The 142,675-nt window shown below is 45.7% G+C and overlaps 5 protein-coding genes and 2 long non-coding RNA genes across 13 annotated transcripts in view; 4 read left to right on the forward strand and 3 right to left on the reverse strand.

Moving 5' to 3' along the window:
• The first annotated feature begins 698 nt into the window (after positions 1–698).
• Positions 699–21,164, forward strand: LOC146341926 (serine protease 27-like). Of its 2 annotated transcripts, XM_084805259.1 has the most exons (7): positions 699–766; positions 5,816–5,963; positions 7,230–7,250; positions 8,902–9,064; positions 14,681–14,955; positions 16,533–16,702; positions 19,935–21,164. In XM_084805259.1, the coding sequence occupies exons 2-7, from the start codon at positions 5,906–5,908 to the stop codon at positions 20,151–20,153; spliced, it is 906 nt and encodes a 301-aa protein (XP_084661385.1). In that variant the 5' UTR covers positions 699–766; positions 5,816–5,905; the 3' UTR covers positions 20,154–21,164. The 2 variants fall into 2 exon arrangements, with proteins under 2 accessions (XP_084661385.1, XP_084661386.1); XM_084805260.1 differs by lacking the exons at positions 699–766; positions 19,935–21,164 and adding an exon at positions 16,943–18,874.
• A 14,863-nt stretch (positions 21,165–36,027) lies between these two features.
• Positions 36,028–60,082, forward strand: LOC146341927 (serine protease 27-like). The gene is made up of 6 exons (XM_084805251.1): positions 36,028–36,218; positions 44,510–44,530; positions 45,243–45,405; positions 48,784–49,052; positions 55,266–55,435; positions 58,125–60,082. Exons 1-6 carry the CDS (start codon positions 36,161–36,163, stop codon positions 58,362–58,364), a joined length of 921 nt encoding a protein of 306 aa, XP_084661377.1. The 5' UTR covers positions 36,028–36,160; the 3' UTR covers positions 58,365–60,082.
• A 3,914-nt stretch (positions 60,083–63,996) lies between these two features.
• Positions 63,997–74,777, reverse strand: LOC146341928 (serine protease 27-like). The gene is made up of 6 exons (XM_084805264.1): positions 74,726–74,777; positions 73,121–73,147; positions 71,223–71,388; positions 65,698–65,975; positions 65,423–65,598; positions 63,997–64,230 (listed from the first exon to the last, which is right to left on the reverse strand). Exons 1-6 carry the CDS (start codon positions 74,775–74,777, stop codon positions 63,997–63,999), a joined length of 933 nt encoding a protein of 310 aa, XP_084661390.1.
• Positions 74,778–76,373: 1,596 nt separating this feature from the next.
• On the reverse strand, positions 76,374–90,764 carry LOC146341929 (uncharacterized). Its single transcript, XR_014783884.1, has 4 exons — positions 89,817–90,764; positions 85,494–85,656; positions 84,398–84,457; positions 76,374–76,775 (listed from the first exon to the last, which is right to left on the reverse strand). It is a non-coding gene; the product is annotated as an uncharacterized LOC146341929 (long non-coding RNA).
• On the forward strand, positions 90,255–101,182 carry ELOB (elongin B). 3 transcript variants are annotated; one of them, XM_084805269.1, is made up of 5 exons: positions 90,255–90,591; positions 91,594–91,663; positions 95,590–95,724; positions 97,719–97,827; positions 100,690–101,180. In XM_084805269.1, exons 1-5 carry the CDS (start codon positions 90,554–90,556, stop codon positions 100,800–100,802), a joined length of 465 nt encoding a protein of 154 aa, XP_084661395.1. In that variant the 5' UTR covers positions 90,255–90,553; the 3' UTR covers positions 100,803–101,180. The 3 variants fall into 3 exon arrangements, with proteins under 3 accessions (XP_084661395.1, XP_084661396.1, XP_084661397.1); XM_084805270.1 differs by lacking the exon at positions 90,255–90,591 and adding an exon at positions 90,736–90,814; XM_084805271.1 differs by lacking the exons at positions 90,255–90,591; positions 91,594–91,663 and adding an exon at positions 90,948–91,026 and having other exon boundaries at positions 100,690–101,182.
• Positions 101,183–127,004: 25,822 nt separating this feature from the next.
• On the forward strand, positions 127,005–128,719 carry LOC146341931 (uncharacterized). Its single transcript, XR_014783880.1, has 2 exons — positions 127,005–127,067; positions 127,821–128,719. It is a non-coding gene; the product is annotated as an uncharacterized LOC146341931 (long non-coding RNA).
• Positions 128,720–136,479: 7,760 nt separating this feature from the next.
• SRRM2 (serine/arginine repetitive matrix 2) overlaps positions 136,480–142,675 on the reverse strand; it is a 17,261-nt gene continuing 11,065 nt past the window's right edge. For all 4 annotated transcript variants that reach the window (XM_084805232.1, XM_084805229.1, XM_084805231.1 and 1 more), the window contains 4 exons: positions 140,396–140,659; positions 138,971–139,096; positions 138,696–138,812; positions 136,480–137,593 (listed from right to left, as the gene is read on the reverse strand). In XM_084805232.1, the coding sequence (XP_084661358.1) occupies positions 137,584–137,593; positions 138,696–138,812; positions 138,971–139,096; positions 140,396–140,659 (517 nt within the window). In that variant the 3' untranslated portion in view covers positions 136,480–137,583. The remainder of the gene's footprint in view (positions 137,594–138,695; positions 138,813–138,970; positions 139,097–140,395; positions 140,660–142,675) is intronic.

Below are 142,675 nucleotides of genomic sequence, written 5' to 3' on the forward strand. Positions count from 1 at the left end.
CTGCCACAAAGATATCGCTATGGCAAAGAATGCAGCAATTTCCAAGGAGAGATAAGATATTAATAGAAAATTATCAGTAATTGCCAGCTGATTCTATCAAACTCTGTCTTCATTTACCACCATTTCAGCCTGCAAGCAGGGCCTTATGGATAGAAAATGGCAGGGGGGATCTAAAGTTAAACTTTGTACAAAGGATAATAATGAAGGTGTCATAAAAGTCATCTACAACACTGGCCCTGTTCTGAGCCAAATGGGGAAAAAGCTGCTCATAGAGTGGAGGGGAAGTTTTTTTCTCCCTGGAACTCTAGATAAAATTTGCTTTGTTCTCCTGCCCTCCCAGGTAACACAGTACAAGCACCTTCCCAGCCGTGAGAGCCTTTGGGGCAGGCTAAAAGGCATTGGCCAAAGGTTTCAACCTATGGCACTGCTTCAGAACCAGAGAATCGTTGTCAGTTTCTCTAAGTTGTGAGCTCCTACTCTTCAACTGTAAAATATCTTAGCAGAGGAATCAGATGGACCTTGAATCATCTAATTGCACCAGAAAAATAGAGCCTTCATACCTTCCTGCTGAAAAGGCAAGCCACAAAATTTTATTGGGACTTGACTGGCTGACAAAGAGGCCAAAAGGCACTGGCACTGGATTAATCATAACTCAGACAAAGTGACTGGGCTCGCAGTAATCCACTGAGGTCAGCAGTACTTAAAAACGCAGCAGGCACCTGTTAACATCAAAGGCCATCATACCTGAAGGAGCAGCAGGCAAGAGGTAAGGTAGCTCCTCATTTTTCACCAAGTGTGGGTCTATTTATTTTTTTTTTTTCATCTTCATAGCTGACTTTGTGGGAAGAACTAATTGTACATTTTGGAAAATACCATGGAAGAAACTTTGGGTAATGTGATAAAAGCCTTGGAGTAGATCCTGTCTTTGTGGGGGACATTCAAGGATAATGAGGTATGAACCGAATTGTTAATTGCTAGGCACAAGATTTGCTGGTAAAGGGGTCGCAAATGTTTTCATTTGATCTAGCTTCCAATTCCTATCTGGGCACAAGTGCTGGTCATCTTATATTCTATTTCCAATCTTCAGCCTAGCGCAGGGGTGCTGAACCTCTTCCAGCCCAAGGGCCAAATTCCATTTCAGGGAAGCTCTCAGGGGCCACATTCAAGTGGTGGGCAGTGCCACAGCCACAAGCAGGCAGTACCAGTGTACAAAAAATACCAGCATGTTTTAGCTTAAAGCTCTTACTAGTAACTAAGCTGTAGCAGAAGCATTTCAGCTTTTTAGAAGGGGGGAATAGCACAAAAGTTGGGAAACCACCAATGATTTGTGGGCGGAAGAAAGGGGAGGGGGGCATTGCCATCTAGGAAACCCCAGAAAGCCAAATTGAGAACCATCCAGCCAGATCTAAGATTCAAGAGTACTGCTACTCAACAATCCATGAGCCTCCAGTTTCCTCAAACAAATCCATCCTTTCTCCCTCATTGCCCCTTATATGTCTGGTAGTGCCCCCCATGAAATCCCTTTGAGACACCACCTCTCCTAATTCATTCAAATCCCTCTTCAATACTGACCTTTTCTGTGAACCATTTGTAACATCCCGTTACACCCAGTACCCTACTGTAACAAAGCTTAAGTCCATGTGACTGTACTAATTGCATATTCTTCCCTTTTACCTCTCTGCTTCCATTTCCCTCCCATTCCTTGTATCTGTTTTTAGACTGTAAGCCCCTTGGAGAGTCTGTGTAAAGTACTCTATACATAGAAGTGTATTCTGTGTAAAGTGTCATGTATATGGATGTTGTTGTTGTTGTTGTTCAGTCGTTCAGTCGTGTCCGACTCTTCGTGACCCCATGGACCATAGCACGCCAGGCCTTCCTGTCCTGCGCTCTCTCCCGGAGCGTGCTCAAGTTCATATTCATTGCATCGGTGATGCTATCTAGCCATCTCATCCTCTGTCGTCCCCTTCTCCTTTTGCCTTCAGTCTTTCCCAGCATCAGGGTCTTTTCCAGAGAGTTTTCTCTTCGCATTAGGTGGTCAAAATATTTCAGCTTCAGCTTCAGTATCTGTCCTTCCAATGAGCACTCAGGGTTGATTTCCTTTAGGATTGACCGATTTGACCTCCTTGCAGTCCAGGGCACTCGTAAGAGTCTTCTCCAGCACCACAGTTCGAAAGCATCAATTCTTCGGCGCTCAGCCTTCCTTATAGTCCAGCTCTCACAGCCATAAATTACTACTGGGAAAACCATAGCTTTGATTAGACGGACCTTTGTCGGCAAGGTGATGTCTCTGCTTCTTACTGTGCTGTCTAGATTTGCCATAGCTTTCCTCCCAAGGAGCAAGCGTCTTTTAATTTCATGGCTACAGTCACAGTCTGCGGTGATCTTGGAGCCCAAGAAAATAAAATCTGTCACTGCTTCCATTTCTTCCCCTTCTATATGCCAGGAAGTGATGGGGCCAGATGCTGTGATCTTCGTTTTTTTAATGTTGAGTTTCAAACCAGCTTTTGCACTCTCCTCTTTCACCCTCAACAAGAGGCTCTTTAGATCCTCTTCGCTTTCTGCCATTAGGGTGGTATCATCTGCATATCGGAGGTTGTTGATAATTCTCCCAGCAATCTTAATTCCGACCTGTGATTCATCCAACCCGGCGTTTCTCATGATGTACTCTGCATATAAGTTAAATAAGCAGGGTGACAATATGCAGCCTTGTCATACTCCTTTCCCAATTTTGAACCACTCGGTTGTTCCATGTCTGGTTCTTACTGTTGCTTCTTGACCCTCGTACAGGTTTCTCAGGAGACAGGTAAGGTGGTCTGGTACCCCCATCTCTTTCAGAATTTGCCACAGTTTGTTGTGATCCACACAATCAAAGGCTTTAGCTTAGTCAATGAAGCAGAAATAGACGTTTTTCTGGAATTCTCTTGCTTTCTCCATGATCCAGCGAATGTTGGCGATTTGATCTCTAGTTCCTCTGCCTCTTCGAAACCCAGCTTGTACTTCCGGTAGTTCTCGGTTCGCATACTGCTGAAGCCTAGCTTGTAGGATTTTGAGCATCACCTTGCTGGCATGTGAAATGAGCACAGTTGTGCGGTAGTTTGAACACTCTTTGGCGTTGCCCTTCTTTGGAATTGGAATGTGGATGGTACTTACTAAATAAATAAACCAGATGAGCAGTTAGCATCGGTAATCTACCACAGTGTGCAGGTAACTATGGGTTGGATTCAGAGTTAGGTGCACAGAACCGGACTGGGAGATGTGAACTCCCTCACTGTTCCTCACAGCAGCCACTCCATCCCCCCACCCCAATGCTACGCAGAGGGTTGGGGGACCCTGCTGAATGGGGTAAGCTGTGGTGTGGGGAGAAGGGGCGATCTCTGAAAATCAGGCAGAAGCACTCATCAGGAGCTCCACTTTTAGAAGGTGCCTCTTCCCAATTTGGGGGATCCTCCCTTCATTTTCAGCCTCACACACACCACAGCTTACCTCATTCAACAGTCTCCACCTCCCCACTGACCCTCTTTGTAACATTTTCATGGGCTGGAAGGGAGGAGGAGGCAGGGAAGTCCACTTCCACTAGCCCAATTTCACATGTTTAATCTAGATCCCTATGTAGTCTTGGTTGTCATTTATGACCAACCTGATGATGATGATGACAGACATTTACTACTTGTGTGCATCCCTGGGCTTTTGATTGGATTCAAATATGTGAGAATATTCTCCTCACCACAGAACTAGGGAGCCCAACTCCAGGAAGGAACTAGATACAGTTCCCACATTCATCTCTTCACTGGGTATGGAGGAATGGAGTGTTGCTTCTGGCTGAACATTCCTGGGAGTATGGACCCTACAAGTAAGCCCTGCAATAAAATATTGCAGTGTATCCTCAACTCCTAACTGGGTTGCTCCAGTTCAGGGGTTCTAGCCAGCCCAGCATATTCCATTTCACTTCCCCTGCCCCATTTTTCTTCCCCGCCCCAACTGCCACACTAGAGTCCATGAATAATGAGCATGCTGAACCGTTATTGGACTTTTTCTTTGGGTTTTGCCCCGGTAGGGTAGCATTCACTACCTGAGTTTGCTATTAGAGGAAGCGATTGCTCCGGGAACATGATGTTATGCGGCATGACAATGGCAGTGGCAGCGGGGGGGGGGGGTCTTGAAAGGCTCTTTGTGTGTTTCATTTAAGGAGGTGAGGAGCAAAATTTAGCTGCCTGCTGTTTGGAACAAGATACTAGGCAGGACATATGTCTGAGTGATCCAAAAAGGCAGTTCTTATGTGTTTTTAATGAGGGGAGGGTCTTTTTCTTCCCTGGAAAATATGGCTATACAGTCTTGCTCTGCCAAATAGCTGTTCCCTTTCCCTTTTGCTACCCACTTGCCTGGAAGTGCCTCCAGTAACACCTGTGTGATGACCCCTCTCTTACTTACTGTAAAGCGCTCCTTAAAACCTACCCTCTCCGTAAAATCTTTGGCAGAACCCCAGAATCTGGGGTTGTGCCAGAGATATAAATGTAATCAATCAATCAATTAATTAAAGGCGGGATATACATGTAATAAATAAATAAATAAATAAAATAATCTCCAAGCCCCACTGGAACAAAGGCCAAGTACACGTAACTGAAAAAGGCAGTCTGTTGTGAGATTCCTGTTCAAGTACCTGTTCAAGGTTTGCCTTAAAGCCACACCTGTTCAAAGTCTGGGATTTTACAAAAGAACATCCATCTTTCTTAATGGTCCAAGACAGCCAGGGCAATGTCTCTTCATGGGAGCTAATTCTCGGGGCACAATTCAGAGATAGCCGTGGACTACTTAAAATGGGAACGGCATCAGGTTTTGAAAAAGGTAGCACATCCAGCTCCTCCCCCAAGCTAAGAAGAGGGGGGCATGGGGGTGTCTGTGTGTGTATGCATGTATGCGTGCACGCACGCACGCACACACACACACTAAGGAACAAAATGAACAAAAGAAGCCATTTGGGGGATAGACAGAACGATAAAGGAGGACAGAAATGGGGAGCTATGAAGTGAAGGCAGTTTGGGGTTGCAGGTCTCTCTCTCTCTCTGGGCACTGGATGTGAGGTGGCAGCTCTCCCACCATGGCAGGAGTGTGCATGCTGCTTGCCTCCACCTATGCTCTACTGCAGTGTTCCCCAACCTGGTGCCCTGCACATGTTTTGGACTCCAACTCCCATCAAGCCCAGCTAATATGGCCAGTGGTCAGGAATTCTGGGAGTTGTAGTCTAAAACATCTGGAGGGCACCAGGTTGGAGAAGACTGTTCTACCGGTATGTTTGCAAATAAACTAAATATTGCACATTATTATAAAAAAAAAACACCTTAGGATTCCAGCATTCTCTCCTCCAAAGGGAACTAAAACCCAAGTGTTGCTACCCCTGGACCTTTTCACTGGTGAAAGCAAGAAGCATGTAATTATATGCTTTCCCAGTTTAACCATGCCTCCATCTCTCTCAAATTAATTTGTTGTCTCCCATATGTTGAATTTTGGATTCTAAGCTCTTGGGGACAGGAACGTGCCTTTTTGTTCTTTGTACAGTGCCATGCACATTGATAAACTTATCATCGTCATCACTACTCTCATTTATGTGCACTGTTGTACAGTTGTTAAGGTCAGCTGAATGCTCAGAGTGGGGGAGGTGGGAGGTCTCAGGGTGAGCAGAGGAGCCAGGATTTGGGAAGCTACTGGGGTCCAGAGGATTCAGAGACATGCAAATTCTGGGTTGCCTCTCCAGATTCAGGCGGAAGGAAATGATACTTGCATTATCGTTTCACCCTTGAGAAGAAATTTCATCCTACAGATACCAAAAAACATTGAGACTGAAGGAAAACATCTATTTTCTAGAAAGTGACTGCAGCTGAACTACGTGGAGGACATTTCAGAACGGGCCATGCACATTGCACCTTCTTTGCTGGCAGTATGGCTGCTTCAGGTGACCTCAGTTCAAGGTGACTGTTGATGGTGTGGGGAGATGTTTGGGTGTTCGACCAAGCTTTAATGTCTAAGAGAAAAGGTGTGGGGACTCCTGGGAAATTACATCTTCTCTTCTGTTCCCCTAGTCAACTTTCCTAAGGGCTAGCAGTCAGTACCTACAGTCAAAATTCCCTGCCTATGCAATCTTTTATGCATTGCGTAAATTGAGATGAAGCAATAAAATAACCTTATATTAACTTCAGTCAGAAAGCTTGTCATGTGGTTAGTTTACTTACTACACAAAGACTAATGAAAAGCATATTTCATACACACAGCAAAAGTGTATTTGCTCTAGGCCTACAACCACAAAGAGATCTCACCCAGTCCTTTAGCTTCATGACCTCCGTCATGGGAGCACTTTGTTCTAATCCCAGCACAGGTGTGGAAATTGTAGTTATTTTCAAAAGAGGAAGAGGAAACTCTACAGAAGCTCAGATGTACTGTCTTTTTGCTTTAAATCTCTGGCCAGCATCTGGGCTGGTGGGCCAACTAGAGCTGAGTTGTGAGATGATGGAATGGCCCATTTCCACAGGAAACTTCCCTCTTGTACTCCTACCACTGCTAAGTACAGGTGTGTAAAGGATTTGCAGTACATTGTCCCCTTGTAGTAAATTGCCTGGCAGCAGAGCACTAGAAAAGGATAGGGGGTTACTGGAACTGACTGGCCAAAGTGAAGCCTTCATTGGGCCTGATTTGGTCCTAGGGCTGCTAGCAGCTGACCTCCTACTTAGCATGTTCCAAGGCAGAGTCCCAACATTAAAACTGACCACATCTGGATGATCATATCTCAACTTCAGAAGCCAAGATGTGCAACAAGCCTTTTGCTCAGCATGCAGCTCCTTTGCTCCTCCCTTCACTATGAGAGATTATTATACCGGAAAGTCTTTAATTGACCATAGTTTCCCATTTCATTCAAACCACGAAGTTTCATATCAAGCCAGGATATTAAAATAGCTTCAAACCATGGTTCAATATCCTGGCTTGTTCCAGAGCTGGTAAGTATAATTTCCTGGTTCAGATGACATGGGAAGCTATGGTTAATTAGATGTTCTTGGTTCTATCACAACTACGCAAAGGAGTTCCTTGTGCAAGGAAACCATTTGTTCATATCTCTGCTTAATAAGCCAGGATATCATCATTTGAACCAGGCCATTACAACTGAAGCCCCTTCCCCTTGCTCCTACATACAATCCTGTTTTGTGTCTCTTACCTGAAATATCTTTCCTTTTTTATTTCCTCAGGTGCTGTTAGCTCAAAACCAGGTAAGAGGCCCTTCAATATACTGGAGCATTTCTGCACTAGGACAGATAGAGAAAATAAGTCTCCTAAAATTCAGAGATCAACCAGTCCCAACCTTTGGCTTAAAATAGGATCTTCCTTAATACTGATGTTAATACCGTTAGAGATGATAAAACCCATATTAAGCAGATTCTAGCATACTACAACAAAAGATCTACACACACACAAGAGTGTCCCATTCTAGATGTGGCTTCATGGTTCCAGAAGGAGCTTGGATTACTGGTTCCAGTTGCTTAAGCAAGTAAGCCAAGATATGTGCTATAAGGAAAAGTGATATCCTCCCGTCTCTGATTGGATGGATGCCTTATTTTATGTGTGTGGGGAAATCTTCCTAGCTCTACACATGATCATAGCTCAAGCAAAACCCAACCGTCAAGCCTTTCCCACAGAGAATCATCTTGGCCCCCTGTTACACACATCCCCACAATATCCACCAAATGTCTCAGCTGCAGTCTGGTCACATTAATCTCTGATCCATATAAACCAGAAGGCCCAAGATTTTAGGAGGTTTTGCTTCCAGGTCTATTCAAAAGAGTTTGGGGGGAAAGGAATGCCAGGGCTGATAGCCAGAAATTCTATTGCCATATCTATGACTGAACAGGGGTTCTAATGCCAAAACAGAACAATATTCTTCACAAATTTCAAATCCAGCTGGGTTTTCCAAATTTTGCCTTCTAATTTCACATACAGCAATTTCCAGCTTTATCACCCTAACATTTATTCTGCAGGATGCATTAAAATATATGTAAGCCATAATTCTATATACTTACCTAGGACTAACATATATATGATTGCAGCATTGGGCTGTAACCCTAAGTGCATGTAATGCCTGTCAGAATGCCAGGGAGGCGTTCCATTTGACAGACACAAGCACTCCAAGAGAATTATCGCTATGTATTTGTTTGTTGGTGTAATTATACCCATCTATTAAATGAAGTTCTCAAAGCAACAGACAATGTATTAAAATACAATAAAATAGATAAGAGTTAATAGGGTGCAGCAGTAAGTTTCCCCCTGATTATCTGCTTTTCCAACTGCCACCATGATTTTCCTGGCCTAGAAATGACAGCTGAATCAGCCAGAGGTTAGCCCTCACAAGCCAGGGTTTCCTCACTGGGCTGCTGTTACCAATATCTCTCACATCATCCGGCTCCGGTGGCAGATCCAGGAGGCACTGGAGGGAAAAAAGGTGTTACAAGCGTCCCCCCAGACTTCAGATGTTCCATCTCCCATTCTGCTGCTGAATTTCTAAGCCACAGCAGGTCTTCTAGGAAACTATCCCAAGTCAAGAAATTAGGATAAGACTCCATCAAGGTTAGCTATGGTTAGAAGAGTAATGACTAAGCTATGGAAAGGACGACAGACAAACAGATTGAAGGAGAAAGGGAAATTCAGGAAGAGAGCTTTCCCGGTTGTCTTATCTTAACCCAGGAGTTATTGAACATTGATCAAACGTTTGCGTATACATACGTATCTGCAAGCTAATTTTTGAGAAATGTTGTTTCCTGGTGCGCTCTGCCTCTCATGTTGTAAGAGGCAGTATCAGTATCAGTATTCTATCAGTATTGCAAGTCATAAAGATAAATACTCTGATTTCCTCTCCTTCCTACACAGTTTGTGGGCAGCGAATAAACTCTCCACGAATTGTTGGGGGCCAGCCAGCCTCTAACGGGTCGTGGCCCTGGCAAGTCAGCATTGTAAAGAATAGCTTTCATATCTGTGGAGGGTCCCTCATAGCGGAGAAGTGGGTATTGTCCGCAGCTCATTGCTTCTATGAGTAAGTATCTGACATGTGTTGCTGTGAAATCAGTATAAAGCTTCACCCCAGAGGCAACTGAAAGGCCCGGCTAATATTCTATGCCTTTTCTAGCAGTCAGCTACCGAGCATCTTGATCTCAGTGAGGCAGGGTTAGGCAGAGCTGGGAAGAGTATTCAGAAGAGAAGAAGCTGATGGCTGGTAAGCAGGCGAAAGAAGAAGGAAGTTTCAGGCCTGGAGGCAAACTGGTAATCAAGCCATGAAACAGGCAGGTAAGCAAACTGTCGGTTGTCAGTCAATGACACAGGCAGTGCAAGAGCAGCAATGGCTGTGTCTCAGACTGAAGAGCCACACCCAAGTCAGCAGCTTTCTAGGACCAGATTGAGCGCTGTTGACTTCTTGTATCACATGACATCATCTGAGTCGGTAGCTGTCACTGCCAGTGCGGTCTGGTGGCACTGGAGTACAAAAGAAAAGGAGATCAATAGCTCAGTTTTCTGGTGGGAAAGAAGACAAGGTACCTGCTTCCAGATTTTGACATTCATAGAATGAGCCCAGTTATCACTGAGGAGTAGTCACGAGGCTTTCCTGGGCAGTCTCTTTTTCCGAAGGAAGCAGGAGGTGGCTAGTTCCTCCTGATCACCTAACTGCCTGGATAGAAGGAGTTGGGGTGTCTGTCATCCTTGCCAGCACAGTGAATAAGGAGCTGGTTCCTAAACTCCAAAAAAAAAACCACAGTTAGGAATTGGGCTGCAAGTCCCATCAATTCCAATTGAAAATGCCTGATTCCTAACCTACTCAATTTCACAAGTGATCCAGTCATAAGAATGCAAGAAGGACTGTGCTGGATCAGACCAAAGGCCTATCTAGTCCATCATTCTGTTTCTACAATGGCCAACCAGATACCTATGGGAAGCCCACAAGCAGGACATGAGCACAATAGCACCCTCCCACTCATGTTCCCCAACCATTCAGAGGTATTCAGTGCCTCCCACATGGAAAGTAATATATAGCCATCATGACTAATAGCCACTGATACTATAACCTCCATGAATTTATCTAATCCCCTTTAAAGCCATCCAAGTGGGCTGTCATCACTATGTCCTGTGGAAATGAATTCCATAGTTTAGCTATGTGCTATGTGAAGATGTACTTTCTTTTCTCTGTCCTGAATCTCTCACTATTTAGATTTGTTAGATTACCCTGATTCTAGTATTATGAGGGAGAAAAATGTCTCTTTCTCCACACCATAATTTTATATACCTCTATCACGTCTCCCACCCTTACTCTCCTTTTTTTAAAACTAAAAATTCCCCAATGCTGTCAAGGTTCCCCTTATGACCTGGACCCCCTGAGCAATTCCTTAAGGATCTCTTGCCTCCTTTAAGTCCCCCCCCTTTACCTTCCCCTTTCCAGTAACATGGGGTTTAAGCTGTAGGCGTGGGGTGAATGATACTCTAGACACAGGGTTTAGCCACAACAGTTTACTGTAAATTAAAGCAAGCAAATCACAACTAAAGGTATTTACACAATAGAGCTGAATGATACAACAGGCATTAAGAGAAAATAAAAGTTGCAAAATGCAAGTTCCTTTACCATAGCTGTACGTAGACTTTTCCAGGCTGCGTCTTCCTGCTCCCTCTTCAGGCTCTGGTCTCCCTGACTCTGCTCTTACTGGCTCTCTCACTCTCTTTATATATCCTCCTCCCTCAAAACCAAAAGTACTGTTTCAAACCCGAAGAAGTGAAACTTAACTGGGGAAATGAAACTGAAACCTAACTGGGGAAATGAAACTACTCCTCTCAGGGATACCCCCTCCCAACAGAAAAACTGAGGCCTCTAGGCCTGATCTATTTACCTTGCCTCTGTAGGTCTCAAACCTTCACAGCTGTCTTTCCTCGTATCCCTTTGATCATTTTAGCTGCCATTTTCTGCATCTGTTCCAGCTCTATAATACCCTTTTTGAGTTGTGAATACCAAACTGTACATGGTATTCCATGTGTGGGCACACTGTAGATTTATATGAAGGCATTGTGATATTGGCAGTTTTCTTTCCTAATGCTACCAAATATGGAATTTGCCATTTTTTACAGCAACCACACACTAGGTTATTTTCATTCAGTGATCTACCACATATCCAAGATCCCTTTCCTGCTCAGTCACTACCAGCTCAGACCCCATCAGCAGTTAGGATTTTCCTGTGCCAATGTGCATTGCTTACATTGAATAACATTTTCCATTGTAATGCCCATTCATCCATTTTGGAGAGATCCCTCCATACCATTAACTGACTGTCATGTTCTATTGTATGCTTGTGGCCTATTTCTACCCCATCCTCATTGGGTGATTAAAATATTTTCACTCTCAGCCCCCAGGGATTATTCATCCTGTACTGGAAGCTTTCCAGCTTCTGTCAACTTTCCCCCCAGACAACCTGCGCTAGTCAGTTTCACAGTCCAGCTAGAAAACTTGCCTACTTGATTTTCCTTCTTATTATTAGTTGGCTCTGAAACTAGAAATGCACAGTAAGCACGGGAGAAATGAGCGGGATCCCCCACATGTCATCCATCTTCTCCAGAGACAACAACTCCTGCTATGCCTCAATCACACACTGTCATAAGCACACTTACAAAGAAATTGTGCTGTTATTCTGCTATTTCCTTTCCTAATGGATTTTCTGTGGTAAGAAAAAAGACAGAACTGGTTGGAAAACACAGGAGGATTACAACTGAATGACAACAATGCCTGGAACCTCTATAAAATTGCATGAACCAATCACAGTGACTGCACATTAACAGTCTTGTCTTGAGGCACCTCCAGTCAAATCCTTTGCCAGTTCAGACAAGAGAGGATGAAGTGATGAGAATTTAGCTTGCTCACAGGGCTCTCCTCAAATTGCAACACAAGAGTTCTCTCATCCCATCCTAGTTCTTCAACAGATAAGTTGGGAAAAGGACACTAAATCTGACTGATTGATTAACTTCTTCATCCTTATATGGTTTGGTAAAACAAAACAAACCTAGAGGTGAAAGTAAATATTGCAAAATTTCAAAATTTGAAGTCTGAAAACTTTTCTAATTTTGACACTGACTTTTATTTTTGTGGGACATATATAGTAAAGAAAACCCTTACATTCGGGGGTTCAGTGAATTGTAAATGCATTAATGCTAAGTATTGCCAAATGCAAAAGTTTCACCCTTAAAACCCCATAAAGCCAAAAGTTCCCATGTGGGAATGCTGGAAAACATTCAGTTCAAGGAATACAAATTTAAATGTTTACAAACAAACTCAAATCTTTTGGAGAATGTAATAGACCTTTTCCCACCCTGAAACTGTTTGCAGCCTTAGAAACAGCAAAGAGCAACAAATCTGCAGACAGCCCTTCCCCTCTGATTGCACAGAAAGGGAGGGAATCCACACAAGTCTACACCAGTTCTTCCTGTACAAGGACTGACATCAACCATTGGGTGGAGGGCAGAGGGGCTCCTATTGTCTGGTTGCAAGAAATGCTTCTGTGTTCACATTACATGCAATTTAGAAAATGTTGTTTCTTGATGGTGCATCTTACCTAACCACCACTTTGTTCATGGCAGGGAAAACTCACCACTAACAGTAATCACAGAGCAAGGATGAATACTGATGGCATTTTTTTTAAATCCTTGGGCCAGCATGCATAACAGCTCGGAAAAATAAAGCTGTCTTCATTTTGGCCCTAGTCTCAGGGCCAAACTAGATGTGATCATAGGGATCCATGATTGAATAATAGTTGCAGGGGTGGGGGGGTAGACTTAGATTGGGATTGTAGCGCTTCTTGATAAAAATCAGGGAGCAGAAGGAGGCAAGCTTCTGTTTGCCTGATTAGGGAAAATGTACATGCCCTGAGAAGAAGGGTGAATTATGAGCCTTTCTACACGAGGCTTTTATTGTGCACTCATGATTGCTCACTCACTGTAATTTGTGGATCCTTTACATGATGCCGTCATCCTCCAGGGCCTCTCCCATGCTTTCCACCCGTTATCATGGGGGGGGGGGTTCTGAATGAGGGAAGTCTGGCATTTTCTCTAAATAGCATCATGGAGTACTTGTGTAATTGCACAATTCTGCTATACTACACTGCCATCTAGTGGCTGTGTAATGAAACATATGGAAAGGCAGAGAAACAACCCCCCCACCCCCAGGAAACAGCACAGGTAAAGAAGCTGAACTTAATTCCTCAGAGAATCTGGAAGCGGAAGCCCCAGTAAAGGTGTGGGATAAAAGCCTCATGTAGAAATGCCCTATATTTAGGGTGCTCCCAGATTAGGCTTTTATTGTGCAATTGAACTGCCTTGTTCACAGAATTTTACAGGTGCTCCATATGATTTTGTCTTCCACTTGTAACCTTCCCCTGATTTCCCATTGCTTCTTCTCTCTTTTTTTTTACTATGGAATATAGCTGCACAATATCTTCTGACTGTTAGCACGAGGACCCTTTTGTCTGGATGCACCTGTGGAAAACAGTGAAGGAGGAAAGGTTTAAATCTCCATCCCTAAGTGCTCTGATCCCAGTGCAATGGGGGGTGGGGCTGCAGCTGATTTTTAAAGATACTTAGGGTACATTGCTATATTCTAGTTACACATTGGCTGAGGAGCTAATTCAGGGATTCAGGGTTGGTTGGTTGGTTGGTTGGTTGGTTTATTAGACTTATTAGCTGCCCATCTGGCTGGCTACCCGGCCACTCTAGGCAGCGTACAATACTAATAACAAATTTACATAATCAACTGAACAAAACATCATAACAAAACAACACTGCTCCAAGAAACCCTAACCCACCCCAAATGCCCGCCTGAACAGCCAGGTTTTTAAAGCCCAGCGGAAGCTCATCAAAGGGTTGCTCTACATGAAGCATTTAACCCGCCACTTTACTGAAGCTTCTGCTTCCAGATTCTTTGTGTGATTGATATCCAATCCTCTACACATTTTTTCCTCCCTGGGGGTTTTCCTTATCTGCCTTTCCACACGTTCCACTACACAACCTCTAGATAGTGCTGTGGTATACTGGAGTTGCTCAACTATACTACAGTTTCATTCCTCCTTTTCTGGATGTACCAGACTTTCCTCAGTTCAAAACAACAACAACAGAATCATGATTGCAAAGCACGGGAGAGGCCCTAGAGGATGGAGGATGATCGTGTCATGGAAAGCAGCCGCAAACTACCAGGAATGAAGAATCATGAGCACACAATAAATGCCTCGTGTAGAAAGGCTCTCAATGAAAGCCCTCCAACAGCAGTACTACTTGAGATATGCTACCACCATGAAAGATACACCACCGTCATGACGGATATGGCAGCAGGACTCCCCCAATATAACAGCAGAAGTTTTTATTTTTATTTTTTTTCTGCAGTGCTTCCCCCTCCTGCCCCAGGCTGAGCACTTATTGAATATGGCTGTCCCACCAATGTAGCAATGACATATTTCTCCCGCCCTCCATTGTCACTGGGGTATAGCATAGCTCTCCCCAATTTCATTTCAGATCTCCAGTGTCTCACATAATTTGTCCATCAGCACAACAAGTTCTGAGGTCTTGCAAGTCTTGCAGAAACCCAAAGCTCAGCTCCGTAAGGTCCTGCTGCAGTTTGTTCTTCTGTTTGCAGATCCAAACCCTATGACAACTATGCAGTGTTGCTGGGTGCTTATCAGCTCTCGGACCTCTCAAACAATGTGGTAGCCCCTGCTTTGAAACGGATTTACCTCCATCCCAAGTACAATGGTATGAATTACCTTAGTGGAGATATTGCTTTGCTTGAACTGAAGGCTCCTGTGAAATTCACTGACTACATCCACCCCGTCTGCCTGCCAGACTCTTCTGTACAATTCTCTCCGAGCGCAGACTGCTGGGTCACTGGATGGGGAGATATTCAAGGAGAAGGTGAGGAATGTTCTTTGTGGTACTCATTCAAACTCTGCTGACTTTCACACCAATGATGACCATGGTGCCACAGAACCACCAAATAGTGGACAGGGGAAAGAAGCGGGGCCAGGAAAAGGAAGCATGACCTTCCGGGGAATCCCGAATTGCCAGATTGGGATCCCAGGCAGCCTAGACCTGGTCTCTGGCCCTGACATTCTGCACCCCTCCTGTAGAGCAACAGCTAGTCAGTGAAACCAAAAGTGCAAAATGTGTGGGTGGAAGCAGCGATCACATCCCTTTCTCACAGCCCCTGAGACCCCCAACATCTGCTGCCACTTGAAAAATTTTAAAATTATGAAAAGCTCTAGAACAGGCTCTATGGTTCCTGCCATAGAAGTCATGTTCCTAGAGCATCCTTAGAAGCACTTCTCAAAGGTTCCAGCCTGCTTCCTAGGACACTCTGGGGACACTCTAGGAATGAGGCTTCTGTGGCAGGAACAACAGAGCCCATTCCTAGAACATTTTTTCTTATTATTCTTTTGGAAAATTTAATGCCTTCAAAGTTTCAAAATACATTGCATTCTGTTCTGTGTGGAATTGCTACTGAAGATTACTCAGAGCACTTTTATCGTGCAAAAATGCAATGTCTCTGTATAGAAATGGGAAGGGCTACTAGCAATACATTATGAGCTTTTCTACGCAAGGCATATATTGCGCGCTCATGATTCTTTACTCATGGCTGTTTATGGGCTTTTTAGATGATGTCGTGATCCCCAGTTCCGTCTCTGTTTTTTCAGAACACTTTCCCAGGGCGGAGGGGAGGTTAGAACAGGGGAAACAGGGTATTTCTTTAAAACAGGGAAGACGGTGCTGTTTCCCCTTGTGTATTTGAGCTATTCCGCTATAGCACAGGTCCACCTAGAAGTTATGAGGAATGCGGAAAGGAAAAGCTCTTTGTGTAGAGCTTGGATCTCAATTCTGCGACGAAACCGGAAGTAGATACAGTGATTAACAGCCTCATGAAGAAAAGCTCCTATTTCAGCCCTAGTCGTTGTTAAACCAGGTTGGTTTTATATGGTTCTCCCTTGGCACCGGTAGCATGGTAGCCCCTCTGCTGATGGAAATATAAATTGATCATATAACTGCTTCCAACATTAGTAAACAAAAAACCTTTCTCCGAGAAGGAGAAAGAGGTGGGGCTGGGGCTGGGGCAGCGGAGGCAGTCAGTGGAGTTTACCACCATTAGGCAGCCAGCAGCAGTGCTATTCATCCGAGGAGGGAAGCTTCCATTGACATTCATAGGGGAAGACAGCTTGTCACGAGGAGCTGCTTATCAGCACTGTGAGAGCTATTCTCCGGGGAGGACGGAATGTGGCTTTGTGATTTCATAAGGGCCGCCAATCAGACTGCACGAATCCAGCTTCGAAGGAGTAATATAACTTCTGGCTATGAGACAGAAGGTTGCCTGGATGCCCAAACTATGGTGAGTGCACTTCCACAGTGCATCCGTAGCTAAAAGTACATATCCCCACTGTGTATGCACCTGAAGTCCCCTGCCTCTGCATTCCAATTCTTTCCATTTCTCTCTCCTACAGTGAGCTTGCCGTACCCATACACCCTCCGGGAAGTGAAGGTGCCTCTCATAAGCCAAAAAACTTGCAATGATCTCTATAACAATGCCTCAGTTAATGGCATCAGCAAGAATCCTATTAAGCCTGGTATGATATGTGCTGGTTACCCAGAAGGTGGAAAGGATTCCTGCCAGGTAGGATGCTCCAGTTCTTTATACAGCCATTGCCTGTGGTGGACAGGTGCACCTCAGAACCTGTCAGAACAGGCTCCAGCCTAATTTAACTCTGGGGTGGCCAGATGAAAAGGGGGACAATACTCCTCCACTTTTTAGCGTTGTGCAGCAGAGGAATTTCAGCAGGAGTAGTTTGCAGAACTGTTAAGGGCGCAAGAGTCCTGCCCTCATTTGCATCTGACAACTCTATTTCATTCACAGGAACCAATGGTTCAGAAATGCCCTCCTGTCAGTAGAGGAATTCACAGAATACAGGCCACCTCCCTTTCCTGAGAAGAAAACAAGCATTAATTCAGATGCATTGTGAATTAGTTAAACTGAAACTTTGTGTAAATATGCCCTTTAGCCGTTTCTTCCTGACTTCCGTCAAGCTGGAAGATGGTAAAAGCTCTCCTAGCTTTTCTACAGAAGGCTTTTATTGTGCAAATGTGATTCCTCACTCACAGTAGATTGCGGGTCGTTTACATGACATTGTCATCCTCCAGGGCTTCGCAACCATCTTAGCGGGGGGGGGGGGTTTCTAATGAGGAAAGTCTGGTATATCTCTGACTAGTGGCATGAAACCTAGTGTATTTGCACAATTCCACTATTCCACAATGCCACCTAGTGGTTGTGTAGTGGAACATATAGAAAGGCAGAGAAAGAAAAACCCCAGAAAAAATACACGTGTAAAGGAGCTGATCTTAATCCCACAAAGAATCTGGGGGGGTGGTCTCCAAAGTCGATTTGCTGTAAGCTGGCTTTGTTTTGAGGTCATTTGGGACACATGATGTCATGGCCATCCCGCACCCACCCTGGAGCTTTTTTGCGGAAAAATGGATTTCCTGAGACTACTTTAAGTCTGATTCTTTTCCTTAGGTCAGGTTCTCCATGGTATAGTTGTTGTGTGCCCCAACCCCCACATTTACCTCAGGTATGCTAGCCCTGCCCAGGGGTTTATTGCCATTCAGCAGTAACTAATTCACACCTTCAACCCTGCACAGCATGAGGTTAAAAAGGGGGCTGGTTTCCCATCCCTGTGTTTCCCATCCTTGCCTTTCCCAGAACAAACGTATGTGTGTCTACTCAGAAGTAACTCCTATTGTGGTCAATGAGGCTTGTTCCCAAAATGCGCACTCCAGAAGTTACCGAGGTTCCCTTGCATTAAAATAAGGAATTTTGAAGCTTCATTGTCAAAGCTGCATGTCTTTGATGTTTGCTTTCTTGCTTTTCAGAAGTAATTAATTCACAGCTTCAATCCTTTGCAGCATCGGGAGCTTCAGCTCAAAGGAGAAAGGGGGTTAGAAAGGGGGCTGGTTGAAGCCACGGTGCTTCAAGTATTCAGAGGGTTAACTCTCCAAAAGGCTGTGAAGCGCTATGTCAAGTATTCAGAGGGTTAACTCTCCAAAAGGCTGTGAAGCACTATGTCGAAGCTGCTTTCTCAGCTGTAAGGGAGTAATTGATGCAAAGCTTCAGGGGAGAAACAAGATGGCTGCACCTGTGTTTCTTTAATGTTTGCTTTGGAGTAATTAATGCAAAGCTTCAAAGTGTCAATCGTTTGCAGCTTTGTCAGCTGTAAGGAAGGATGGGGGAAGCTTCTTGCAGTGGGGGAGGGGGAAGCCTCTCACATTGGTTGATCAGCCCCTGGCAATCTGATGGTGTTCACTCCAGTCCCCCCAGCTGGAAGTATGTTCCTGTGAAGGGACTTAGAATAGTGTGGTGCACGTGGTCGTGGAGCCCTGTGAGGACCAAAGCTGGCTCCTTGAAAAATCTGGGTAAGCCACCACTGGCTTCTCCTTCCATTGTTGTGGAGACCACCACCACCCCGAAGCAGAAGCCTTGGTAAAGGTGCCTTATGTAGAAAACCCCTCCATTTTTCAGGCTGTCCCATGCTCCAAAGGACAAATTAGAGTAGGAATAAGCAGAGGATGGATGGCCACCAGAGAGTGCTGTATCAGCAGCTTTGTCACACCAGCAGAGGGTTGGCCTAGATTACCTTTGAAGTCCCTTCCAACTCTGATTCTTTGGTTGTGATGGTGATATAGTATATCTATCACCCAGTTAAAGAAATCTTACTCAATAAAACATTGCTTCTGGCTCAATTAACTGATCAGATAATCAATTCAATCTGTATGTGAGATAAAACCACCTTTTAAAAAAAAAAAAAACAGAACCCTTCCTTCTTTCTTGTTTTAGGTAGGCAACTTCTGGGGCTTGGGGAGGCTGGACCCCGGAACAATGAGGAGACCACAACCCAACCCTGCCACTACCACAAGTGGCTGTTGCCACCAAAATCCCAGCAATTCTGCCCACAGGGATGCATTATGAACATCCCACCCCACCCCCTGTTACCAGGCAGAATTGCACTCCTGACAGCCCACTAAAGAGCTCCCCATGTGCCTTGTTTCCCAGTAGAACCACTGGGATGTTGTGGGTGGCGGCAATGGCATAAACGATCATGCGGGTTGTGGGACACATATTGCCCTCCCCTGTTTTAGGTAATGATACATGAAGCAGACATCATCATGAAAAAGGCATTTCCCCTTCTCCCACACACAGGAATGAATGCCTCTTCTAAGAGACGTTCCACATGAGGTATTTATTTTGAACTTGAGATTCCTTACTCACAGTTGTTAACAGCCTCTTTAGATGATGTCATTAGCCTCCAGTTTTGCTTCTGTTTTTCAGAACACTCTCCCAGGTTTTTTAGAACAGGGAAAATGGGGTGTTATTTCTCAATGCACTGTTCCTCCTTGTGTTTTTGAGAATTTCAATTCTATAGCACAGCTCCACCGAGAGGTTAAGTAGTAGAAAAGCAGGAAAGGGAATGCTCTTTGTGTAGACCTCGGATTTCAATACTGCAACGAAACCAGAAGTAGATACTATTAACAGCCTTGTGTAGAAAAACTCTTAAGGTGGCACTTGTCAACTACCATTTTTATGATCACATGTCTTAAAAATAAAGGTAAACAATCATGAATAATTTTCCCAACAAACTTTATGGTAGGCCAGAATTGTTACCCCAATATTACAGGTGGAGGTGGGGGTTAAGGCTGAGAGAATATTGGCTTATCTGAGGTCACCTTGTGAGTATGTGGCTGAGGGAAGATTTAAACCTTATTCCAGCTCCCCCACCTGCTCAGCATGCCAAATCAGATGTCAGAGCCTTTGCCAAAGGCATGTGCTATCTCCCATCATCTCTCTCTCTCCGCAGGGCGACTCTGGGGGACCCTTGGTTTGCCAACTCAAAGAAGGCTGGACCCAGGCTGGGGTGGTGAGTTGGGGAGTGGGGTGTGCCCAACCTAGCCAGCCTGGTGTCTACACTTCAGTGCCTTTCTATGCCACCTGGATCCAAGCGAAGATGAATCACGGACTTCAAGATGCCCCTGCTGTGACACTCCTTTTGGTGTCTCTTGCACTTGCCCTCCTGTGAGACATCCGCCTCATTGGCTCCAGCCTGCTAGCCAACTGCCCGGAATATCAGTACTCAGTGCGACTCAGTTTAAATATGTCCAAAATCACCATATGCAATAGGGAAGAGATTCACGGAACCTTTGCCGCACTTCTGTTGAATTAATTTGGATGCATCTGTTTCACCCATTGAAATAGTTATTAAATGATTTGATAGTGGTTTAAGTACCATGGTACACCCCAGGGTGTCACACCTTTTTCAGCCCAAGGGCACAATTCCATTTTGGAGATGCTCTTCAGGGCTGCATTCCAGTGGTGGCAGGGCTGAAGGCAAAAGGGACAGGATCAAAATGCCCCAAATACCAGCCTATTTTAGCTTAAAGCTCTCACTGCCAGTAAATAACTCTTAGGAGAGGCATTTCAACATTTTGGAATGAGGAAAAATGGCACACAAAAATGGGAGACCATCCAATGAGGTGGTCGAAGGAAAGGGGAGGGGCCAGGGAGAGGGGGCAGGGCCATCTGGGGATCTCCAGAGAGTCAGATTGGGATCCTTGGTTCTTCACCCCTAGCTTGCCCCCAAATAACCTGGGATTTTTCATCCAACTATGGCCTTTGTTCAGGAGCCATGATACTTAGGATGTTTTCACATGCCACTACAAGTGGTGTTTTAGTGTCCATAATTCAAATAAAATAATAATAATAATAATAGTCCTTAGAGATTTTTATATGATGTGGTGAATAAATTCATCCTATGGAAAGTGTGATAAATCACTAACAGTTAATTTAATTTCTTCCGTTCAGTCAGTATTTTTGAAACTTGAAATAAAAGGAAATTGCATTGTTCTTTACAAACAGAATGTATTGCACAGACCAGAAAAAGTACCATCCAATCCAACAGGCCACCAGTGTGGTTAACAATCAGACAATAAGGGATGAAAATGAATGAATGAATGAATGAATGAATGAATGAATGAATGTATTACCAAAAACATTGAAGGCAACAATAAAAACAAATTCAATAAATCAGAATTAGTTAAATACCTCGGAAGCAGGAAATCAGCCAGGGAGCCAGGACGAGAGCACCATTACGGTAAAGCAGTATACAGAAACTGCATAGAAACCGGATGGATATTTTTGCTCTCTTTTCACTGTGGAAGATGTAAGGCAGATACCATACATGAACTAACTTCTTCAGGACGTTTGAAGAACTTCAAAGTTTGAAGAACTGAAGCAAATAGTGGTGACAAAAGATGAGGTTCTAGGCCTTATTGACAACTTAAAAATTAATAAATCACCAGGTCAGGTAGCATTTACCCAAAAGCTCTTAAAGAACCCAAATGTAAAATTGCTGATCCTCTAACAAAAATATGTATCTTGTCCCTAAGATCCACCTTCATGTCAAAGAATGTAATGCCAGTTTTGAAAAAGGGGGTTAGAGGGATCCAGGAAATTATAGGTTGGTTAATTTAACATACATTCTAGGTCAATTGGTTGAAAGCATTATTAAAGATAATACTATCAAGCATATAAAACATGAGTGCAGAACAGGGGTGGGGAACACACACATGCAGACAGGTAGGATGCAGGGGGGGACACACATTAGCAGCACTAAAGGAGAGATCCAGCTTGCTTCTGGGTCACTGGGGAAGGGAGAAGGCTGCAGCAGACTTCTCCCTTCCCCATTATCCCAGAAACAGTCCAGATTGCTGCTTTAGCACCCTAGGACCTCCCCACCCACCCCGCTTATTAGAGATTGGAGATAAGGGAAGAGATTTCCTAGATCAAGCAAGGGATTGGAAGTGCCAATGTGGGAGGAGAGGCAGGGGTGTGTGGCAGGATGCCAGAAATGGCTTGGTGAGCCACACTTTTTTCACGCCTGATTTAGAAGGACACAGGGCTTTTCTATCTTAGACATTGATCATACGCTTGTCATTCCCTACTCATGGTTGTTTATGGGTTCTTTAGACGATGTCATGATCATCCAGTTTTGTATCTGTGTCTAACCAGCACTTTTGGCGAGATTTTTTAGAGCAGGGAAAATGTGGCATTTAATTGTGAAAGAACTCATGATTTCCTATTGTGTAGTAGGGATGTCAGAGAATTCCGCCACGGATCTCGGTGAGGTCGAATGCCAGTGCATTCGGCCCCCCGAAATCTGTGGCGGAATGTCCTGCCACCCCCCTGCCCCCCCGCAGATCCCCTCCAGGACGAGACTTACCTGGGGCGGATCTTCCAGGCGGCAGCACCGCCATTTGTCTTGTAAAAAAAACAAAAACAATGTGATAGGCTACATAAAGATTTACATAGCCTATCATGGCTGGGTTAAAAAAAAAAAAAAAACGGCATGATAGGCTACGTAAAGATTTACGTAGCCTATCATGGCTGGGTTTTTTAAAAAAAAAAACGCGTACGCAAATGGCGGCGGCTATGACCGCCACCATTTGCGTTCCTTATTTTTGGCCATCTTAATATACATAAATATTTACGTAGACTATGACAGTGAAAATAAAGGGGAATGCAAATCGCGTAGTGGGCGCTATTTGCATCCCTTTTTGATTTGCCGTTTTAGCCTACGTAAAGATTTACGTAGGCTAAAACGGTGAATCAAAAAGGGACGCAAATAGCACCCGCTATGCTATTTGCGTTCCCCTTTATTTTCGCCGTCATAGTCTATGTAAATATTTATGTAGATTAAGACAGCAAAAATAAGGAACGCAAATGGCGGCAGCCGTAGCCACCGCTATTTGCGTACGCGGTTTTTGTTTTTGTTTTTCCCAGAGCCCTCCGCGGCCAGAAATCCAGCTGCGGACGGCTCTGGCCTGGCTGGGCCTGGCCGGCTGCTCCACGGAGCTGCCGTGGAGCACAGCTGGCTGCAGAGGATTCCGGGAGGCAGGAACGGATTGCCTCCCCCCCCATTGAGGATTCTGGGGGGAGGGACGGAATGCCTCCCCCCCCCCACCATCAACATAATCCGCGGAAAGGTAAGTGACTTTCGTACTGTGTAGTTACTATTCCACTATACCACAGTGCTACCTAGAGGTTATGTAGCAGAAAAGCAGCTAAGGAAACACTCTTCATCTCGTGCTCAGATCTCAGTTCTGTGATGAAACTGAAAGCAATGGTGGAATAATAGCTGATTAACACCCTTGTGTAGAAAAGCTCACATCTGCTGAAGAAGAGTCAACGTGGCTTCTGCAAATGTAAGTCATGTCCCTAACTTTTTAGTGTTCTCTGAGTGTTTCAACAAACACATGGATGGGATGATCCAGGAGACATTGTGTACTTGGACTTTCAAAAACCTTTTGACAAAGTTCCTTGTGAGCAAACCTTGCAGTCATGAGATAAGAGAATGGATCCTCTTAGGAATGGGTAACTGGTTAAAGAATGGGAAGCAATGAGGAATAAATGGACAGTTCTCACAATGAAAGAGTGGAGGAAGTGGGGTCCCACAAGGTTTTGTATTGGCCAGTGTTTTTCAATTTGTTCATAAATGATCTGGAATTTGTAGATGACACCAAATAATTCAGGGTGGTAAAAACAAAAGGGGATTGCAAAGAACACCAAAACCATCTCTCCAAAGTGGGGGAATGGGCAAAAAAAATAGTAAAATGTAAGTATGAAGTGATGTGTACACACTGGGGCAAAAAATCCTAACTTTATGGGTGGAGCATTCAAACACGTGGCTCCCCATTTGTTGTCTGAAGTAGAACAGTCCCCCAAAAAAGCATATCACATGTTTCTCCTGCGTACATAGGTTGACTCTGACATATTTCCAGCACCAACAACAGCTGGGCACTGTGCAAAATACAGAAGACAGACAGTTCCTGCTCATCTCATTTTTAAAAAATCATTCACAGAGTAAGGACCACTCACCTCTGTTTTACATAAATTATGCAAGCTTAAATTCTCATCTATTTTGGTGGGATACAAGCGTGCAAAACCGCACTTAGTTGCAGCTATGGGGAGAGAATAAACAATGGTCCCCTTTCTCTGCCTTATATCCTTTGTTTGAATTGAGTTAACAAATACCCACTTACAAATTGATCCTACACATGTTTATTTCATATTAAGCACAACCAAATTAAGGAAGGTTTACTTCCAAATAAGTGTGTACAGAACTACAGCCCTGTTGTTGTTTTTAACTTAGGTTAAAAACCTAAGGTTAACTGTTTTAACCTATTCAGTTCCTTCATCCTGTTCTCCTGACTTTTGCCTTCTGGTCCCTTTGTGCACAACCTACCACTATGTTCTCCTGCCCAAGCCCCACCAACATGAACATTATTTACATCGTTCTATGTACAATGTAAATAAAGGGTCTATGATCTAGGTCTATGATCCAGTTTAGCTAGTCACATTAGTTTCTTCCTTTGAGAATTCCACTTGGAACTGTCTCCGGTAGCCTTTACGCTAAAATGTTTTTATTGATCTTGCTGCTGGCCCTACGTAAGTTTTTGATGTGACATTACCGTGTTTCTTTAATTATTTCATTGTTAACGTTTTGATTGTACACCACCTTACAAGGGATTGCCCTAAAAGGTAGTGTAAAAATATAGGAAATAAATGTTAAGGGCAAGTGTGTGTATCTGGCCCTGAATTGCTGGGCTCCATGCCAGGGAGTGGTGTGTGTGGAACAGTGTGTGTAATCACACTTGCATTTCACAGCAGAAACTAGTTCCTACCTGCCCGAGCCCTCTTTTTGTGTAAACATTAAACAAGTCGGTATCAGGATGAATATGAAGCCTTTTAAAAAATGTATTAGGCATTAATAAGTTATTAAGCAGGAATACATTGGATGATATTCACTGGAAAGAACAGAAAAGGGGGAACTGGAGCCACGACTCCTGGGCTAGATCTATGCTAGTGAGTTTTATGGCTATTGAAGTGCGCTGATAACAGTTGGCGCATATTACATATTCCGTATACCACTTTTCTAGCATTATTTCCTGCTTTTTATTCCATATTATCCAAAATACCACAGCAGATGTCATGGTGTGTGCTACGAGGAATAAATGTGCAAGAGGGATATAGAGTCACCATGATGGGTGTTAGGAGGCCCTAGCCAGCCTCTTTCAGTCTACTCCAGTAGCCAGCTCCAGACACAGACAAAGGATTCTTTTCAAGGCTTTATTCCTTTTACAGCTTAATAACTCTATCACCAGCGACTAAGCAATGAACAGCAGAGTAATCTATGCCCCAGGTTGGAAACAGTTGGTCCCCATTTGAACAAGAATCACTTGCAGACCCTGAACTTATGGGCTAGGGAGACTCCCTCCCCTTTTCCCTTGGGTCCTCTGGACGCGACCGTTGCTTGCACGCCAAACGGGCACTACGCCTCCTTTCTGCGCCCTCCATAGCTCGTCGCTCTCTGCATCGTCGCTCTCTGCGTCGAGCATCCAGCCAGTCCTCCTCCTCTTTCACTCCCAGGACCGCTATCTATGTCTGAAATGCCGGTAGGGGGAATCTCTGCCTGCTGCAGGGCCTGGGAGAGAAGAGCACGCTCCTCTCCCACGGACGGCTGTTCCTCCTCAGAATCAGAACTGCTCTGAGGTTCTATGGGCTCAGTGTCCACACTGACATCAGGATCATATTGATATGACACAAGGTGTAGATCTGGCCCAGGGATCTCTCCTCCAAGTTTGCGGGCCATTGGTTAGAGAAGGAAAAGGGCCGGGAGATAAATGTGTGCTCCGCAATTATATACATGTTTGCTCAGAGATGTTCCACTGTGTTCAATTCAGCTTACTCCCTAGTAAATGTGTTTGCAGCCTCAGTTTTGCATAAACAGGATGTGCGTGGTGTTAAGCTAAAACAGCATTTCCAAAGATATTTGCCATGGAGGGGGAGATGAAGGAAAGGGCCCTCTTTCTCCAGATATCTCCAGAGCCTGAATACATTTTTAATCCTTGTCCATAGATCATTGTTAGGGATGTGTTTTCCCTGATTCTGCACAAGCAAAGAAAAAGTCTGGCATGTGGTACTGAATACAGAATTCAACATCCTGAGAATCATAGCTTTCATTTTTTTAAAAAGGAAAAAAATCTAGTCCTTATGAGTTTGAACATATTAATTTCATCATTTGTAATTAAATCTTCTGGCATTTCAGTGGGAAACAGCCAACATGAAATGTGAAAATGCATCTTGTCAAGCAACGAAAACTTGGCATGTTAACTGAAAGATTGTACACATTATGTGTGTCTACAGTGAATGTGCTGGCTCCACTTTTCACCCATTATATGATCCAGCATTTACACACATTCAAACTGTAGTCATATAGAGCCTTTCTACGTGAAGCTTTTATTGTGCACTTGTGATTCTTCACTCATGGTAATTTGTGGGTCCTTTATGCAACATCATCATCCTCCAAGGCCTCACCCTAGCTTTGCAAGCATTTGAGCAGGTTTTTTTCCCTAATGAGGAAAATCTGGTATTGGGCTATTCTACATGGGGCTTTTAACCCTCCACTTTAGCAAGGCTTCTGCTTCCAGATTCTTTGTGGAATTAAGATTGGCTCCTGTACACATTTCATTTCTGGGGGGTTTCTTTCTCTTCCTTTCTATATGTTTTATTACACAACCACTAGGTGGCACTGTGGTACAGCAGAATTGCATAAATACACAAGATTTTCATAGTGCCATTCACAAAAATACCAGACTTTCCTCATTAGAAGGAAAAACCCTGCTATAGTGGTTGAAAAGCAAGGGAGAAGCCCTGGAGAATGAAGATGTCATGTAAAGCACCCACAAACTACCATGAGTGAGGAATCATGAGGGCAAAATAAATGCTTCATGTAGAAAGGCTCATTATCTCTGAATGCAGCATGAAACCGGGTGCACCTCGTGGTTGTGTAATGGATCATATAGAAAGGCAGAGAAAGAAAACCCTAGAAAAAACACGTGTAAAAGAGCCACTCTTAATCCCACAAAGAATCCGGAAGCAGAAGCCTCGCTAAAGGTACTGGTTAAAAGCCTCATATAGAAAAGCCCATAAACTCTGTCCACACAATCTGGAAATGAAAGTGGGGGGAGGCAAAGCCTTGAAATGATGGTCATAGTGGGAACATTTACTGGAGAATGCAATATGCCCAACGGGTTCATGTGACCTTCCCCAGGGGCAAAGAGATTCCACTTATTGTGGTGATTCATTCAAAGCATGGAGACAGCATGATTTCAATGAATCACCACAATAAATGGAAAAAGAAAATGATCTGTCAGAACACAAGCATTGTGCATCACACTTTGAGCATCATTTTGAGACTTTGCTTCTGTCAGAACATGCAGTTTTTATGCATGTAAGCAGGGGGGTGGGGACAGCGATCGTGATCTTGTTCCCTGCCTCTTCCATGCATGCATGCATGCATACACAAAGATCAGATTACATTAGGATTAGACTTTAATTTATATGGCACCGTTCCACAAAGGAAATTATGTTCAAGGTATAATATGAACACCAGGCTGGGTGCCAGCACACAGCAAATAGTAGGGCCCCAGTAGGACCCAGCACTACTGACATTGGACCTGGTCTGAATACTTCATCTTTCTTTTTCCTTTTATTTTTTGGCCTGATGCTGTGAGCATCAGGCTGCCTGTATTCCCCAGCACCACCATTTTAATACTACCACCACCACCACCTCCACAATGCAATGGAATGCATTCTTTTTGCTTTATTTACATCAGTGGTGACCTACTGATGGCCCCCCACACAGTACCCAGCTGCAGTGCACTTTTTTCTGGTCCCTGCTCGCCCTACTGTCTTTTCAAGAAGGGAGAGTACATTATTTGCCCAGAGTGTCATTCATAAGGAAAAGGAAAGTAGGGATGTTCCACACATTCGTTAATGTTTCTCGTCAGGATTGATATATCTGTATGATGTGCTGTGCACATGTCCTCCATAATGGGGAAGACCTTGCTGCAACGTGGTATTAGCTATTATAGAAGCTGACTGGTCATGAGAGGGCTGGGCCAGTTTGTGTAACAGAACACACAAAGACACCTTCTGTGCTGCTACCTGGTGAATGGAATGTCCCTTGAGAATATGGCACGAAAAAATACTTAAGGTTGTTATTTTGCTGCTAAACCAGTCAACCCAGGGAAAATTGTCCCTTAATTAAAAGATTAAAGTTGAATGAGTGTAGTTCAGAACTTCAGTTGCCTCAAGTGACAGAAACTGCAGAAAATCATTCAAACAAGACCTGGGAAGCCATCAGCCTTCCACCCCAGAGAGGTTGGTTCAGTTTCCTGCACTGGAGTCTGGTGGTGCCGATGTCAGTAGGGCGGTGAATCCACTCTGGGTTTCAGTCAGAACCAGTCAGAACTCTAAAGAAGCTCTCCAAGGTGCTGAACCCTATCCCCAAAATAGGTCAGCACCTTGTATAGCTCCTTTAGAGTTCTGACTGGTTCTGACTGAAACCCAGAGTGGATTCACTGCCCCACTGACATAGGAGCCACCAGCCTCCACTGGTTTCCTGGGTGTCAAAAGGTGAGGTGGGCCTAGGGGTTGCCAACTCCTGAAATAAAGAAAGTCGAGGCAGGACCAAGATGTGTAGCCTAGCCATTTCTGATAGGCCGGTGGGGGGAGCCCAATGGTTTGGGCCAAGTCTAGGGGCAGAGTCCACTTTGAAAACTATCCATTCGCTGGAGGCTACCAAACATAGTGCCATTGCGAAGAGCTTCTGATCTCCTGGCATGACCCTTGGACTGCTCTGACTGCTCATGCTTCCCACCTGCTTCTGCCTCAGATGCCAGTTACTTTTCAATGCCACCCATTGCCCAGCCTGACAGGGAGTGAAATAGCCATTCCCCCATGCTTTTCTGGAAGCTGGCTTGGGAGTGAAAATCAAAGGCCTGCCTGCTTGTGGCTAAGAGACTGAGCTACAAGTCAGGAAGTCCCTTGTTTGAACTGGGCCCCTGCCATGAATGCACTAGGTGACCTTAGGCAAGCCACTTTCAGCCTCAGTTTGCTACGCTATTTGCATTCCCCTTCTTTTCGCCGTCTTAGTCTACGTAAATCTTGACGTAGACTAAAACGTGCTAAAATAAGGAATGAAAATGGCGGCGGCCATGGCCGCCGTCTTTTGCGTACGCACGTTGTTGTTGTTTTTAAGTCAGCCGTGTTAGGCTACGTAAACATTTACGTAGCCTATCACGGGTGACTGCAGGGACGCAAACGGCGGCAGCTACGGCCGCCGCCATTTGCATCCCTGCTAGCCAGCGGCCGGATGTCAATAAGAGAGGCATCCCCCCTCCCCCCAGGTTCCGTAAGGAAGGTGCAAAGTAGGCCGGCCAGGATTCCGCGGGGGGAGGAACAGAGCGCCTCCCCCCCGTCCAGGATTCCGGGGGGAGGGACGGAGCGCCTCCCCCCCCCCCACCATCAACATAATCCGCGAAAGGTAAGTGACTTTTGTACATCCCTACGGATTTCCTGAGACTGCTTAAAGTCCATCTCGTTTCCTCAAGTCGGGTTCTCAGTGGTATAGTTGTTGTGTGCCCCAACCCCCGCATTGACCTCGGGTGTGCTAGCCCTGCCCAGGGATGTGCGTTTCACCATGACCCCGGTGCAACCAATTAGTGTCTCCTCAGATGTAAGTCCCATTGTGCTCAATGAGGCTTGCCCTCTGAATGCCCTCTTGTCATCAGAATTCACAGAGATCCCCTGAACTGAATGCAGAGTTTAAAGTGCTGATTCCCTGAAGCCTGTAAAGCGCCTTACCGAACCTGTGATTCTCCGTGGCTTCGTTTATTGCCTTAGGAAGTAACTACTTCACACTTTGGTTATAGAGATCCTGCAGTTAGAAAGGGGGCTAGTTCTGCTCAGAAGTAACTCCCATTGTGCTCAGTGAGGCTTGAGGCTCATCCGGAGGCTTGTCTTACAAATGCACATATCGGGAGTGTTTCTTTCACCCCTCCATTTCCGCGATCAAGCACAGCAATGGACTACAAAGAGGGCTCGTAGGGAGGCTTGTCTTACAAATGTGCACAAGGGGAAGGAACTACCTACTTTGCACCTTCCTTACGGAACCTGGGGGGAGGGGGGATGCCTCTCTTATTGAATGAGCAGCCCCTGCCGCTCAGATGACATTCACTCCACCACCACCCCCAGAAGTAAGTTATGTGAAGCCACTTAGTACAAATTTAGTACAAACTTAGTGTGATGTACAAATGTGGGTGAGCTACTCTTCCCTTCTCCTTCCATTGTCATGGAGGCAGGGCCCAAGATATAAATTCTTCCGAATACACTGTCCAGCAGATGCCTGTCCAGGGCCACCACCCTGTCATAGAATCATAGAATAGTAGTAGTAGGGTTGGAAGGGACCTACAAGGCCATCGAGTCCAACCCCCTGCTCAATGCAAGACAGAGCATCCCTGACAAGTTTCTGTCTAGCCTCGTCTTGAATGCCTCCAGTGTGGGAGAGCCCACCACCTCTCTGGGTAATCGGTTCCATTGTCGTATTGCTCTAACAGTCAGGATGTTTTTCCTGATGTTCAGCCGGAATCTGCCTTCCTGTAACTTGAGCCCATTATTCCGTGTCCTGCACTCTGGGATGATCGAGAAGAGATCCTGGCCTCCCTCTCTGTGACAACCTTTCAAGTACGTGTCTCCCTGGAGTCCCAAAGCCAAAATATTGAGGCTGGAGTGTAACTGCAAAGATGATCACAATTCCAAGCCAGGGGCTGATAAGGCAAGATGTCCTTCTTATGAGCACCTGCACTGCATCCTTTGTGGGGATGCAAATGTAAGACCCAAGCAGATTTCACAGTGTGCGTTCCAATGTGTGCTGCAGCAGGGAGCTGCAACACTTCACCCAAGATCAGAGGAGCCCTTCATGCATGTTCTCTCTCCACACAATCAAACCTGCAGATTACCTAGGAGTGCAGAACATCTTTCAGCCCAAAGGCCAAATTTCATTTTGGAGACGCTTACGGGGGCTGTATTCCGGGAGTGAGCGGGACGAGGGGCAGAGCCAAAATACAACAAATGCCAGGGTATTTTAACTTAAAGCTCTCACTACCGGTAACTAAGCCTTAGGAGAAACATTTCAACCTTTTAGTTCTGCACCTCTGACTTAGAAGTTGATGATACTGGTAGATTTCTATGATGGCAAGTTGGGGTTTACCTGCCACATTCCCCCTCAATATTTTTTTAAAGGAGCAGCACTTAAGGAATTTTGAAATATTAGAATTTTGCCGCACCAATATTAAGTGGTACCAGTTCTTCAGGACTGTACATTGCTTTGAACTGAGATGGAAGGGGCAATTGCATAAAATGCAGTATTCTTTCATTTTGCTGTTCAGTCATTTTGCTCCATATAGTACTTGATGCCAGTGCTATAGTAGATGGATGTGGGTCCCTTTCCATGTTGTGCATGAAAAGGAGATTTAGGGGTAATACTTTTCCTGCCTGAGCAGGATATCTGCCATTTTACCTATGGTGAGATTCTGCCATCTTTGCTCCAACAAGGGAGGATGGTCTATAATGGGGTGGGGGGAGGAGGCTCATTTCCCTTTGTGTAGAAGCAAGGGGCAAAAAAGATGCTGTCCCTTCATTCAAACCAGGAAGCAAATCCATTTATTTTGAGTGATCAAGGCATGATGCAAGGTGTCTTAAAGAATGAGCTTGTGAGCTTATTGAAGGTTTTTTCTCTTCCTTTCTGGAATCAACTGCCCTTTATGGAATACAATCTTTTCAGGTTAGTCCAGAAAGAGCCAGGTAACAAATGCTATGGCTAGCAAAGGATGCTTGTATGCTTGGAGGGGGGAAGCATTGGCAGAGTTGCAGACAGACCAGTAAGATTTAATGGAGAGAGAGGGTGGCTAATGGGGTGTCATCAGGGCTGTGTTTAGTGTGTGTGCCTATTCTGATATCAACTCCCACTACTTAAAACAATAAGTTCAACATTTCCTCTGTACAAAGATTAAACAAACACCGTCTTCAGGTTGAATATTAAATAACTTGCCTGCTGCATAGCCAAGAAAGGGATCAGAAAGCAGTTCTCCAGAAGTTTATAGCTTTAGGGCAGGAGGAATATAAAAGGCAGAAGCATGGGTTCTAATTCTGCTGTGGGAAGGAACAAGGAAGTAGTATATTTAGAGGTTAGAGCACCAGAGCCAATACATGAACCAGGCGCCCCATTTACCACCAACAGTCCCTTTTTTGGAGTATCTCTCCTTTGAAAATCAGTGTCTCTATTTTGTCCCCGCCTTTGGGGGATGTTAACATTTTTAGAGTGTGAGTTGCTAGCCTTGGGCAGAATCCAACAGTGCGCTTAGGCTCCTCCCAATTTTCTCACGCCCCGCAGATTCTGTTGCACAGGTGGGAGCCACAGCTCATGCATCAGAGATTTAGCCCTTCCCAGAGGAAGCCCTAAAACAAGTGAAAACACTCTTTTCTCAGTTGGGACAGGTCAGTGGAGCTCCCTTATGCGAGCTCCGCCAGCCTGCCCCATTCCAGAAACGAGTGCTTTTTTCTCGTTTCCATTTCCCCCCAGAAGCTCTAAACCTTAGCTCCACACATTCTTCAGGTACCAGCTCCCTCCCCAAGGAGTTAATTCTCTGACAAAATGGGTGGGGGAAATGCTTCTTGTCTCTAGTGTGCATGGAGATAAATGCACACACATGCTATGCTCAGTCTGGTATTTTGCAGGCTGTATTTGCTGATATTTTGAATGACAAGATTGTTATGTAGGGTAATCTGTTTAACCCAAAGAACAAACACCCTCTTGGTTTTTAAATTAGTGGATGGGGTAATGCAAAATAAATCAATGCACTATACAGGGAGCTGAGAAGAGCCTTCACCAATGTGCAATAAGGAGGGAGGGTGCTCGTGAAGTGACCCTTGGTTTGAGAATTATACATGTTTCCCTGTTTTTAATTGTGCAGTATTGGCGCGCATGGGATAATAGCCATGGTTTGGGGTTCTACTACTCAAAATACAGCAAAATAATCAATTACCATTGGTAACCTATCACAGTGTGCATGCAATTGTGTGGTATATTGATTCTTTATAAGATTCAGTGCCAGTTTAAGACATTTTGCTGAATGAAGCAGAACGCAAATGGCAACCGCTACCATCACCACCACCAGCACCAACGCTTTAAAAATCTTGCTGCACCACTGAGACACCAGTTCCTGCCTTTCCCCCACCCACTCTATGGTGCCACCTGAAACAGGTCACTTCACCCTATTGCATGGCAAGGCTGGCACTGGTAACATCCCACCAAGTGGTGATAAGATGCTTACCAGTCCACTGCTTTTCTGGGTATCTGATTGGGTGCAAATGTGCGGTGAAATTATTCTCTCCATTTGGTGGCTTCTCAGTTCATTATATGCACACCATGGTATTTTACCAACTCTAAATGATCATTATTCCAGCTGAGCTATTTAAATCCTAAAAGATGATGCTGTTAAAGTGCTGCACTCAATATGCCAACAAATTTGGAACACTCAACAGTGGCCACAAGACTGGAAAAGGTCAGTTTACATTCCAATTCCAAAGAAGGGCAATGCCAAAGAGTGTTCAAACTACCACACAATTGCACTCATTTCACATGCCAGCAAGGTTATGCTCAAAATCCTACAAGCTAGGCTTCAGCAGTATGCGAACCGAGAACTACCGGAAGTACAAGCTGGGTTTCAAAGAGGCAGAGGAACTAGAGACCAAATCTCCAACCTTTGCTGGATCATGGAGAAAGCAAGAGAATTCCAGAAAAACGTCTATTTCTGCTTCATTGACTACGCTGAAGCCTTTGATTGTGTGGATCACAACAAACTGTGGCAAATTCTTAAAGAGATGGGAGTACCAGACCACCTTACCTGTCTCCTGAGAAACCTGTACAAGGGTCAAGAAGCAACAGTGAGAACCGGACATGGAACAACCGATTGGTTCAAAATTGGGAAAGGAATACGACAAGGCTGTATATTGTTGCCCTGCTTATTTAACTTATATGCAGAGTACATCATGAGAAACGCTGGGTTGGATGAATCACAGGTTGGAATTAAGATTGCCAGGAGAATTATCAACAACCTCAGATATGCAGACGATACCACCCTAATGGCAGAAAGCGAAGAGGATCTAAAGAGCCTCTTCTTGAGGGTGAAAGTGGAGAGTGCAAAAGCTGGTTTGAAACTCAACATTAAAAAAACGAAGATCATGGCATCTGGCCCCATCACTTCCTGGCATATAGAAGGGGAAGAAATGGAAGCAATGACAGATTTTATTTTCTTGGGCTCCAAGATCACCACAGACGGTGACTGTAGCCATGAAATTAAAAGACGCTTGCTCCTTGGGAGGAAAGCTATGGCAAACCTAGACAGCATAATAAGAAGCAGAGACATCACCTTGCCGACAGAGGTTCGTATAATCAAAGCTATGGTTTTCCCAGTAGTAATGTATGGCTGTGAGAGCTGGACTATAAGGAAGGCTGAGCGCCGAAGAATTGATGCTTTCGAACTGTGGTGCTGGAGAAGACTCTTACGAGTCCCCTGGACTGCAAGGAGGTCAAATCAGTCAATCCGAAAGGAAATCAACCCTGAGTGTTCATTGGAAGGACAGATCCTGAAGCTGAAGCTCAAATATTTTGACCACCTAATGCGAAGAGAAAACTCACTGGAAAAGACCCTGATGCTGGGAAAGATTGAAGGCAAAAGGAGAAGGGGATGGCAGAGGATGAGATGGCTAGATAGCATCACTGATGCAATGAATATGAACTTGAGCACACTCCGGGAGAGAGCAGAGGACAGGAAGGCCTGGCATGCTATGGTCCATGGGGTCACGAAGAGTCGGACACAACGACTGAACAACAAAAAAAACATGCCACCACCTGATAAATGGTCATCTTTGTTAACCCATGAACAACTGCATGGCAAAGTAGGACCCAACATTTCTCAGACACCAGGATTTTGAGAAGAATGGAGCCCAGCTCCAGGGAAGAATTAGATAAGGTTGCCAGTTGCCATTTTGAGTTCCTCACAGGGGAAGGAGTAGGGGGTGGTAATTCATCTGGCTAGCCATTGTTGGGAATTACAGACACTATAGCTTTGTGGATAGGATGTTATACTGTGTGATGTTTTGGGATTTCTTTCATTCGTTTCTATCTGTTTGTTCTTCATCGTGGAGGGAGTCAATTACATGTAACTGGCAACTCTTACGAACAGGATGCTCTGGGACATCTATATGATCTAGATCTTTAATGGGTAGGGGATTCTCTTTTTTCCCTGGAAAATCTGCTTTAAGGGTCCCTTCCAGATAAGGTATTTATTTCGCCATCATGCTGCCTCATTCACAGAATTTTACAAGGGGTGGTGTGGGGGGGGGAGTATCCAGATCACTCCGCTTGTCATCTTCCGCTCAAAACCCTCCCGTGTTTTCCCACCACTTCTTTTTTTTTCCTTTCTTACCATGCAAAATTTGTTAAGAAAAGATGGAATGTACAATGCCTCCTGGTTGTTAGCACTAGGACCGCTCTGTCTCAAAGCACTCTACATTTTAAAGGGTGTTGCTTTTTTATTTGAAAGCTCAGTTGCATTGATATGCAGATGGTGTGCAAAATGGATTACCCAACTAAAACTCTGTTGATTAATCAACTAATATGTCCTTAATCAACTGCCCTCGTTTCTCTATGCTTTTAACTGCTGCATGGCAGACCAACTGGAGAGACTATTCCCAGTCATAACATCTTCACGCTAGATATGTGGATTGATTGCCCTTTCTGTAGGTATTCTAAGAAGACAGAAACCCTGCTGGAAAAGTTGGCAACACTAGGACTAGGGGGGCCATGGGAGGTCTCAGATTGTAGGAGAGAGTCAGCATTTAGGATTCTGCTGAGGTCTAGAAGGTTTCAGGGATTGGCACTTGTAGATTGCATCCTCAGATTCACAAAGGAGGAAATACCACAAGCCCTACCCTTTCACCTTTGGTATGAAATGTGATAGCACAGATACTGAGGTGGAAGCAAAACAGCTTTACCTGAAACTGACTGGAGCACAGCAACTCTGAGGACAGAACCGGAATACAGAGGCAGAAGCAGGGGGGAACATGCCAATTGTGTCTTCCCGACTGGTGGTGTGGCTGCTGCAACTGACTCTGCTACAAGGTGATGGATACTGTGGGGAGATGTGGAGGGGGCAGGGGAATATGGGGATTTAAGCTTCCCACACCTTTCAAGGATATAAAAAGGAGGAGGGTATAGAAGGGTGCCTTTTAGTACTAAGACCAAGATGAAAGAGAGAGAGAGACATGGTATGTGTGGTAAGGGTGAACAATCCCTCGTGCCAATTTCTAAAAGAAAAGAAGTGTGGGGGGAGGGCTTCTGAAGAGTCACATCTTCTCCCCTGCCTCTTCCCTTCTCTGAATCACAAATCTAAGGGGAGCTGGTTCAGTTGTAGATATACAATGTTAGGCAAGGAGACACTCTGCACATTCTCAGAGGCACCCTGGAAACAAACAGTGAAGAGAGATGGACCTCATAGAGTGTGGTAGATGTAGTTTCCTGCATTCCCAGACATTCGTTTTCAGGGTAGAAAATTTGGATTGAAAATCCACACACTTTAGCACCATGCCTGTCTTCACCTGATACTGTGGTGAAACTTGGTTCAATTTAGTCCCTGCTTTAGCTATATTATGTGTGTATGTATGAGAAAGTGTTACACTGAAAATCCAACCCAATTTTGTTTACCAGTGGATTCACCTCTATGGCAGATAACAAGAAAGAATAGGGGAACACTCCTCTATTTTCAAGCTTTATTTCTTTATTGTGTTTATATCCTGCCTATCTTTTATGGAACGTAAGACTGACGATTTCTCACATCCAGGCACTGACCACACCCAGACCAGTTTAGCCTGAGCACATTTGCAGAACTTATGCTTTTGGGCTATACCTGGGGAAATCCGGGGTTGTGGGAAAACTTTATAGATTTTCCTGTCCATATATCCCTTACTAAAACTTCAGGACATGGGTCTATGGAACTCCCTGCCACATTTTATTTATTTGTTTAATTTTTATTTATTAATTATATTTCTATACCTCCCAATGGCCAAAGCTCTCTGGACAGTTCACCAAAAAAAACCTGATATACAATATATAAAACTTAATATACAATATTTACAAGTTTAACACAAAATAAAACCAAAGGAAAAGCCAAAGGAAAAGCCTGCAGCAATATAAAAATCTAAAAACACAATAACAAACATTTAAAAAGAAGCCTGGAAAAATAAAAAGATCTTCTCCTCGTGCCAAGAAGACCACAACGAAGGCTCCAGGTGAGCCTCTCTGATGAGGACTGCCTCGACTAGAAAACCTGTTACCACTGCCACCAAAATAAACCCTCTGTACCTTTTAGAAAGCCAGCAGCCTGGTTCCTATTGCATAGGCATGGCGCTGACACCACCACTAGAAACAAGATGAGCAAGACTAAGATATTAGTTAAGGGCACAATCCTACGGGGTGGCAGCCTGCTACACAGACACCTCTGATCTTGGAAGCTTCCAAGTATCCTTGCCTGATCGGGCTGCTGCCAGCAGGGTGGAAGAAGCGATGGAGATGGTTTTCACCTCTCTGTTCTCCTGTTTAAATGTTTCTGAGCTTTGAGCCTGTCTAGAGGAGTAGCATTGCTGGGGCTGGGGCTGGAGAGGCCACTGAACAGAGTGGATCCCAGCACTGAACACTCCAACATATGTCCCAAAGTTCACTACTTCCCCATCAGATTTCTAATAGGCAGCCAGTAGCACCTTCCAAGATCCTTGCAAAGCCAGCCCAGATCTAGCAGCAGAAGACTTGAAACAAGCAGAGTTGCTGGGGCAGACCAGCCAGTATATAGCCTTTGCTGGGACTGATTTGTTCCAAGGGCTACAGTAATACAACTGACTTCTAGGGTGGCCACTCATTCGCCAAAAACAAGGATATGGCTTGCCAAAAAAAGAGGACAAAAGGGGGTGTCAATTTGTATAAAACTTGCCTACACTAATGTATATGTATAGGTACACATTTAGAAAATTATTATTATTATTATTATTATTATTATTATTTAAGTAGAAATACAGTACACCTCACCATTGTGTGGAAGACTGTGACCAGCTGACCTGCACAACTGCCTGTTCAGGTTTGTTTGTTTGTTTGTTTGTTTCATTTCTATACCGCCCAATAGCCAAAGCTCTCTGGGTGGTTCACAAAAATTAAAACCAAACAGCACACAATAAAACAATATAAAATATATAAAACATTAAAACCACAGTATAACAATACAACCAGAATAAAACCTAGCAGCAATGCAGAGATTTAAAATACAGCTTTAAAACAGCAAAGCTAAGTCTAGAAAGCTAAAATGCTAAAATGCCTGGGAAAATAAAAAGGTCTTCACCTGGCGCCATAAGGAATACAGTGTAGGTGCCAGGCGAACCTCACTAGGGAGCTCATTCCACAGCTGGGGTGCCACAGCAGAAAAGGCCCTCCTCCTAGTAGCCACCCGCCTCACTTCCTTTGGCAGGGGCTCACGGAGAAGGGCCACTGAGGATGATCTTAAGGTCTGGGCAGGCACATATGGGAGGAGGCGATCCTTCAGGTAACCTGGCCCCAAGCCGGTAAGGGCTTTGAATGTTAATACCAGCACTTTGAATCAGGCCCATAAATGGACTGGCAGCCAGTGCAGCTGGAAAAGTACTGGCATAACATGAGCTCACTGGCCAGTCCCTATTAATAATCTTGCTGCCCTATTTTGGACCAGTTGAAGTTTCCAGACCATTTTCAAAGGCAGCCCCACGTAAAACGCATTGCAGTAATCCAGGCAAGAAGTTATCAGAGCATGGATAACTGTAGCTAGGCCATCTCAGTCCAGATAAGGGCGTAGTTGGTATACCAGCCTAAGCTGATAAAAAGTGCTCCGTGCCACTGAGTTCACCTGTGCCTCAAGTGACAGTTCTGGTTGCTGTACAAGTGCCAACAGTTGATGGGCAACAGTTCTTATGGTTCTTTATCTTTAAACCGGAATTGGACAGGCCAGCCCTTCAAATAAAGAATCCCTTCAAATAGAGGATGGTGCTTTGTAAAAGAGGATACATAGCCACACTACTGAGTTCCAGGGATGCTGGGGGTTTTACTTGGTTTGCCACTGACCCCAGAGAGAGTAGGGTGGCTGCTTCCACATCGTCAAAAAAGAGAGAAAGCATCACCGAAACAGAGGACATAAGACTATGCCAATCTGCATATTTGCACAGGTAAATTTATATGTACAGATAACATTTTAGAAATAATAACTATAATTTAAATAGAAATACAATATATCTCTCCATAGTGGAGAAGTCTTGACTAGGTGACCTGTGTATCTGCTCAGCCTGCTGCCCAGATGCAAGCTGTTGATGAGCAACTTAAGGTCCCTGCAGCTCTCCCTCCTTTTGGTTCTTCGACTTTAAACCAGACTTGGCCTGGACAGCCCATCAAATACAGGACTGTAAAGTAGGAGACCTGGTCGCCCTAAGAGAGAGATACTTTGGGGGCATTTTATTTACCTATTGTTCTAAATGCTTTGATTTGTAAGCCACTTTGGGGACCACATGGTTGACTGGTGGGATAAAAATAGGAGGGTGGGGATAGAAAGAAAGAGAAAGAAATGCTATGAGGTAATAAAATGGGGGGCAAGTAAAGGATAGGGCATAGAATGCTGTGAAAAGTGCTGGGCGGGAATGTCAGTCGGTCAGTTGGAGGGGGAGGGAAACTATAGAGAAGAAACTGAGGAGAGACCTGAGAGAGAAGAGGAAGAAACAAATATGAGAAGAAAACAGAGAGACAGACAGGATATCAGAAAAGGGGGGGGGAGTGTATGCACAGCAAAAGCAGGGATAGATGGAAATGAACTGACAGAAACCTCATACCTTCCATCACTCCTGTAAACAGCCCTGTTTTATTCTGACAAGGATGACTGCCTCAGGGCTCTTCCCATTGTGAAAGCCACTGAAGGCTTTATTCCGCCTCCTTTGTGCTGTATTCCAGCCTTCTCCAGCTTGAAGGCTCCAGATGATGGGAGCTACAGTCCGACACATCTGGAGGGAACCAGATTAGGGAAGGCTGTGTCTACCAATATAAAGCACTCTGTCCACCAATATAAAACCAAAGAGGGCATTGTTTCCTTTGTTTAAAAATACTCTAGAAAAATATAACTAGCTTTCAATATTTATTTATTTCATTTCATTTCTACACCGCCCAATAGCCAAAGCTCTCTGGGCAGTTCACAAAAACAGTATATTATCAACAGTTCAAAGTATGCCTCAACAGCTGAAGTATGAGAAATGACAGGCTCTGTCTGAGTGTTTATGCACAGGCATTTACCTGCACATACACTTTAAAATTATTATTATTATTATTATTAATCATTTATCCACCACCTTTCTCTTTTCTAAAATTAAAAAAACCCAACACAACTTACAACATAAAAATTAAGAACTATCAATCAGCAAAAAAAAACACCGCAATATACAGAATATGAGGGTTGCTTCCACACTAGGCATTTCATGTGGTTTAAGCACTGCTCGTTCATCCACATTTTTAAATTTTATTTTAATAGTAAATTACAAATAATTACAATAATCAAAATTATTCTACAATTCCAAAGTATAACTCATTCAAAAGTAGATAAATATCAATATTGTGAGAATATACCTATAGTAGTATTATACAAATAAATCAAATAAAAATGTTATAAATGTAATTGTTCACTCATATTTTATGATGGTTCACATGATGCCATCAATTTGTAATCCTCCTGTAATCCTCCTTCTTACCATAGAAAGTCTGACTTTTTTGAGAAAATCAGAAGAGTAGTGCAGTGTCCACAGGTGTAGATGCCTCTTCCAACTTTTTTTTTTTTTACAAGGTCAATAACTTACCAAAATGGTAACCCTATCACAGCTCAGCACAAATAACCTTTAAACTCTAACCTTTGTGGTTGGCACCATTTTATAATGCCATTTTATTGTTAATAAACTTTTAATCAACACTAAAATGCTTTTCTGGCTATACAAACACACACACGAAAAATACTACGTAAATGAAAGAGTGTTATAGCACTATAATATGAAAGAAGAACCTTTTCCCGTCACCACATTTTAACAGCGTGTGTTTTTCCGCATTAAACATTCCCAAGCTACACTTCCTATGAAAGAATGAAACTGTTGAACCATTTTGTGTTTGTTGTTATAAAACAGCTGTTTTCTGTTTAGACATTGGTTTATTTGGAGTTTAAAGGCTGTTCTTGCCAGAGGGTGGGAAAGGTCATAGAACAGGGGTCTCCAGCATGGCACCTGCAATGGTGCCTGCACAGCTCTTCACTCCCTGCCCCCTTCAAAAAAAACCAAAAAAACATTGAAAAACATTAAGGCTCCAGATTCTGGCTTAAAATCTTATTTTCCTAGAAATATCATTACAATAGCTGTCTAACTTAATGTTTTCCAGAAGGTTTTAGTAAAAACTAAGGGCACAATCCTATGCATGTTTTAGTCAGAAAAGAGTCCTACAACTCCCAGCATTCCCTGGCCAGCCCTAAATTTGTTGGTGGTTTAACCTTGCCCTGATGCTCTGATTTTCATCCCACGCTTAGTGACTTTTCCCACACTCCTCAGGGCTAAACTAGATGATATTTTTAATGCAGAGCTGCTAACATGCACTCCCCCAAGTGGTGAGCACTGCCTGTTTGTCAAAGCATGTGATTGTCCCCGCCATAGATCCTTATATTTCCTTGTATTTCCCGCGCTCAGTTCCAGCTGTTTGCTTGAGCACCTGCGAGCGTCAGCTGCCGCTCTGTAATTACCATCCACGTAAACAGTCAGGATCCAGGATACCAAGCTTCTGTTTCAGTTTCAGCATTATCTCATCCTCCCCGCTTTTCACAACTTGAGTGCACTGCAACTCAGTTATTGCTTCAGAACTACTACAGCTCTTTCTGACACCGTTCCATGATCGCCCTGCTATGAGGGACAGATAAGGGGGGGGGGGGAATCAATATCACATCTGAATATGTGCAGAGTGGGGATGGGGCACCTAGTGTGTTGGCTGAGTCAGTAAGGAAGTCCATAGGAAGCACCAAAGTTACAAAGGATAAAAGGGCTGTTTTAGCAAAGGCAGCCAGGAAAAATAAAACTGTTACCTGGTGGCAGCAGTTAGGATCTCAGGAGGCGAAGGATAAATATGGGGCTAGGTTAGTTGGTTTGTTTGCCTCCCCAGTTTATTTGAAAGAATACTACAGTACTATAACACTGTAATCCTAATTTTAAAAATAGGACTTTCTGGTCCTACCATTTTATCAATCTCTTTTGTTCCTAATTGAATGCTTCCAATCCACAATTCTGTTCCAAAATGAACATTAAACACACTGAGTTGGATCCTGACTTAGTCATACTTACAGTAAACCCACTGAAATCAATAGGGTTTAAGTTAGTCATGATTCACTTAAGTCCCATTAATTTGAATGGATTGACTCAGTCTGGATCCAATGCTTTGTGTGTGTGTGTGTGTTTTGGTGTGGTTTGTTTGTTTAACATTTCATGGGTAGTAATGGAAAAGCACACCTAGCTCCAATCCTACTCACTTATACCTGGGAGCAAGTCCCATTTTACTTCTGCATAAAGATGCATGGGATTGCACTGTTAGGTTTTTGGAGGATCACTCCGGTTTTATTTTTTTCAAATGGTTCCTCCAGCGAATAGGGCCTTTCCAACTAACAGTAGCTATATCATGCCCCCTGGTGTGGAAAGAAGGGTAAACATACAGGAAAAGTGCAATATCCACAAAAATGTGGGAAGTCCATTACAATTTGACTTGTAGCTTACAGCAGAAGAGTAATTATTTATTAGCAGTTACACACGGTCTGGTAGGAGGTAAGATGTTTCAGCTCCTCACTTATTTTACTTCTAGGGGAATGACCTGAACTCTGAAGAATGACAACTACACTAACAACTGACAATAATAAGATTTTAATGAGGCGTCCACCGAAAGCACAGCTTACCAAATGCCAGGGCATTTGAGTCATCAGCAACAACTGCTCTGTGAATGGCCACTGCTAATAATGGAATTGTCACTGTCTGAATTTTCTGCATTGCATTTCCCTCTGATCTCACTGTTTACTACCCTACCCCAGCCATGTGTATATACCTGCAGCTCAAGATAAGCACTTCATGCATCTGATGAATTGCCTGTATTCTAAGCAAGCTTATTCCAGCCTCCCCGCAATCTGGTGCCCTCCAGATGTGTTAGACTACAACTCCCATCATCCTCAGCCAATGACATGCTGGCTGGGATGATAGGAGTTGAAATCCAACACATTTGGAGGGCAACATGTTAGGGGATGCTGGCATAGGCCATAATACATTTGTTAGTCTTTAAGGTACCACAAGAGACTTTGTTGGTTTTCCAGGGACAGGAACCAAGAAACAAGAACTTTCCCTGGTTAATGGGGACAGTTGTAGAGCATGAATCTGCTGCTCAGCTTGCAACAGCTAAATGGACACTATAGCATGTAATCCATACAGTGGGTATGAGCCATGGGGTGCGGGTGGGTGTGATTGGTCATTCTTATAATTCTTACTTAGGTGGTTGTGCTAACAGTTTAAGGGCACAATCCTATGCCAATGCTCATAAGCCACCGAACTCAGAGGCTTCCAGGCATCCAATGCAGAGGGAGAGAAGCGGCAGAGGCAATCTTCGTCTTCCTGCTCCTCCCGCTCTGCATTTTGGCTAGGCAGACTTTTTTGCCCGTCTAGCTGGCACACTGCGGAGGAGGAGGAGAGAAGGAGGTTGGATAGGCCTGCTGATACAACGTAACCCGGCCTCTCCAGTCCCCTCCCTGCCCACAGAAATGCCCCCTTTCCCCCTCTCTGAGGTAGAGTTCCCAACCTCAGAGAGGCTGCTGGTGTGGTTCTCTCCACGCTGGCGGGGAGGGCTCCAAGGTCAGAGTGCTGTTTCTGACCTCAGATCCAGGAACCCAAAAAATCCTATGGCCCCCCAGACACGATCTAGGGGCCATAGGATTGCTCCCTTAATCCATAAGACATGTTCGCCATGTTCATTAGCTGCCAGAGCGATTGCCCATCTGCCCCTCCTCATCCATAGTGGAGAATGTGCACATTGCACTGCAAGCAGCTGACCTCCTCTTTGACCTTCCAACCCTGACATTCAAAGCAGGTTCCAGAGCCCAAGCCCTGATGTGCCCCAATGCAAATTAGCCATGGCCTAAACCCAGGCAACTTGGCTAGGAATGCATAGCGACCGCATGTTTGTCAGCAATATTCGTTTTGCCAACAGACGACCAACAGTTTGCAACCAAAGTCCTTTCCCTATTTGCTCTTACGTGCAAACCATGTGTCTCTTATCTGAAATACCTTCCTTTTGTTTGTCTTCCCCAGGTGCTGCTAGCTCAGAAGCAGGTAGGTGATGATATTGGAAACCATTTCTGCACAGGAATTTCAGGGAAGGAGCAAGGGGGAATAAATGAATGAATGAATGAATGAATGAAGCTGAGTCTCATAAAATTATAGGGCTGGTACAAACGTAAAGGCCATCCAGCCCAACCTCCATCCTGTCCCTAAGACAGGATCCTCCTTGAACTACACCACATGTTAATATCCTTAGGGTGTAATCCTGTGCATGTTTAGACATGCATAGGATTACGCCCTTAGACACAATTGACCCATAGCATGCTGATCCTAGAAGATTACAAGCAGAAAGCTAGAGCAAACAAGATGTCCCATCTTAGATGTTGCTGAGCTACAGAGTCAAACCACATGCTATAAAGGGAAACCAACTTCCTCCTCAACCATCCTCTTTGACTGGAGGCTTTATTTCACCTCAAGAAAATGTCTTCCCATTCTATCAATAGCTGAAGCAAGACAGGGGGTGGGGAAATCCCAGATTTGCTTCCAGTTTTGGTGACAATTGCTATAGGAGGAAAGGGGTGCTACCATCAAGAGCCAGGACTCCTGGGGTGCTTCTACACTAAGTGTTTAGTACGGAATTGCCATGCTTCATTCATTCACTTTTTATGGGGCATCCACACACACAACATCATTATCTAGGCATTGTCCTCCTAGCTTTTTCTGGAGGCTATAAATCTCCTTCTTTCCTCCCCTTTCCTCACAGTCTGTGGGCAGCCAGTGATATCTCCACGAATTGTCGGAGGGCAAGCCGCTTCCGACGGGTCATGGCCCTGGCAGGTCAGCATTTTAGTGAACAACCAGCCTGTTTGTGGAGGCTCCCTCATAGCCGAGCAGTGGGTGGTGTCTGCAGCTCACTGCGTTCTCCAGTGAGTATCTGAAATATGTTCCTATGAAACTATTTTACAGCTTTGTTCCAGAGGCAGCTGCAAGCCTGGGCTAGTATTCTATTCCTAACAGTCAATGACTTGGTCTCAACAAGGCAGATCAATGAAGAGCATAGTGAGAAGAAGCAGGTAAGTGGCTGGCCAGCTGGCTGGCAGGGGCAGAGAGAGAGAAAGAGAGAGAGGAGTTCCAGGTCTGGAGGCAAGTTGGATGCAGTCAGTCAGTGGGGATAGGCTGCGCCTAAGCAGTCGGTTGTTCAAATGGAGGAGCCAGGCCAAAGTCAACAGCTTTACAGGACCAGGTGGAACACCATTGGCCTCTTGTATCATATGACATCTCCTCAGTTGGTATCTGCTGCTGTACCACTCTCTGCCCACCTGATGTGGTGATGCAGACATGGAGCAATAGAGAGGAAGCCAGCGCCTCCATTTTCTGGTGGTAAATTGCCCCGTTGTTTACAGAGCAACTGCAGCCCCTGCTGTCTATAGAGCAGGAAGTGGTTAGTTCCTCCTGATCACCTGACTTGCAGGATAGAAGGCATTTGAGTGGCTGTCTGTCTTGCACAGTGAATACAGAGCTGATTCCTGAGGTTCATCACATGAGGCTAAAATCCCACATCCTTAATGGAGCTTTCTGGTTCCAGTTTCTTTACGATGGGCTCTTTTACATGGAGGACACATGATTTGAATTGAAAACTTCCTTTCTTGGCAATGTTCTATATGATTCATTATACAGAGCCATCTAGTGGCTGTGTTATAGCTCAACGCCATTATTATACACTGCTGATATCTCACATTAATCTTTCTTATTGGCTGATCTCCTATCTTTTTAAAAGTGGGATAAAGCTCAAAAAGCATGGGAGACGCTCTGGAGGTTGACGACATCTTGTAAAGGACCCGCAAACTTTAGTGGATGACCTATCACAAGCATGCAATAAAAGCCTAATGTAGAAATGCTCTGACTCTCCAGCCTCTTAGATTGAGCCCTACAGTGCCTCTGTGAAACCCAGCAATGGCAGCCTGTTCCCAGTGGTGCAGAGGAATCAGGGCTCACAGGGACACTTTTTATTAACAAGGACACTGACATCATCTGCTACCCCCTTCAGGATTCCCTGTTCCCTCTGACCCTAGTTGCAATCCTCGCAGTAGCTGGGGGAAATGAATTTTCCCATCCACAATATATTGTTCCCTGTTGTAATGCAAAGTATTTTGGGATGGCTTGGTCTTGAATGGGCAATTGACCATTAGCTTTACAAACCCTGTGTTCTCAGCCATGCTGTATTAGTGCAATGCCGCAATGCCGTTCTGCCAGGAAACAGTAATAAATAATGAGGCGGCAGAAGGGCACAGGTGCGGCGGGGTGACACTCCCACCCTGTTGTTGTCACTATCGTCATCATCATAACCACACCCCCACAAACGCCCACACACAGCACTTCATTTCGCCATCGCGCAAGTACATAGGCTGGCGCTTTCATGGCGCAATAAGAGAAAATGCCGCATTTTCCATGCTATGAAATAGTACAGGAAAAGCAGGGTGGAAATGCAGAACAACCACTGGGGGGGGGGGGACAACATCATGTAAAGGACCTGGCAAATTCCGTGGTTGAGGAATGATGAATACACAACAAAACACTGGTGTAGATGCCCATAGTCAATTATGGAAAGATTTGATAGGATAACAGGATACGAACAGAGCAGAATGAATGGATTATAAGTGAGGCAGTCTCTGTAATGTCATACAGGATATTGATGACAGACTGTAATCAATATATTCCCAAGTTGTTTTATTGTTTACTTATGTTTTATTGTAAAAAAAAAAAAATCAATAACAACTTTTTTTTTAAGAGAAATAAGGGAGGAGGGAAATTGGCAGGAATGAATCTGAGCATGTGGAGATGTCTAGCTGCTCAGATTCAGAATGGGAACAGTCAGAAGGCAGAGGGGGCTCCCTCTCTAGTGAGCTCAGATATGGCAAGGCCTTCTTCCCAAGACCTTGACACACAGATGGCTCAGCCTAAACGGGGGGCCCTTTCCTCCTCCATGAGGGCCCAGGTTTCAGGGGAGGAGGAGAGTGAGGGGCATGGCTTGAGGAGTGCTAGGGTATGTCGCAGAGGGAAGCAGGAAAAGTTAAAGGTGGAGCTCAGACGCTCCACTAGGTTGACTACTCATGAAAGCCTACGTAGGAGGGAGCCACCTTAAAGGAGGGGCATCCCTGCAAAGCTAGTCTGGCCCAGAAGTTCTTGCTGAGACTGCTGGCAACTTCTCTAACTTCCACTTCAGCTCCTCTATTGATATTTGTAAATGTGTGGATTCGCTGTTTTCATTGCAGTCTGAGAGTTTCCTAGAATTTACATTTGTAAGGAAGCTAGTTGTTAACTAATAAAGTAGTGAGCCTGAAGCCTGGTATTCTGGAGTGTGTGGATTGCGAAGGGGGAGGATGAAGGATCATGACAAAAATAAGGATGAACTGCAAGGAGAATTTACCTTAGGGTGCAATCCAGGAATTGTTTCATTAGTTCAAAGTTCCTCACCATTAAAGCTGGATAAAGGATCCTAAATTTGATCCATGGATTAATTCATTACTCCCATGTGGTTTGGTAGGAAAATCGCTAGAGGTTACATTTTGAACACTTCCTAATTTGGGGACTGAATGAGGGATACTTACTTTTAAGAAAAGAGAAAACCCTTGAAATGTGGGGTTAAGTATTGCCAAATGCAATACTTTTATGCTTAAAAGCCCCATAAAACCAAGAGTATCCCTACGTGGGATGTTGAGAAAAGTTCTGTTCAGAGCAAAGAAAATTCAGCCATTTCCAAGCAAAATCAAGCAATGGTTCAGAATTGTTTTCCTTCTTAAATCATTTGCAGCTTTGGAAATAGGGACTCGTCACCTGATCCTGCAGAAACCTCTTTCCCTCCAGCTGTACAGAAAGGAAAATAAATCCATACAAGCCTATTTAACTCCTCTTGTACAAGGACTGGGCGTTTGAGCTTGGAGAGAATGAAGGAGGGTCCCTATAGGCCAGTTGCAAGAAATGATGAGATTTATGTGCAACGCAGAAACCCTGCTGTTTCTTGAGGCTTATCTCACAAGCTGCAGCTTTGCTCGTGATGAGGAAAACGTAACCACGAATGCAAAGCAGAAGCGGACTAAAAATGCTAATAATGGCATTTTTAAAAAATGCATTTGATTACAAGGGCATCATCAGCATGGTCAGCAATGCCAGTGCATAGCAGCTCAGAGAAATGAAGCACTCCCACTTGTGGTCTCAGCAAGACAGGATCTGAGGTCTCGGGTCTTAAAAAAAAGCCCAAAGTTCCTGGCTTATGTTACATTTCAGTTTTATTCTCATACTTCCAGGACTCAAGACCTGTACCAAGTGCAACTGGGTGCCTATATGCTTGCTGCCCCCTCTCCAAATTTGATGATATCTGCCGTGCGACAGGTTATCACCCACCCTGACTACGCCGGCCATGATGGCTCCATGGGGGATATCGCTTTAGTGGAGCTGGCATCCTCACTGAATTTCACCGACTACATCCTTCCTGTCTGCCTGCCAGATTCCTCTGTACAGTTCTCCCCAGGAACAAGATGCTGGGTCACTGGGTGGGGACAGATTCGTGAAGGAGGTGAGGAAAAGGAAGGGGCTATTTTGTTGTTGTCCTCTCACTGGGGATTTCAGTTTCTTCACTGAAAAGTGTGCAGGTTTGGAAAAGGGGGGTTGGAGCTGTAACTCCCTGACTGCTTGCTGGAATGGGGCAAAATTGTGCTGGTGGGGTGCTCTCAGGGTGAGCCTTCAGATGCTGTACTGAATAATTGGGGATTTTAGTTTCTTCAGTGCAAAGTGCACATAACACTTCAGAATTGTTGTCACTTTCCCATTCATTATAACATAGTAGCAGGCGGGAGCCTGGACAGGGGCAGGACACAAGCCTCTCTCATTGGTTGAGCAGCACTTGCTGGGTTGATGAGATTCAGTTCTACTCTGCCCACCCAACCCACAAGTATGTTGATTTCAAGCGCTGTGTGACCCATGAAAAGCAGGGGTTTAGGTACAGTATACTCTGCTTTTCTTGCTTTGTGTGTCCCTGACGGATTCCGTGAAAATGCAGATAATACCCTGAAACACTTCTCCTTCCATTGTCATGAAGATGGCCCCTTAGACTCTGAGGACTGTACTGCATGTGACCTTATTCAGATTTTTTTTAAGGGTGCTCATCCTGAACACTTTTATTCTGGAGAAAAAGCAGCTGTGGGGCCCCAGTATGAAACATGCTCCCGATCCAGGTCAGGGCTCGTACCAGTTTTGTGCTGAAACTCCCTCCCTCCCTCCTGGCTGCTCTTTTTCCTCAAAAGTGCTGTTTATTGCAAACAGCACCTTCCCAGGGCAAATAAGATTTAGGGAGGAGGCAGTTTCTAGCAGAAAACCAGTGCTAGGCCCCGATCAGGAGTGGAAGCACATTTCAGATTGGGGTCCCGCTACTCTGTTTCTCCAAAATAAAAGTGTCCAGGCTAAACATGCTTTATTTAAAAGCATGAATAACATCCCATGTAGTCTGGCCCTGAGCTTGCCCTCTCTTTCTCTCTAGCACACACAAACACACACCATCAATGTACATGGGGTTGAATCCAGATTGAGCCATGCTTACAGGAGACCCATTGAAATAAAAAGAACTGAAGTTAGTCGTGACTAGCTTAAATCCGCAATGAATATGAACCTGAGCACACTCCGGGAGAGTGCGCAGGACAGGAAGGCCTGGCGTGCTATGGTCCATGGGGTCACGAAGAGTCGGACATGACTGAACGACTGAACAACAACAAGCTTAAATCCAGTTGCTCTCAACAGGAGCCAACCCATGGTGTTTTACAGCATGGGGCGGGTGGGTGGGGGAGATAGGTCCCCCTAAAGCAAACTTTAGAATAATCTAAAGTTTGCCATGGCTGGGGTGATCACAACAGACAGAAGACCTTTTCAGTCTTTCAAAAACAGTGAAGTGCCCCCTGCAGAATTCCTGGTTACGTGGAGGCTTCCTGAAAACCTTTCTAATGAACACGCATGTGTTGGCAGAGCATTTATTTCACTGAATGCTCATTTTGAACTGCTGGAAAAGGGCTAAAGAGAACAAGGGAAGAGTGTGAGTAAATTCAGTATAGCATATACATTGCAGGACAGAACTCATTATAATCATCATCGGGTTATATCTGTATGCTGATTTTCTGGAAGCGATTTTGCCCAAAGTGACACACAACACAGAAGAACGTAACAATGAGAGCAGCAGTACATAGCAAAGCATGGACATGACGTATCAAAACAGTTTGATAGCAATTTCACATCAAAAGAGAGCAACAGCATAATATCAAGTACCCCAATACTCTCCTCTTTCCCGCTGAGACGACACACCCCACAGCCTTACTCCCAGTAAACCGGGAATCTTATCGCTGCAACAACTAGTTAACCAACTACAATAATAAATGGGCAATGCTTAATTTATTAATAATTCATACTTTATTATTTATTAATGTATTGTTTTTTATCTTGAGAGCCAGTGTGGTGTAGTGGCTAGAGTGTTGGACTGGGAGTCAGGAGATCCGGGTTCTAGTCCCCACTCAGCCATGGAAGTTCACTGGGTGACTTTGGGCCAGTCACAGACTCTCAGCCCAACCCACTTCACAGGGTTGTTGTTATGAGGATAAAATGGAGAGGAGGAGGATTATGTACGCCACCTTGGGTTCCTCAAAGAGGAAAAAAGGTGGGATATAAATGAAATGAATGGATGAATGATGTATTATTTATTAATTTATTGGGCAATGCCTAACGTGAACATTTCAAAAGCATTTAATAGCAATTCATTTGTGAATGGCAATAAATGGCAAATGCGGTTAAATGTAAGTAACTGTAGCGTGGTACACACTGGGGCAAAAAAAAAAAAAATCCTAACTTCACATATACATTGATTGGGGTTGAGGTGGCAGTGAGCAGCTAAGAACTGGATCTTGGGGTCATGGCAGATAGTTCAATACAAACATCATCCCAGTGTGTGGCTGCTGTGAAAATACTGTTACGCCTCTATACCAAGCACAACCACACTTGAAGTACTATGCAGTTTGGGTCACTGTGTCTAAAAAGGATATTGTAAAACTGGAAAGGGTATAGAAAAGGACACCAAAATGATCTCGAACAATTCTCCTATGAGGAAAGAGCAATGTTTGGGCCTTTTTGCTTTAGAAAAAAAAGTGAGGGGGGATGAAATGATAGACGTTTATATAATTCTACATGGTGTGAACAATGAAATAATGAAGAAAAGTTTCCCTCCCTTTCTCATAATACCAGAACCCAAGGTCATCCAATGAAGCGGAATGGTGGGAGATTCATGACAAACAAAAGGAAATGCTTCTTCACACAGCGCAGAGTTAAACTAAAGAATTTGCTACCACGGGATATGAAGGCCACCAACTTTAAAAGGGAATGAGACAAGTTCATGGAGGACAAGGCTATCAATGGCTACTAGCCCTGATGGCTATATGCTCCCTCCAAGATCAGAAGCAGCATGCCTCTGAATGCCAGTCACTAGGGAACAATAATGGGATAGGGCAACAGAGGGCATGGTCTATTGCCTTTATGTCTGGCTTTGGGGCTTCCCATAGTCCTCTGGTTGGCCACTATAGGAAACAGGATGCTTCTGCTGCTGCTATTATTATTATTATTATTATTATTATTATTATTATTATTATTATTATTATATTTATATCCCGCCTTTTCCCCAATACTAGGACTCAAGGTGGCTTTACAACATTAAAACTTATACAATTAAAACCTATAAATAGAAATAGAAATACAACTATACAAAAGTTAAAAATATAATTAAATCATCAACATTAAAATTGTAAAAATATTAAAACATTAAAAGACAACCGCAACAACAAAAATAGTATCCATATGTCACATTTTCACAGGTCTAGACTAGTTATCCCCAAAGGCCTGCTGGAACAAAAAAGTTTTTACATGCCTACGAAAGCATATCAAGGAGGGTGCCACTCTCACCTCCCTGGGAAGGGAGTTCCGGAGCCTTGGGGCAGCCACCAAGAAGGCCCTCTCCTGCGTTCCCACCAGGCGTGCCTGTGATGATGGTGGGATGGCGAGAAGGGCTTCCCATGAAGATCTCAGGGCACAAGTAGGCTCATGGGGGAGAATGCAGTCTTTCAGATAATCTGGACCCGAGCTGTATAGGGGTTTATAGGACATGACCAGCACTTTGAATTGTGCCCGGAAACAGACTGGGAGCTGTCAGGAGCGCCCTAGCTGCCTCTTGCAGTCCCCACCAATAGCCAACTCAAGACACAGACGACGAGGAATTCTTTCCAAGACTTTATTCCTTTATTACTTTATTACTCTTTTAGAATACTAGTCGCTAGCGCCAAAGCAAGGAACAGCACTGGGGAAAGACAGCAGAGTAGCCTAAGCTCCAGGTAAGGCAGTTGGTCCCTGTCTGAAGGAGAATCATGGGAAGACCCTGAACTTATGGGCTAGGGAGAGATCCTACCTCTTTCCCTTGGGTCCTCAGGACGCGACCATTGTTTGCGCACCAGACAAGCGCTACGCCTCCTTTCAGCGCCCTCCACCTGTCGTCGCTCCCTGCGTCTGTGCCAAGCGTCCAGCAAGCCTCCCTCCAGCGCTCTCTCACTGCCAGGGTCACTATCTATCCCAGGAATAGGGGAGTTGTACGCTCCCTGTAACCAGCCCCAGTCAGCAGTCTGGCCGCAGCTCTTTGAACCAGCTGAAGTTTCCTAACACTCTTCTGAGGCAGCCCCACATTGAGCGCGTTGCAGTAATCCAAACGGGATGTAACTAAGGCGTGTGTCACTGTGGCCAAGTCAGACATCTCATGGAACGGGCACCGCTGGCGCACTGGCTTTACCTGTGCAAATGCACTCCTGGCCACCGCTGAAACCTGGGCATCCAGGCTCAGGGCTGAATCCAGAAGTATACCCAGGCTCCGAACCTGTGTCTTCAGGGGGAGTGTAACCCCATCCAGCACAAGCTGTATCCCTATTCCCTGATCTACCTTTCGACTGACCAGGAGCACCTCTGTCTTGTCTGGATTAAGCTTCAGTTTGTTTGCCCTCATCCAGTCCATTACTGCCAGCAGACACCGGTTCAGCACCCCAACAGCTTCCTTGGAATTAGATGGAAAAGAAAAGTAGAGTTGGGTGTCATCAGTGTACTGGTGACACCGAACCCCAAAACTCCGGGCAACCTCTCCCAGTGGTTTCACGTATATGTTAAATAGCATGGGGGACAAAACAGAACCCTGAGGGACCCCACAAGCCAATGGCCAGGGAATCGAACAGGAGTCTCCCAGCACCACCTTCTGAGTCCGCCCCTCCAAGAAGGAATGGAGCCACTGTAAAACAATGCCTCCAAGTCCCATCCCAGTGAGGCAGCCCAGAAGGATACCATGGTGCTAGACTAGATAGGCCTCTGGTCTGATCCAGCAGCTCTAGATTTATCTTCTTAGAGCCATCAGTGGGATGGTGCCAAAATGGTTTCCTTGTGGTGAGTGGTCTCAAAAGGATTTATGGAAAGAAAGGGTTTGGAGGAGGGATGGGAAACCAAAGAGAACATCATGACATTGTTCAGGGGGAAAGTCCTAATCATAAGGGCTGGTAAAGGAGAAAAGGTCAGAGGGGTTGAGATGGCAGACCTTGAGATGGCTGAGAGCGGAGAAGCAAAGATCACAGGCAGGGATATATCAAAATATGAGAGATAATTGGGGGTGGAGGGAGATAAGACTATGAAAGGCTTTGAAGGTGAGGAGGAGGAGTTTGTCCCAGACCCGGGAACAGAAAGGAAAGCCAATGTAGGGAGTTAAGGGGCACCAAACAGATCAACAGAACCTCAATATAACAAGGAAACTCACGATAAGAATATATTTGATAAATGTAAAAAGTAGATATATGCATGCCAAGCAGACTAGCTGTAACATGTAGAAGTACCAACATATCTGAAAAACACAGCCAGGTGTGGTAACACTACAATTAACTGCAAAAAAAAAACACCTCTGTGTAGCAAGAATGTAGATCTGACAATACTGCAAACACAGAGTCAAAATTGATGATAGATTGGTGAACTTGGGAAATACAGATGGTGCAGCATTCACCATGGAAAAATAAGTGATTTAAACAATTAGTGATAATAAATAATATACATTTACCTTTCAAGTAATTACAATTTGAAAATATCTCTTAATATTAACATGTGAATATACACAGAAATGCATTTAGTACATCAGTATTACTATTAAGCAAATAATAATAATAGTAATAGTAATAATAATAATAAACAGTGACGACAACTCCATAATTTGATGCCATTTCCGTCCTTCATCAGAAAGAGAAAGTTTTGTTAATAAGTAATTACTGTGGAGCCGGACTAAGTACCTCTCCAATAACACACCTAAAGAGACAAGATAAGAAGGTAAAGGTAACTCACAAGAGCCTAATACCGATATCAATAATAATGATGATAAAATTAACATATGCCTTAAATTTATACCTGACAACTTGAAAAAAATATTTTTTGAAGCAATTGACTGGAGTTCTTCAAGAACTCCAGGAAAATGATATCCCCGTTGCCCTAAGATAGCAAAATAACAAGGCAAACATTTCAAAACAGGTTTCTCCTGAGCTCAGTCCAAGGGAGAAGGTTGCGCATTAGCCCCAGATGCGATGGGTTTTCTTCCACAGCATGCTCATTGCAAAAATTATGTACATTCATATGCACAAAAAGCCTCCTGTCCCTGTATTCCATGTAAACAAAGCTCTTCAACTTCTATCTTCTACAGAGAATTTGCAGTCCCCAAAAGCTCTTCAAGAACTCGAGGTGCCAATCATAGACCGAGATGAATGCAATGCTCTCTATAATATTGACCCAGAGGAAGACGTGGGCATGAATCCTATCAAGTCTGATATGATCTGTGCTGGTTACCCAGAAGGTGGGAAGGATTCCTGCCAGGTAGGATGCTCCATAACCTACTCCTTGTAGTGCCATTGCAGATGCAGGTTCTGGCCTAGCTTTATTGATAAGGACCAACAGTCCGAAAGTGTACTCTTGCTCAGAAAAGGAAGCCCTATTCAGGCCTCCTCGCTATCCTGAGAAGAGACTGGCCCTTAAATGCATTATGGATTTGTTAAACTGGCCATGTGGATGTAACCATTTCTTCCAGCCATTTCTTCCTGACTTTGGTCTCCTGGGAGATGCCATCCTCTAGTCCTGGAGTCTCTCCTGTACTCCAGTAGAGAAATTATAACAATAAATAGTAGGGTGGCCACCCAGTTCAAGAAATCTTAGTCAGTAATCCTGTGAGTTCGGTCAACTCATTAATTAAGTAATCTATTAAGTCTGCAATTAGCTGCCACTTGCACAAAAAAGAGGACACATGTTTGCATATGATTTGCATGTGCTAATGTATATGTATAGATGCAGATCTAGAAATAATCATTAAAATTTAAATAGAAATGCAATACATCTCACCATAGTGGAGAGGACTGCAATCAGGAGGAGACCTGATGGGCAACTTGAGGGCTTCTGTTCTCCCTTCTTTTGGACCTTTTATCTTTAAACCAGACTTGGACTGGACAGCTCTTCAAATTATAGAGGATGCTTTCAATTAGAGGACAGTCCTCTAACATCCTTTCAAATGAAGGATGGTCTTCTGTAAAGTAGGACCCATGGCCACCCTAGCTGCAATCCTATGCATACATACCTGAGAATGTCCCGTTGAATTCAGTGGGACTTACTTCTGCGTAGATACATATAGGATTGTGCTATAATCTTTATACATTTTCATATGAGGAAAAACCACTGCTTCGGGGAGAACAATCTTATGGCACCTAGTCTGGGGGCCATAAGATAGTTCAGATTCCTGGATCCAAGGTCAGAGACAGCACTCCAACCTCGGAACATGGAGAGAACCATGGTGGCTGTCTTTCCAAGGTTGCAAAAACGGCCTCAGAGAGGAGGGAAAGGGGCTGGTTCTGTGGGCCAGGAGGGGAGGGGACTGGGGAGGCCAGCTTATCCCCCAGCCTCCCTGGCCTCCTTCCATCCTGCCCTGCAGAGCCCCAGCTACAGTAGGCAAGCAAGAAAGCCCATCTAGCCAAAATGTAGAGCGGGAGGAGCTCTGCTCCACGCTCCTCCTGTTCTTCACAGGATGCCCAGCAGCCTCCAAGTTTGGAGACTGACAGGCATCCTGGCAGGATTGCACCGCAAAAGAAAACACTGGCTTTCTTTCTTTTTAGACCATGTGCACATGGGTCACAGCAGACTTCGTCTTGCAAGAGGCACCCCCCTCCCCGTTCTCTCTCATACAAAGGGGAATGCAATTTTTTATGAATAGTTACGTGAAACATAGTATGTTAAACATATGTTAACATAATATGTTAACATAATGTTAAAATCTGTGTGCTGAGGCACATCTTTAGCTTTCCAAATGTAACTGATTAACTATATCCCGCAGAATATAGTAAAAGTTCATTTTTAGGTAGTGCCTTAGACCAGGGGTCCCCAACCCCCGGGCCGCGGACCAGTACCGGTCCATGGCCTGTTAGGGACCAGGACACAGTAGGGGTGTGGGAACCCCCCCTTACCTTGGGTCCGTGGGGGGGGGAGGCGATCCGTCCCTCCCCCCTGCCCCAGAATCCTCGCCGGCCCTGGCCGGCTCCGTTCCGCAGCAAGTCCACAGAGCTGCCACAGAGCTGCCGGCCAACTCCAACCCTGTTCTTTGCAGTAATAGCCTATCACTGCAACAAACAGCAATGTAAATGGTGCCCGCTATGCGGACGCCATTTGTGTCCCAGCAGCTGGAAGTCCTCCCCTGGCTGGAGCCGGCCGGCAACTCCACGGTGAGTCCAGGGCCGACGAGGATTCCAGAGGGGGAGAGACAGATCGCCCCCCCCCCCCGCGGATCCAAGGTAAGGAAGGTTCCCACACCCCTACTGCGGCCCGGTCCCATCCCCCCCCCCCCGTCCGTGGAAAAATTGTCTTCCACGGACCAGTCCCTGGTCCCAAAAAGGTTGGGGACCGCTGCCTTAGACTGTTCCAAGTGTTTCACATTCAAGCCCTTTTCCTGCATTCCATATGTGGGAAGAGGGCCTACATGTGGGGGTCTAATGGGATCACACCCTCTAGCCACATCCCCTCCACAGTGACACGCATGCCGATCATATAACTGCTGGTCACACATTTGGCCTCACTATGCAAGGGGTCTACACATGTACAAATGTATTGCATGGAGTTCCCTCAATGGGGATGGGAACCCTAGATAGTAGGGCCTCCTGTCCACCTGGAGGGAGCCTTATGCTGAATGCATGAATGGCTGGGCCACAGCAAATGTGCATATTAGCATGGAGTGGGCATTGCTAGCAGATGCAGCCCCACTCATGCCTACCCTTTCCCCACGTACAAAGCAAGTGAAGAGAGTTCCATTATCTCAGCCAACCTCACGATCTAGTATGACAGGCCATATCCCACAAGTGTTACCCCAAATATTACAGATTCTATAGTAGCTAGCCAAAGGCCACCTTGTGAATACATGGCTGAGATAAGACTTGAACCTTATTCCAAGTACCTCATCTAACCAGTCTTCCAAATCTGATCTTGGAAGGTTTCCCATAACCACATGCTGACTCTCATCTCTCTTGCATAGGGTGATTCCGGGGGACCTTTGGTTTGCAAACGTGATGGATATTGGACCCTGGCTGGGGTTGTGAGTTGGGGGGATGGCTGTGCCAGGCGCAACCGTGCCGGTGTCTACACTTCAGTGCCTTTCTATGCCAACTGGCTGCAAGGGACAATGGCTGGTAACGGTGGTGAGCAGAATGACGGACTGTACAAAACCCGCACCGTGACACTTCTCCTGGTGTCTCTTGCACTAGCCCTCCTATGAGATCACCATCTCTCTGCCTTTAATCTGACAGCTAACAGTGTGGAATATTTTGGAGTCAGTTTAGAAGTGTCCAGTGTACAAACAGTGTAAAAGTGAGCATGCAGTAGGCTAGAGTTTCCTGGAATCTTATCCCACTTCAGTCAGATTCATTTGGGTACATCTTTCTTACCCATTTAAATTGTTTTAAAACCATTCAATATTGATCTAACTGTTGTGGCTTACCCCAAAGAACTCAGGGAATTGACACTTGGAGATGGTGCTGTGAATTTTCATCCAGCCATGGACTTTGTTTAGGAGCCATGATACTAAAGACCATGACACTAAAAGTAATGTTTAGCATCCGTACTGTAATTGGGGGGGGGGGATTGCTTCCACACAGACAGCTCTGAGCAGGACTAATCAAAAGACATTGTGGAGCTATTTGGTCCTTCCTTCCTTAATGGAGTTTCTTTGGTAAGGAAAAAAGACAGAAGAAATTGTGGGAAAACACAAGAGGGTTTCAAATGGAAGACAACGTCATCTTGACCCTTCATAAAATTTTGTGAACGAGGCAGGGCGATTGCACAAAAAAAGTCTTATCTCGAAGCACCCAAAGAAAAATCCTTTGAGATTTTTTAATGATGTGCCAAGAAATGGTGAATAAATTCAACATTTCAGCCATGTAATAAATGCTGAGGTGTGATTTGATACAGTCTGTATTTATTTGTAATACTTCAAATACAAGGAGATTTCTTTATACACATTGCTTTTACTTCATCAGTACATTGTTATGTTTATAAGTGTTCTGTTCCTTTTACTTTTTGTATGCTTGTGCAGCTGATCCAGATCTTTTTCTTACCACTCAAGTGCAAACCTAGAATTATTAAAGGCTGATCAAAATGGGCAATTGATCTAGCTTCCCAACAGGTTTGTAGTTGAAACAGTATTTTTTTATCACTGCCTTTGAGAAACTGCCTTATTTTGGAACTTTTTATAACATTCTTTGATGTGTATTTCACAATGCATATTGGTGTTCTTGACATGTCACAGTGAAATTTAAGGAAGGATGCTACACTTTATTATTATGTATTTAATATGCCTGGTTATTATGTATTTCACCTCTGATGCATTCCATTTCATTTAGACAATCCCATGATCTTTGTTCTATAGATCTGCAACTAAATCAATTCATACTAAGTTGTGTGCATACCCTCCAACATTTCACAGATGAAAGTGACACTCAAATTACATATTGCTGACTCTCTTCTGCCACCTCCTGTCTGCTGTATCCTGCATTCATTTACTCTGCAACAGCCAGTCCTACACAGATCTCTAACACAAGTGTGCAAAAGACATCTCCGAAAACCAGCCCAGGAGACAAAATAGAAACAGTAATTGATCAGAGACAGGTACCAGAAAATGCTGGCTATCCCAGGAGAAAAGGGGCAATTCAAGCATATGTGGCATATTATTTTCTGTTGGGTGTGCTTGTTATTGGCTGCTGCTCCTGTTTGGAGGACTGCAGTCTTAAAGTTGTAGTGGATATACATACCTCCCCTGACAATTGTTATACACACATGCATTGCAGAGAGAGAGAGAGAGCGCGCGCACTAAACTTCTCCAACAGAGGGCAGCATTGCAAACATTGCAGCTTAAAACCTTCAGTTCCAGAGTGAAGTATTTCACTGTCTTATCTTCCTCTGTTCCATTCACAGAGAAAAGCAAATAAAAAGTCTAGTATCAGCGGGACTCTGATGCTGTAATCTGGTGGCAGTTGGAAGCAACCATCTGAAGGAAAGAAAGGTTCCTCTTGTGCAAGCACCGGGTCATTACTGACCCCTAGAGGGACACTGCTTATGCTGATGTTTTCATGGCAGACTATAGCAGGGTGGTTTGCCATTGCCTTCCCCAGTCGTGACTACCTTTCCCCCAACAAGCTGGGTACTCATTTTACTGACTTCGGAAGGATGGAAGACTGAGTCGACCTGAGCCAGCTACCTGAGACCCGGCTTCTGCTGGGATAGAACTCAGGTCATGGGGAGAGTTTCAGCTGCAATACTGCCGCTTACCACTCTGCGCCACACGAGGCTCTAACCATCTGAAAGCCAGTATCAAACAAATGGGACAGTGCCCCATACAGCCAGACGCAAACAAGGACAGGGCTCCTGCACCATTAACCAAGACAGCCTCGGCTATTGGGTGGTATAAAATATATATATATATATATATATATATCATAGAATCATAGAATAGTAAGGTTGGAAGAGGCCTACAAGGCCATCGAGTCCAACCCCCTGCTCAGTGCAGGAATCCAAGTCAGAGCATCCTTGAATAATAAATAATAATTGTGTAGAAGAGGGAATTGTAGTAGGTGTGGCTTATCGTGCAAGCTATGCCTGTTGAAATCCCCTCTTCTACACAACTGTTAAAAGTGCAGGAGCTCTGCCCTCGTTTGCATCTGGCCACCCTAAGGGCCACTGGGTGGGAGGTTAGAGCACTTTCTCCTCCCTACCGTGATCCCCTGCTACATATAGCTGATTTCAATCCAGAGCTGGAAACATTAGGCTGTGTGTGAGCCTCATGCTTTTCTACATGAGGCTTTAAACCCGCATTTTTACTGAGGCTTCTGCATCCGGATTCTTTGCGGGATTAAGCTTGGCTTCTTTACATGTATTTTTTTCCGGGGGGGGGGGGTCTTTCTCTGCCTTTCTATACATTCCATTATACAACCACTAGGTGGTGCTGTGGTATAGCGCAATTACATGAGGCTTCTATAACGCTATTGAGAAAAATATCAGTCTTTCCTCATTAGGAAAAAAACACAGTAATGGTTACAAAACACAGGAGAGGCCTTGGATGATGATGATGATGTCATGTAAAGGATCCACAAACTACTGTCAGTGAGCAATCATGAACACACAGTAAAAGCCTCGTGTAGAAAGGCTCTAAATTTTTTCCTTATCTCTATCATTCTACCCGCCTAGAAACAACTGAGCAAAACATTCCTATCTCCCTAGAAACATAGTTGCAGCCTTTGACTTTTGAGTCTCAATGGCAGCCTTCCCCAACTAGGGCCTTCCAGGTGTTGTTGGACTACAACTCCCAGCATCCCCAAGCCAACCACGCTGGCTGGGGGTGCTGAGTGTTGTAGTCCAACACATCTGGTGGGCCCCAGGTTGGGGAAGGCTACTCTATATGGATATGGAAGAAGCAAAAACAGAATTCATTGATTGTGGGGTTGGGGGTTCAAGAAAGGGCAGTTATTTGCAAAACACATGCACATCAATTGCATTTGCGCAATTAACATAATGGCCCCGTCCAAAAAAAAAGTGACACAATGCATTTGACTGGTAGCACTACGGGCCCTCTGTCCGGAAGCACCCACAGAAAAAGGGCTGAGCTGAGGCTTGGGCTCTGGAAGCATTTTGGGGTGCTGGCTGCCTCTCTGGAGATCTGATGTGGGAGTGGTGGCTTTTGACTTCCTGTTGGAGTGTTTAAGCCGTACCTCCGCCAGTCCACCTATGCTGCATAGTTGTAAGTAAATGGAAATATTACAAAATGTCAATAAGCCTCCAGTGACGACTTCTCAAAACCAAAGACGGGCAAGTGCTGCACCCCCAGAACTTCTGCCCGCTTGGTGGACAGCCACCACCTTAGCCCGCTCACTCACCTTCTCTCACAGGAAGGTGTGGAGGACGGGCCCACTCTCACCACCACATCACTCAAAGCGCGAGGATGAGGCGGCTGCTCCTTCAGAGACCTTCTACGTTGCACCGACCAGACAGAGAGGGTGAGCGAGCAGACAGAAGCGGCGGCTCACGCCCTCCTGGACAGCACTAAGGGCCCAGTCCTCCCTGCTGTGGTGACCAGAAAGGGGAAAGAGAGAGGATGTAGGAGCCGCTGCTGTCTTCTCTTGCTTGCCCACTTCCCTGCTCCTCAGCCCAAAGGAGGAGGCACTGTGAGGGGAGAGGGGAGGCCCAGGGCACTTCCTGGCTGGGAGATCCCACCCCACCCCACTCCTTTCTGGGTGCTGCTGCAGGGCATGGGAAAGGAGAAGAGATGGCTTTTTACAGTTTGATGGCCCCTTCCCACCAATCAGCTAACATAAGAACATATGAGCAGAGCCCTGCTGGGTCAGACCAAGGGTCCATCTAGGCCAGCTTTCTGTTCACACAGTGGCCAACCAGCTATTGACCAGGAACCCACCAGAGGGACATGAGTGCAACAGCACCCTCCCAACCATGTTCCCCAGCTACTGGTGTACATAGGCTCACTGCCTCTGGTACTGGAGGTGACATAGAGCCAGCAGGACCAGTAGCCATTGAGAGCCTTCTCGACCAGGCAAAGCTACTTTCCCTTCAAAATGAAAGCGGCAGTGAAGCACCCTTCCCTCAAATCCATGTTCAATGTCCTGTGTCGCTAGGCCCTGAGAAGCGAGGGAAAGGTCCCCTCCTCTGCCGGATGCTGCCATTTAAAGGCTGCTTGTCCAGCCACAAAGTACACGCCTGCCCAATGCAGTGGGGGCTGGTGGCTCCGATGTCAGTGGGGCGGTGAATCCGCTCCGGGTTTTAAGTCAGAACCAGTCAGAACTCTAAAGGAGCCATTGGCTCCTTTAGAGTTCTGACTGGTTCTGACTTGAAACCCGGAGCGGATTCACCACCCACTGACATCGGAGCCACCAGCCTCCGCTGCCCCAATGAAGCTGTCCTCCTTCGCGCGATGCAAGCAGACATTCACCAGTTAAGTATGGAATTTCCATTTTAACGTTGCCTGCTTGGGATGTTTGTTTGTTTGTTTGTTTGTTTGTTTGTTTGTTTTCTACCCCGGCTTTGGGGTTTACTTATATTCCTTTTCTAGATACTTTCTCTACAAAAATGTCCTGCCCAGAAACAACTGAGCAGAGCATTCTGCCTGGAACGTTTGCTTCTGTCCGTCGTTTATTTTTGGCGTGTTAGCCTGAGTCCATTGTTTAAAAAACTCTGGTTCCTCCGTATGTTTCTGCTCCCGCTCATTTCTTGTTTGATTAGACCTATATGTCTATTGAACAGTGGTGTGGTGGAACCAAGGCTCACAGAGACGCAGCATCGGGACTTTTTTTTATTAGCAGGGCCCTGATATCATCTGACATCCCCCTCAGGATTCCCTCTTCCCTCTGAGCTTAGCTGAAATTCCTACAGCAGCTGGAGGGAAATGAATTTCCCCAGCAAGAGTACCTTGGCTTGTTCCCTGTTGCAATGACAAGTATTTGGGGGTAGCTTGGTCTTAAATGGGCTATGGAGACCCATTAGCTTTATAAAAGGCCTGCTCCTGGTGGAGATGAAAACTGCAACAACTGTTGATATGGATCAATGCAGCTGCCTGAATTGTTGGACTCTCCTTGGGGGCGTGGCTATGGGGACTGTCACGATGAGCGACTGCACTTGAAATTTTACCATTACACCACTGCTATTGAACAAGCACAGTTATAAAGATGGCAATACGGAGACCTTTCAGATGGTGCCGGAGCTCTTTCAAGCGTCCCTTGCTTAAAGCTCAGCCTACAGAGATCAACGTTTGTCCCTGCCCAGCTCTCACAGATGTTGATCCATCTTGATACTGAGACAGGATGGCTCTTCTGATGCACAGTTGGTGCAGTGGGTGAGCCTAAAGCAGGTCACAAAAGGAAGTCGGTCAAGACCAGGAGAAGGAGCAAGAGGGCAACAGGAACTGCGTGACCACTGGGGGCTACGTTCTGCTCCACAGTGTGCTGAATCCAATCCATGAAGGACGTGACCCGGGTGTAGATTCCAGGTCGACTGGGCTTGGCACATTCGAACCCAAAGCTCACTACTCCAGCCAGGTACCAAGTGCCGTTCAGCTTGCACACCAGGGGTCCCCCGGAGTCGCCCTGGAAGGAGAGAAAGAGGAAGACAGGGAGCTTCACTCTCCTGGGAAGAGAAGAGGTGTTCAAATGAATTAAGAATTTGCAGACCTGAAATTTATTGCATGAACCTATTTATTTATTTATGACACTGATATCTCCGGCGTCTCTACACCAGCCTAAAACCCTGCATTTAAAGGGGGCTTTCTGCTTCCGTTTTAAATGCAGGATCACAACGGACTCCCTTTACACGTGCTTCTTTTCCCCCACCTCTTCCCCTCCCCTTCTCCCAGTATCTGAGTCTTCCATTATCTTTCATTGATCTCGCGCCTCTTCTTGGCACTTTTCCTCTTTTCACAGAGGGAACTCAAGCAGAACACAACAGGGGTAATTCGATAGCTCATTATCTGCAATCTATTTAAAAATGGAACAAAGGGTGTTTAGTGCAGGAGATGCCTGGGATGATCATGGCTTCATGTAAAGAGCCTGCAAACTTCCGTGAAGGAGCAATCTCAATTGCAGGATAAAAGCCCCATGTGAAGGAGCCCCTTGTCTTTCTTCCATCATGGAAGTCAAGGCAGTGCCAACAGAGTTCCCAGGCAGCCTGTCAGGTTTTCAGATCTCACCTCATGCAAGCATTTTTCAAAAACCAGAAATGGTAGTTTCCAGGACTAGGCAGACACTGCTGCTGAAAACAAGTGTTGGTTTAGCCCTGATGAGTGCTGACTGACAAAGGGCTTCTCCGCATAGGTTTTTTATCCTGCAACTTCACCTGGGCTTCTGCTTCTGAATTCTTTGCAGGATTAAGATGGGCTCCTTCACACACACTTCCTGGGTTGTTTTGCAGAGAATTGGCTTTATCTGCATGTTCTCTATGCTTCATTATACAGCCACTAGATGGTGCTGTTGTTATAGTGCAACTTCCTCTTCACACAGACAAATTGAAACGGATTCGAGCTGCTTCTTTTTATTAGCTCATTATTTCCATTTCAAATAAAGCCACAGAAACTATCAGAAAGCTTGAGAGAAGTGCTGGGGGTTGATGGTGTCATGTAAAGGACCTGCAAACTTCCATGAATAACCAATCTCAATTGCAGGATAAAAGCCCCATGTGGAAAAGCCCAACATTCCTGCAATCCTAGCCTCAGGATGGTTCCCCACCTTCCACCCGCAATATACCTTAGCCTTGCGACACCCTGCTCAGGTATATGATGCTTACCTGACAGGTGTCCTTCTTTCCCTCGGGATACCCAGCACAGATCATGTCTTTGTAGATCAGCCTGTGGCCCTCTGGCATAGTGTAGCTGTCAGTTTTGTTCTGGTACATTTCGTCACACACCTCAACATCTATGATCGGCACTTCCAGCTCCTGCAAAGTCCGAGCCACCATGTTGACTGGTAAAAGAGAAGCGAAGCTCTGAGAGGAGGCACAGACTCAGTGTCACGACCTCCCACAAATACCTGAAACACCTGAACTGCCAAACACATTCTTACCATCTGGCGAGATCTGGCCCCAGCCAGTAACCCAGCATGCCATCCCTACAGGGAAGGGGTCAGGGTCCGAACTATTTGGAAGGCAGACGGGCAAGATGGTTCGGGAGAAATTTACCGGCTCCTCCAGCCTCACCAGTGCAATATCGACACTAAGCCCATCTCCGGCAAAATGTGGATGGACTATGATCCGGCTGATGGCAGACGAGACCATGCTGGGCATGGGTTTGGGCAGATCATATTCCCCCAGGTTGATTTGGTACTCTGGCAGATTCAGCAGCCTATGGGAGATAAGGAAGAGTAAGTGTTTAGTACTATGGGAAGGCCCAACTTCAATTCCTTGCTCAGCACTGGAGTTCAATAGGAAGCTTTTGGAATGACACTGTAGTGGTTCACATGATCACTGCACCCCAGCATGGCTTATTTAAGCCACGGTGGGTTGTGGAGCATGCTGGCAGCCATTTTGTATATTCTACCAACAGCGGGTTGTTGGCATGGTTTGCAGTGTCATCCAAACCTGGGTGTCATGGCTTGTTGGACAGGGAAACAACCCTCCAATAAGCCTACAACAGGCCATAGTTTATTGGAGGGTTGTTTGCCCCTCCGACAAAACATGCCACCCTGGTTCGGATGACAAAACAAGCCACAGCTGGGGCTTGAATAGGCCAGTGTGGACTGCGGTGATCGTGCAAACCAGGTCACTGTCTCTCAACTTAATCTACCTCTCTGGGTTGCTGGGTACCTAACGTGGCTTAATAATTGTCCAACACTTTGTACACTGAAAAACAATTATACCTGCTTGGTCCCAACTCAGAAGTCCCACCGATTTCAGTGGGATATGCTTCCATAGAACCATGTTTAGCAATTCACCCTAAAGCTGATAAATCAAGATAATTCCCATGATTAAAATAACATTGATGTGTTTATGGTCCTTATATAGCACTTTTTCTAAGTGGTCAAATAACACTTAGGGTTTATGTTGTGGTTTAGACACATACATTCTCGCAGTAGACTAGCCACTGACGCATACAAAAGAGGACACACAATTGCATAAAATGTGCATGTGCTAATCTATATGTTTAGGTGCAAATTTAGAAATAATTTGTTGTTGTTGTTCAGTCGTTAAGTCATGTCCGACTCTTCGTGACCCCATGGACCGTAGCACGCCAGGCCTTCCTGTCCTCTGCTTTCTCCCGGAGTGTGCTCAAGTTCATATTCATTGCATCGGTGATGCTATCTAGCCATCTCATCCTCTGCTGTCCCCTTCTCCTTGCCTTCAATCTTTCCCAGCATCAGGGTCTTTTCCAGTGACTTTTCTCTTTGCATTAGGTGGCCAAAATATTTGAGCTTCAGCTTCAGGATCTGTCCTTCCAATGAGCACTCAGGGTTGATTTCCTTTCAGATTGACTGATTGGACCTCCTTGCAGTCCAGGGGACTCGTAAGAGTCTTCTCCAGCACCACAGTTCGAAAGCATCAATTCTTCGGCGCTCAGCCTTCCTTATAGTCCAGCTCTCACAGCCATACATTATTACTGGGAAAACCATAGCTTTGATTAGACGGACCTTTGTCGGCAAGGTGATGTCTCTGCTTCTTACTATGCTGTCTAGGTTTGCCATAGCTTTCCTCCCAAGGAGCAAGCGTCTTTTAATTTCATGGCTACAGTCACCGTCTGTGGTGATCTTGGAGCCCAAGAAAATAAAATCTGTCATTGCTTCCATTTCTTCCCCTTCTATATGCCAGGAAGTGATGGGGCCAGATGCCATGATCTTAGTTTTTTTAATGTTGTTTCAAACCAGCTTTTGCACTCTCCACTTTCACCCTCAAGAAGAGGCTCTTTAGATCCTCTTCGCTTTCTGCCATTAGGGTGGTATCGTCTGCGTATCTGAGGTTGTTGATAATTCTCCTGGCAATCTTAATTCCAACCTGTGATTCATTCAACCTGGCATTTTTCATGATGTACTCTGCATATTATAAGTTAAATAAGCAGGGCAACAATATACAGCCTTGTCGTACTCTTTCCCAATTTTGAACCAATCCGTTGTTCCATATCCGGTTCTTACTGTTGCTTCTTGACCCTCGTACAGGTTCCTCAGGAGACAGGTAAGGTGGTCTGGTGCTCCCATCTCTTTAAGAATTTGCCACAGTTTGTTGTGATCCACACAATCAAAGGCTTTAGCATAGTCAATGAAGCAGAAATAGACGTTTTTCTGGAATTCTCTTGCTTTCTCCATGATCCAGCAAAGGTTGGCAATTTGATCTCTAGTTCCTCTGCCTCTTCGAAACCCAGCTTGTACTTCTGGTAGTTCTCAGTTCACATACTGCTGAAGCCTAGCTTGTAGGATTTTGAGCATAACCTTGCTGGCATGTGAAATGAGCGCAATTGTACGGTAGTTTGAGCACTCTTTGGCATTGCCTTTCTTTGGAATTGGAATGTAAACTGACCTTTTCCAGTCTTGCGGCCACTGTTGAGTGTTCCAAATTTGTTGGCATATTGAGTGCAGCACTTTAACAGCATCATCTTTTAGGATTTTAAATAGCTCAGCTGGAATACTGTCATCTCCGCTAGCTTTGTTGTTAGTAATGCTTCCTAAGGCCCACTTGACTTCACTCTCTAGGATGTCCGGCTCAAGTTCTGTGGCTATCAGGGACATTCAGATCTTTCCTGTATAGTTCTTCTGTGTATCCTTTCCACCTCTTCTTAATTTCATCTGCTTCTGTTAGGTCCCTGCCTTCTTTGTCCTTTATCATGCCTGTCTTTGCACAAAACATTCCCTTGATATCTCTGATTTTCTTGAAGAGATCTCTAGTCTTTCCCATTCTATTGTTTTCCTCGATTTCTTTGTATTGTTCATTTAAGAAGGCCTTCTTGTCTCTCCTTGCTATTCTCTGGAACTCTGCATTCAGTTGGGTATATCTTCCCCTTTCTCCCTTGCTTTTCGCTTCCCTTCTTTCCTCAGCTACTTGTAAAGCCTCATCAGACAGCCACTTGGCTTTCTTGCATTTCTTTTTCTTTGGGATGGATTTCGTTGCTGCCTCCTGAACAATGTTACAGACCTCCGTCCATAGTTCCTCAGGCACTCTATCAGGTCTAATCCCTTAAATCTATTCCTCACCTCCACTGTATATTCACAAGGGATATGATTTAGGTCATACCTGAATGGTTTAGTGGTTTTCCCTACGTTCTTCAATTTAAGCTGAAATTTTGCAAGAAGCAGCTCATGATCTGAGCCACAGTCAGCTCCAGGTCTTGTTTTGACTGACTGTATAGAGCGTCTCCATCTTTGGCTGCAAAGGACATAAACAATCTGATTTCGATATTGACCATCTGGTGATGTCCATGTGTAGAGTCGCCTCTTGTGCTGTTGGAAAAGAGTGTTTGCTATGATCAGCGTGTTCTCTTGGCAAAACTCTATTAGCCTTTGTCCTGCTTCATTTTGTACACCAAGGCCATGCTTGCCTGTTATCCTGGTTATTTCTTGACTTCCTACTTTGGCAGTCCAATCCCCTATGATGAAAAGGACATCTTTTTGGGGTGTTAGTTCTAGAAGGTGTTGTAGGTCTTCACAGAAGCGATCAACCTCAGCTTCTTCAGCCTCAGTGGTTGGGGCATAGACTTGAATTACTGTGATGTTGAATGATTTGCCTTGGATTCATACTGAGAACATTCTATCGTTTTTGAGATTGTACCCCAGTACTGCTTTTCCCACCCTTTTATTGACTATGAGTGCTACTCCATAATTACTACAATTTAAATACAAATACAATACATAAGAACATAAGAAGAGCCCTGCTGGATCAGACCAAGGGTCCATCTAGGCCAGCATTCTGTTCACGCAGTGGCCAACCAGCTGCCCACGGGAAACCCACAAGCAGGACATGAGTGCAACAGCACCCTCCTGCCCATGTTCCCCAGCAACTGGTGTACAGAGGCATACTGCCTCTGATAGTGGAGGTGGGATAGAGCCATCAGGACTAGCAGCCCTTGATAGGCTTCTCCTCCACGCAGTTGTCCAATCCCATTTTAGAGCCTTCCAAATTAGTGGCTGTAGGTCCAAATCTTGCTGTAGCAAATTCCATAGTTTAACTCTGCACTGTGTGAAGAAGTCCTTACTTTGGTCTGTCCTGAATCTCCCACCAATCAGCTTCACAAGATGACCCCAGGTTCTAGTATTTTGAGACAGGGAGAAAAATATCTCCACATTTTCCACACCATGCACAATTTTGTAGACCTCTACCATGTCTCCCCTTACCCTCCCTTTTTCCAAGCTAAACAATCCCAGTTGTTGTAACCTTCTCTGATAGGGGAGATGCTCCAGCCCCTTCATTGTTTTAGTTGCCCTTTTCTGCACTTTTTCCAGCTCTCCCCTTACATCACACCATAGTGGGGAAGGTGAGCCAGGTGAGCTGTATGTCTGCTTGTTCAGTCTGAGGTCCAGATGCTGTCTCTTGATGGGCAACTTCCAGGCACCTGCTCCTCTCCCACCCATATGGTCCTTTATCTTTAAACTGGACTTGGACTGGACAGCCCTTCAGACAGAGAGGGTGCCCTCAAATAGAGGACTTCCATTGGACAGCCCTTCTTACAGAAGTCCTCCATTAGGACTTCCACAAGTCTGCCCTCTGTAAAGTAGGACACCTGGCCACCCTACCTCCCAGTAATCCTTATAAGAATCCTGTATGGTAGGCTAGTGTTCTTATCTCCAGGTACAGAGGCTGGGAGAGTGGCTTGTACATCCATCAATTCTAGCTGAGCTGAGACTTGATCTGGGGATCCCAAAGCAAATGTTCTGAACCACTACACAGCCAGCAGGCCAAGAAAAAAGCAAGGAAATGCTGCTTCCACTGCCAGGGTGGTAGCATTAACCCTGCAATTGATGTGGGGGAGGAGAAGGAGGAGGAGGAACCAGGGGAGGCTGGTGGCTCCAATGTCAGTGGGGCAATAAATCCGGGTTTCAGTCAGAACTCTAAAGGAGCTCCTTTAGAGTTCTGACTGAAACCCAGAGCAGATTCACTGCCCCACTGACAACAGAGCCACCAGCCTCCACTGACAACAACAACAACAACAACCAAACAATATCACCCTGTGCATTCAATGCACAGAGTTTATCTCAGTAATGACATACACATCCTCAGTCATTTTTCTCAGATAATTTGGGGTACTTGTTTTTACCTGTTTTTAACCTATTTCACTGTGTGAACTTTACCGTGGGGGCCTTTTATTATAGGGCAGCATATAAATAAAACAAATAAATATTGCTTGAGAGATTCCCCATGACCAGTTCCCATAAGGCTACATAAGGCTACATCTGATGCACACGGAAATATTTTGTGGCCGTTTCAGGTTCAGAAAAACAACATGTTGCGTATGATGCCATTTTGGCAGTAGCGACACAGACCTGGGACGGTTTCTGAATTAGACTGATCCTGTCCCCTGACACTGTCCATCCAGCTCCTTCTAGTGGTGTGCTGCAGCCTGCATCCAAAGAGAGCAAGGGGGTGTCTTTTCAACACGATCTTTTCTACTCACCCTTCGAAGCAATGAGCTGCTGTCAGCACCCACTGGGATGAAATCAGACTTCCACCGCATACATGTAACCTGTTCTTCCGGAGGCTGACTTGCCACGGCCATTCCCCTTCGTCAGCCTTCTTCCCCCCAATGATCCGAGGAGAGAACATTTGGGGACGGCCGCAGGCTGCAGAGGAACCGGGAAAGGCATGAGACGTGGGGCGGCACGGAAGTCAGGTTGGTGATGAACATCTGCCACTATGCGGTTTCAGTGCCATTCCAGAGCAAACGCCAGCCACACAACATGCTGCATCTACATCTTTTGATCTGCAAGGGGAGGGCTGCACCATCAGCCCCTCTGTGGTGGGATGCGCGCACACGCACACAAGCACTGGGATGTTGCCATTTCTCCATGAGACTGCAACAAGGCCAGGGTGAAGGAGAGGGATTGCAAGGGGGGAAATATGACCGACTAGGATAGAATATTTGATTTGCCGGTTAGACTGACAGACTGCATTTTTTACATTCTGTTTCCAAATGTACTTCGAACAACCCGCCAGATCTAAATTTGGACTGGTACATTTCCATATCAAATGAGGTTGCTGTTTTGTTTGCAGAGTCTAATCCTCATGACATGTGCCATAGCAACTGTGGCACTGGACAGATATTGGGAGGGAGGGAGGAAGAAAAACGGTATGTAGGTGAAAGAATGGATAAATGAACAAACAGGCAAAAATGCATGGCAAAATGCAAAAGTATGAGTGTACTGATGCCCAGCGTCTAAGGCTGCTTCCAGACTTTTATTGTGTAATTGCCTTGCCCCGTTCACGGAATTTTACGAGGGGACGAGCCATTGTAGTTTTCCATATGTAACCCTCCTGTGTTTTTCTAGTGCTTCTTCCGTCTTCTTCTCTGTTTTTTAACCACAGAAAATCCATGAAGGACCGAAAGACAGAATAGCTGCACATTGCCTTTTGATTGGCACTGCTAGGAGCCATCTGTCTGGAAGCACCCTAAAGGCAAGATGGGTCATCCCTGTAAATAATTCCATCAAAATAAAATTAAACCTAGCAGGAGATACTGTGGGCAGACAAAGATGCAGAAGTTCTACTGGTGGGCAAAATGAGTGAATGGAGTGAGAGCTCACGGTGTATGCTAAGGTGCTCACAGTAAATAAGGGCTTATATGGAGAAATACTAGCATTTCTGGATAATGACAGAACTTGCAGGGACACCTAAAGTGCTTCTATCCAGAGGTATTGGGGGCTTGGGGCCTGTGCATTCAGTGCACCCAAGACCCATAAGCTGCACAGCTTATCCTTTCGGATTTCCCTTGCTCTGTACATGGCAGATGTAGGGGGAATTGTAGGCATCCGCACAAGGGAATCTGTTGCATTTTGATGTGAGGGGAAAAACCAGACACATTTTGAGACTCTTTTCTGATGCATGAGCTTTCTGCCCGTTCCTGGCTTTGCACTAAAACACAAAACGCACGGAAATATGCCCATCTTCAAACTGGCAAAACCGGGTTGCACCAGCTGTACCCCCACTGTTTTCTCTTAATTTATGATTTTGTTTGTTTATTTTTAGGGACAAGGTGTGGAATCAACGCACTTGATTCCCTCACAGGGCACCCACACAACAGCAGCATCAAATCTTTGTACTCCTATGTTTTCCCAGTGGGTCTGGAAATATGCCCATCTTCAACCTGGTGAAACTACCACCATTTTCTTTTTGTTTATTTGGCGGGGAGGTTAGGAGGAGAGAGACAGAGCTGGAGAGGTCTCAGGTGGTTAAATAGGGAGGGGTCGCCTTGTGAGTACAGGGAAATAGTAGAAACATTTCTACAAAGCACCCCTTGGAGATGGATCTCACCCCATTATGGGGTCCAGCTGTCCCTTGCCAGGCATTTTTCCTCACCTCTTTGAACAGAGTGGTTTTCAGCCCCTGCAACAGAAAAAGAGACAGAAGCAACATAATGCCAGGCTGTCGGCATACTAGAAAACGGAGACTAGACTGTACGGTTTTGCCTTGATGAACCAAGCATATTCTATAATGAGCCCACAAGAATTCCAGACGTGGTCAGTGGTGAAATGCAACCATGCCTGGGCAGGTATGGCAGGTCAAGGTAGGCCACTAAAAGTGAAAGAGGGGTGCCAAAAGGAGATTTCTTCTCCAGCATTGCATTGGATCTGTCCCTGAGAGGCGTGATTGTAAACAAAGCCCTAGTCTTCCCAGCATTGCATTGTTTAAATGGGGAGAACAAAGAGGTTAGACAAACCTCCCATGACACAGGGCTTCATCACACAGAGCTTTTATCCTGCGTTTGAGATTGCTCCTTCACAGGAGTTTGCGGGCTCTTTACATGAAGCTGTGACCCTGCTGTGACCCTCCTGCACTAAATGCCCTTTGTTCTGTTTTTTAATAGATCGCAGATAATGAGCTATCATATATCCCCGTTGTGTTCCACTTCTGTTTCCTCCGTGAAAAGAGGAAAAGTGGCAAGAAGAGGAGCGAGATCAATGGACGATCATGGAAGACTCCGATACGGGGAGAAGGGGGGAGGAGGAAGCGCATGTAAAGGGAGTCAGTGGTGATCCTGCATTTAAAACGGAAGCAGAAAGGCCCATTTTAAATGCAGGATTTTAGGCTGGCGTAGAAATGCTCACGGAGGCAGAAACTGTTTTGGTCCAGCTGAGAATTTGCCATGAGGCTTATTGCACAATACAAGAAAATCCAGAAATGTTGTGTATTGAATGGCAATGAAAAGGGAAGTCAAGATTCTCCCAGATTCAAAACTCTGGAAACCCCTCCTTAATTATACACATATCCCAAGTTGGGGTTACCACCACCCCTACATTCCTGCAGAACCACTGTGTGTTTATCAGCCATGTGGCAGGGAGAAATCAAACAGGTGAAACCTTCTCCATCATGGCATATCCATGCTAGGACAAAAATAACAACTCCTGAATGTTTGCCTGCTGTGCAGCTGCTGGTAAAGGCACAGCAACCCTGGCAAGGGAAGAAGGTGACACCTAAAGCTGAGCATATAGCTTACACTGCTCAAGGCACTGCATTATTATTCTGCCACCAGTGCATTTACCAGATGGACACCCTGATTCCCAGTGCTCTGCCTCTCAAACCTACTAGACTCATTCCCACCCAGCACCCCTCCCACTCTTCATAGAACCCAGGAGTCTTGGTTCCTTGTGCCTCCCGCTTGAACAGTGAGAGCCCAGTCTTACGGAACCCAGGCTCTGCGGTTTCTAGGACCTCTTGCTATGACCCACTGCCCTCTCCAAGAATCCTTGTTCTCAGATCCATTATACCACCTGATACTCACGAGACCCCAAGCTCCCCACCCGAGAAGCCAGGAGCCCTGGATCTTTCCTTCCAAAAGAAGATCAGAACTGGCAACTTAGGCAGGACCTAAAACCATGGCTAGCTCTGGAAGGATTCCCACATCCCTAGATGAACCACACATGCACGCGCGCGCACACACATGCACACACCCTAGTGGCTCACCTCTCAGCAATAGGAGGAGAAGCACGACCTGAGAACGGCAGAGACTCAGCATGGTCCGGGCAGCCCAGGGCAATCCTGCTCTGATGCCAACCAGGGAAGGAGAGCGAAGAGAGTGCTGGGCTCGTTTCATGAGGCCAAGCACCCTTTGGCAGGATTGTTGCAAGACTAAGAGGGCAGCGTCTTGGCATTGCCAATTACAGAAGAGGCTGTCACAGAGCTAATGAGGCTGCCACGCCACACCCTCAGGCACCCAGTGGGGCCAGCTCAGCTGCTTACTTCGGCCACTGGGAAAGCAAGACTCCCTAACCATTTCTATCCCCACCTCTGTCTCTGCCAGGCAAGTGGTGAGTTTAGACTAGAGTACATGAAAGGCAGTGTGTGTGTGTGTGTGTGTGTGTGAGAGAGAGAGAGAGAGAGAGAGGGAGAGATTTCATTGGATTACCATAAACCAGCCTTCCTCCAGATGTGTTGGACTGCAACTCCCAGCATCCCCCAGCCAGCATGCTAGCAGTTGTAGTCCAGTATGCTAGGAACTGTAGTCCAGCACAACTGAAGGGCACTTCAGCTGTCACAGTTTGTAATTCAAGAGAGAAAAGATGCACCCACAGAAACTCTCCACATTTTGAAAGAACTACACAGGCTGCTCCTTTGTTTCCAGGCACAATTCGAGGTGCCGGGACTGACCTTGAAATGGCTTGTGCCTAAGCCTTGAAATGGCTTGTGATTCAAGGGGCCAGGATTGACATTGCGAATAGGGTACTCGTAGGACCACCTGCTCCTGCTCAAATTCATTTCATTTTTATCACACTTTCTGGGGAGGCCTTTAATAAAACCCAGAAGTCACACCACCAATTCCCCCTCCTCCCAATTTTAGCCCCAAAAATGCCTTTCGTAGCCATTCAAAAACAGAAGCTGGCCAGCATTGAAAAGATGGAGGGCACGCGTCTTCTGCCCCTGCCCTGTAATTCAAGCATTGTCTGGCCATTAAAATTATCCTGCGTCATTTGTGGAATTTTACAGGGGGTCTAGACGATGTCATCTTCCACTTGTAACCCTCCCATCTTTTCCTGCTATTTCTTCTTACTACAGTAAATCAATTAAGGAGGAAAAGACAGGAAAATGTGTTTTGATTGGTAGCTTTAGGAGCTGTTTGGGGGCTTTTCTACATGCGGCATTTATTGTGCAGTTGTCATTCCCTACTCACAGTTGTTTATGGGTTCTTTAGACAATGTTGTGAATATCCAGTTTCACTTCTGTGTCTAACCAGCACTTTTGATGAGTTTTTTTAGAGCAGAGAAAATGTGGTTTAATTGTGAACATTGAAGAAAGTGCAGATTCCTCTTGTGTATTTGCACTACTCCGCTATACCACTGTGCCACCTAGAGGTTATGTAGTGGAAAAGCAGGAAAGGAAACGCTCCTCATGTTGTGCTCAGATGGAAGCACCCCTGGTATACACATTTCTCAGAGGCCAGGTCTACCCAAATCAGTAGATACCATGCCCAGCCTTGCCACCATTTAATCGTCAAATCTACCAGAAACAGTATACTTGTTCTCTGATGCTAAGTATGTCTGTATATACTTTGCCTCCTCCACACACACCCCTGCCAAAAAATCCTGTGGACACCCATGTCTCTATGTTTTTGTTTGTGCTCATTTCATTTCTTTTTTTATTAGATCTGCTCATCCATTGAACAAGTAGGGTGGATAAAGATGGCAACACAGAGATCATTCAGATGGCGACAGAGCTCTTTCAAATGTCTCCCACTGAAAGCTCAACCTACAAAGATCAACATGGACCCAACTTGATATTGAGGCTCTTCTGAAGTGCAGTGGTCAAGACCAGGAGAAGGAGCGAGAGGGCAGCAGAATTTGCATGACCACTGGGGGCTACGTTCTCCACCACAGTGTGCTGAATCCAATCCATGAAGGAGGTAACCCGGGTGTAGATTCCAGGTCAACAGACTGGCACTTTCAAACCCAAAGCTCACTGCTCCAGCCAGGTACCAAGTACCATTCAGCTTGCAGACCAGGGATCCCCCAGAGTCGCCCTGGAAAGGGAAAGGGAAGAAAACAGGAAGAGGTGTTCAAATGAATTATGGTGGTGGTAGTCAGAAAAGATGTGGAGAAATACTTATTGTTGATATAGTGTCTTGTAGTGCCTAAAGGACTCAATAGGCATCATCTAAATTATTTTGACAGCCCTGCATGGTAAGCCAGTAGGATCGCCACATTGCTTCATTTGCAAAATCACAGAGGATGGGGCTTTAACCAGCATGGGAGGCACAACGTCTGAGCAGGAGTGCTGCCCTCTGATCCTATTTGGTGTAGAGGCAATTGGCCATGGATTGGATCCAGATTCATGCTGGACCAATTGTGTTGACAGAAGTGGACTTCCCTGCCCCCTCCTTCCCACAGTAGCCCCTCCAGCCCCCTGAAAATGCTACACAGAGAGTCAGGAGACCCTGTGGAATGGGGTGAGCTTTAGTGTGCAGGGGGAGGGGAGATCACCCAAAATCGGGTGGAAGGTCCTTCTGCAAACAGAGCCCTTCATCTTGTGGAAGGCAGATTTTGGATGCAGCCCTTGACGTGGTTACTTCATGGTAAGCAGAATACACTCTTAGCATGCTTAGAGGCTCTTCAATGATTGAGTAGTTCCGTAGGGAAAGTGTGGCAAGAGCCAAGGCATGTAGTGGGGTTTACTGTTGTTGTTGTTTTTGTTGTTGTTAGCAAATACAGCAATAACAAACAAACAAACAAAAGACAGACAGACAGACAGACAGACAGAGGGCATCTCTACACCTCCAATTTATTGCGCATCCATGATTGGTCACTCACTGACTGAATTGTGCAGGTCCATTACATGACATCGTCATCATCCAGTCATTATCCCACCATTTCCGCCCACCTATCCTGTGTTTTCCTCAAACAGAAAAATGTGGTATTCTTCCAAATATGTGCAAATGAAGCGCCATGGCCTCCCCGTGTATTTCTCCCCTAGAGCAAATGAACTGCTTTGTGTTGGCGGCTGTGGGGGGTTGTTGGGCTTGCAGTCATGATGGCGAAGGTGGTGAAGATGGGCTGTGGGGCGTCTTGCCTTCCTGCACCTGTGCCATTTTGGGTCCTCACCATTTTCGGCCTGCAGTCTTCTGAACAAGGTGGCAGAGCAGCAGGGGGGCAGAGCGGCACAGCAGACCTGCCGGGATGCCTTCTTGCTGTGCATTCCCAGTGAGTAAACGGCTGCGTAAACAGCAAAGATGGTCAAAAACAGTGAACGGGGAGGTCCCCCCCTGGGAGATCAGTGGGGGGGGGCAGTCTGCATGTCAGTCCCCATCCACCAGTAATGTGCAAGGAGAGGGAAGGGGGCAGGAACCAGGGCGGACTTAGCGCTACACCCCAAGCACGTGTAATGCTTCTCCACGGAAAGGTGGTGATGCCTCTGTGCGGCATCACCACCCCCGTGAGAAGGAAAGAAACAAAAAATAACACAACGGGGACAGCCAACTAACGAGAACGACCCAGTCCTGCAATGATACCAGATGGGGATCAACTGGCATTGATGTGGAATTCTCCACCTGTGTGATGGAGCCCAGACAGAGAGGAGGAGGAGGAGGAACATATCATAAAACATACCTATGCATATACATCACCCTTAATATAAAAAGGAGGCAGAAAGAAGGATTTCACACTTCCATTTCAAATATATACCTTAATATAAGCAATCCATGTAAGCATCTATATGAAACTGAGGGCCAAACCAGATGTGATGTTAATTGTGTGAATGCAATTAGCATGCACATTTTTGGCAAGGTGGACCCAACGGAGGCTTCCCTCCCAATGTCAATAGTGGCTGGGGGTAGGATTTTCATCAGGACTACAGCAGAGTTGGAAAATATTAAGTTCTCCCTCTTCCACCCTGGCATTCCCAGTGTTGTTCATCACCCATACCCCGTGGCTACTGTTTACATGTCAAAGAACTGTGCGTTAATTGCATTAACACAATTAACACCAATAGCTTTTTTAAGGCAAACCAGGAGTATTGGGACCAAAAAAAAGGATGCTCCCCCAGTTTTGACGTGAAATCTAAATTAAATGGAACACACAGCTGCCTTGAAAGACTGGTACAGGCACATAAAACTGAACAATGGGTTGGGCCCAGACTAACAGTGCAGTCCTATACATGCCTACTCAGGAGTAAGTTTCATTGTTTTCAATGGGGCTTACTCCCAGGTAAGTGGGTGTAGGACTGCAGCCTAAACTCAAAGGGAGAACCACAATATACATAGAAGCAAACAGAAATATGCATTCAAAGGCTTGGCGTGCACTATAGGAAAGTTACTTCTATGCATATTTTGCTTCTTGTTTCGAAACCTCAGAGCAATAACGTTGTGTAACAAACCGAACTCATAGCCCTGTGAGTGGGCCAGTAGCACACAATAAAAATTTTCCATTTATGAAGAAACAACAGATGGGGAATTGACATTTGAAACTGATATAAAGAATTCCGCTGTCAATGGTGCATTATGCCCTGACCTTTAAAACACATGGCCACATTGTGCATCACCACAAACAGCGCTTGATGTTATGGAGTGGAATGAATGGGCCATTCCAATGATAGCAATAACCATAGATAAGCGGGTGGACGCTCCAAAAACAACTTGCTTAAGTTTCCCTAATGTCCTAGGTTTGTCTGTCAGTTTCTGCTCTCACTCTCAATATGGGAGAAAGGTTTTCAGCATCATCAGGCAGTGCACCCCAAGGTGCTGTCACATAATGAGGTGCCTCTCCCTTTCTTTTAACCAATGTGGCAAAGTATACAGCTTTGATGCTGAGGGCCGCATGGGGTGATGAGCAGTGGGCTGGGGACCACACAGACATGCATGCATGCATATGTGCCCCTCCCCTGCACACACACTCATGTACACACACACTCGTCCCCATCTCAGCATGCAGGGATGGGAAGGTTTAAGTATCCCTTCCCTGTGCACAAAGATTGTGCCTACTCCCTACTATCAGTTGTGACACACATTTGTATATAATTTGCATATGGTAATTTACATGTCTCTACACAAATTTAGAAATACATTATCATTTAAATAGAAATGCAGTATGAGCCTTTCTACATGAGTACGCTTTTATTGTGCATTCATGATTGCTTACTCATGGTAGTTTGCAGGTACTTTATGCGATGTTGTCATCCTCCAGGGCTTCTCCTGCCCTTTGCAAGTATTTCCCCGGCTTTTTTTTTTTTTAATTGAGGGAAGTACGGTATTATTTAGAAATGGCGCAGTGAGACTCACATTTCTGAACAATTCCGCTATACCACAGTGCCATCTAGTGGTTGTGTAATGAAACCTATAGAAAGGCAGAGAAAGAATATCCCCAGTATAAAATCATGTGTAAAGGAGCCAGTCTTAATCCTACAAAGAATCTGGAAGCAGAAGCCTCAAGAAAGATGTGGCTGCTCAGGTACTAAATGTTGATGAACAACTTCAAGGTCTCTGCCTCGCCTTCCTTATGCCTCTATCTTTAAATCAGACTTGGACTGGGCAGCCCTTCAAATAACAGAGGATGCCTTCAAATCGAGGACCATCCTCTGACAGACCTTCAAACAGAGGACTGTCCTCTGTAAAGTAGGACACATGGCCACCCTAGGAAAGCATGGTGACACTATAGAATAATTTTGTCTATTGAGTGAACGTGCAAGAGAAATTGACTTTGGAGAAATAATACATGATTTTGCAATGAAAAAGGCCAGAAAAATAGAACTGTAAAACAAATGGGTCTACTTATAAAATGTTAACTGTCATGTTGGTCCATTATAATAAAATACAGTTTAGGACACAATCCTACGCACGTTTCGACAGAAAAAAGTCCTACAATTCCCAGCGTTCTCCAGCCAGCCAAAAGTTTTAGGACTTGTTTCTGTCTAAACATGCATAGGATTGTGCCTTGAAAAAAGCAAAACATTGTCAGGATAATACCTTTATTAGGACCAACTGAAAAGTTACAGAATAGTCAGCAAGCATTGCAGGAGACTGGAGGTTATGTTAAATCAAAACTGCAAAAGAATGGGAGGGAGGAATGGTAGAAAAACCCAGTGTGGGCCATGATGTCATTTCAGAAATGTAGAAAATGTCGAATTAAGATAGAAACCTTTCTTTCATGACTCATGAGCTTGTATGTATGGGATGGGATTATGGTATGTATGTGGGAGGCCTGTGCCACAAGTTTATAATGGGCCCAGCAAATGGTGCTTGCTCCCTACCCCTAGTTCTCCACACTGTCAATACACACTTGCAGCCATGTGCTCATTCCTATGAGCCAGAGAATGTGGGCCTTTATCTATCCACCATCACCCCTATGGTTCTGCCACCTGAAGCAGGGGGGGCACTGAGGTAAGAGGCTCCTTTCTTTACCAGCTGCATAAAAACTCAGCCAGTCAAACCATGCTGTGTTCATATGATATCTCTAAAGTCAATATGTTACAGCACTACTTAAATATTGGCTGTTTCCACACATCCTTTGTTCACTCCATTTTTTACAGAGAATCCACTCCGTTGCATTCCAGTGTTTTTCACTTTGTCCCCCCGCACCACCAGCACCACATCTGAATTCAGACCAGATTTGTAGCAGCTTGTTGGGGACAGGGAGAAGTCCTGAACTGCTGTTACAATACAAACTTACCAGCAAAGTGTTGGCCACCAGCAATGTGTTGTTGAGTTTTTCCAGGGCTACTGTCTCTTTAATAAGTAGCTTCCTTCTGAGTAAATGTACAGTGGGATTTTGCCCATGGGAATGGGCAGTGCCAGATTTTTATGCGGGGAAATAGGGCTAAATTAAATACCATGTAGAATCAATGCTTTAGTTCCACTTCCAGACAACTGCAGAAAAGGAATGCCTCTGCAGTGCGCTAAGAGGGCCTAGTGTGGAAGCAACCGGTAAAGAAATAAATTCGTAGTAACCATTAATGCTACCAACTTGTTCCAGCACAAGGTATGCAACTAACAGTGCAATCCTATACATGTCTTCTCAGATCCTATTGAGTTCAATGGGGCTTACTCTCAGGTAAGTGGGTATAGGATTGCAATCCAAGGACTGTTTCAATTGAAGACTGTCTTCACTGCAGAATACCCAAATAAACATGACTAAAGGCACAATCCTTTGCATGGGGGTGTTTCCACCAGTGATTTACTCCAAGCTGGCTACGTGCTGGGTCGTTAGGGATACATGACGTTGTGGCCATCCAGCAGGGAAAAAATCAGAGAAAAATCATTTTCCGCTTATCAGAGAAAAAATGGATTTCCTGGGACTGCTTAAAGTCCGATTCTTTTCTCAAGTCAGGTTCTCCCCGGTATAGTTGCTGTGTGCCCCAACTCCTGCATTGCCCTCGAATATGCTAGCCCTGCCTGGGGTGTGCCTTTCACCATGACCTGGTCAAGGGGTGTTTCTTCCCATTGTGCTGAATGAGGCTTGCCCTCTGAATGCCCACAGAACTTACAGAGATCCCCCTCAATTGACATGGCACAGTTATGATCTGGAGGCTCCAATTCTCCTTTGTTTGGCTTATAGCCTTAGGAAGAAACTACTTCGACCCTTATAGAGATCCTGCAGGTTAAAATGCAGGCTGGTTTCTGTCTTTGTGTTTACTGCTCTCTTTCCCACAACAAACCCATTAGAGTCTCCTCAGAAGTAGCTCCCATTCAGAAGTAGCTCCCACTGTGGTCAGTGAGGTTTGCCCTCTGAATGCCCACATCAGAATTTACAGAGATCCCCCTCAATTGACATGGCACAGTTTAAAGTGGTAAAGCGTGATCTCGAGGGTCCGATTCTCCTTTGTATGGTTTATTGCATTAGGAAGAAACTACTTCGACCCTTGGTTATACAGATCCAGCGGGTTAAAATGGGGGCTGGTTTCCATCTTTGTGTTCTCCCTCCAACCCTTTCCCAGCACAAGCATATGTGTGTCTACTCGGAAGTAACTCCCATTGTGCTCAGTGAGGCTTGCTCCTGAAATGCAGGTGCATCTGGACTTCCAGGGGAAAGGAGAAAGGGGGGAGGGGGAAGCCTCTCTTATTGGTTGAGCAGCCCCTGCCAGTCAGATGATGTTCACTCCAACCCCCACCAGGAAGTATGTTCTGTGAAGCGATTTTTATTGCTGCGGAGAACCTGCTCGTGGAGTCCTGCATGGACCAAAGTGCAGCAAAGCTGATTCCTTTTAAAAAAATCCAGTACTTCGCCATTCACTTCTCCTTCCGTTGTCGTGAAAAGATGGCCCATATTTAGACAGAAACATGCAGAGGATTATGCAGAGCACTGCTGGCTGGGGAATGCTGGGTATTGTAGGACTTATTTCTGTCAAAACATGCATAGGATTGCACCCTAAGATGCACATGGTACCACACTATACTTATTTTTTGTCCTTCGCCTATATCACAGAGCAACACTGTCTGACATAGCAACTTTATGTTGAAAAGAATTGCAAGAGATGTTCTGTGCAATTTTTCCACCATAAACTGCAGTAATGTTTGCTTTCAGTGGTAAGTAATTCTCTTTAATTCTGCAAGAGCTACAATTTCTTACACCCACAAGTGCATCAAATGGAAGAAAAATAAGTATTGACAGACAACGTAGGAGGAGGACTTGGTCCAGTGTTCCTAATTTACAGTCACAACAACCTTGGCATATTTCTGAGGTTCCCATGTTGTTGATTACCACTATTTATTTTCAACCCTTTCATGTACTTTTGGCTAAAATTAATTTCAGCACTGGGACACCTGACGGGAGCTTGGCATAGTTTAAACCAAGGTTTGATTGAATTTCTATGTGGCAATTGTACAATTAAATAAATTATCTGTCAGACGTTGTTTCCACACTAGCCAACTCCACACACTGGAGTTGGCATCCAATGTTCGCTTGGTTACTACAGTGAATCTACATCATCACTATAAAAACATTCTCGGATATCATTCCACTTTCTCCAGGTGCTCATTTGAAATCTTTTTATTCTTATTACCTGGATGGGATTGTAGCACACTCCCTGCTGCTGTGGATGGTCTCTAAGCACACCATTGGCTGCAAGAGTGTTCAGTAATGCCCAGGTTCAGACAACATGCAGCGACATGCAGGTTATCTAAGCCAGGATGAGCTGCAGTGCCTGCAGGCATCACCTGACATAGGCAACTGCTGCTTGGGGGTTGTCCTGTCATGCGAACCCAGTGAGCATGGGTTATGCCAGGCTTAAAGAACCCTCACATAACCGTAAAATAAACAATGGGTTATGCAAGGGCTGATTAACCCTTGCATAACCAATGCTCACCAGGTTCACATGACACAAGAACCCTTGAGCGGGAGTTGCATACTCAAAATGGTGGCTGTAGACTCAGTGTGGGTTAAATAACCCACAGTGGGCTGTCAGGTCATATGAACAGCCCCAATGTGTGCAGTGATGCGGGAGCTCTGGGGGTCAGCTATCACCAAGCTTTCACAGACACTTCCAGATGAGGCTTTTATTGTGCAATTGCCCTGCCTCATTAACAAAATTTTGCAGGGGGGGGGGTCCAGACAATGTCTTCCATTTGCAACCCTCCCATGTTTTTCCACCACTTTTTCTGTCTTTTTTATTTCTACAAAAAATCATTAAGGACAGAAAGACACAATAGCTGGACAATACCTTTTGATCGGAAGCACTAGGAGCCCTCTGTCTGGAAGCATGCTCCGCAACTTTGAAGTGCTGAATGGATGATAAAGCGTAAGGAAAACAATTGGTGACAGAAAACAAAAATGTCTCTGTCTTAACTTTGTCACCTCATCTAGAGAGTGAACATTGTCTTTCCAACCTTCTCCCTGGTTGGTTACCCATCTTTTCTCTAAAGAAAACACATCTGTAATATATGAGAAAGAGAGGTGCCCCTAAGTATGTACAGAGAGCCTCTCCCTTACCCCCAAGCGACTGCAGTTTGGAAGCACCCCAGGACCCAGTTTTAATCGCCATGTCCCTTGTTGTAACTGTTCAGATCACTACCACCATAGTTCATTCAGACTTCAGACAACTTTCTTTAAAACATTATTTGCACTGACTTGCGCTAGCACAATTAAATAATTCATTCAAACCTTTCCTAGTTTGCCATTGCTCCTCACATCTAATATTGCTTTGTCTGTTCCTTAATGAAAAGGTTAGCAGTTCCATCCATAGCAAGATTGTGCTGTGAAAAGCGGCCTTTCACAAGCTAAGGTCAAACATCACACACTCAGATCTGTGACTTGTTGCAAGCGCAAGTCACACGTTACTTAAAGACTGGGTAGAAGAAACAGCAGAGAAAGAAGGCAGAGTAATCATGATCATAGCTCCTGCATGGGTAAAACGAAGGTGGATGTGCTATCATTCCCTCGACTTCCACTGTTCCAGTGTGAGTGCCGGCGCTCCTGTAGCCAAAACGGCTCCACCCATACACAAGAGAGTATCACCAGACTCAGAGGAACCCCAAAGGTTGCAGAAGTACAAAATATTTAAGAGAAAAATCTAATGGGAGGATCCAAAAAAACTACCCAATGAGGACTGAGAATGCTGACTGACTGTTGGGGGGGGGGGATGCAATGGAATATCATGGAGGAGGTCATGGCTGAAACACCTAACAACAGCATGCCATGCTGCAACATTTTGTTAGAGTTCCCCCTTGATTGGACAACATGGCGCCCCCTGCCTCCTGGTGGTGAGTGGTATCAATGCACCCAGATGTGTCTAGACTTCTCTTGTAGCAGCTACATACCTGCTTTCCCACGTTCCCACTGGGTGCTTCCAGAGAAGGCTTTTATTGTGCAATCATCCTGCCTCATTCATAGAATTTTACAGGCAGTCCAAATGAATATGTCTTCAGTTTGTGGTCCTCCCCATGTTTTCCCAAGACTTCTTCCCTCTTTCCAGAAAAAATCCTTTAAAGAAGAAATGACAGAGGTACTTCTTCACACACTGCATAGATACACTATGGAATTTGCTACCACAAGATGTAGCGGTAGCCACCAGTTTGAATGGCTTTAACGGGGGTAAACAAATTCCTGAGAAGGCTATCAATGGCTACTAGTCCTGATGACTATATGCTATCTCCAGTATCAGAGGCAGTATGCCTCTGTATACCAGTCGCTGGGGAACATGAGCTGGAGGGTGCTGTTACACTCGTTCTGCTTGTGGGTTTCCCACAGGCAGCTGGTTGGCTACTGTGTGAACAGATTGCTGGACTAGATGGACCTTTAGTTTGGTCCATCTAGTCCATTAGCATGGCTCTTTTTATGGAATAGCTACACAATGCTTTTTGATTGTTAGCAATAGGCGCCCTCCATCTGGAAGCGCCCATAGTGTTCAATACTGTGTGTAAAAAAAGTTAAGACAAGTATAATAAAACACTTGGGGCCACTTATTAGCACTGAGTCAATTTATGTAATCCAGCCTTCCCGAACCCATGCCCTCCAGATGTTTGGGACTATTCATTTATTTATTTATTTTTTATTTCATTTCTATACCGCCCAATAGCCGAAGCTCTCTGGGCGGCTCACAACAATAAATCCAAGCAACACACAATAAAACAATTTAAAATATACAGAACATTAAAACCACAATATAACAATACAACCACAATAAAACCTAGCAGCAGTGCAGGAGTTTAAAATACAGCTTTAAAACAGCAAAGATAAAAATTTAGAAAGCTAAAATGCTAAAATGCCTGGGAAAATAAAAAGGTCTTCACCTGACGCCGAAAGGAATACAATGTAGGCGCCAGGCGAACCTCACTAGGGAGCTCATTCCAGAGCCGGGGTGCCACAGCAGAAAAAGCCCTCCTCCTAGTAGCCACCCGCCTCACTTCCTTTGGCAGGGGCTCACGGAGAAGGGCCGCTGATGATGATCTTAAGGTCCGGGCAGGCACATATGGGAGGAGGCGATCTTTCAGGTAACCTGGCCCCAAGCCGTTAAGGGCTTTGAATGTGAACACCAGCACTTTGAATCGGGCCCAGAAATGGACTGGCAGCCGGTGCAGCTGGAAAAGTACTGGCGTAATATGAGCTCTCAGGCCAGTCCCTGTTAACAATCTTGCTGCCCTATTTTGGACCAGCTGAAGTTTCCGGACCGTTTTCAAATGCAACCCCACGTATAACGCATTACAGTAATCCAGACGAGAAGTTATCAGAGCATGGATAACTGTAGCAAGGCTATCTCTGTCCAGATAAGGGCGTAGTTGGTATACCAGCCTAAGCTGATAAAAAGTGCTCCGTGCCACTGAGTTCACCTGTGCCTCAAGTGACAGTTCTGGATCCAAGAGCACCTCCAAACTACGAACCTGATCCTTTAGGGGGAGTGCAACCCCCTCCAGAACAGGTTGAATATCACCTAGCCGGGCAGACGAACCACCCACTAACAGTACCTCCATCTTGTCTGGATTGAGTTTCAGTTTATTAGCCCTCATCCAGTCCATTACCGTGCCCAGGCACTGATTCAGAACAGTCACTGCCTCACCTGGTTTTGATGTAAAAGAGAGGTAGAGCTGGGTGTCATCTGCATATTGATGGCACCTCAGCCCACACCTCCGGATAACCTCCCCCAGCAATTTCATGTAGATGTTAAACAGCATGGGGGATAAAATAGAGCCCTGTGGAACCCCATGGCACAATTGCCATGGCACAGAGCAGTAATCCCCCAGCATCACCTTCTGGAATCGGCCATCCAAGTAGGAGCAGAACCACTGTAGTGCAGTGCCTCCTACTCCCAACCCAGACAACCTATCCAGAAGGATACCATGGTCGATGGTATCGAAAGCCGCTGAGAGGTCCAGGAGAATCAACAGGGTCACACTCCCCCTGTCCCTCTCCCGGCAGAGGTCATCCCACAGGGCGACCAAGGCAGTTTCCGTTCCAAAACCAGGCCTGAAGCCCGATTGAAATGGATCTAGATAACCCGTTTCATTCAACAGTGCCTGGAGCTGTCCTACAACCACCCGCTCAAGCACCTTGCCCAGGAAGGGGATGTTGGCCACTGGCCTATAATTGTTAACATCCTCTGGGTCCAGGTTAGGCTTTTTCAGGAGTGGTCTAATTACTGCCTCTTTTAAAGCGGCAGGCACCACTCTCTCAAGGAGGAATTTACAACCTCCTCGACCCAGCCGGACAACCCCTCCTTGTTTGATGTAATAAGCCATGAAGGGCAAGGGTCAAGCACACAAGCGGTCGATCGGACTTGGCCAAGCACCTTGTCCGCATCCTCAGGCCTCAGTAACTGAAACTCATCCAATAAAACTGGACCAGACGGTGCTCTGAACGCCTCTACCAATGGAACTGCATTAATGGTGGTGTCCAATTCATGATGAATCTGAGCGACTTTATCCTCAAAGTGCCGTGCAAACTCGTCACAGCATGCTACCGAGGGTTCCACCGTCTCTCTCCCTGGCCCAGAATGTAACAGGCCGTGAACCACTCAGAAAAGCTCCGCTGGACGACACTGAGAAGATGCAATGCTGGTGGAAAAGGACTGTCTCTTTGCCACCCTCACCGCCACAGAGTAGGCTCGATAGTGGGCTCTTACCTGTGTTCGGTCAGACTCAGCACGAGTTTTCCTCCACCTGCGTTCTAGCCGTCTCCCCTCTTGCTTCATTGCCCTCAGCTCAGGTGTATACCAAGGAGCTGGCCGGGCTCTGCTCAGAGGGAGAGGGCGCTTGGGCGCAATCGTGTTAACCGTGACTACAACTTCCAGGATTCCTATTGACTGTGCTGACTGCGGCTGATGAAAGTGGTACATCTGAAGTGGTACATCTGTTGAAGTGGTACATCTGGAGGGAACAGTTTGGGGAAGGCTGATATAGGATGTGATTGTAAAGCTTTTCCTGGAGTGTGTCCTGTTAGGCTAGGGGAATGGGGCAGAGGTTTCATGTTTCAAAGACACCCCTCCTGGAGCCGGGGAAGTTTCCCTGTGCCCAGAAACATGCATGTCAGGAGAAAGGATTCTGAGTAGGCTTTTCCCTGACATGCTAGTTTTTCACACACAGGGGCAGAGAAAGAGGCTGTCTCTGTGTGTTATATGTGAGACAGGGAACCTGCGCACCTACATCCTGAACTGATGATGTCTCTAGAATAATGATCACTTGATTCTGACAATCTTGTAAATTAGCCGTTTTTACTTTTGCACCGAGAAGTGACTGTGGTCACATGTAAATGAAACAGGGCATTTTCTTGCAAATCAGGACTGCATGGATTCCCTCCCAAAACAGCAGTATGTAGAGAAATGGTGTAAAGCAAGAGTAGGCGAACTTCAAGTTTATGGATGTTTACTAGGACCCCAAGATGCACTGGCCAGGAAAGGAAAGGTTACTCCTGTGCAAGCACCAGGTCATTACTGACCCCTAGAGGGACACCGCTTGCGCTGGCGTTTTCATGGCAGACCGTAGCGGAGTGGTTTGCCATTGCCTTCCCCAGTCATGACTACCTTTCCCCCAGCAAGCTGGGTCCTCATTTTACTGACCTCGAAAGGATGGAAAGCTGAGTCGACCTGAGCCGGCTACCGGAGACCTGGCTTCCGCTGGGATCGAACTCAGGTCGTGGGGAGAGTTTTGGTGCAGTACTGCCGCCTACCACTCTGTGCCACACAAGGCTCTACACCAGCCAGAGCTTGGTGCAAAAAACTTATACACAGAACTGAAGAACAGCGTGCCTCTGAACATATTTCTAGTCCGGGAATTTGTTTTGATTTCTAGAACAGGCACTTACAATCCTTCCACACACAACAACCACTCCTGGTGACCCCCAGACACTCTTCATGTCTGCAGTATAATTAGGGGGTTGCCACTTTGTTGCTACTGTAAAACAGCCGGGAGTCAGAAATCCTTCCTGATCCACTTTCTGCCCACCTGTGGTATACAGAACTGCCTTTGTTCTCTAGCCAGCGTACAAATTGCCCCTAAAAATGGCAGGATCCCCTGTCAGTTGGGAGCCACTGCTTCTGAGCCAAATCCTTGTGTCTACGGTGACTGTACCCATGAAATTAAAAGGCGCTTGCTCCTTGGGAGGAAAGCTATGGCAAACCTAGACAGCATAGTAAGAAGCAGAGACATCACCTTGCCGACAAAGGTCCGTATAATCAAAGCTATGGTTTTCCCAGTAGTAACGTATGGCTGTGAGAGCTGGACTATAAGGAAGGCTGAGTGCCGAAGAATTGATGCTGTGGTGCTGGAGAAGACGCTTACGAGTGCCCTGGACTGCAAGGAGGTCAAATCAGTCCATACTAAAGGAAATCAACCCTGAGTGCTCATTGGAAGGACAGATACTGAAGCTGAAGCTGAAATATTTTGGCCACCTAAGGCGAAGAGAAAACTCCCTGGAAAAGACCCTGATGCTGGGAAAGACTGAAGGCCAAAGGAGAAGGGGACGGCAGAGGATGAGATGGCTAGATAGCATCACGGATGCAATGAATATGGCCTTGAGCACGCTCCGGGAGAGAGCGCAGGACAGGAAGGCCTGGCGTGCTATGGTCCATGGGGTCACGAAGAGTCGGACACGACTGAACGACTGAACAACAACAAATGGGCAAAGAAGCACAACGCTACAAAATGGTGGTCCTTCAAAAAAATAAAAATAAAAACACGCTTCCCAAGATGGCAACAGCTTCAGCCCGTCGTCTCGTACTGGTCCGTCCGTCTCATCGCAGCGCTCTTTGGGCAACGTCCCTAGGCCATCCATGCGAAAGGGGCCTTCCTAAGAAGGCTCCGCGCTACGGCCGTTCCGGGCGCTTCTCTCCGGACAGGCAATTCTCTTGTTGCCAAGGCACAGGTTTAAAATACAGATAAGGATTATAATGTCCCTCAGAAGGAGGAAGCGGGAGACAGCACGCCGGTAACTTCTGACCTCCCCAAGATGGCGGACGCCGCGTTGTAAAATCCCCTCCGCGTTTATAAAAGGGGGCTTGGGAAAGCGGTTGGGAGGAGGCGAGTGTCCAAGCTCGGGGACCTTCTCAATGTGGCTGTGTTTTAACGCGCCCTTCTCAAGATGGCGTCCACAGCTTGTGCAACTATCTTCCTTCCGTCGTCTCTATGACCCGACCCTCCCCCCCCCCCCGGTGAATCCTTTCCCCCTCCCTCGCCGTCTATGGCCTTCCCCCCCCCCACAGTTAAAAGCCGTAAGAAGCCATAGGGCGCATGCGCCGCGCGCTGCTCTTCCAGTGAACCGGGCTGGGCTGTCCCGGGGTTTGCGGTGCATGTTGGGATACTGGGGGTTCTGCTGCTTTTTCCTCTCTGGGGGGTCTGGGCTGAGGCTGCAGCTGCAGAGATGGTGAGTCGGGGAGGGGCACGGACGGAGCGGCGAGGGGGGAGTCAAGAATAGTAACAATAGCGACGATAACAATTAATAGTAGTAGTAGTAGTATAGCTACTAATGAAGGCTCTTTCCCTCCCACTTCCCCCTCCCCTCGGTCAACCCCCTTTACCTTTTTCTGCCCCCCCCCCACACACACACCTCTCTACCCAGGTAGGGTCCCCTCCTTTCCCTGGCCTCCCCCTCTCTTGTTTCGTTTTGCGTCACCTCCTCTTAACCCTCCCAACGCTCAGACACTCTTTCCTCCCCCCCCCGCCCCAGTAATCTTCCTTAGTGGCAACCATTCCCCCCCCCCCCGGCCACAAATCACCCACTCCCCCGTTCTGGTGGCAACCCTTTCTCGGCCTCTCGGTTTCAAAACAACAGCAAAAGACACCTCCGTGTTTCGTAATCTTCCTTTTTCTTTCCCCTTCCCCCATATTCTCTTTCACTCTAGCCCCAACATTGGGTAGCGTCCTTCCTCTCCTCCCCCCCCCCCGCAAACATTTATTCACTTCTTGCATTTTTATCCTTCCCTTCTTCCAGGAAAGCCAGGGCGGTGTATATGGGCATGCCCTACCTCCTACTCATGTTAGCTGTACAACAGCCCTGTGAGGTAGGTTAGGCTGGGAAAGGGTGACTGGTGCAAGGTCACCTAGGAAGTTTCAAATCCCCTCCCCCTTCAGGGGAAGGTGGGTCCCCCTGGTGCCACTCTGACGCTCTAACCCTGGGGTGGGCAACCTGGTGCCCTCCAGAAATTTTGGACTACAACTCCCATAATCTCTTATCATTGGCCATTCTGGCTGAGGCCAATGCGAGTTGTCATCCAAAACATCTGGAGAGTACCAGGTTGCCTATACTTACTCTAACCGTTGCACCATGCTCATGTGTGCCCCCCCCCCAAGCCTCCAATGGGACAATTGCCTGGTTACACTCCTTCTGTCTGTCCCAAAAGCCTGCTTCAATATTTATTGTAACTCATCCTGTGTTGGTAATTTGGTATATTACAAATGCACTTTAAGAGGATATGCGGGCGAGCTAAGCTGGATCCAGTGTTATCAATTAGGGAAAGTGGGGGGCAATCCTGTGTTGGGTTGTCTCTTATCTAAGACACCCGCACACTCACCAGTGAGATGAAATGAACTGCTTGACACTTAGGCCCAGCTATGCATGCTGCCTTATGTTGACAAAAGCAGCAAGAAAACTTGGTGGACAGCAGTGGAAACTGCATTAAATTAAAGGGCATTTCAGGGCACAGGAAATGCACAGGAAGATTGAAGGAACCTGGGTGGTTTTAGCCACTGAAGCAGCTTCCCCCAACCTGGTGCCTTCCAGATGTGTTGCTCTGCAACTTCCATCATCCCCAGCCATTGTGGTTGATGGGAGTTGTAGTCCAACACACCTGGAGAGCCCCAGGTTACTGGGCTCTCCAGGCTACTCCAGGGCACAGTGGGGATCAGACTTCCCAAATATAAAAGTTGCTTGAAGTAGGATGCCACCTACTACCATTGAGAATTGGGCAGGAGAAAATTATTAGGGTTTGTTTTCTGTTTACAGAATTTAATAAACACTCTAAAAAGATTTCTGAGTGGTGAACGGTAAACAGGAACCAGTCAAATCTTAAAAAAAAAACAACACCCTAAAATCAAGTATTTTTACCGCCATCCATCCTTTAAGGCATCAGTCTTCAAGTAGTAAGTTGTGACTTGCCCTGTTGTGAGGTGGGTCACATTACTATTATTACCTTAAGGGAAAGAAAAGGAGTTTAAAGGTGGGCTCTGAGCCTGGAAGTGCTGAAGATTAAGGAGCTGGGGGAAATATACATGGTCATTTCCTCCCCCTGCTTTTAACCTTACAACAACCCTCTGAGGTATATTAGGCCGAAAGAGTGAATGGGTCAGTCAAAGTGTAACCCTATACCAACTTACCTGGGAGTGACTTCCAAGTAGACATGTATAGGATTGCACTATCGGTGAGCGTATTGGCTAAGGGGGGATATGAACTTGGGTCTTCTGACATTTGGTTTGCTACATGTGCCCTAATGTCAACAGTTTGGGATAAAGGTTTTCTTATCCCAAAGACAAACCAAGGGAAGGATTGCATTCTGTTTGGTTTCTGTAAAATGGATTGGTTACATGTCAGGGAGAAGAGGTTTCCTTTCATGGTGGCGGAGATGATAGGTGGTCTTTCAGGAACCCTGAAATTCTAAATAGGAAGGTGTCCAAAGCAGGCCTAGGGTGCAATCCTATGCATCTTTAGACATAAAAAGGCCTTGCAACTCCCAGCTTGCTGGCAATTGTAGGTCTTCTTTCTATCTAAAGATGCATAGGATTGCACCCTAAAGTTATGTATTTGCACTATATACAATGTCAAAACTATTGCTGTACTTATTCTGGGATATTCTCTTTCTGGAATCTGTTAGTCTCAAAGAGGGAGATGTTGAGTCTGCCCTTGAAATGAAATCCAGCGGAAACAGGTGCAGAATCAAAACACGGGGAGTGGAGCAGGGAGGGACTGCATTTGGAAACTTTTATCACTATTATCATTTTGGTGTATTTAGAATGGGTGTCTACAGACTTCCATATTATAATAACAGGCATATAAAAGGCAGGCAGTGGCTTATATTTGAAATGTTGTGGTATCCACTCTCTAAATTTATTTATTTATTTATTTATTTCTATACCGCCCAATAGCCAAAGCTCTCTGGGCGGTTCACAAAAACTAAAACCAAACAACACACAATAAAACAATTTAAAATATATAGAACATTAAAACCACAATTAAAGGAGACTTTGGTCTGGGAGACCCGGCATTTACGTCATTCCTTTGCCAGAGTCTCATTGTGGGGCTTTGGGCAAGTCACTCTCCGTTGGCCTCCATTCCTGCACTATAGAATGGGAATAATAGTGACCCATCTGACCAGGTTGATGTGAGGTGCTTGAAAATTAAACATGCTGTAAAATATTGAGTAATTGCAGTGCTAAGTAGCTCTGAGCCTGTAGGGTAGTGTGGTGAATGTTTATTTGAAGTTTATTCATAAACCTACAACAACTCTGCAAACTTTGGGGCCTATGCAACTTGATCCTGTGCATACTTGCTCAGACATAAATGCCAGGGAGCTCAGTGGAGGCTCAATGCCTAAGGCTGCAGTTCTAAGCACACTTACTTGAGAGTATGTTCCATTGAACTTGGAGAGACCTGCAGCGCAGTCCTATGAGTGTTTATTTGGAAGCATGTTGCCAATTTTATTGTTATGGTGGATTTTATTCCACTGAGGCCTTTGTGGATATGCAAGAACTAAAAATTGACAATGTTTTCACAAACGTTAATACTTAAATTTTCACTTTCAAAAAATATCTGCATAGGTACCCCTTCAACAGAGAAACCCAACCCCCTAAAAATCAGTAGCATACTCTTGTATCCAGATTCAATCACAAAGGTCTATTACAAAATCTGCAGGTCTAAAAACTTGTTTCAGTTCTGGCATGAATAGAGATTGGTCAGTTCTAGTTTTACTTTCACAAAGCTTATGCAGCATTCAGCATCTTGTATTTCTGCAAAATGGAGGTTAGGGCCATAATAATAACAAGAGCTGCTTCGCAGATAACTCACAGGAAGGAAGCTATATGGATACCATCTCTGTGCCTGTGGCATATTGCACCTTGTGTCAAAAGAAATGTAAGACCTGGTATACACATGTAGCAGAATGATTTTACTCCATGTAAAATCAACAACAACCCTGCAAATGGAAAACTAGACTATCTGGAAGAGTTTCTAAGTTAGTTCTTTCCCTGACATACTAGTTTTCTATGTAACAGAGAGGGATTTTTTTAAACACGGGAGCATTTAAAATGTTTTCACCTACCTGCCGTCTGAATGGTTCAGTCTATTTGACCACCTCATTCTGCTGGACCCTTAGATCCAGCCAAAGATCTTTGTGAAAGAGATACACAATTCGGGCAGTGTTATCTGGGGGCAAGGTAGGATATGTACGCACACTACTCTCCTCTTACTTTGGGGACAGTCTCTGCTTCGTTGTCTTTCCCAACTGGGTTTTACTGGAGAGACTTGCAGATGTTGACGTCAGGCCATTTGAAACAGGGAAGGACCACAGCTCGGTGGCAAAGCACGTGCTTTGCGCGCAAATGGTCCCAGGTTCAGTCCCTGGCATCTGCAGTTTAAAAAATGATTAGAGCACACTTCATGTGAAAGTCACTGCCTGAGACCCTGGAAAGCTACTGCTAGTCAGATTAAACAGCACAGGACGAGATGAACGAATAGTCTGACCTGGAATTGGGCAGCTTCCTGTGATCTTACTCAGGCTTGTAAGTAGCCATTCACCTGGGCACTTGTGGTGGGTAAAAATTGCCTTCAGGAATGAAGGTAAGGATGCTTTAGGAAGGTTGGTGGTTTTTCCTTATATTTCTTCCCCTCCTTTTTAGGCCACAAATGGGTCAGACTACTAAGAAAAATGTGGATTGCTAAATATTATGAACTGTTCAGACTAACCATCTCTTACCGGTCTTCCCTCCCCTTCCACAGGACGTCTTTCTAATGATCCGACGTCACAAGACGACCATCTTCACAGACGCCAAGGAGTCCAGTACGGTGTATGAGCTGAAAAGAATTGTGGAGGGGATTCTTAAGAGACCCCCAGAGGAACAGAGGCTATACAAGGTATGAGGGAAATGCCCCACGTTGACACAGTAGGAGTGTACCCCCAGGGCCCTCTTCCCATGGCCTGCCGTGTGATACCATGGCTTGCTGTCTTGCTGGGCTGGCAGTCCAGTGTTGCTCTACCTCTTGGTGACTTTGTATGGATATTTGGATCAATTCAGGCTTTTAATTCTAAGATGCACAAATCTGGGTCTTCAGATGCATGCACACGTCATTTAAGAATGTTCTGTATAATAAGTGTTTACGCATCTTGGCAGTGGAATAAATGCATATACAGCCATTAAGTGATGCACGCAAGTGAACGCAAACTCCTTTATAAAAAAAAAAGAAGAAGGTAGGCATCTGGCAACCCAGTTCACGGATGCACCACACATCTTCATCTTTTAAGTGTCAAAGAGGTCCCTTTTCAAGTATGCAATATGAGGAGGTTAACAAGGACTCAGAGGTTGCTTGTTAGGACCTGCCAATCTGCTAACATCTGGATTTCTGTTGCATTCCCTCTCCTCCCCCCGGTCAGATGGGATCTGAGTCTGCATGGGTCTCTGTGGCCCTGCTGTTCTTTCTGCATAGCTGTATCCTGAGTTCCAGTTCCATTTCTTGGGCACACTAGAATTATTACTAGAAGATAAGTAACTTCGATACATACTATCATTGTGATATAGTGCTTGCAGTGGACAAAATACTTCATAATCCTTACTACTTCCATCAGTTGCAGTCCAGGTCCACCCGGTTAGCTCATGCTCTAAGCTGGAATTTCAACCTAGGTCTCTTGGGCTGAAATCTAGAGCAATAATTCCCAGGATTTTGAAACCTGGGGCGATGGATAGTGATGCAGCTAGGTAATTTGAGACGCTGGACTTGCTGGTTTTATGGGGGATGACGTTAGATGGCTATGTGTATTATTTCAGTTGTGAAGCACACTACAACATTTCTCTTCCCGCGCCACGGCTATTCTGTGTTTATAACTACTTCTACACTCCTGATACATTACAGCAAAAACAAAGAAAACCTCTCTTTACCAGCCCTGATATTTTAATAAGAGAAATACTGTTGAGAATGTACAGTTTTTGCACTTTATACTCAAATCATAGCACCACCATGAATAAAATGGGTTTTGTTTCTGCCGACCTGCTGTTGAACACATTTACTTGGGAATAAGCACCATTTTGTTGTAGGAAATTTAATATATCTTTATTATATTAAAATATATTTTTAAAGTAAGAATAATAAAAATAGCCTCTGTCTGCCCCCTGAAATCCTCTGAGGGCTCCCTGCTGTGGCTGCCTAATGTGAGATTGGCAGCCACACGCAAGAGGACCTTTTTCTTTGCAGCCCCTCAATTGTGGAATGACCTGCCGCTTGAAGTGCGCCTGCTGACCTCGTTGAAGGTTTTTAAGCAGGCGTTAAAATGCTGTTATTCCAGCAGGCCTTCCCTTTTGAGAACTCTTGTTCCTTTTGCTGACTTTTATACTGTTTTAAGCAGTGTTGTTTTAAGCCGTGTTTTATTGTTGGATTCTTTAAAAATTGTTTTTAGTTCAAAGTTGTTTTAGTTATATGTTTGTATATATTGTCCATATGTTTTTATGTAACAGGTTTTCAATCTCTGTATATTGTATGCTAATGTTTTAACTTTTGTAAACCACCCCAGAGAGCTTCGGCTATGGGGTGGTATAGAAATATAATAAATAAATAAAATAAAAATAAATATGCAGCCATTCCAGTCATGCCTCCCATGGATGCAGTTTGTCATGGCGATGGGGTGTGCTTTTGCCTGCTCTTAGTGCACCGCTGTTATGGGGCTACTTCCTGGCAGTCCGCACAGAGGCAGTCATAGCAAAACCTCTGCTTGCACGTCATGTGTGCACGTTGTATGTGCACGTTGCTCCTGACCAGCCTGCCTCCGAAGTAGTGGCCTTAGACTGCCAGATGAGAAAAACCTTGGAGTGTTGCTAAGACTTCTCCCGCTTCCCTGTGCGATTGTCTCCAACCTCCAGGACGACCAGCTGCTGGATGACAGCAAAACCCTCGGAGACTGTGGCTTCACCAGCCAGACAGCGCGACCCCAGGCCCCAGCGACGGTTGGCTTGGCCTTCAGAGCCAGTGGTGAGTGGTGTGTTGCTTTCAGGGCTTAGCACAGAATGTATTTCTCTCATGAAATTATAACCTGCCCTTCAATATATTTTCAGGCTGGCTAACAGTTAAAATGCATCATTTTTTTTAAAAGCTAGAACAACAAGAATTAACTAGATGAATCAAATTAGTATAAAGATGTTGCAGAAGATTAAAAACCTGTTTCCTAAATGATAAACTAGGTGCTGGCTGAACCTGCCTGAAGGTGTTCTATGACACGGGGGTGTTGAACGTCATTCAGTCCGAGGGCCAAATTCAGTTTTGGAGAAGGGGGGGCGCATTCCAGTGATGAGTGGAGCCAGAGGCAAAGGGAGCAGGGCCAATGACAAAAGGGTTGGGGCCCAGAATCCCAGCATGGTGTAGCTTAAAGCTTTTGCTGCCAGTAACTCAGAGGCATTTTAAACTTTTAGAATGGGGAAGAAATTGCACAAAACCCAGGAAACCTCTGAACAATCAGTGATCAGAGGAAGGGGTTGGCCCAGTGTGAGTGGGCATGGCTATGTCAGGAACCCAGAAGAGCTGGATTTGGCCACCTGGCTTGAGGCTCCCTACACCTGCTGTAATGAGTGCCGCCACTGGAAAGGGCCCCCTCTGCAGTCACTTCCTGCCTTACCTTAGACAACAGGGGCACCCAGAAGAGTTGCTGTGAAGGTGATATTGGTCCATGGGCAGGTGGATGTGGAAGTAGGCAGTCCTTCAGGTACCTGGATCCCACACCGCATAATGCCTTATGAGTAAGCACCAACTCTCTGAATTGTGCTCTGATATGGTCTGTGGGCCATTGGGCCTCCTTAAACACAAGGGACATGTTCCTACCAGCTGATCCCAGTTAGCCTACCTGGGTGCATTTTGAATGGATTGCAGTTCCCAAGCAGTCTTCAAAGACAGCCCATGAACAGCATGAGTTGAGTGCAAACGTTCGACAAAAGGTCAGGAAAAGGTCAACAAAAGCTGAATGCATCTAAACCTGTTGGAACTGGGGATAGTGGACATCTTGGAGATGTGAGTTTAACATACGGTTTTAATCTCTCTCATAGTGCAGCATTTTGAAGCCTCTTGCAGTGCAGTCCTATGTATGTTTACTCAGAAGTAAGTCCCATTGAGTTCAATGAGACATATTCCGGGAGCAGGGGTTGTAGGAGTGCATCCTTAGTCGTGTGCATGCAAGGGTTTAAAATTGGGCATCACTGTGGTGGAGAGAAATTTAAAAAGGCAAATCCCTCTTTGCATGCCAATATCCTGTGGAGAACTGTCCCTCCAATAATACTATTTTAACTAAGATGCTAGGTTTAGACAATGACTGGGCTAGGACTGGGGAAATCCAGGGCTGAATTCCCGCTCAGCCATGAAGCTCAGTGGGTGACCCTGGGCCTCTCTCTCTCTCTCAGCCTAACCAGCCCACGGGGTTGTTCTGTGGACAAAAAACATAAGGAGAAGGAAGAGAAGAACATAGCCAGCAGTGCTTCAGACTTTCAGTATTTTTGCTGCCATAGAACTGAGTTTCCATCAGCTGGTTGACTACTGTGTGAATAGAATGCTGGACTAGATGGACCCTTGGTCTGATCCAGCTTTGCTCTTCTTATGTGTTTATTTCATGCTGAAGCAAAGCACTAGGGAGCCCTTTGCTTCATGCAGGAATGCGTCAGTGGGCAAAACCCATTGTTGCTGATTCCTCAGCCCTTTCTTATTACCCTTTTAGAAATTAACTGTTGATTTTATCTACTTATTTAGGATGCAACTCTATGGCTGCCAAACAGTGGCTAGATGGCCATAGGATTGTTCAGGTTCCAGGAACCGACCTCAGAGCCCATGCTCAGAGGTCAGCTCCCAAAAAACCACCTCCTACCGCGCTCAGATGAGCAGCACAGAGCGGCGCCAGGGAGTGCGGAAGTGCCAGTACGATCCTTCCTATGCATCATCCGGCCTCCTGCCCCGCCCCGCCCCCAAGTCCTGCGACTAGACAGCTGAAATCAGCTGTCTAGCCGTAAATGCAGGGTGGCCGGAACATGGAGAAGATCCCCTCCACACTCTGCCCGCCCTGCATTGGATAGGCAGTCACCTCCAAGTTCAGAGGCGGCCACCCATCCTGATAGGATTGTCCCCTTAAAGTATTTTTGCCCTGCTCTTCAGTCAAAAAAGCTCCCAGAGCACCTTAGAGATCAACAAGAAACAAGATTGTTCCTTCCCTCAGGCTTACAATCTAAAAGATACAGCACACACACAATGAAAAGGGGAAGGGAAGAGGAGAGGAGAGAGAGCAAACCTAGGCAACAGTTCTTAAAGTTACAGCTCTTACGATGACCACCTAGGATGGAAACAGGTCAAGTAGCCTGATGGAATGGCTAGTAGGTGACAGTTGAGGGAGCCAAAGGTAGATCTTCTCTCAGCAGAGCCAGTGGAATAGCCCTGCCTCCTTGCTTTTCCTGTGCTGGATCACCTCGCAGGAGAATAGCAGATAGCTGCTTCTGCTGGGCAGAAAACTGTCTCGCAGTGCAAAGGAATATGAGATAGCTTCTACGTGGTTGCATTTTTGGGCTTGGAGGCGAGGCAAAGAACTGCTGCAATAGTTTGACTCCCACCCAAGTGTCTGTGTGAACAGTATAGAAGTTAAATCCTTCTTATGTGCTGAAGCTGATGCGGGAGCAAGTGGTACTCTTTGAAAAAGCAGGTCAAGCTGGGTAAGTGTGTGTGATCTGCATCCATTTCTGCTCGCAGTAGGGCTTGCAAAAATGTTTAGCTCTTTGTGGTTGTGGAATTTTTGGTTCCGGCTATACAGCAGAAATTAGCACCAGCATAAACAGACCATGTTGCCTTCTGTCTCTTTCTCCTTCACAGAAGATGCCTTTGAGCCCCTCCGCATCGATCCCTTTTCCAGCCCCCCGGAGCTCCCAGACGTGATGAAGCCCCAGGACTCCAGCAGCAGTGCTAATGAACAGGCAGTGCAGTGAGAGCCGAGGGCACCAGAGCGAGCTGCACCACCTGTGGTGCCCCATCCCACCCCACCCCCCTTCCTTGATCCCCCAGTGTGGAGAGAGACATGGCACTGCCCCTCCCCTCAGGTCCAGGTTCCCCTTTTACTCTGCCCCTATCTAAGCAAGACCACACACCCTTCCAAACCCCTCCCCACTCATCACAGAGCTATGTTTTCACTTTGGTTTTGAAAACAATAAAAGTTCAGCTGTTTTTTTCCCCCTTTTTGTCTTGTGTTGTGGGCCTTGCTGTGAAGTGCAAATGAACCCTGCTTTTCCTGGGTGGGGGGGTAGGAGGGGAAGGTTGTGGTGCGACCAATAGTTTATCACAATAAATCTGTTCAGGTCTTTAAGGTGCTTCAAGACTGCATGTTTGCTCTAACTTTAAAAACTTAAGAGAGGCTCTCCCTCTGGAAGGTACATGTTGAAAATGCTTGACTATCAATACCTTTTAGACAGAGGAAGGATGGTGCCTCAGATCACTGACCTGTTAACCTTACCCAAGCTGGGGAGGGAGGCTACCCTGTCTCCTGCGTAATGCTTAACCCCCTTGAAACATTTCCCCGTGAGCGCTTGTCATCACAGCCACTATAAAATTAAGGTCTGACTTCATCACATCTCCCACCAGTTCCATTCTCCTCCGCTAAATTCTGCATTAGCGGATCTTAGTTTGAGGAGATGATGAGAACTCTTAAGAGGGGGTTGATGGCTCCCTCGAAAGACACCAACCATTTTCTGCAGTGTAATTTCCTTGCTGTTGCTTCTAAGGTGGGTCTGCACTGAAACTATCAACCATGATCTGCACTGAATCCATGTCTTGGCTCCATCACTTTCAAAGAGCCTGGGAGTGGTGATTTTGCAAGGAGGCTAGGAATAATTAAGCAATTGCTCGGCACATATATACTGCCAAAATCCAAGCTTTAGGACTTCTTTTGTTGTGTTGTGTGCCTAGTTCCCCAAATGTCTCAAAGAAGAAAGTCCAAGTCCTATCAGGAATTGTTGAAAGAGCTAGGTAGGTTTAGCCTGGAGAAGAGAAGCTTAAGGAGAGACATGATAGCTGTCTCCAAATATTTGTCATGTAGATGGAGTAGATGTGGTTCTCTTTTGCTGCAGAGGCAGGATTAGAACAAATCGGTGGAAATGGCAAGGAAGAAGATTTCAACTGAACATCAGGAAAAAATTCCTAGAGGTACAAAATGTTTGACAGTGAGACAGACTATCCTTCACTGGAGGTATTTAAGTAGAGGCTGGGATTCATGCATTCAGCAGGGAGTTGGGAGGGATCTCAGAGATCATCTAGTCCCCAACCCTTTTGGACCCATGGGCGCATTTGGGAAACTGCTGTGAGCACCACCACAAAATGGCTCCCATGGAGGATGTGGCTAGTCACATAATGGCTGTTGTGGGGGCCTGGCTAGTAAAGAGGTGTGGGGGAGAGAAATAACAAGGCTAGAGGCTGGGAGGGAGGGGGAAATAGAGTTGCTTCCTGGGCCACCCAATCTTCTGTCCACACAGACCTTGCCCCTTTGTGCGTGTGCTCTCTCCCCCCCACACTCCCAGCCTCTAGCCTCGTGATTTCTCTCCCCCATCCCTAGCCCTTTTTCCCTAGCCTTGCTCGTTCTCTCCCACTCAGCCCTTTATCTTGCTGTTTCTCTCCACTCCCAGCCTCTAGCCTCTCTTTCTCTCCCCACCCAACACCTCTTTACCTCACTGTTTCTCCTCCCTCCTAGCCTCTAGCCTTACTCTCTCCCCTCTGCTCCTTTGCCTTGATTTCTCTTCCTGACTGCTGAACAGTGGCAGGTTCAGGAACTCCAAGGAGAACCTGGTAGCCTAATGTTTTTCCTTTTTTTTTTTTTTAAGGGGACAAGGAGTGAAGAGTTGTTCAGGTGCCAATGGAGGTGTCTGTGGGTGTGGAGGACTCCTATCTAGTCCAACTCTATGATCCCATGTGGTCTTTGAACAGATTTCATTTCCCAGGTAGTCTTTAGGACAGTCTTCCCCAATCTAGTGTTTTCCACAGGTGTTGGACTGCAGCTCCCATAATTCCCAGCCAGCATGGGCATTATGGGAGTTGCAGTCCAACACATCCAGAGGGCACCAGGTTGGGGAACCCTGCTTTAGGAATTACCATCCAGCTTGCTAAAGGTTTCCTGCCATTTAATCTTACTATTGCTTGCAAGTCCATAGGTTCCCCGGCTAACATTTGATACATTCTCAAAAGTTCTATACCGTGCAACTTGCATGAATGTGTAGATCAGCTCTGTGCAGTGAAATGGAGTGAGCTGCCATCCACACATGGAAGATGCTCAGCGGTTCTCATTCAGTGTGGTGTAGTGGCTAGAGTGTTGGACTGGGAGTTGGGAGATCCAGGTTCTAGATCTCCCCACTTGGCCATGGAAGCTCACTGGGTGATGCTGGGCCAGTCACAGACTCTCAGCCCAACCCACCTCACAGGGTTGTTGTTGTTGTGAAGATAAAATGGAGGCAGAGGAGGATTACGTATGCCGCCTTGGGTTCCTTAAGGAGGAAATAAGGCGGGATATAAATGTAATAAATAAATAAATAATTCTTCTGATCAGGGGCCAGTTCTATGTCTAGGGATACCACCGTGTGTGTGTGTGTGTGTGTGTGTGTGTGTGTGTGTGTGTGTTAAAAGAGGTGTAAGGTAAAGAAAATGCCACTAAAAAGGGGCATCCAAAACCTGGCCAAAAGGTGAGACCACCTATGCCTGGATCTCTCATTCTCCATCTGTTTAGTCCAGCCCAAATGGGTATTACAGCTCTGAATTAAGGTTTGCAAGATGAGAGAAGATTCCCACCCTAAAAATCTGGGCCATTCAATCTGCTTAAAAGAATAGCTGTTTGACTTAAATATTTTTGCAACTTTTAAAATTTGTATTTTAACATTTTGTATGTTGAGAGGTAGGGGTATTCAGCAAAGTATTTAGAGGGTTTTTGGAGATCTTTCATAACAGGATTTTTTTTAAGTGTCATATTTGGTGTGGGAGATAAGCCAGGGTAGCTTAGAATTGGCCAACACCATGAACCCTCAACTGTCCTGCCATCACTGGAGAAGTGGAGGTATAGATCGGCATTCCTCAGCTCAAAAGAGATGCTGGCTGGGAATGATGGGAGTTGCAGTTAAACACTTCTGGAAGGCACCAGGTTGAGGAAGTCTGGTGAAAGTGAAAGAGTGGGGGTGGAAGCAGACAAGAGATGGATCCGTGTTTTCGCAGCACTTTTCTGAGGGGAGACAGAATAGCTCATAAATGGAAGTAGCTGCCCACCAGAGGGCACTAAACACTTCTAAAAATAAGTGATAGTTGGAGAGCCAGTGAGTTCTTCTAGTGAATGGAGTGCACAGCTAGACTCAAACCACAGCTTGGTCAGGAAGCTGACCTTGTGCTAATTATTATCTTTCAGATCAAGCAAGCTTAGAGGCCCAAGGCGAGATTACATTAGACTGATCCAAAAGAGGGATATTGGGGGGGGGGGGGGGCAAAAGACACTTTGTTTTTCGATGATTTATGTGTATGTTGCATCGTCTTACAAGAACGTGCGTGTGTGCACGCGAGAGAGAGAGAAGAGAGAATGCCTTTTGCAGATGGTACTTGCCATCTGCAAGTGTTAACAGTCCATGTATTAAAAAAGGGGTAGGCAACCTGGTGCTCTCCAGATGTTTTGGATGACTACCCCTGTAAACCCCAGCCAGTGTGGCCAAAGCTCAAGGACTGTGAGAGCTAGAGTCCAAAACAGCTAGAGGTTATCAGGCTGCCTACCCCATCTTAAAATAATGCCTTCTAAATCTATTGCCCAGTTAAGCATACTTTTCTTAGCTGACAATTTTTTTAAAAAAATTGGTCACTCTTCCTCCAAGGAGCTCTGTGCAGCACCCATGAGCTTCCCCCTTCTATTTAATTCTTGAAACAACCCTCTGAGGTATGTTAGGCTAGGAGATGGTCACAAGCCTTCTGTGACCTTCAGGATAGAGTGAGGATTTGGACTTCGATGGGAGAGAGCAAGGTTTAACATGCCAATCTGGCTTTCCCCAATCTAGTTCCCTCCAAATGTTTTGACTACAAATCCCAGTATACCTAACTACTGGCCATGCTAGGGCTGATGGGAGCTGAAGTCCAACAATATCTGGAGGAAACCATGTTGGGGAAGGCTGCTGTAACCCGTACTGAGTAAACCATACCGGCTCTCAGCAGAAGGCTGCAGAAATATGGGGTGCTTTTTGGTGCCTTGTGAGGACTACAGTGTAGTTTGGGCACCTTTTAAAACACCCTCCACATCAATTTTATGCACATCTACAGTGGCAGAGGAGTAGGTTCCCCCACCCCACCCCCATGTACTTTAGGGTGAACGGCTTTTTAATTATTGTGAGTATAGAACTGGAGGGTAGTACATACTCTGCACAAATTAACACAAAGTAAGGGGGGGGGTGATCTTGCCTATCTTGGTGTCTGTCACAGCAGAGTCATTTGTATATTTTCATTGCTGGGTGTCTGTAGCAGTATCTCCACCAAAGTTTAAGCACTGCCATCAGTTAGAGACCACGTGGACAAGCCATGTGTGTAGAAAGTGCTGGTTTGGTTTTGAATCAGCCACGTCATGGAAAAGCTGAGATGGGAGAGCTGTCCTGATTGGGTTGCTGGAGTTTACTGTGAAAGGCTACATGTGCACTGAGGAAGATTTTCCACATGCTGTTTGCACGATTGCTGCCTCCTTGTGCGAATGTGTCTAAAGGTACAGCTGTGTGACCACAGCGTTGTGTAACTCTCCAAAAAGCAGTTGCTACTGTTGTGTAAGCAGAATGGACTGCTGTGACCGTGATCCTTCAATGTAATCTTGACTAAGGCTGCAATCCTGTTCACATTTACTTTGGAGTAAGCCCTATTTGAGCACGGTGTGCCTATGTCTAAGTGAACATGTATAGGGTTGGGTTGTAGAGCTGGAGTACCGCCTAGGGATGAGCTCATCCTGTGATTCCACAGTTGCGTTGCAGAAGCATGAAATTTTGTTTTGTGTGCAGAGCTCAGCGACCTATATTAACTTTTTTTAAAGCAGGTTCCTAGTCCTTAAGGCCGCAAAGATAAATCGTGAAAGGCCATGGGTAATGCTGGCTGAAATATTTAGCCAGGAAGATTTCCAGTCGTTACGGGACAGTTTCAGCAGACAAAATCATATCCAATAATGAAATCTGAGCAGATGTAACGAATGAATCCAGCTTGCAGAAGAGAGTTGGGATCTCAACCTTCCTTTCAGGGTTGTTATGAGGCTAGGACACTGCCTCTGAGGCGCATGAAAGAAAGGTAGGGCATCTGCTAAATAAGCCTAGCAAGCCCCAGACTCAATACCTCTGTTGCATCTCCAGTTAGAACGATCAGGTAGCAGGAGATGCAACCAACCTGTGCCTCTGAGGTGCATGAAAGAAAGGGCATAGATCCACTGCCAGTTAGAATCAACAATACTAGGCTAGATGGACCAGTGGTCTAACTCAGTATAAGGCAGCTTCATTTGTTCCTAGTAAAGTCTGGAGTCTTTAGAGCAGGGATGCAGAACCTGTTTCAGCCAGAGGGCCAAATTCAGTTTTGGAGAAGCTTTTGGGGGCTGCATTACAGTGGTGGGCTGTGCCAAAAGCAGAAGGGGTGGGGCCAAAAATAGCATATTTTAGATTAAAGCTCTTACTGTCAGTAACTAAGCCTTAGGAGGCATTTGACCCTTTTAGAATGGGGAAAAAACTGCACAAAAACCAGGAAGCCACCAGATGATTGATGGTTGGAGAAAAGGGGTGGAGCCAGAAGAAGCGGGTATGGCTATCTGGGAACCTGGGAGGCTGAATTTGCCCCCCCCCCCCCGGCCCAAAGTTCTGCACCCTTGCTCTAGACTATATTGACACACTTTCTTCACCAGAAGTCTCTGAGAAGCTTACAGCAAAGACAGGGTAAAATAAATATGCAGGCTACATTTTTCCCTGACTGTGATGCTACAGTGCTGCATTTATATTATGAAAATCCTGTACAGCAGGCTGCTGATTACGCCCCTGTTACAGATGGGGAAATAAGTGGCTTGCCTAAGACCTCATAGAGAATTTGCCACAGAAGCAAGAATGGAACCAAGGTCCTCCTGGGTCATAAGCTACAGCCTGGTCCTGTGCGTGTCGGCTTGGAAAACTCTCCCACTTTATTCAGTGCGGCTTTCTTCTAATTAAGCAAGTTACATCCTCTGCCACATGCTGTGACAAACATCTCTTGGTAGGCCTATCCTCTCTGAATTTGGTGCAGCATCTGGCTTTTTCTGGCTGCGAGGGAAGGGGGAGAATGTGTGTAAGGTGAAAAGAAATAGACAAATTGTGAGATTGACAGGGAATTGGCATGGGGACCCTGAAACATTTTGGGAGATTGACCTGGGAAGCAGAGCACAGGTTGAATAAATAACAATAAAGAACCTTTGTTGGCAGGTTAGCTGGTGGCTGGCTGGCTGCCAGTTGCTGACGATCAAGACACTCCTCTGTCCACCTCTTCAGCTATTCTTATGTGATCTGGCTGTGTATCCTTGGCCCCTTCCTCGTTCAGCTCTGAACTTTAAATTTCTCTGGATAAGAACTTGCTTAATTTCATAGTGATAGTTAGAAGGCACAAGAGAGTTGGAAAGGTGATGTATTTTACTACAATTGCTTGATTTTTTAAAAAATGTTGGGTAAGCTCTTGAAACATCTAATCTTCCTTGCAGGGCTTGCCCAAAGAAGAAGAATGGGTTGGATCCAGATTAGGTGCGCGCAACTGAGCTGGTGGAAACAGGCTTCCCTGCCCACCCCCTCCTCCCCACAGCAGCCCCTCCAGCTCTGAAATTACAACACCGAGGGTCAGAGTGGAGCTACTGAATGGGGTAGGCTGTGATAGGAAGAGGACGGACTCCCCCCAAATCAGCAGAGGCACCTCCCATGAGTGCAGCTCTGCTCATAAAAGGTGCCTCTGTCCTATCTTCAGGGATCCCCTGTCTCCCTACTGCACTACAGCCTATCACAGGGAGAGGTGGGCAACAAGTGCCCCCCCAGATGTTTTTTGTCTATGACTCTCCCATAGCAACCATAGCCAGTGGTGAGGGATGGCAGGAGTTGTAAGCCAAACCATCTGGAGGGCCACAAGTTGCCCACCCCTGGCAAAACCCATTCAACAGGGTACCCTGACCTGCAAACAACCCACAGTTCACAACTCAGCAACAAACCACAGGTTCTCCTTGTGGGTGTTCATGGTTAACAAGCCATGGTTTGTTAGCACAGCTGGGTTCACGCAACACAACCCACGGTTCAATGGGTTGAGTGTGAGCTGTCATGTTGTTTGAACCAGGTCTCTGTGTAGCATTTGGGGGGACAGAGCTGGAGGAGAAAGGGACATCTGTTTCTGCCAGTCAAGTTGCACAGATCTAAATTTTGATCCAGTCCTCTGTGTGGTTTTAAAGGTCACAGTCTTTGTAAGCAGCTTCAGTTGTATGTGTTTGGCATAATTTAATTCTATTAGTCATTAGGGGGTGGAGGCGGCAAAGAGCTAACCAAGGTATAGAAATCCTACCTTTTTAACTACTGAAAGTCCTTCTAGTTGCTTCTGTTTCAACAAGGACTGTTGACATGCTTTTCTTTAACAGGCTTGTTGTTGTTGTTCAGTAGTCGTGTCCGACTCTTCGTGACCCCATGGACCACAGCACGCTAGGCCTTCCTGTCCGCAGGCTTGTATCCTTAACTTATTTTTGTATTGTTTCCCCTAGATATGCAAGGTGTCCTGTCACATAAGTTCTCACCATCTAAGAATGCACTCATGCTTCTAAAGGGATGGGGGTAAAGATATGGGGAGGGACAGACGTGCATGCGCGCACACACACAGTTCTCATCCTATGTTTGCCTTAGTCCCTCGGCCAAACTCTGTAGCAGCCATCCTAGGCATTTACACACAAGCCAGGTTTCCCATGACATTCAAGCTATATTCAGTTGAATGTGGTTTTATGACGTTTAGTTATGGCACTCTAAGGGAGCAATCCTATGGCCACTGAGCCATAGGATTTTTCGGTTTCTGGGAACTGAAGTCGGAGCCAGAGCTCAGACCACCATTCCCAGAAACCGTGCTCCCCTCCCCTGCCCCTCATAGCTGCTGCAGTTCTCTCTGCGCTGACTATGTCTCTGCGCTCAGAAATGGAGCGTGGAGATGGCAAAAAGGGGGCGGGGCCAGGGGAGGGGAGGAGACCGTGGAAGCTATTTTACACAACTTCCTATGCACTGCATGGCCTCCCACCCTCCCCCTCTGAAGCTCCCCAGCTAAACAGATGAAATTGCCTGTCTAGCCAAAAATGCAAGGCAGCCGGAGCACAGAAGCAAGGATCGCCTCCATGCTCTGGCCACCCTGGATTGGATAGTCATCAGCCTTCGAGTTCAGGGGCTGATGACTATCTCCGTAGGATTGCACCCTAAAATTACTATTAGTAGAAAAATGCCAACTCATGGAATGGGGTACTTCTCTAGGGGTTATGCAAGAGAGTATGTGCTATTTGTAGATTGTTCATATGGGTTTTAAAACTAGGAGTACATAACACTGTGCTTTAATACACACACACATGTTCAGTGCAGTAATGTAGGGTTATCTCTGGTTCTTCTTGGCTCTGAGTCCTATAGTGTAAGAAGCCATTCTCTTACACTCTCTTTCTCTCTGGTGGACACAGGCATTCTGGAAGTAGGAAGAAAGAGCCCCACCAGGAGAGTTAAATCTAGAGTGGCCATTTACGCATCACCAAAAAAGGGCACCGACTTGCATATGCGAATGTATATGTACAATACTGCACAAGTATTTAGAAATACTGATGTTAATTTAAATAGAAATTCAACACATCTGACCATAATGAGGATGAATGTGAGCATGTGACCTGTGTGCTTGCTCACTCTACTGTCCAGGTGATAACTGTTCATGGACCACGAGGGAAGCACCAAAACAGGACAGAATGTGAAGAGAATGTATGATGATGTAGGAAAGACGCCATCTTTGAAAGTTGCCTTAGCCTGTTTCCAGAATTTGGGTTTTGCAAGATTCCCCTGACAAAGGAACTCTTGGTTCCAAAACATATTGGGTTCAGTGAAAAAAAATTCCTGGGCATCTTTGAGAATAAGTTCTCTTTTTGCATCCTGTGCTTGCTGGGCAACAGCAAGGCCCTTGCTCTCCCTTTTTATGGCTTTCCAACTGTAAACTGAACTTGTACAGTGCTGTCCTCTGTCATGTAGAGAATGTGGCCACCCTAGTTCTATCCCAGCATGTTCTGCAGAATTCCCTGGGATTTTAGGGTGCACCTCATAGATCACACAACACAACTTGCATTTGGAGCATCAAAATGTCTTGGGCTTTTAAATAGTAAACCCCAACTATAAGAAGGGTATAGTTCAGGCTATAAACAAATGCTATAACATAACCTTGTAATAGTAGCTGAAAGTTCTCCAATAGCTTAATGATAATACAGGATTACTGAAGGGACAGAAACCCGTCAAAAGTCTTATCAGCAGGATTGCAAGGTCCCCTCATACCTGATTCCCCAAGAATAGAGTGCTAGTATTCACAAAGTCTAACTCCCCCCCCCACATCTGGCATGTGAATTGCTCTCTCTCATGTGCTGAGCAGAGGGTTCCAGCTGGAACAGCAAATGCGCAGCATGCATGTTGCATACAGAGGACTTTGGTTGTATCTGTGTAATTTGGGGGTGCAATTCCATCATTGTTTTATGAATTTGGATTTCTTCAATTGTGATGCTGTGTGGGGTTGTTTCCAGGCACAAGGCCTGGCTGTTTGGTGCTCGCTGGGGGCGGGGGGGCAGGGATGTCTCATCAGAATCAGGATTGATACCCTTTAAAACAAAAAAAAAGTCTGTGAAGCAACAAGCGTGACTTTGTGACAGTCAGCAGATTCCTGTGATCGCAACGCAGCTGTGAATCCTTGGGGTGCAATTCATGGTGCGTGCCATCTCTCACTGGTTGTTGTTGTCCCCACTCCGGTGGGCTTCTGATCCACGCAGGGGAGAGATGATAAGGCGATGGAAATGCACAATAAGCAAAACGCTAGGAAAGTTTCGGAACAGGTCATCGCGTCTACAGTACCGACAGGTGACAACTGCCCCTCCTCCACCCGCGAACACATAACTAAACGTCTTTCTGCAAGTAGCCGAAGCCACAGGCTGACCACATCCTGCTTCATGAAAATGGCGCCACAGGCCTTGCCTGCCTCTCCCCTGCCTCTGGCGTATTTCTGCCCATATAAGGCAATCAATGCGGCGCTACAGCTTACCCCCACCATCATCATGGGAAGTCACTGCTCAGCACCCTAACAGGAAGGCAAGCATGTTCCAGTCCAAAGAGGAGGGGAGAAAGAATCTAGCATGTCAGAGCACAAAAGAAAAGGTTGGGGAGGGATCTGGGAGTCAGAACGCCTGGGTTCACTGTAGGAAATGAGGCAGTGGGGGTGGTTATAATAAGGGAAGCAGGATTCAAAGGCTCTCTGGGCAAGGAAGCAGAGCCAAGACAGGAGGGAATAAGAAGGAAGATGAGGGGAACTGGGAGTTTGTACTTCCATGCACTCTGGCATTATAAGCAAGGGTGGATGGGGTGTAAATTTATTTAATTTTTATTTTATTTAGAACATTTGTATCCCGCCCTATATCATTATGATCTCAGGGCGGTGTACAGATAAAAGCAATTTAAACAGTATAAAACAGTAAATAATTTAAACAGCTGAAAACATATTAAACCATTAAACAAGCTAATACCAATTAAAATCTAAAACAATAAAACAGTTAAAACAGCGTGCAACTTTAGGGGATGCATTTAGCCCATAAAGGCTTTGGTGACTCGGGATGCCTATAGCTGTTGCTAGGTTTGCACCCGGAGTCGTCATGCTCATCTCAAAACCGTCCCCCATGCCTTCCCCTGCCCAGTGGCCCCTTATCGCACCAAGAAGATCAGTTCCATCGGGTGAGGGTGGGTCCTTCCTGTCTCATCCGCCATGAAGTTAAAAAGAAAACAAACAAAAACGAAAAACATCAAAAGTACTGCAACAGCAGTAGCAAATTCGCTTTCAAATACCAAAGAAACACCTTCCTCTTCAGGACAAAAAAAGAACTCTTGGTTGCACAAAAGCTGGTGGGGAAGTAAAAAAAAATATTTTCCCCTCCCCAATCTTGTACACTCCACTCTGTAGAGGAGACTGCATATTTCCCCCAACCAGTCCTCTTTTTGAACCATTTTTGCTCAGTTACACTTTACTACTCAACAAAATAAAAAAACAGCATTTTCTAAAGCTACACCTAGTCCAGCACTCCCTAACCTGGGGCCCTCCAGATGTGTTGGACTACAACTCCAATCAGCTCCAGTCAGCATGGCAATTGTAGTCCAAAACATCTGGACAGTGCCATGTTGGGGGAAGGCTGACCTAGTTGTGGCTCCAGCAACAGCCAGCCCTGAAGAAGCAACCACCCCTATCCCCTGAATCTGATCATCAGGAATTTGGAGTTCACATGGAGTTCAATGTATGAATCATGTCCAAAAAGTACTGACCAACCAGTCCTTTGTCTCATTCCTTTTTGGTATAGATCTTCTAAAAATAAAACTGAAAAACAACATGCCTTACCATCTTTATAGCATTTAGCCTAGGAGGTAGCTTCTCTATTAGACCCATTTTACAGATAGAGGCTAAAAGTGAATGACTTGCCCGAGGCCACAGTGCGAGTCCATGGAAGAGGGGAGGGGCGTCAAGCCGGTTTAGCCCAGATACAAGTTCAATGGCATCACTCTGGCCTGCTTTTGACCCAGAATATCATCCCTCCCTCAAATGTACAAGGTGACAAAAATACCCCGCGTACGCTTCCCCTTTTGCCCTTTCCCCAACATCTAAAGCAGCCTTCCCCAGCACAGTGCCCTCCAGATGTTTTGATCTCCAACCAGAAGGACCAAAGGCAGGGATAACGGGAGCTGTAGCCCAAAACTTCTGGAGGGACCCCGTTGGGGAAGGCTGTACTAAAAAGACATAGAAACCAATCGAGGTAATGCATCTGGCTCTGCTGAGGAGCCGAGTAAAGAACCACAGGGGCCAGTGAACAAAGGTCCCTCCCCTCCCATGTTCACTCACTGCCACAGGTTTTGATCTCACGCCCTTTCTAAACCAGTCTGTGTTCTCTCCCCCCACCCTTCCCCCGCTTTGAGAGAATGAGGAAGTGAAGGGAACGGTATAACTGGAGAGGAAGCAGGTGGGTCGTTGGGAGGTGGGTGGAGAAGCTGCTATCTGAGCCTTTTTTTAGCCCATTCAATAAAGCAGAAATTAACACGCCTGGGGCATAGGCGCACATGACATCTCCCACCTGGACCAGGCCGGCCGTGGGGGGGGGGGGGATTGCTGAAGTGGCAACTGTGTGTTGGCCTCCAGGCAAACTCTTAAGTAGGGCTTGATCAGAAGCCTGATTAATTGTGCAGCACATGCACACTCAAATTGTCCAAACGACTTTAGAATGGGGTATTCCTCCCGCATTCTCAGCACAGGAGAAAATGCTTCTTCTGAAATGGGACCCACTGTAACCTGGATGTACATCTTATATACAAAGGAAGTCACAGTAAACCTAATTTTGTTCCTGTGCAAAAAATAAAAATAAAAATGCAGATTTCATCAATTGATCCATACAAGCTTTTAGTCCGTTCATCAACTTAAAGATGGCTGTTTTGATTTGCTTACAGGGAAAGTAAGGAGGAAATTCTTAATAAAGCAAGTAAGCTTTCTTTAGCCAGATGCCAGGCCTGCTCTTAAGTCATGGCTGTGATGTAGGGCTGCCAACAGCAGCCTTGAATTAAGCAGGTGGTGCTTTTCCCATCACTTTATACACTGGCCAAGATAGCCTTCACTTGCTAAATTTTAGACTGTATTAAGGGCACAAAAATAAGCCAAGTCCCAGTTGGCAATTCTTTGGAATGGCCATAGTGGGATTGTGGGATGGATAAACCAGCTCTGGGATCAGAATGTGGTACCCACAGACACCTCTCTGGGTACCCCTCCAGGCTCTCTGCCTCTCCCACTTTTTATTTTGTTTTAATTCTTTTTTAAAACTGGAAGGCTGGCATGCTGCAAGGCAAAGTCCTGCTCTCCAGCACCATCTTTAAGTTTTAAAGAGTGGTTTTGTGTTTTGGAGCTCAGATCCCACCTCTGCCTTGTACATAAGTTCTTGGGAAACTTACATTTCTTTTAGCCTCACAAGTTTGCCTTCTGGGAAATGAGTGTTTTGTGGTTGGCCATGCTCACCGTGGCAACCATTTTATGAAAAGGCAAGCCCACACTACCACTACAGCAGCCATTTTGTGAGTGCCCACAACACTCTCAAAATTCCAAATGTGCCCATTGACTCCAAAGAGTTTGGGACCCCTGAACTACCTCAACCCCTTGGCCTACTGCTCCAATGGCCCTGTGTACCCAGTTACCAGTGACACCTCAGTCCCATCTTTACTCAGGCACTTGCCTGAGGTTAAAAAATCCTCATCAAACTGTTGGTGAAGCTCTCATAAACTGGAAGAATGTTCTCAAAACCACCACTACCTTCAGTGAGTCGATAAGCCACAAAACGACTAACATAAATCACAAGGGAAGCTGGAGACACTGGGGGCAGGGGTGGCGGTGGTTGTCATTCTTGTGGCCATGTATGGCAGCCTGACATTACACACGCACATCATCTTAAGAAAACGAGGCCGCCAAGAATGCTGTGGAGGTGACAGCCATGGGCTGCAGCAGAAAATCGATGCTGGGTAAATAAGGATGAGCATGGAGTCAATGGAAACTCTATGGGCCTGCTCAGGCCCAGCTGGGGGACAAGACTGGGCCGCAGGAACTAAAGACCCCAGAGTCAAATGGAGCCATTTGAGAGTACGAGTTGCCAACCAAAGGGTGTGTGGAGGAAATGGCAACTGTGGCAACATGACTGGCTGGCAACCCACTTCATGTGGGCACAACCTCCTGAAAGCACTCCCCAACAAGCAAGGGAAGTGACAGTATCTTGGCAGCAGCAGACAGATCACAGCTCTCCATCAAAAAGAAATCACAGATTTTTTCATTTTGACTTGGGAAGCTGCCTAATGGGGTTTGAGGGATCCCTGAGCAAAGTGCCTTCTTGCAGGCCCCTCAGCCAATGGTGGGTCTGGCAGTGGCAACAGCAGCGCTGGGCAAGTAGTTTAATTTCCCACAGTATCCCCAATATAGCATTGCTTAGGGGGCACTGTAGTAAATTTAAATGGTGGCTAGACACAGTCACCCAGCACTGCTTGGAGTCAGAGGCCAGAATGTGTTTTTAAGGGCCCAAGGCAGCCTTTAGCAGTGGGCTCTGCCAGGACGCTGGGGCTCTGGCTACTGCCCAGTGCAAATGCCAGCCCGGCTCCCTAATACCATGTCAGACCACATCTCCACCTAAGCCCAATATTGTCTGTTCTGACTGGTAGCAGCTCTCCAGCATCTTAGGGAGATGTGTTTCCCATCATCTATTAGCTCAGCCTTCCCCAACCTAGTGTTGAACTGCAGCTCCCATCATTCCAAGCCAGCATATCAAGAGGATGGGAGTTGCAGTCCAACATATCTGGAGGGCACCAGATTGGGGAACACTGTAACTGGAGATTGAACCTGGGACCTTCTGATTGCAAATATATGTGTACTCTACCACCAGCTGTGTGGTCCCTTATCCCAAAGCAAAGCTCAGGGCTAAGCTAGACATTAGGCAGTGCATAGCGTGCAGCTTAGCCTTCCACTTTTAAAAAAATAATTATAGGTGCAGGAAGAGAAATTTGTGTGAGAAATCACACACATCCAGTGACCACCCAGAGAGTGGCAGGTGATGAGGCATCGAGGCAGAAGAAGCGAACTGCATTTTATTCCTGTAGCTGTGACAATTTCAGTGAGTTTAAAATGCAAAGCTGCTCATGCTCAGGGTATTATTCTTTAAAAGGGCGTGCAATGTTGTTCTTCTAACATAGGAAAAATACAGAAGCAGTTATAAAATATGGAATAATGGGGTGTGGGGGGGAGAAATGTTAGTTGTGTGCTTCACAACTCAGGTAACACATATGGCCCTTTAAAGGGGGGGACATAAGTCTATGAGGTCCAGGGTCTAAAATGACAGAGCTGCACCACACACACATTGCTAGTAAGGTGTATTTTTTAAAATCCCGTTGGCACCATTACAATTTTCTTTAAGCAACGTTCCTAGCCATACAGGGGGAATTATTTTCAGGAGGCATGGATGAGGAAAGAAGGGATAAAATTCTCCATACATTGCCTCCCCCTACAAAAAAATCCCAACACCTGAAATTATTTAAAAGAAAATGGAAGTTGAAGCTGCATCATACTCATAGGAAGGGCCCAAGAAGTAAAGTTAACCTGCAGGCTGCTTCTACCGTTATGTAACTGCAGACTACATAACTGCAGACTACTTCTGATATAATGTAATCATAACTACCCAGAATAAATTCCACAGATATATTACCATGCCTCTCCAAGTCAGAGGATTTTCCCCACAAGTGTAGCTATGAGGCAAGGTTCTTTCTCCTGTGCTGGTAGGCAACAGAGACTATAGGTTAGAGTGGGAGGGGGGAGGGGTAGCCCCCGCTAAACAGTTATTCCCTATTGCTCGCTCCCATTTCCCTGTTTGACCCCCAGGCTGCCAACTTCTTCCAGCATACTAAAAGGAAAAGCAAGCACATCCCATTTGCTCCTATCTTCTCACAGAAACGCATAACAAGAGTGCCTGTCAAGGTCGTGACCTTGGGCGCTTGCAATGTGAGTGCAGGATGCCATGTTGAGACGATGAAGTTGAGCTGTGGGGAAGGAGGAGCCACCACAGTAGCGTGAGTCAGAGACAGACGGATATGTGACCGCCTTTGGCTTTCTCTCTCATGCTGGAGACAGGATGTGGTTGCCCGTCTCTCTTCTAGCAAATGTTCTGCAGTTCCCCCTCCCAGACCTACGCTGATGCTCTCAGCAACGGGAACTAGAAAGAGAGAACAGAGTGTAAGGCTGTGTGATTCCGTATGCCCTAAGACAGCCTTCCTCAACCTGGTGCGCACCAGATGTTGCACTACACCTCCCACCATCCCCTGCCAGCAGGGCTAGTCTCTTCCCCACTGTTGCTCCCCAGCAACTGATACTAACTGGCATACTACTGCTATGTATGGAGGTTCTCTTTAACCAGCCTGACTTATTAACAGCAGCTGAGAGAGAGACCTAACCCTCCATGGGTTCCTTTAATCTTTAAAGCCATCTGATGTCAGGGCCATCGCTGCATCTTACAGCAGTGGAACCCATTACGGCATGGGTAAAGAAGCACTTTGTGGGGGCTGTGTTAAAACAGGAAGAAAAATTACACCAGCCTTCCCCAACATGGCATCCTCCAGATGTGTTGGACTATAACTTCCATAATCCTGCAACCAGCTATGCTCCTTACACATCTGGAGAGAGCCAGGCTGGGGAAGGTTGCTATACACTATGCACAATTTATGAGCCTCTATCATGCCTAAACTAAAAAAAAAGACAAGAAACCACCACCAAGCCCACCCCCCAAACCTTCTATCTTTGTTTTATCTTTCAGCAAGTAGTTGTGGAATGTGGAGGAAAAGCCTCAGGACACTCAGAAGAAAGAAAAATGTGTCCCTTTTCCCTTCTCCCGTCCCCACAACCCCCTCCCTCTCCCCCAGGAAGGCCTGAACAGCAGTACAAAGCTGGCTGGAGCCCTAAACATGAGCCCTCCTAGGGGGTGGAGGATGCACAGGAATATTTTGTTGCAGCTCCTGCTTGTTCCCTCTAACAGCAAGCTCTGTGGCCCCATTAGGTCCGGCACCTACTGGGACCCACTGCTGACCCCCAGCACCTCTTTGTGTTGCTCCTCCTTGCTGTCATCGCCCCTGCACGAGCCCCCCACCAACATGCTGTCTGTGATGAGCAAGAAAGGGCTGTAGCCTCTGCTAAGCTTGCCTTTTCCCGCTGGTGGCACAAGTCTGGCCAGAGGCAGAGGGCAAGTGGGCAGCCAGGACTCGGATTGGTGAAGCGGGAGGCCTATCCAGGGAGGAGAGGGCCCCATTCAAACACCTTTCTCAAGCACCCCGCCGGGGGTGCGGGGGGCTTGTATGAGGCTCTGTACCAGCCAGTAGCAGCAGTGCTGTCAGGGTAGGACTTTGGGCCAGAATTCCAGGGCTCTACTCAGCAGAATGAGCAGGAGGTTCCCCAGATGCACCATACCACATTGTGAAGTAAGTAAAGCAATAGGGCTTTACTACCTAAAGAGACCCCAGCTCTGACCATTAAGTCCAGAATCTAAAATTATTTAACTGCTCTCACTGGCCCTTAGAGGAACAGGGCCACTCAGATAATGTAGGGGGTTCTGTTACTGGGGGATGCCCCAAGTGTGGTGTAGTGGCAAGAGTGTTGGACTGGGAGATCCGGGTTCTAGTCCCCACTCGGCCATGGAAGCTCACTGGCTGACTTTGGGCCAGTCACACACTCTCAGCCCAACCTACCTCACAGGGTTGTTGTTGTGAGGATAAAATGGAGAGGAGGAGGATAATGTAAGCCGCCTTGGGTTCCTTGCAAGAGGAAAAAAGGTGGGATATAAATGCAATAATTAATTAAATAAATAAATAAATAAATAGTGCACAGAAGAATATTACTTTGTCCACCCTGCCCAATTTCTTTTTTTCAAATAGGAGGCAAGACACTGTATGCGCATGTTCTAGTGCAGCCTTTGCCAATCTGAAGTGCTGCAGGGCACTAGGCCTTCCCCAGCCAGTATGGCCAATGGCTCAAACCTCATCCTCCCAGTTGACAAAATCTGCTCACATTTCTCCCTTGCTAACTTTTTCCTCCCACCTCATTTTCCTCTGTTGTCTTTCCCAAGTTCACATTTAGATTGTGAGATCTTTGGGGGAAGGGCTTATTTTTCTCCCCTTATCTTTTGCTTACGTGAGTGCAAAACGCCACTGTCTGTTTAAAACACATTTTAAACTTTAGGGTTTTTTTTTCCCCCACCCCATCTTCCCTTTGGCTGCAATTTGAATTTAAACTGTCCATTAGCTAGAGCCTAGGTTCCTTTTAAAACAGGCTTTGTTCCATATGAATGATGTTCACATCACATGCGCACAGAAGAGCAGGAGGAACACTCCAAAGTGCTTTTAAGAACCACCTGCAACAAGCTCTAAAATGTTAAACAACCCTGAAAATTTCTGCAACTGTCACGGCTCTCTCCCATTCCCCACCGAACCATAACGTGCTTAAGCTTCATCAGACACCCATAGCCTCTCAGTCAAGAACACCAACCAGAGGCCCTTGTATAGGAACCACTGTGATTAAAATTCACAGCAGAGATAGCTCTGTCCATCGTACATGTGGCAAAGAGAAGCCAGGAGCAAAACAAGGCTCATAACTACAAACATTGCAGCTCTAGATTTCAACTCCAATTTGTCAGCTTTAGTTTACAAAGCTTTGTTCCCAAACCTACTTTTCTTAGAGAACGACTGGGTTCGCATGACATGACAAAGCTGGTTGTGGCTTATTTTGAATCATGACAAACTGTGGTGCCTGCGGGCACCATCCTGACTATACAGCCTTTGAGCGTGGGCTGTCAGGTTGTGCGAACTGTGCTGATATGGGTTATGCAATAATCCATGCCCTGTTCTGTCATGCAAACATAAGTCAATGTTTCTCACCATACCATCGTCTTTTTGCACCAAACCAGGCTTCAGTTACCATCCATTCTTGAAGTATGAACAAATAGTGCAAGAAAAACAGGGCCTTTCCAGCAGTGGCTCCAAGGGCTGCCGATTGACTGCTGACTTTTGGAACTGAGGCACTTTTCTACTATTACTACTAACTACAGTTTTAACCTATCTTAACCCATCTTCTTCCAAGGAGCTCAGGGCAGTATACGTTGTTTCCCTCCTCCATTTTATCATCACAACAGTCCTGTGAGGTAGGTGAGGCTGAGAGCACGGTTGACCCATGTCCACCCAGTGAACTTCACACCTTTTTTCATCCAGGCTTTCTTTTTTCTTTTCTTTCCTTTTGGGGGTGGGGTGGGGTTGGTAGTCCCAAGAAAGACTTTCCTGAATTGCTAGTATATTTTTCTAGCTATTTTATCATTATTCCTTTAATGCTATTTTTTATTATTATTTTCTCTCCTCCCACCCCCACCCCCTAATTATAAGCATTTTGAATACGTGCTGGAAAAGCAGGATATAAGAAATAAATACATAAATGTCTCAAGACAAGTCTTATGCCAGAGGAGAAGGCAAGCAGCCACCACACCTCAAAATTCCCAGCCATTCTGAGACTGATATGGGAAGGGCTGTAAGCTCAGTGGTGGAGCACATGCTTTGCATGCAGAAGGTTCCAGCTTCAACTCCTGGCATCTCCAGGTACAGCTGGGAACTCCTCTTGACCGAATTCTAGAAGAGCTGTTGCCAGTAGGCAAAGATGTTCTTGAGCTAATTCAGCCTTCCCCAATTGGATGCTTTCCATATGTGTTGGACTACAACTCCTTGGCTGTGGGATTATGGGACCTGTAGTCCAACACATCTGGAGGGCACCAGATGGGAAAGGCAGATCTAGATGCACTAACAGTCTCTGACTTGGCATAAGGCAGCTTCCTGTGTTCTTGCCCCCAAAGCAGTTCAGCCTGCTTCATGTTCAGAAAGTCCCTTGTGAGGGGGAAGTGTTACCCACCCCGACATCTTGTTGAGTTGTGTGTGTTCCTGCAGACCCATGGAAAAAGCAGGGAGAGTGGGGAACCTTGAGGTGAGGTTCAACCAAGACTCAACCTTGAGGTTGGCCTCAAAGGGAACTTTGAGGTGGATGGAGGCCTTCCTGACCCTGCCAGCTCCGGGGAGCTGCCTCAGAATAAAATGCATGTCCCAAAATACTGTTTGAACCTACTTTGTGTCCAGTGCTCCCAGAGGGGTTCCAGAAACACTTACATCTCATAAAACCATTGTAACTACCTGCCTGAAGCGTCTTGTACAGCACCACTCTGAAGAGAAGTAATTCATAAAATGCACCAACAAAAAAAAGTAGCAAAACACATTGTGATTTATTGTTTTGGCGCTATTGAGATTATAAGAAAAAAGGGTAGGAAGGTAAGATAGCAAAAAAAAACCCAACGCCTCTTTGTAAGGCAAGATGTTGCATTTCCTGCTTTAGAACCATACGCATTGCTTACCTCCAATCTTAGAACAGGAAAAGGTGGAGAGAAGAACAGAAAGGATTGCAGGTATGAGACAACTGCCATTAAAAGAGATTAACAGAAACTGATTGCCTACCCAAGAAATTATTACTAAGCGGGGTCACAGTGGTAATGAATTGGTGAACTGGCTTGAGAAGAGTGAGCAGGGGATAGAGTAGAGGAATACCACAAGTAGAAACCAGTTGATAAATATATGCAACAAATGAGTCTTAAGCCCCAAAGAGGGGACATTTTCCCTAGCCTGAGCACTCTACTCATCTTTGGAACACCTCGCTACCACAAGGCAAGGGAAATGGCCAACAATATCTATGGGTTCACAAAGGAATAACTTAGTGATAATTAATCAAGCCGATGTTCAAAGTACACTTCTCCTGGCCGAGGAACTTCCATCAACCAGAAGATGAAAACACTAGGTCCGGAAGAACCTCCAGTTAGCTCCTCTAAAATAGGGAACCCCAATCTTTGTCACAATTAGTTTTTCTAAGTTTTAACAGGGAGCTACCACAGCTCAGTGTAGCAGAACACATGCTTTGTATACAGGAGGTCCTGGATTCAGCTCCTGGCCTCTCCAGTTTCAGAGGATCAGGATATGGGAAAGACCTCTCTCCGCCTGAGATCCTAGAGACTCACTGCCAGTCATAATAGAGACAATACTGGACAAGATGGAGAAACAGTCTGACCTGGGATAAGGCAGCTTCCTCTGTTCCTGTGTTGAAGGCAAAAAAATGTGCAATTATCCCTACTACAGAGTTGTGATCCATCTGTGGCTGCCAAGTATAGTATTACTTCCCTTTCCCGAGTAGTGAATCTTGCTTCTGAGAAAAGAGAAGAATTGCTCGCCAAGGAACAGAAGAGAGCCACAGCTCCGCCTGTAGCTCCCTGACTGCCTCCCATAAGGAGGTGAGAAGAGCTCTGCTGGCTCAGACCAGAGGGCCATCTAGTCCAGCATCCTGCTTCTCACAATGGGCAACCAGATTGCCCACCAGCAGGTGCCAAAGGCAATAGTCTTTGCCCTGTGCTGTTACTTCCCAGCAACTGGTATTTAGCAGCATCTTGCTCGTGGGCATGGACGTTTCATTTAGCCATTGCAACTAAGTGAACCACCATGTTCAGAGGCAGCATGCAGATCACGAAATATCAGTCTTGAGAGCCATCACTGTAAGGATCTGTTCTGTTGCCGCACAGCCACAGCCTGTCCACCAACCCTCTCCAACCACCCACCAAGCGTCACCCTCTCCCCATCTCATCATCATCAGCTAGCTCAGCATGGCAGCAGGTGGAGCCCCAAGCAAGATGCTGTGTTTTCTTACACCACCACAATTGCGTCATGAGGGCCAGAAACTTGCTCTTGTTTTAGATCACGCACAGATCATACCTGGTCACACAGTTGTTTCTCTAACCAGAAAAACAGTAACTGAAACACGCCAAAGAAGTGTTAAGAAGCCAAAATTTCAGCTGCATACACACCATGTCTTGCTTCCCTAAAAGATAAAAAAAACAGCTCGCATCTCATCAGATAAGATGTTCTCACAAGCAACAAAAACCACAGTTAAGAAAAGAATGAATAATGTTATGTTGCCTAGGGGATTAAGGAGGGAGGGGGAGAGAGAAATAAAAAGTCTAGCTGCTGACTGCATCAGAGAAGCCAATGAAGACCTAGAACAACCTTCAGCAACCTGATGCCCTCTAGATGTTTTGGACTTCAACTCCTATCAGCCCCAGCCAACAAAGCCATAGCCAGCAATCCTGGGAACTGTAATCCAAAACTTCTGGAGGGCAACAGGTTGGGGAATCCCCCAGTTCTGTGTTGTATGAAATAACTACTATCTATCCCATTTCCTAAGCCTCCTGTTTTTCTCAGTCTACTTTAATATGCACAAACATGAAACACGTACAAGACAGGCATTACACTTCCTTTAACTGAACAGCCCCCAGTACCTTTTAACTCTGGTACTGTTCTCACCTATAAAATAAGTTAAAGCACAGTATAAGATGCCTGAATTATAGGTTCACGTGAATATTACCAAGTAGGGCCTGTTCCATCCTTTTCTTGAGTGCCCAGGTTTACCACAGAGAGGAGCACTTCCTCTCCAGAAAGCAGAACCTGGAGTAGTATATGATCTCACTGAATATGGGAGCAAAGTAGTGGGGCAGGGGGAGACTCTTGCAGAGAGGAGGGGAGCAAAATGGATGACATATTAGAGACCCAAGAATAGGTCCCCCATCACTTTAGATATCTTTTTACAAAATAGCCCCAAACTGGACTGCCATGGGGGTCAACTGTTTCCTCCACTCTTGTGAAAGACAATGATGTGTAGTGGTTAGAGAGTGATAGACTAGGCCTGGGTTCAAACCCCCACTTAGCCATGAAGCTCACTGGGAGATCCTGGGCTAGGCACAGACTCTTTTAGCCTAATCTCCCTCACAGGATTGTTGTAAGGATAGACTGGACAGGGAGAGAGCGATGTATACTGCCTTGAGATTGCTGGGGAGGGGCATGATGAAAATGTAAAATCTTCCTTTACTACAGTATCCTAGAAGAGGGCCCACCACAACACACATCAATAGGTAGCACCCAGCGTACAGGCAGAAGCTCTAGAAACCAGCTTTGGCCACAGAGTGCAGTGCAGAATCCAACTGCTCAAAACAAAATCCCAAGGATCTGAACACGACGCTGCAGGCTTGCAGCGAATCAGACGATTGGTGCATCTTCTCCAGGAGTGGGCAGATGGCAGATCGCTGGATGATTTGCAGTGGAACAGCAAGGGTTTCCAATTCCCAGTTATTTAACCGCAGCAACTGTTCTCCTGGAGGAAAAGGCTATCAATGGCTACTAGTCTTGATGGCTATGTGGTACCTCCAGTACCACAGGCAGTGAGTCTATGTACACCAGTTGCTGACGGACATGGTTGGGAGGGCGCTGTTGCGCTTGTGTCCTGCTTGTGGGTTCCTGGTCAATAGCTGGTTGGCCACTGTGTGAACAGAATGCTGGACTAGATGGACCTTGGTCTGATCCAGCAGGGCGCTTCTTATGTTCTAGCAACAAAAAGCCTTCGACTCTCTCCACAATTTAGGCTGCCCAGGGACTCCAATGATTACAACTCCTTCTAATAGTGAACTCAGACAGTGAGTGACGATGACTGTGCAGTCAAAACAGGGCCACTGAGAAACAAGAAGATATCAGCATGCACAGAAGGCCCCCTAAGGTTTGCAAAATGACCAAAAAAAAAGCTTTCTTAAAAAATGAAACCTTAGGGGGTAAAAGCAAAACAAAACAGTCCAATGAGGACTGAGCACACTTGATAACCGTGGAGTGAGTGTTGAAAGATAAAAGAAAATGGGGAATACGGAATGGAGTATTCTGAAGGAGGGTCACAGCTTGCTGGAAGGAATCGCGAACAGGAGCACTCTTGCTAGGAGGAAAGGATACACAGCAACATTTCATGGCAGATCCCACCTGAATACTTATAAACAAGTCCTCCCAATATAGAGAGACAATGGGGGGTGCTGCAGGTAATTGGCTTTGCCCCCTCCACCACCATTTTGCACCTGTCTCCCATCTCCAAGACATTATTTTGCACCTGCCCCCCATTGACTGATCTCAGGATTCTATTAAAAAGAGAAAATAAATTTGATCCCACAAGTCTGAAGTCTGCTCATGCCTGGTCTACCCTGACGGGCAGCAGTTCTCTAATGTTTTATTACCTGAGATGCCAGGGATGGAACCTTGTGCCCTCTCCATGCAAGCATATTCTCAAGCACTGAGCTATCCCCACTGAGCTATTCCTCAATTGGTTTTGCTTGTTAAAAGCAAAGGTAGGAGAACTGGTGTACTGTAGTACCCAAGAGAACAAGCTATGCATTAGGGAAGCCTCCAGTTCAAATCTTGCATCTGCCACGAAATCTGCCTTGCCCTCACCCCATCTGTATTATTATTATTATTAATTTAAAATATTTCTTTGCTGCTTTTCAGGGCAGAAGCCCTGAAAGGGCAATGTGGGGATAATACTGGGGTAAGGATAACACTATACAAGAAACTAAAAATGTATCAATGTTAGGTATTATTATGTCTATATTACAAATTAAACCAATTTCCAACAGAGGGATCACGTCCTGCTTGTGGGGTTCTTGTGGGCAGTTGGTTGGCCACTGTGTGAACAGAATGCTGGACTAGATGGACCCTTGGTCTGATCCAGCATGGCTCTTATGTTCTTATCTATGGTCCTTCCCCACCACCCATGCATGAGCCACTCCCAGTGCCAGGAGGTTACCTGAAATTTGATGCAAAATTTAAATTTCCAGCTCTGTCCAAGGCTGGTGACCAAGGAGACTACTGTATCCTGGAGTTGGATGGACCAAAAGACCACCAAGCCCAACGCAAGACCATCTCTCAGCCTTGCAGCGGTTGGCCAATGAAACTGATTTCACAGTGTGCTTCTGATGCACCAGAAGAGATGCTTCAAGAGAAATGTGGGGCTGGCTTTTAAAGATGTAGTCCTCTTTAACTTGTGCATACCCAAATTTGCATGCATATGTTCAGGGGTGAGGTGTGTGTGTGATTATGCAAGGCAAGACACAAAATTAGGATAAACATAATACCAAAGCCCACCACGGAACAGCTCCCAGCTGGAAAACAAAACATAATCCAACAGGATGAGTAACGGTTTATAAAACCTCTAAGAGCATCTCAAAAGCCATCAGCCAGAATTTTAACAGCAAGAATCATTGCACAAATAGAAAGGTTTTCCAAAATAAAAATGTCTTCTCTTGCCAGGTGCAGGGAGGGAACAGAGAGGAGACCAAGCACACATCTCTAGGAAGAAGATTCTATAGGGTGGGTTCCACCACAGTGAAAGCCCTGCCCCGCATCTCAGCAGGGCATGTTTGCACTATTCTGGGCAGACCCTAAAAAAAATGGATAGGACATGTGCATGCACAGAACAGACATGCACTCTGTGGGTAAGGGACTGTGTTCTCTGATGGAACAGGACTTCTCACTCTGGGATTTATGAGATTACTTTGGATATCAGGGAGGCCTTGTTGAGCTTCCCAAGATGAACTTTTCTTGCATTCCACTTCTAGACCAAGCCAAGAAGGTCTACCAATTTTAATTCTGATTAAGTAGGTGAGGGGATCAGCAAGAAATTTTTAGCAACTTCCACACTCTTTTAGCAACTTCCACACCCCTCAGCTAACTTTGCTTTAGACACCTGAAAGAGGGACATGTGCATATAAGAGCATGAGACATGAGAACCTGCATCTGAACAGAGCATGTGGGTGAGGGAGACTAGCCAACTGCCACATACAAGGTCAGCCCCTGATAAGCCCACAGTCACGTAAAGCGGCTCATGATGCTGTTGTACTCCGTGGCCAGAAACAAAGCCATAGAAGGGCCAGGATGAACATGTCTCCTCTCCTCTCCGCACCACCACCACCACACACACACACACACACACACACACAAAACAGTGCAGAGAGAAATTCGTTTCAGTGCTGTGAAATGTTTCTATAGCCTGGCCTTTGCTAGAGATGGATAGACAGAGACACAGAGACAGACACACTGCACTTCAGAAGAGGATGCAGGTGTCTCAGGAGCCCCCCTGGGACCCTCTTACCCCATTCACTCTGTTGGAGCCTAACGTAACTAAAAAGCTACCCCCCACCCCACAAATAGACTTAACCACAGCTGCATGGTACATCAGGCAGGTGGGGGGGGTTGCAAGACTCTGAGCTTGCAGGGGGTAGCTGTAGTTTCCTGCCCCAGTTAAGAGAAGAGAGGCCTCTTGACGTTTCCTGTGGTTTGGGGTAGGGAGGGGAAGATAGCAGCGGTCATGTGATTATCTCCAAGAATGGGAGGAGACGCCAAGCGGGCTGGGTCTATAAATGGGCCAACCACCCCCAGTTCCATCTCTCTACTTCAGCTGGCGACTGATCTCCGTGGCTGGCCCGATAGATTACAAGCGACCAAGAGGTAGTTTTCCATGGTCCCTCATCTGGGCTCTTAAGTGGAGGTTGGGAAGAGGGACTAGGAGCCCTGGCTTCTAGCACCAGCTGTGAGCACAGGATTGGGAAGGGGAAGTGTTTGTCTAATGGAAATTAGGAACCAGAGCTCTTCTTTGAGAGGGTAGCACACACCAGTGTGTTGGGTGAGCGCATAGGTCTTGACCAACCTTCCCCAAGCTGCTGCCCTCCAGATGTGTCGGACTACAACTCCCAGCATCCCCCAGCCAGCAGGTTGAGGTAGGCTGATCTAGAATTCCTGGAGTTCTGTCATGAGCTCCAGTGTTTTCAGGATAGATGAGGGATCAGGAGAAGAACTCTGGCAGTCTCTTAGCATCTCTGTCTCTTTCTCCTTATTTGAAGACCAAGACTAATGTTTTTTTTTAAGTGGGGGAGAAGGAATTGGGGGTGGGGGTCACCAGCATGTAGGCTATTAAACCCAACTCCAGACCCCTACCCTCTCCCTAAGCATGTGGAGAATGGGAAGCGGGAATGGGGAAGTTACACCGTTGGGCAGGTTATGAAAGGGGAAATATGGCGGCTGCACAGCCAGTGAGCGCACGCTTATGCTACAAGGCTTCTGGGAAATCTAATGCATGTGCCCTCTAGTGTTAGGAAAGAACACCTTTCTCAACCGGCAAGCGTTGCTGGAGCGTAAAAGAAATTGCCTAATTCTATTCCGCCTCTCACTTGTTCTAATCTCAAGAAACTCCTTTCCATGCAGAAATATGTGGCGTTTGGGGGTATGAACAACTCAGCAATCTTTGCTCAGAGGGGCCCTTGATGAAACATGGCTGATCCGGGATCCCCTACCAGTGTCCGGGGTCACAATTCCCCAGCCTTCATGAACCCTGTTCTAAGATAACTGCATGGAGCAAGGCAGCTGGTAAGTTATGGAGCACAGAGTTCCTTTTCCCACTTCCCAAACTCAAGTGGAATCTTAACGGGGTGAGATGGGAGGGAGAATAGAACTATTTAGGGGGGGCGTCCATTCTAGAGCTTGTGGGACTTTGAAGGAAGCTGTGGCAAGGGCGCCTCCTGCTGCACCCGATACATATTTACAAGCAGTGCTGAAAGGTAGAGGGGCATTTTGCTAAAAGGTTCAGAGGTTGCAGGGCAAGTAACATGAGCTAATGCATGATGGATCCAGTCAAAAGTCCAAAATAAGGGCATGGGGGAGCAGGAAGAGATATAATGCAGAGAAGGAAAGCAACTGTAACTATGGCAGCCTTCCCCAACTTGGTGCCCTCTAGATGTGCTGGACTACAACTCCCAGCATCCACCAGCCAGTTGGGATTTGTAGTCCAACATATCTGTAGAGCAGCAGATTAGGGAAGGCTGAGATATGGAGTACAGATCCATCCGAGCAAATGGTTGCAGTCAGGCTTAGTATACTCTTCATGTTCCCCGAGGGCCAGAGTTTTGACCAACACCCATGATTTCATTGGCAGAAAACGTATTATGGGTGGTGGTAGGGATACATTCTGTCCACTTTTCTCCCCTGCTTTTGAAAATCAAATTTATATTCACAAATCATTGTACTGCGGTGAACTAACTGTTTTGGAAAACCTTTTGGCTCTGTCAAAAAAAAAAAAATTCTGACCGCCCAATCCTCTTTGTGAATCCCCAAGACAGCTTCAGCTATTGAGCGGTATAGAAATTAAATATATACATACATACCCAGAAGTAAGTCCCACTGTGTTTAATGGAGCTTACTCCCAGGTAAACAGGTACAGGATTGCATCCAAAAGGCCATTAAGAGCCCATTCCTCTGCATCTTTACTCAGAAGTCAGTCCCACTGCATCCAGTCAGGTTGACGCCCAAGTTAAGTGAGAGTAGGACTGCAGCTGAAGTGAACAGGGAAGACACCAAATACTGGAACCGCCATTTTATGACACCGATTACTGAACCAAGGCTATAATGCTACACAGTCTTACTCAGGAATAAGTCCCACTGAAATTGGTGAGGCTTACTTCCAAATAGATGTGCTTAGAACTGATCTCCAAGTCAGTTCTTCTATCTATTAATATATATTAATCATGTTATCTATTTGTTCTTAGTAGAGCCTCTACTTACGCTGCCATTTTATAGAAGCAAAAAATTTGCCTGATCTGTAGTACAGCATACAGTCATATTAAAAAGGGACAATTATGTTTATACAAGTGCTGTATTACAGCTTGTTGTTTTTAAATAAGACTTTACCCTTAATTTAATTAACTTTATTTAAACGTATGTTTATTTTACTAAGTTACTGCATTTGCTGCAATTGCCTCAGTTGCCTAGCGCATTTGGAACTAGAACAATAATACCAAGTAGTCTCTCCAGAATCCTGTAATTTATTCTGGATGAAATCTAGAATCCATTTCTCACCCCCAGCCCCAACTTAGCATTACGATGGGCTTGCACAACAACATAAGCCCCTGGCAGGCTGCCATACACGACTTGTGGCGGGCTACCATTTAATTTGGTTAATCACAGTAACCCTCCATGGTTTATTGCCTGCCTGCTGCCTCTTCAACACCAGGAAGCCGTGCCCCAATACAGCTAGCCGGCCATGTTAGGCTGGTCTCAGAATTGTGACGCATCCAGCCAAATGCTCATGTATGGGAGCCACTGAAGTGCTTGTGACACATAGACACACACAGATAACAAAAGGGGTTACTTGGCATTTTTGCAAGTGTCAGTATCGAGAGGTCTGCAGAATATATTGTATAACAGAACACTGGGGAAAACATCCATTCTTTCAACTTGTGTTGCTTGTTTGATCAGGTATTGCAAACCAGATATGCAAGCTCACACCATAACACAGATTATGTTTAAATACTAATACAGAAGGATAGGGAAGGGGTAGGGGTGCGAGTTAAGATCTTGTTGTTCAGTCGATAAGTCATGTCTGACTCTTCGTGACCCCATGGACCATAGCACACCAGGCCTTCCTGTCCTCCGCTCTCTCCCGGAGTGTGCTCAAGTTCATGAGTTAAGATCTAGCAGGATATAAAGCAGGTCCTTCTGTATTACAGCCCCAATTTTGTGGAATTCCCTCCTTAGAGACCAGCCAGCACTTCACACTATTACTTTTATTATTATTATTACCACCACCACCACCACCGGCAGACAGCACTTAATCGGATTTTGATGATACATTGCTTGGGAGTTTTTACTGGTTTTTGAGCTGTATTTTTGTAATTGAAAGGCGGGGTGGGCAGGATGAGCCTTTCAAACAAAATACAGACTACTGATCGCATATAATGACACGCGTTTTAAGCAAGAAGACAATATATTAGCACAGCAAGGAGGTATTACAATTCTTCAGCCAAGGAAGTAGTTGACACCTAGCTTCGTGGGTCTTTGAAGCCTACCCCTAATATATTTAAACATTTAGAATTTGAAAACTCACTGATGTGTGCCAGATCTTTCTTTTTAAAATAACAAACAAAATTACAGCTTGGCATAAACCACAAGTAAAAACTGAAATAAAAGATTTTAATACTTAGGGGCATGGCTTTTAAAAAGAAAACACACACAATAAAATTAATGTGTTCATGTATAGTTTTCTTACAAAACTCTTTTATCCAGCCTGCTTTACTTTTCTTGGTCTTCAAGACCAATGGCGTATCCCTTTTAAATCACAGCACAAAGAGCCAAGGTTCCTACACAGACCCACTCCAAACTCAAGCCACACAGTTCCGTCTCCACGATACCTAAGACAAAGCTAATTTTTCTCTTTAACTCTGTCAAGAGAAACACAGATTTCATGGTGAGGAATTAGGGGCTGAGAAATGCAATGCCAAAGAAATTTCCCTCAACTGGTTTCCACTATTATGCTCCTCTACTTAGTTCCTTATTTGGTTTGCCACCTCAATTAAAAATTCCTGAGCTATTCTGGTAAAACCTCAGGAATGGGCAGTCACCTCTAACAGAGCATTACTCTCTAAACGTGCAACATAGAAAATTGTTTTCTGGGTAGTTATGACAGAGCGGTGAACACCAGGTTGCAGGGAGAGATGTCTGACAACTAGGAATCCAGGGTTCTTGGAAGAGGGGTGTCTTTTGATCGAAGTGTAGGGACCATCAATCAGGATATTTGGATTTTGTCCCCAGCTCTGGGAATCAGCACATGCTGGGTGAGCCAGAACTCCCAGGTTCTTTCTGATCAGCTCCAAGAGGTAGCTGCGATAGAGAATCAGGTTTAGGAGCCATATCTTTTGTTCCACAATCTCCAAGACGTATTTCCTATGATTAGCATTAGTTACTTATATAGCACAACGTGCCTCACACTTTTACAGAGGGGCAACAAAAAGGTGAGGGTGAAGAGGGGAACAAGATGCATTCAGTTCAGTTGCGTGCACTTGGGCTTAATTTTAGAAAGGTAGGGGGATTATTGGGCTATGGCAAACGCTCACAGAAAAGTTGGGTTTTGAGGAGACATGTGAAGGGCGAGATGGCAGGCGAGGAGTATAAGACAGCAAGGGAGAAAGGATCAGGTTTATTAAGGTAGCAAAGAGGCCTTTGGATGGCTCAGGGTCATGGAGCTGCAGGAGAAGAGATATATTGGGATACAAGGATGAACATAAAGGCATTTGCTATGGCACACCTCTTTTGTGCTCAACCTTCTATATCAGGCTTGGAATATGCTCTGTAGGAAGAAGGCAAGCTAAGGACACCACAATCTCCTGCATATTGCCACATGCAATGGCCATCTGAAAAGCTATATTGTGTGCCCTCTTTTTTTCTTATTTCAATTTCTTTTTCTGTACATGTGCCCTAATTCAGGAAGCGAATGAACTTTAGCTTTCTGGATGCAGAGTGTGTTGGGTGTCTGTCCAGGTACAAACTGGGTATGGGAGGAAGACAAATATTAGTGAGTGTAAAAGAACCAAGACTCTTATTTTCTGCACTGTTTCATATGTGTGTTATGTAAGCTGTAAACAGACACAGATGTGGTTTACTATTAACTGTTTTCTTTGTTCGCTGAAACAGCATAAACCCGATGTAGACTGTGAGCCCATCTGGGTAGTAAAGATGTTCTGCATTCTATAAAAATGCTGTTTCACCCCAACCCCACAAGACAGCGTTAAGTCAAACCTCCCAGGCCCACTAGCATCTCCCTGTTATTTCACAACCAGGGACCTGCCAGCGGGTGAGGGTAGGAGAGACGAATGGGGAGGGCCAGTTCAGAAATGGTCAGCACTGGATGAAGACAACACTGAGAGTTGGTCGTGGCGTGCAGCTGCACATTAAAGACAGTGGACTCATCCATAAAGTAGAAAGCACTACTAAACGCTCGTGTCCAAGTGTAGTGTTTCCTACTTTATGGATGAGTGTACTGTGAGCAACGGAGGCAACAAGGAGAAGCCAGAGCCCAGCAGAGGAATGGGGAAAGGGAAGCACAAGGGGGGAGGGGTCACAGGATTGTCTACAGAGAGCGTCGCGCACACACACACCCCTTCTCTGTTACTCTACACGTCCCCTTCCCCCAAATAGCACACATGTGCCATTCCCAAGTATATTTAATGCCTGCAGTGTGTAACTCTGAACCCAAGTATAATGGGAGATTGGGAGGTGGGACAAGTATATTGGCACCAGGTAAGGAAATACAGAAATTGTCCTGCCAATGCCAGCCTTTCCCACCCTGCTACCCTACAGATGTGTTGGACTGGGGATGCTGGAAGTTGTCGTCCAATAGATCTGGAGAGCACTAAGTAACCAAGTATAAAATAATGGTTCGGCCTATACCCACTTTCCTTACACAACTTTGCTACTACATCTTCATGTTGGATTTCCTGAGCTGGTACAAACCCAGAATCAGAATTCCCCCAACATTCACTTCCCTTGGTAAGTATGCACAGAAGTTGCTTATACACCCCCTTCTGGCCCAACATACTGTTAATGAGCTTTGCCATTTTGATAACTGTGGGAAGGGGTTTGTTGGGGGGTGAGGTACTATCACTGCTTGAGGGTGAGCTGCTGTGGATATTCGCTTCATACTACTGGATGTATTTCATGCCTACCAGCATCGCTAAAAAAATAAATGATCAGGTCTTATACAGTTGCATCTTCGTATTTATTCACAGATGTGGGGGAGATGTGCTGGGTGGGATGGGAAAAAGGAGGGTCAGGATTTCACACGGGCAGTTCATTTTTAAGAATCAGCATTACAACTTTCCCAGCTTCTGATGTAAAGACATGTGGTTGGATCCAGATAAAGTCTAATTGCACTGAGATCCCATTGAAATAAATGGGAAAAGCTAGTCATGACTAAGTGAACTAATTTATTCTGGATGCAGCCCATTACATTTAATTAAACAAATCATGTAGGGCCCACCAAAGCAAACCCACAGCATTCCCACACGAATGCCGAGGCAGGCAGGCACATAAAGCAGGTGACACAGAACCAAACTGCGGGGTGTTCTGCTCATCATGGCTTTCTTGCACAGGTTCTTGAGCTCCTAGATTCTTACTTTCCTTATAAAATGGACACTGTGTGAGCCTCATTGATAATGGAAAACACAAAGTGAAAAGGGTTGGCAGTTGCTGGTAAAGGCTTAGACAGCACAGGAATGGGTGTTTGTTTGTTTGTTTTTAAGAGAGAGGGAGGATTAATACTACAATCCATACCATCTTAGAATCCCTGACTTGCTCTTGCATTCAGCCCTGGCTCACCTTCCCTAGATGTAAGATCTGTGTGTCCCAAGAGAAGGGAGAAGCAAAGTTATCATCACTCATCAGCCTGAGAGAACTATTCAGGCAGCCCTCTACCCCAAACACCTTCCCTGGGACTATTTCAGACCTGTGTGCCCTGAGAGAAGGCAGAAGGTAAGCCACCCAAGGCCAGGGGGCTTGTGCCATCAGCTCCTAGTCAGGCCAAGAAAACTCTGTTCTATATTTTGTAACATTTGTTTTAGTTTTTTAAAATTGTAATCCACCATGGTAGGAAGGGAGTATATGAATGCAACTATTTTCTTGTCTCTGCCCAACAGACCAACATGTATGCATTCACAAATGCTCTATACTACAATTTTTTAAAAAAATTGACACAGCTGGTATTTGCTCATTTCAAATCAGGGAACTGATGCAGGCTTATCTCCACCCTCTTACTAGGGCCCTGAACTTCAACTTTTTATCTAGCCCAAGTTGGCAAGACACTCTTTCTGTTTCATATTAAAAAACACAACCTGTTTTAAGTTTCACTGATGAGTTACACAACAGTTCTGCAGAGCAGAGTCAAAAGAAGAGACACTGAATGGTGCACAGGGTGGGGGCAGCAGGAAGAAAATTTGCATTTTAGATTACGCAGGCGGAAACATCTTTTTCCAAGACACAAAGGAAGTCATCAGCTGAGATCTAAAAGACTAGCTCCATAAGCCCAAAGGGGCTTTTTGGCCTCATGCATCACAGAAAGCAGCGTCTCCCATGCTACATGATGAGTTTTTGAAAATTCATTTCAGTAGTTTCATATCAATTTGTGATATGGCATAAGGGCCTGTCATTCAAGGGGGGAGGGAGAGGTAAAAAAAAAAAATCCTGCAAGGCACACAACAGCCTTTTAGCAATGATTTGGTTGAGCACCATAAAGGTCAGAAGTCCCATTGTACAAGGAAGAGCTGAATAAACTTCGTATGATTAGCCTGGAGGGGGAAATTAAGGAAAATAAATGTTTTTCTTTGTCAGAGAGGGAGGGAGGGAGGGAGGGGAGGTGATTGAACAGTGGCATGCTGGTAATTTGAGTCTTGCCAAATATTGCCCCAGAAGCAGAACTCACAAGCAGCGACTTCAAAGCACAGGGAAACCTATTTAGAATTGTTTAGCAACAACTTCCCTAAGAACAGAGAAGTTCAGCAGGGGAGCAAGGTTGGGTTGGGGAGGACAAATCACTTTGGGTATGGAGGGGAACTGGCATAAGAAAAAAGGTTGGGTTTTTCTATGCCAGTAATAAGGAAAAAGGGGACGAAGAACTGAATCAGTCTTAGCAAAGAAGGGAGAACGAGGAGGTGCACAACCTGGACAGCTGCACTGGCAAGAAATGTGTTTTCCTTTGTAAAGCAAGACCAAAAGTCACAAAACAAGCAATGTGGGCAAGAGCAAACTCTAGTGACTATTATTAGGCATGTCATCTGGGAACTAGCTCTGCCTTGGCTACTTCCTCTTTCTCCCCCCACCTCACCCACCATTTCAGACAAGAACCCCAAAGCACTCACTCTTTCTTCTGTTGAGGAACTGGGCAAAGAAGGCAGGGAAGGTGGGGAGATTCGCTCCAGAAGGCATACCAGAATGGATTTAAGAGATTCAGGTTTGTAAGAAATAAAAGTTAAAAAACATAGATTTTGATAACCAGGTGACCAAAAGCAAGCAAATGTGATGTGGCTACAAGGAGCAGAAACACATTACGCAAACATTTCTGGCAGGAATCTAGATCCAATACAACCAGTCAGTGTAGAAATATTTTTTAATTCTTATTTCACTAGAATCAATGTTATTAGAAGCTTGTATTAAATTCAGCCACCAGGCAAGTGCAGGGATTGGAAAGGGGGGAACTTTTCCATGTGAGGACTGGTGTGGTGTCTTTGTTTGTCCCCCTCTTACTCCATGGGAATACAGACAGTCCTGTTTTGGTCAGCCTCTTTTAAGAACTTGTTCCAGACTGAATTTGTCCTAATTAAGCTGAGGCATCACATGCCTGAAGGAGGTCAGGATGGTTTTATTCCTTTCACTTAGAAGCATGGCACTCTCTCTCCCCTCTCTGCATCAATCATACATTCCGACCAAGGTCTGCTGAACAGGGTCTGCTCAGAGTCCCCTTCCCAACCCATTTCAAGAGGAAAAGACTTAGTCCTTTTCTGCTGTGGTCCTGACATGCTTGCGTACTTTGCTCCATCAAGGCGAACTTAGAATTCATGCTTAATCGTTTTTACAAGGTTTATGTTAAGGTGTTCCTTTTTATTTTCTGCTGTTTGGTTGACTGGTTTACCTGGACTGAGCTGAGGCACGCGTCTGTGTTGTTTTGTTTTAAATTATTTTTATTATTACCATTTGTTGTGACCTCAAGTACATGTAAAAGACAGAGCATACTTTTTGAGCAAAATCATTTTAAAATATCCACTTTTCCCTAGAGCGATAGTAATCTGATGTTGGATAGGGCTAAGGAATAACTAAAGGGGCTCCACACTTTCATGCCCTGGAGGGTGCTTTGTGAAGTGGGAGTGCCAAGAGATGAACTAAACAATCCAGTCTCAGCATCTGAAAAATAAATGTCCTTGGACACAGAGCTATGTGGCAGGAGAAAAGGGAAGGAACACCCTCCAGCTCAGAAGCTGGAGGTCTCTTTTCACCAGGGCAAACCCCAGAAACGGCGCAGAGAAAAGTCTCAGGGACTCAACCACGATTTCTGCATTTCGTAAGTTTTTTATTTGACAGAAAAAATCTCCTTGCTGTACATATCAAAAAAAATTAAATGCTTTTAAGAAATATGAAGAAACTTCTGTTCCCATCCCTCCCTGATTTAGGGTTTCTCGGCTTCTTTCCAGCAAAATCTCCATCACCTTCCCCCATAAAATGCCTGACTGCCCCCTTTCCAGTCCCTATCTTGACCCCTCCTGACCTGGCTCAACTGATCAATATGAAAGAGTCTGCTCTGAGGGAGGGATAAAAAGGAAAAAGAGCGCCGCATATTAAAATCTGTTTGTTTCGGGGGGGGGGGGGGCAGAAGGGCAGGAATGGTCTAATCCTCAGTTTTGCCACCGTCAGAGTCAACCCCACTGTTGCAGGCTGCTGAAAGACACAATCTCCTTTCCCCAAAAGAACACTTGCTTGCAACTGAGGAGTTACCCTGAAACAATGGGCAACAGAGAGAGGGCTACTGAATGGTGGAGGCTCCCCACACTGAACTCTGGGAGATGTCTAATGCCAACATGCAATCCTTCCCCTTTTTCCTACAACCCTCCACCATTTCGGAGAGGAGTGCCTGAGAAACGCTAAATCAAACAGATTAGCTCACATATCTCCCTACTCCCCACCCACCCACCCTTGTGTTTTCTTTTTCTTTTTTAACCTTTTATGTCTAAATCAACGAAAAGGAGACCCCTCTCTCAAAACACAGAAGTAAAGATTTTAGTTGTAAAACGCACAGAAAAAAAACGCTCACAGGAGAGAGAAAAAAATCAAATGAACGTCACCAACTGTTGAAGGAGGAAGAGGAAGAGCGCAGAGGCGGCGGATCCTGGTGGGTGCTGAGCAGAAATGTCCAGGGAGGAGGGGAATGTAGCTGCCGACAAATGATGGGCAATAAAGACAGGGACAGTGAAGGAAAAAACTAATGAGAATAAAAAGCCGATGGCAAATGAAGAGGGCCCCCCCCAACACACAAACACACTGGTTTCCAGTGGGCATCAGGAGGCAGGGGGCTCCCACCTGGGACAGCACTGTGGGAGGCTGGGGTGGCGCAGTCTGTGGTTGCAAGGGCAAGGGCTTTCCAGACTCTCCAAGAGGCTTAGGGGGACCTATGGAAAAAAGGGGGGGGAGAGAACAGGCTTAATTCCAGAACATTCCAGACTGGCAACCTGACCTGTTGTATGCACACCTAGGTACATCATCCTAAAGAAATACTAAGACACCAGTAGTACAGAGCCAGTGTGATGAGAGGGGGAAGGGAGACAAAGGCTCACAATGTCAACAGGAGAGGCTCTGAGAACCAACCTTTTGGACTCGATGGTCTTGTATGCCCCTTCTAGCCCTACTATTCTATGAACCTGACATGTCTGGAAGCTATTAAGGAACCAGGCAAGAGAGGGTCCATAATCCCCATATAAGCAGAACAGAAGGGCTGCTTCTGGGGGCTAGCATCTTTAACACCAGCAGATCTGTAGTCCATCTTCAGCACCTTCCCCTTCCTACGCCCTCTTCACACCCATCGACTATGGCAACAACTGCCAGGGACCAAGAGAGGTGGTCATAATGGACTCCCACATATTTGTAATACACTGTACGTGGGCGTAGATTTTAATTATAAGGTGCTTTGGGAACCAATCTTGCCTTGAAAGTAGGATATACAAATAAGAAAGCTTCCCCATACACGGAGGTTAAGAGAAGTCTGCTCCGTGGCCCCTCCACTTGAGAGGAGATTACTAACGTTACTAGACAAGCCTCAGAGCAGCTTTCATATAGGATCCAGATAGTCTCCTATCCAGGCAGCCTACAGGGCCAGACCTGCTTAGATTCAACCACAGAAGAGCTGTGCCAAGAATCTGAGATCCAGAGCACTGGAGAGTGGTCTGCAATCTTGAAGACCAATGGGAATATGGAGCAGACCATTTTCTGAAAATCCAGGATGCTCCACCTGAGGACATTCACTCAGAGAGACTAAGCACACCAGAACAGTCTCTCTATGCTTTTAGGAAAGCAGTCAAGTCTCAGCAAGACCTGCTAGCCATTTTAGTAACACCTGATCTTAGCTCACTAGGTAGAGTCAAGTTGGCTGCTTTCTGGTGATCATTCAGTTCTAGTTTCTCATTTAATTACTACTCTTTATGAGCCATAGTTCATAAGCCAGCTTGAGCATTTGTCAGAAGGTCCTAGCACTAGAAAGCCAAACAGACACATTACCTTGAAGTTCTGCGGCGGGGGGCTCGGGGGCTGGGGGAATTGCGCCGCCGTTTCCGTCCTGGAGACCTGCTGATGCTTCGTCTGTTTCTCTGCAAAGATCTATCCCTGGACCTGTCCCTGGGTAAGGGAATGAGGCCATGAAGCTGACCCAAGTCTCCTGCTTCCAGGTTCTCGCCTATTTCCTCTTCCCTATCCCAAACAGATCCCTAACCACCACCTAATACCCTCACAGTCCCCACATGAGGGGAAGGCAGACAGGAATAGGAGATACCTACCTGCGTCGGTCCCTTGGAGCAGAAGGTGGCTGGACTGGAGGGGAAACCAGGCACCGTTCTACTGGGGAGTAGCTGAGGGAGCGCGAGTCACGCAAGGAGTCAATAGGCTTCCGGGGGCTATGTGACCTGGAGGCAGAAACAGAAGACAGACTGGTTAGAATGCATTCACCACACCCTGACTTGGCATTGTAAGGCTCTTCGGCCATGGGAGAAGAAGGGGGGAAGTCACATTTCCAATTCCACAATAAAACGCTGGACAACAGTACAGAGTGCACACATTTCTGGGCTGTGGTGCACACACAGCATGTTCAGAGACTGGCACTGGGGAACATTGTTTTAAAAGATTCTAACCCAGGACCAGCAGTAGGTTTTGCAGTCCTTTGGCAAGCCTTCCACAGTGGGCCTCATCCTCCTCATGACCACTGCTTGCTTGCCAGAAAAAGAACTAGAGAGTAAAATGGCAGCAGGAGCTTCCAGACCCCTCATGCTGTCACCACTCATTTGCCAATATCCTCTGGGCCAGAGGGTGAACAAACACTTAAGGAGGAGCAGGAGGATCAGTGAGCTATCAGCAGAGGGGCCTCGATCAGGGCATGGGTTTCGGTGGGCCCCCAAGCATGCCGATCCTTGACCCTGGCCTTGTTCCAACCCTTAAAGGTACAAAGGCAGGCTTCAACATGTGTAGGAAATGCCTAGCAAGATCTCAGAAGCCAGAGCTGTGTGGTTGCTACAAAAGTTTCCTAGTGGTTACACTTGCAGGGGTGGGCAACTTGTAGCCCTCTAGGGGTTTTTTTTGGGGGGGGGGCTACAACTCCCATCAGCCCTCAGCACTGGCTATGCTGGCTACGGCTGATGGGAGTTGTAAGCTAAAACATCTGGAGGACCACAAGTTGCTTCAGTGCTTCAGATTAAAGCTTCAGTGCCCATCAGAGCTCCTAGCAGGAAGAGGAAGATGCAAAACCAGCCAACAGATTCAAGCTTCCTTATTACCTGCATTATCAAATACAGGATTCTGAACATTCAGCTTCTCTTGTCAAATGCTCTGGCTTACCATTGTGCAGAATTATGTGCATTTTTATACACAGCCTTCCTTGTAGCACCCAGTTGCACAATACCATCACCACCCCATGCCTCCTCAAGAAGTCAGTCCCACAAACATCTGAATCTTCCTTAACCACTTGCAAGTCTCAGGGGCTGCTGGTCCTCTGGCCTCCATGTTCTCCTTACAACATTTTCACTAGGCATGCAGTATCAGTGGCCACCCTAAGCATTCAAACAGGACACAAGGACAGCCCTCAGGGTGGCAAGCCAGGCGGGGGAGGGGGGGCTAGTCCACCCCCACATTTAAGAGAACCATTGCTAACAATGAATATTATCGCTTCTTGGCAGCCGATGGCAGCTCTTCACCATTAGCCAAGTGCTTACTTTCTCTTCTCGGGAGATGGTTTCTTTTTGGGGGCCACCTTGGCGACTGCCTGGGGCCCGGTCTTAGGCGATGATGTTGAGGAAGAAGAGGATGAAGATGAGGAAGAGGCCGAAGAGGAGGAGGAGGAGGAGGAGGAGGAAGATGACGAAGAGGAGGAAGAGCTGCTGCTGGAACTGCTGGAGCTCCGGGAGCGGCGCTTACGCTTGCCCACTTCCAGAGGCCGCTCATCGTGGAGACCCTCCTTTAGCACTGGGCTCGGTGGCCTGGAGCAGAGGGAAGCAGGACAAGGGGGGGAGGACATTATCAGGCTCAGACATATAAAAGGGTTGTATTAGAAAGAAGACAGAGATCTTGGTGGGTTAATCCAAGAATCTCTGTTTTTGTTCCTTTAAAAAAATTGATGCACAAAATTCACAAGTTATATTGTTAATGGGAAAGGCCTAGGAAACCAGTTAACTTAGCGCATGCACACCCTTTAAACTCCTATTACCAGTATAGCTGCTGCTGTTCCTCCTGCACTAGTCAGAAAACATCTAAAGTCTCCCCTGCTAGATCATGGCAACTACATCTCACAAAGGGGTGGAGTGGGAAGGGCGTGTCACTTGTATGGTTGCTAACTGGGACAGAACAGAAGTTCAGTGAGTGAAAGACTTCAGGTGTTCCCAGACAAATGTAGGATCAGCTTCAGGAGGAAGAGCAATCTCACCAGCAAGGTCATGTCTAAAGAGGGTCTCAAGCCTGCTGTAGACTCTGAATCAGAGCAGTATCTTGACAACAGATTCTAGAGTTCGGCATATTGCCACCTGCCCACCTCTTGCTTCTCTCCAATTCTCTATACTCCTATTTTCTTGCTCTCACCCTAAAGGTTAACAAAAGTAATCCAAATACACTAAACTAGAATCTTGGAAGCAGGATTGCAGAAGGTACATAAACCTACGCAAATGTGTTTAATCTATGTAGTTACATCCTCTGCAAGACAGCTCAGCATCCAGTTTCACCAGGATTGCTTTGATGGAGCAAGGTGCTTGCATGAGACCTGATACAGGTGGTACAGAGGCAGAGCCCAGAGTTCCACAGTGAGCCTCCAGGTACGAGTACCCAATAAAGTGAAACAAGGGTGGCCTCTGGTGGACAAAAGCCACTGTTACAGCAATTTAAAAGGGTATGGGAAGGGAAAAGCATTTCAGAGGGGTGGCTCTGATAAGCCTGTTACAACAAACCCAAACAACAGTCACGTAGCACCTTAAAGACTAACAGATGAAGTGGCTGCCCTCATTTGGCAGACATACCTACAAGAACAGAGAAGTGGTGTAGACAGTGGGCCAGAGGCCCACAAAATGCAAAAGGTACAACCTGTGACATTTCTATGCCAAGCTTTAGAGGTATACAACATAAGCACAGGGGGTATTCCAAGCAGCAGGAATTTGTGATAGCAAAGCTATACAGATCTTGCTATGTCTTATTTGTTAAGGGCAGCCTTGTATTTAGAAGCTCACTGCATGGATTCCATGCAGGTGAGTGAGAGGAGTGGGCAAAGGAGTAACAGAATGTTCCATCACTCCTCCTCCAGCCCACTTGGTTTCCACGCTAGCCACAGAGGAGGGAAAGCCTCTCCCTCCCCCACAGCCAGTATGAACGGACAGGTTACCAGTCTCTTAATAACTTTGGTGGTCTCATTTACATGGCTGGATTAGGAATAGATTGAGATCAAGGTTCCTTCCTCCACAACAGGTGTCAAATTAGCATAGCAAAGCTAGGAAGATTATGTTATTGCATGTACTTATCATGTATACATCTGATCTAGTATACTTGCGCAGAAGTTGTCACAGAGTACCACTTGCATTTCACAGCCTTCATTAATGACTTGGAGGGAGCAATCCTATGGCCGCTAGACAGCATCTAGATGGCCATAGGATATGCTGTTTTCCAGGAACCAACCTTGGAGCCCGCACTCCGAGGTTGGTTCCTGGAAAACTGACCTCCCCTTACATCCGCGCTGCTTCAGAGGCAGCGCAGAGAAGCCCCATCCTCCGCACTTGGAAGAGGAGCACAGAGTGGCTGAAAAGGGGTGGGGCTAGGGGTGTTCTGGGGCGGGGAGAGCGGATCTGCCTGTATGACACATCCTATATGTCGTACAGCAGCCTCCTCTCCCACTCGGTGCCCCCGTGCCTAGACAGCCAAAAACAGCTGTCCAACAGAAAAAGCAGGGCAGGAGAAGCGCGGAGGGAACAACCCCCCCCCCCCAATGCTTCTCCCGCCTTGCTTTGGGTAGGTGGTCG

The sequence above is a fragment of the Heloderma suspectum genome, chromosome 6 (genome assembly GCF_057233095.1).
Source record: "Heloderma suspectum isolate Gila_16-S chromosome 6, 16-S_ref, whole genome shotgun sequence".
In the NCBI taxonomy this organism is placed as follows: Eukaryota; Metazoa; Chordata; class Lepidosauria; order Squamata; family Helodermatidae; genus Heloderma; species Heloderma suspectum.

Bases quoted from the DNA above. Each gene is read 5' to 3' on its own strand.
- LOC146341927 (XM_084805251.1), top strand. From the start codon at position 36,161: ATGCCAATTGTGTCTTCCCGACTGGTGGTGTGGCTGCTGCAACTGACT. The intron at 45,406-48,783 runs GTGAGTATCTGA...TCATACTTCCAG, and splicing joins GCAGCTCACTGCGTTCTCCA to GACTCAAGACCTGTACCAAG. The intron at 49,053-55,265 runs GTGAGGAAAAGG...TATCTTCTACAG, and splicing joins GGGACAGATTCGTGAAGGAG to AGAATTTGCAGTCCCCAAAA.
- ELOB (XM_084805269.1), top strand. From the start codon at position 90,554: ATGTCCCTCAGAAGGAGGAAGCGGGAGACAGCACGCCG. The intron at 90,592-91,593 runs GTAACTTCTGAC...CCCTTCTTCCAG, and splicing joins AAGCGGGAGACAGCACGCCG to GAAAGCCAGGGCGGTGTATA. The intron at 97,828-100,689 runs GTGAGTGGTGTG...TCTCCTTCACAG, and splicing joins CTTGGCCTTCAGAGCCAGTG to AAGATGCCTTTGAGCCCCTC.
- LOC146341926 (XM_084805259.1), top strand. From the start codon at position 5,906: ATGCACATTGCACCTTCTTTGCTGGCAGTATGGCTGCTTCAGGTGACC. The intron at 14,956-16,532 runs GTGAGGAATGTT...TCTCTCCTACAG, and splicing joins GGGAGATATTCAAGGAGAAG to TGAGCTTGCCGTACCCATAC. The intron at 16,703-19,934 runs GTAGGATGCTCC...CTCTCTCCGCAG, and splicing joins GTGGAAAGGATTCCTGCCAG to GGCGACTCTGGGGGACCCTT.
- LOC146341928 (XM_084805264.1), bottom strand. From the start codon at position 74,777: ATGCTGAGTCTCTGCCGTTCTCAGGTCGTGCTTCTCCTCCTATTGCTG. The intron at 73,148-74,725 runs GTGAGCCACTAG...TTTCTGTTGCAG, and splicing joins TCTCCTCCTATTGCTGAGAG to GGGCTGAAAACCACTCTGTT. The intron at 65,599-65,697 runs GTAAGAATGTGT...CTCTTTTACCAG, and splicing joins GGGCCAGATCTCGCCAGATG to TCAACATGGTGGCTCGGACT.